Genomic DNA, 144,179 nt, shown 5'->3' on the forward strand with positions numbered 1-144,179 from the left:
TTCCTTGCTTTCATCTTAATTCTGGTGATTATTTTGTACACAGATATAAACTGAAGCTGAAAACCTTACTCCAAATATTTATTCTGAGGGGGTGTGCCTGTTTGCCATCACATCTTCATTTGATATGTAATTGAACCCCTGGTGACTTTTTAAACGTCTGGCAGGGGTGTGGAGGTGTGGAGTGACTGCAAGGAGAGTGAGTTGCCCTCAGAGATGCTTCCTGAGCAGGAAAGGCTTTGGCACCAAAACCTTTCTCTTTTGCCTAATGAATATTCCACCCTGCCTTGGTAACACCCACCGCTAATGGTGCTTAATGGTGCCTGTAATTGGTGTCTCAAGTTATTCAAAAGTAAATTTACTAGAAAATAATTAGCAATTTTATAGTTCACTACTTCTTCATTTTGTTGATTAAAAAAAAGAGAGAGGGGGGAAAAACCAGTTGCTTTTTATCAGATGACACAATAGCATGAGGTTGTGAAATAACTAATCCCAGCTTCCTGAACCAGGAAGTGTGGATGCCAGACAGGAAACCTCCAAACCTATTTCCCTTTGCAGTCATTATGCAGCACAGGGGGAAGAATTAACAGACCTGACTTTACCCACTTTCCTTTTAGCCAGGAAGTCCAGGCAAAGGCAGCACCACAGCTGCATTCAGATGCCCTGAAAAACCCAGCTGTGGAATATCTTGCATGCCGAAACTTCCATCTGCTTCCAAGTGGACAGTTCATGAAGGACCTGCTAAACCACAATTCTGGTGCTCATTGGCAGGTGGAGTCACAAGTCACCATTATGGCTATGGCTCCTCCTCACATGGATTTATGAAGCTGAACAGACAGAGAGCAAAAGCAGCCACCACCATCTACCCATTGCACCCTGGGAAGCTCAGATCATGCAGAACTGTGGTTAGTGCCAATCATGGCCTGGTGTGATGTCAGAGTTGAGCCTCACTGAGATGAGGGGCCCTTTCCTGTGCAGGGCAAGGAGGCAAGCAGCTCCATTGCTTGCATCAGGAACCAAAGTGGCAAGATAAGGCAGCTGAGAGGCTGGGGTGGCTGGGACTGGGCTCTGATCTCCTCTTGGCAATGAAGCTCACAGTGCTCCCCCTTGGTTTCAAGGGAGTCCCAGTCTTTTATTCTTGTTGCCCTGTCTCACAGGGTTAGTGGCAAGAACGAAGAAGGAAACTTTCCTGAGCACTTGTAGAATGTGAAAAGAGCCTGCTAGATCAGGCCAAATGGGCCCATTTAGTCCAGCACTCTGTTCTGACAGTGACCAAATAGATGGCTGAAAGGGAAACACTGTCTCCCCTCCTGTGGTTTCTAGCAACTGGCATTCAAAAGCACTGCAGACTTTGCGAGAAATAAGAGGCTGGAGACGTGAGACATATGTAGGATCAGTGCCATGGTTCCTCCACTGGGAGGAACACAAATTTGACATAAATAGCCCCAGCTAAAATTTAAAAGGGTGTGTGTGTCTGTTGTGCTTTGTACTCTTTCGCTACCTCATATTTAATCCTCCCTTCCTCAGGTAAAACAGAGAGTGGCTTTGTTAGGTTTCCTGCTGGCCAATCAAATCCCACCCCTCCCTGGAAACAACAGTGGCAAATGCAGCAAGCCCGGCCCTCACCCCCCCCCCACCGCCAACCTCATAAAGGGAGCAGAGAAAGGCAACTGCCATGACAAGGTTTTTATTGTTTAGTAGGGTTTGGCTCCAGATTCACGCTTGGTATTTCCATATCTCTCAGGTAGAGGGTGATGACACAGAGGGAGGGGGGAGGCGTGAAGACAGCGGATGGAAGGAAGGGGGAGGCAGCTTAAGCAATTTAGCTCCTGGGCGATGAAAACTCCCATTGTCAATCTCTGAACTCCCCCCTCCCCCAGCTTTCCAGGACAATGACTCATCCAGTCTCTGTGAGTAGAAAATTAAATATAATTTATGCTTTGCTAATTGAAATCAAATACAAAATTCAATCTTCTGTGTGCTGGGAATGCTGACATTTAAAGAGGGGAGGCAAAAGCCCAACTCCAAGGGAGCGCTTTCTGAGCTGGTGGCGGATGAGGAGGTCCTCTTGCGTAGCAATAGCGGATGGGTGGAGCTGAGGACTTTCACCAGTGTGGCTGATGCAGGCCAACTGCCAGGAAGAATAAATCCCCCAGATGCCACCAGCTCTTTGCACTGGGAGCTCACCAGTATGCTCAGACTCCAGGCCAGCAACATCTCCACAGAGGTGGAGGGTGGGTCACATGAATGGTAAAAAAACAACACACACGCACACACATAAATAGCCCCACGTTTTTTTGTGCTTGGGAAGAACACTGGGATGCTAGTCAGATTTCCTGAATCTCTGGGTGGGTGAGACCCAGGCCTTCCCTTCCCTTTGGCCTTGTGGGGCCGCTCCCAAAGTCAGTCTCAGGGGTTCCACCCATATCAAAAATAAACATCTGAATATATGGTGCAGGATGCAGGGTGTGTGTGGAATGGCTCTTGCTCTTCACTCCCATCAACTGGGCATTTCCCCAGCACAGTGGCCACCTCCTGCTGCAAAGGGCACCCTGGACAGGAAGAAGCTCCTAGCATCTCTTGCCAAGGTCTCAGTCACTCTTCCCTTCACTCTGGATGCACAAAGAGGACAGTTGACTCCACCAAGAGTGGCCAAAGAGGGTCTTCCCTCGGCGTGTCCTTTATGCTCAGGATCCTGCTGGTCTGGAAATGTGGGGCGGAAGGAGGCGATTGTCCAAGTGCAAAAGGGATGGTGTTGTCCCCATCTTTGTCCATTGAGCAAATTCCCTTCAATTTTGGTGGCCAGTTCTGGACCCAGATTCTAGGCTAGGCAAGTCCGGCTCTTTCCCCAACTCAGGCAGATTCTGTGTGGAGCAAGGAGGAGAAAGGCAGTAATTAGAGACAGCCAAGACACAAAATCATAGAACTGTAGAATCAGAAGGAATCTCAAGGGTCATCTAGGCTAGCCCCATACAATGCAGCAATCACAGTTAAAGAATCCTTGACAGGTGGCCATCCAAACTCTGTTGAAAAACCTCCAGTGAAGGAGAGCGTCCACCACCTCTTGAAGGAGTCCGTTCTACTGTTGAATAGTCCTTACTGTCAGAAAGTTCTTCCTAATGTCAGAAACTCCTTTTTTGTCATTCAAATCCACTGGTTCAGGCCCTAGCCTCTGGAGGAGCAGAAAACAAGCTTGCTCCATCTTCCATGTGACAGCCTATCAGGTATTTGAAGATGGCTATCATACCATGCCCTCAGTCTTCTCTTAACCAGGCTGAAAATCCCCAACTCCCCCAACCGTTTCTCATAAGGCTTGGTTTCCAGACCCTTTGTAACCTGGGTCACCCTCCTCTGCACACCTTCCAGCTTGTCTATGGCTCCAAAGTCCCACACATGAGGATTTATTGGGCTTTGCAAAGAGCTACGGCTACCTTGCTGTAGCTTGTATGTGTATTGCGTTTGAATAGCTGTGCATGGCAGGCCACTCCACTTTTTAAGTTATTCTCCTATTTGTTTTTCTTAATGGTCCTGATCTTGGCCTCTTGTAACCTGAATGTTCCCCCTCCACCAGCTGATCTCCAATTGCCATTTCTCACCTAGAGGAAGAACCAAAGACAGTTTTGTTCTGGCTGGTGCAATATGACAAAGGAGCAGCAGGTGAGTGAGTGACATTGCTCCAGTTTTACAGCAAAGTCCAACTCCCACTTGACTAGCAAACTGTCTTGGTCCTGAGCAGAGGGGTGGCTACACGACTCCCATTGTATTTGCCCAACATGCTTGATTTTACCATGGGGTCAGGATTGTGGGGGGTGGGGAATCATGCTGAGCTGCATGATGAGGGTGCGGTTGTGCCCAGTGATTTTTCCTCCACTGAATACTGGTTTTCCCCCCAATGAGGGGCATCCCCCAGCTAGTCAATGAAGAGCTCAAACCTGGTAAGAGTTAAAAATGAGTCCTTCACCTGAATCCATTCATCACTGTGAATTAAATTGCACAACAACATGGCTCTCATTTAGCAGAGGAAATGACAGTTTAATAACATGTGAAACAATTTAAAGTCAGCCCTGGTGCAGATTTCCAATTTTCATGCAATAATAATTTGAGTGGGGGGTGGAAATTGTGGGATGGGGTGGGGGGGTGGAGAAGGAAAGAGTGTTTTATGTCAGATGCTGTTTTTACTCCTAATCAGGCTAATATGAACCGACATTTACTTGTGTGGAAACAAATGGTCCCATCCTGGAGCCCAGCCTCCTGCCAAAAGTTGACAAATGAATTTAGCACCTTTTCCCTGATCCCAAGCTCGGGTGCCACTTGACTGGGTAATGAAGCGCATGATGTGCTCTCAGCCCCGGGGTGGCTTTGCCTCGTTACGGAGCCATAGCTGCCTTCCGTGGCATTTCCAGTATTTAGCTTGATCAAGAGGGCGTCTGCATGCCAGAATCAAAGCTGAGCTTTGGCAACAGGCATCATGCATGTGCATCTGTGGCAACGAGGCCAGGCTGACAGATGTGGGGAAAGAAAAACAGCTGCGAAATGGCTCTAACTCTCACAAAAAACAACAACAACCAGAGAGGGACTAAAATGGACTGATGTGGAAATGAACTGCCTCAAAACACACACACACACACACACACACACACACACACACACACACCTAATTCATGTATGGCAGTGAAATGGACTCCCTCGGAAGGTGGTCAACTCTCCTTCATTGGAGGTTTTTATACAGAGGTTGGGTGGCAAGCTGTCATGGATTAATAATAATAATAATAATAATAATAATAATAATAATAATAATAGTGGTACCTCGGTTTAAGTACACAATTGGTTCCGGAAGTCTGTACTTAACCTGAAGCGTACTTAACCTGAAGCGAACTTTCCCATTGAAAGTAATGGAAAGTGGATTAATCCATTCCAGACGGGTCCGCGGAGTACTTAAACTGAAAATACTCAAACCGAAGCGTTCTTAAACCGAGGTATGACTGTAATTTATTTATACACTGCCCATCTGGCTGGGTTTCCCCAGCCAATCTGAGTGGCTCCCAACAGAATATTATTATTGTTATTATTATTGTTGTTGTTGTTGTTGCAATAAAACATCAAACATTAAAAGCTTCCCTAAATAGGGCTGCCTTCAGATGTCTTCTAAAAGTCAGATAGCTGTTTATTTCCTTGACATCTGATGGGAGGGCATTCCACAGGGCGGGCACCACTACTGAGAAGGCCCTTTGCCTGGTTCCCTGTCACCTCTTGGTGCTGGGCCTCAGTGTCCGGGCTGAATGATGGAGGTGGAGACATTCCTTCAGGTATACTAGGCCGAGGCCATTTAGGGCTTTAAAGGTCAGCAACAACAATTTGAATTGAGCTCGGAAACATGCTGGGAGCCAAGGTAGGTCTGTGATTCCTGTATGACAGGGGGTTGGACTAGATGACATTTTGGGTCCCTACAGTTCTATGATTCTAAACTTTCTTCTTTACAAAGCTTTGTTTTCATACCCATTTACTGAGGGGAGACCAGGGAGTTAGCTATGACAGGCAGGAAACTGGGCAGTCTGGCTTGAACTTAGGAAGGCCAGAGGAAGCTGCCTTACACTAAGCCAGACCTCTGGTTCATCAAGCTCAGTGTCGTCCACAATGACTAGCAGCAAAGGCTCTCCAGGGTTTCAGCCCTACCTGGAGATGCCACCAGTGGGGATTGAACCAGGACCTTCTTCATGCCAAGCAGGTGCTCTACCTCTGAGCTATGATGTGCCTTCCCCAGAAGTGGTGCAGTTTCAACTAACCCTAGCAAAAAAAACTTTTGGGGGAGGGCTGTATCCAAGGGAAGGAGAAATTCTCCAACTGTGTCCTGGAGCCCCTCCCTTTTGTTGCAGTCAATGGAAAGAGAGTCACTGATGGAAGCCCTAAGGCAGGGGTAGCCAGCATAGTGACCCCCTTCAGACATTGCTGGACTGGACTCCCAACTCTCATCATCCCCAACCATTGCCCAAGCTGGCCACTGGGGCTGATGAGAACTGGAGTCCAACCACACCCAGAGTCCAACCCCACCTGGTTATCTCCCCCTGCCCTAAGGAGTGCATCTGGAGAAGCCCCAGGCAGAATCTTAGAGATTCTTTTCCAATAGGAAAGCCTTGCAGGAACCCAAAGTCCAGTTTTGCAACCCTATCAGGCCCTACAGAAGAGTTTCATCACATGCACGCACACACACTGCTGATGAAAATTCATTTACCTCTGGATGGGAGACAACTTCTTTCTGCCTGCCACAGCATCACTTATCCCCCTCTTCCTGCTCCCACTGGAAATCCTGGCCCGTCATTTGGTAAAACATGACATTGAAGGGCTTGTAAAATTTTCGGAGCCTCTGGATTACATCCCGATCAATTTTGGGGTGAGTTCGGCCCTTGGACTTGCCGAGGCACCGGGGGGCGCTGCTGTCCTCCGGCTTCTTCAGGCAAGGGAACCCCTTGGTCTTATTGAAATAGAAATATTTCTCCGACACCACCCTCTTGAGGCCCAGGAAGTCCTGCACTTTGGCCATTTCTCCGGCAGGGTCCGTGATGAGCCGTTCCCCGCTGACAAAGTGGATCTGGGAGAGCGGGAAGTACTGGAGCCAGCTCTCCAGGTGCAGGGCATAGATCCCAATGCGGATGGCGCTCCAAGAGGCATCGATCAGCCCGAGAGTCCGGTTCTTGAAAGCCAGCACCTCAAAGGTGGGGATCTCAGGCTTCTTGGAGAGCGTCTGGGTGTAGTCGGAGATGGCCCTGGTGACGGGGTTCCTGACCACCACAATCAGCTTGGTGTCCTTGGCCATGGAGTGGATGCGCTTGGGGGCCTCGTTGGTGACAAAATAGCTGGGTGTCTTCTCCATGGTGAGCTGGCCCTCCAGGGTCTTGGGCATCACATCCCTAGAGGGCAAGAGAATGGAGGAGTTTTGTTGGCCACAGACAAAGGCAGTGCCTGGATGTCCCACCCACCTGCCAAAGGATCAGCCTGAGCACAACATCAGAATTGGAAGAGCTTCAGAAAAGGGCAACTAAAATGATGAGGGGGATAGAATGGCTCCCCTATGAAGAAATCTTGCAGCATTTGGGGCTGTTTAGAGAAAAGGCGAGTAAGCAGCGACATCATAGAGGTTTATACAACTACTAGTGTCATTCAGCCCGTTAAGTAAACGGGCGCTAGAACGTATGTGAGAGGAGCGACGAGGCTGCGGCCTACCTCACCCCCAATGTGTGTGCGCATTGCCGGGCGTCTTCCTGCCGCGGCGGGCCTGCGTCTGGGAGGAGAAGGGGAGGCAGCCTTCTTCCTCCCGAGTAGACCTGCCCGCCCCCCTCCCGGGGGGTCTCCCTTCCGAGGCCTCTCAGGGGCCTAGCTGGGCAAAAGCGCAGGTGGCAGGTGGCGAGGAGATCTTCCCGGCCAGGCCTACCTGAGCGAGCCCGGCCCCCTGAGGGTGAGGAGCTCAGGACGGGCAGAGACTAGGGATGGTGAGGCACGCTCGGGCCGAGCTGCTCCCGCTGCTGCTGTTACCGCCGCTGCTGCCGCCTCCTTCCTTCACCAGAAGGCTGGAGGCTGGTGAGGAAGGTGGCTCCGGGGGCGCACATGGCTGTCGCGGGGCCGAAGCCGGGGCGGCGGCGGCGGGAGGGGATGGGTATCCTCTAGGCAGGCGGGGGCGGCGCTGCTGCTGGAGGCTGCCGCCACATGGACCCATCTTCCACCTTCACCTCAGGACGCCGCTACTGCCCCGGTAGGGAAATGGTAGGCAGAGGGTTTGGGAGGGGGAGAGCGTGTGTGTGCGTCCAGTCTCTGCGTCCAATCCCTGTGTCCGTGGGGCACATGCGCAGTAGCGCAAACCCAGGGACACAGGGACTGGACGCAGAGACACAGGGACTTTATTATATAGGATGCATGGCCTATCTTGTGACACTAGAACTCTTGGACATGCAATGAAGCTGAAGGTTCAGGACAGATAAAAGAAAGACCTTCTTAACACAGCACATAGTTAAATTGTAGAACTCAACCTTCTACAGTTAGCGATGGCCACTAACTACTTGAATGGTTTTAAAAGAGCATTAGAGCAATTCATGGAGGAGAGGGCTATCAATGGCTACTAGCCATGATGGCCATGCTCTGGGTCCACAATCAGAGGCGTTAATGCTTCTGAATCCCAGTTGTTGGAAACCACAGGCGAGGAGAGAGCTCTTGTGCTCAAATTCTGTTCGTGAGTTTCCCATGGAGGTGTCTGGTTGGCCACAGGGAGAACAGAATGCTGGACTAGATGGGCCATTGATTCAACAGGCTCTTCTAATGCTCTCAGCCCTTCTCTGCAACAGAACATAGAGCCTGGCCACCCCTTGCCTTTGAGCTCCAGGGCATGGCAAGTGTTAAGAGCGGCCTCAGGAAGCCATTATACAGTCAATTTGCCATAGGCATATGTAGACAAAAGTTAATTGACAATAAACCTGTCCCATACCTGCCTGAGCAGCAAGCCATCTGCTCAATTAAGCCTATTCACTTCAGAGCCTTGTACCAAAGTGGTACATTTAGGATTACACAAGACCTTTTTGTTATGATGACATGCTTTTAAATGTCTCTGCTAATAAAACTTAATACAGAGGAAGATCCCCTGCCTCTTGTCCCATAATTAAATTTATTTACTATCTTGCGTGCAAAGGAGGAATGACTTTTCTTTTATCTCTAATTCACATGCTCTGTCAATAATTAACTGCTGCTGGGTTTTGAGGTTCCTCTGCAAAGTGTTTTTCATGAGGCAGGAGGAACTTGCTTGCCACTTCACTAGTGGCGGAGCAGCACTGAGCTCCTTGGCAAGGTGGCTGCCTGCGCATGATCATGGCAGCTGCAAAGCAAAGGCTGGCCCAGCCCACCAGGGAAGGGTAGAGCAGAAGGGGGTCGACCAGCATTCCAGATGACCCTCTTGGCCCCAGCCCTGGAGCTCTGGAGGGTGCAACAGACTGGAATGTTTACGACGATGCTCTGCGGATTCCCATTTGGACCTAGCCAGCTGCTCAGACGTAATTTGGCAGCAACCAGAGAAAATGGCTACTGGCATGGCCAGTTTGATGTAGTGCCAGACTAGGACTTAGGAGAGACCAGGGTTTGAATCCCCACTCAGTCATGAAGCTCACTGAGGGCCAGTCACTGCCTTGAAGCCTAACTTTCTTCACAGGATTGTTGTGGGATTAAATGAGGAAGCGGAGAACTCCTTGGAGAAAATGGTGGAATATAAATGGAAATAAATAGATGGACGGATGGACAGATAGACAGACAGATAGACAGATAGACAGATAGACAGATAGACAGATAGACAGATAGACAGACAGACAGACAGACAGACAGACAGACAGACAGACAGACAGTAATCCCCCAGATCCAGCTTTGCTCTGGTAGCTTTTTTGGGGGGTGGAGTGGGGGGTGGGGAGCCTAAGCTGCAGGATAGGAGGACCCTCAGGACTTTCCTGAAAAGTGAGGAGTTATCTGGCTCCAAAATGCCTAGCCTTTTTTCAAGAGGAAGATGGTGTGAAAGGCATTTTGCTACCAGAGGCTGCTTCTGCTGCCAACCATCAAGCTCTAGCACCTACCATAACTGCCTCTTCCATGCTTCCCCCCCCCTGCCTTTTCCTATCACTGCCTCCACCACCTTTTGGTCCACCTAAGTTTGAGGCTCTCAGGGTCCTTCCTCAGAGTGAGGCATTGTTGATCACATGTCTTTGCACATCACCCCTGCCATTTCTGCAGTGGCAAATACTGTTAGAGGTTGAATTAATGGTTTGGTTTTACATTATTTATATACTGCTGGGCATTTCCAAAAGGAAAATCTCTAAGCGGTCTGGAGACATCACAGCCAGACAGCAAAACCCCATAAATTAAAATACCATAAAAATTACAGATAAAAATCAATGCCAGTCAATAAATAGCAGAAATGTTGTTGTTGTTGTTGTTGTTTAGTCGTTTAGTTGTGTCCGACTCTTCGTGACCCCATGGACCATAGCACGCCAGGCACTCCTGTCTTCCACTGCCTCCCGCAGTTTGGTCAAACTCATGTTGGTAGCTTTGAGAACACCATTTAAATCAATGCAATTAGGAACCACAATGAAGTGTGAAACTTTGAACAAGTACTGTCTGTGGCCACCTCGCCTATAATGCCTCTTTCTGGAGAAGAACCCTCAGTGTTAGGAGCACTGCAAGCGTTTTACTGCAGTGGCAAAGTGCTGGCCTGGGGCCTTGGTCCCTGGCTGACTGGGGTGCCAGCAGCAGCAGCAGCCTCTAGCTGGATACAATGGAATAGTGGCAGACAGCAATGGAGACACAGGAAGCAATAGGCCAGAGATAGCAGAGGGAGTCTTCTCTTCTCATGAGGTGGCCAAAGTATTTCATGAGAAGAGAAGACTCCCTGGAAAAGACCCTGATTTTGGGAAAGATGGAGGGCACTAGGAGAAGGGGACGACAGGACGAGATGGCTGGACAGTGTTCTCAAAGCTACCGACATGAGTTTGACCAAACTGCAGGAGGCAGTGGAAGACAGGAGTGCCTGGTGTGCTCTGGTCCATGGGGTCACAAAGAGTCGGACACGACTAAATGACTAAACAACAAGAAGCAGAGGGCACATTTAACAGGTGGTCCTTGAGGAGCCTTGTGAGCTCAGCATTTCCTCCCAGGAAAGCCCCCACTCTTCCTGCTGTCTGTGTTGCAATAAGAGGAAGGAGAGGGGAAGGACCCTCACCAACATCAAGGGATGGTGCTAATGCCAAAGTCAAAATCATTTGAATCAACCACTAAGCAACATTACAGTAGGGAAACACAGGCTGGCTTTACTAGACCCCCGTTCAGGGCAGCAGCCATTTTTCAGTGAAATTAGCCAGGGGGCTTAGTTCCTTTCTGTCACTATTCCTTTTGAATGTTGTGGAGGTCTGGATCCCATATCTGTTTGCAAACAGCAAAGCCACCCAAGCGAGGTCCAGCTTGTTCCCTGCTCCCCTAAATGAAGCCAGCGCTTCAGTGCAAAAGGGAGGGTGCCACCCAGGAGTGCCAGCTTGGCCCCATGACTGTGGGTGCCCAGGGCTGTGGCTGCCATGCAGTGTGCAGGGCCCTGGCACCGAAATTTGTGGGTGCCCAGCCCTTTCATGGGGAATTTTGTGGGTGCTTGGGCACCCAGGGCCCCAGAGAGTTGGCACCTATGCTGCAACCTTTTCCGGAAAGGGAGCAACTGAGCTCAGGCAGGTCATCTTGGCTGTGCATCCTGAGGACTCTGTGTGTGTGTGTGTTCTGGGGAGGGCATTTTGGGGGCCCTTTGCAGTGTCCCAACAAGTCTGGCTCTCCCTCACTCCTGGGGCCACAGAGGCAGAGCTCATGAATAAAAGGGAGAGGCCAGCAGAGCAGGAAAAAAACAACCTCATGCTCTTCCCTCCTCACCGCATGCCTCCTTGTAATTTTCATGAGTTATTGGAGAAGGTCATTGGTTGCAATGGCTGGCCAAATATTTGATTAGCCGGCACTGCAATCCAAATGCAGGAGCTGGTGGGCACTCAAGCCTTCCTCTTGGCAATCAGACCTCCCCACAGCCCTCTAGGTCAGCTGCACCCATTGCCAGGGCCGTCTTAAGCATATCCGGCGCCATGGTGCAAAGCTCCCTCCGGCGCCCCCCCCCCATTTCCCAGAGTTTTTTTTTAGGGAGGACAGTGCTGCCGGCAGGACTGGAATAGGTGGGCAGCAGCTGGAGAGCGGCTCCTCCAGCGGGGAAGAGGCGGAGGCTGAACGTGGAGCCTCCCGGCTTAGCTGGACGCCTCGTGTCACAGTGGCCATGGCCGACGGAGGCTCCGGGCGTGGCGCTGCTTCGGCGTAGCATGGTGGAGGCGGGTGAGGGTGGCGAACTGATGGCAGGAGGCACCGTGTCCAGCCTCCGCCTCTACCCTGGCGCCCTCCAGAACTTGGCGCCCTGGTGCCCTGCACCACTAGTCTCTATGGGTAAGACGCCCCTGTGCATTGCTTTGGGCTCTGGGAAGCCTGATAGCTGCTGCTCCTCTGCAATGAAATGGGGTCCAGAAGTCTCTTGGTATATTGGGGGTATTCCTAGGGTGCTCAGGGGGGCTGATGGTGCTTCCAGCCTCTATATGCAAAGCTCCAATATCCTCCCTGGATTATGACCCTGCCGCAGGCAGGAAAACTTGATGGGATAATTCCTCTCCTGTCGGAACAGCCCACCTCTCTGTTCCATTTAGGGCACCTATTATTTATCGGCAAGCGGGAGGAAATTTGTCTCCCGTCCCTAGTTGCAGCAGTGAAGGCTGGCTCCGAAATGCCTTTGAGGGGGGAAAGAAGGTGGCTGAATAATGGCTCTTAACTGCTGGCTTCAAACAAGCTCTTAATTCTGAAAGGATACATTTTATAAATTTGCGAATTTGCATGTTGCCAACCCACCCCCACCCCTTTGTGACTTATTTAAATCCAGATTATCCTGTTTATTCCTTCAGTCACAGCTGTCATTTATCTCTGCGTAGGCTGCTTGTTCATTACACGGGCGGGGGCTTCCTGCAATCCTGCACGGAAAGACACCTTTTGTTGGCTGTGTTTTGATGCTTTTGCTGCAGAAGTTTAACAGAAACTCCCGTAGATCAGGACCACTGAAGCGAAGGTGTCCAATGGGTGCCTCACCAGGGGTGGCCTCAGAGCAGCAACTGTCTCCTCTGAGCGGCGTGGAGCCAGCTGCTCACCAACATAGCATGGGAGAAACATCTGTTTTCATCTTTAAACAAGAAGCTCGTGGCTTCCTCCTCCTCCTCCTTCCCCATTTGTACATTAACACATCCGGCTGTAATTGCTTGGCCTCTCAACTGTGCCCTGTTAGTATCCCAGTCAGACAAGCTAGGAATTTTCAAGGGGATTGAGCCTGCCTGCCTGCCTGCCATTAAAGGCAGCAATCTGCATGAAAACCAAAGTCTATTTGCTGTAAGCCCCCGAGTCAAATCTCTTGTTGAATTTGCTCAACAAAAAAAAGAAGAAAAAAGAAAGAAAGAAGGGAAAGAGAGGGGGGGAACCCACCCTTGGTTTCTGCTGGAATTTGCATAGAAGTAATGTCTTGTAAATCTCTTTCTGCTCTCTGAATCCATATTCAAGACCAAAAGCATTAACTTTGAAATGTTGTGCTTAATGCTGAAAATAATTTTAATCTCTCCAAAGCCCCATCACCAAAGTGTGCCCTCCAATCCCTTTGAATAAGCAACGCAGACCCCACAGCTGCTACTCCATAATGGGGGCATATTGCTTTAATTCCCTGGGGTTTTTAACAAACCTTAAACACGGCTGGTAAAGAGCTTTACCGAGGAACATCCTGGTTGCCCATATGCTCCTCATGGAACAGGAACTTAGCCCACACCAGGGAAATGTGGAAGCCGTCTTCCGCAGGGTGTTGGTGTGTGCTGAAGGTGCTTGACGGGTTGGGGGGCAGCAGAGGAAGGCCTTCAGATGTGGCAGAATGGAGGGGTATAGTCTGGCCTCCAAGGAACTGCCATATGTGGACAGAAGGTGATCCAGGTTGTATGGAGGTGACCTCAACACTGGAGGGCAGCAGAGGATGCCTTGTGTGAGCCAGACCAATAGGTCAGTATTGGATCTGCACTGACTGGCAGCAGCTCTCTGGGGTTTCAGAGAGGAATCTTCCTTGGAGATGCCATTGGGGATTGAATCTGGGACCTCCTGCACACAAAGAAGAGGCTATTCCTGCTACAGGTTGAGAGCAAGGAACATCCCACCATGGAGAGAGGCCTTTGCAGTTCAATCACCACCCCTTGCAAGAGGTCAGGGGCTGCCCTGTGAGTGAAAAGTCATTTCCCCTCTAGGTCTCTTTTGCTCTGCTTAAGGGAAAAGCATCCCTATGTTGGAAAGAAGTCTGTCCTGCTGCTCAGGAGGTGCTTCCAAGGAAGGTGACACATTTTCCTTTAAAAAAATATAGATCAATGCCTAACATTAAAGTATTTTTAAAATGGCACAATAATAACAAAAACAGCAGTAAGAGCACCGATAAAGACCGAGAAACTAAAATTAACCATCCATGAAAAGCTATGGGCATTATCGTTGTCTTCTTCACTATCCTCCCAAAGGTTGTCCATCACAGGGAACAACACTTCTGAAGTCAGAGGAACTGAAAGCAAGATTCTTGCCACAGACCTTAAAATCTAGGCAGGGTCATACAGGAGTCCCAAACTGCAGAGGGCACTTGTGCTTCCAAAACCCAAAGTAGGTACGGTAGTTCATGTCCCCTGGAACAGAATCAGTGGTGTACCATGCGTTGCCAGTGCCCAGGGCCACTGCCACATTCAACTGCCTAATGGTGTCCGTACCCCCAGAAGATTGCAGTCACAGAGATAAAAAGAGTTGTTCTATTGCCTGAAAAGGTCACTTCCTGGTTCGCATGGAGAAGCTGCTTTCACCAGAGCCCAGTGATGGAAACATTCAGCTGTATTGAGATAGCATTGGGTGTTGAAATTTTGTGCCCCTAACAATTTTGCACCCGGAGCATCTGCACCTGTGCCCCTATACCAGCTATGCCACTGCATAGAATAGAACATGGGTAGGCAAACTAAGGCCTGGATCCGGATCCGGCCCAATTGCCTTCTAAATCCGGCCCACGGACGGTCGGGGAATCAGCGTGTTTTTACATGAGTAGAATGTGTCCTTTTATTTAAAATGCATCTCTGGGTTATTTGTGGGGCATAGGAATTCGTTCATTATTATTTTTTCCCCAAAATATAGTCCAGCCCCACCCAAGGTCTGAGGGACAGTGGACCAGCCTCCTGCTGAAAGTTTGCTGACCTCTGGAATAGAACCTTACAACAAAATCATACATATCTTTACTTAGAAGTGATTCCCTTTCATATTGATGGGACACCCCTCCTAGGAAATCCTGTTTAGGAGTGCAGCCTCCAATCAGCCACCCTTGCTACTGCCATTCAGAACAAGTGCCGACTTATCCTCCTCCCCAAGCTCAGCAGTTGCAGCATAGGTGGGGGAAATAGGGACATTCCGGGATCAAATATGCGGTGGGGGGTTGATTTCTTTGGGAGGGGGAAATAGCCAATTTTTCCAGTTTTGAAAGGTGTCCACAGGCCTCTAAAGGCTCTCTCTCTCTCTCTCTCTCTCTCTCTCTCTCTCTCTCTCTCTCTCTCTCTCTCTCTCTCTCTCACACACACACACACACACACACACACACACAATATCTGGCTGAAGGCAGGAATCTAAGCCTGGAGACCCCGCCCTGAGCAAGGCTTTCTCTTCAAACAGGGCAGCAGGGCAGCTTCTATCTCTGTAACCAGCTGAAACTTGCATTTGGTATCCTTCTGAAAAGTGTGGATGCTTCTTCCGTCCCACCCACCCCCCTACCCCATAATACCATGTCAATGGAATGTGTTTGTGAGTATTACCATAACAACCAAGGTGCCAACATCAGCTACAACCTGATAGGATCAGGAGAAGCAGAGGACGGAAAGAAAGGAGTGAAGTTGCTACAGCAACCACACCGTGGTGGATTTGGAGACTGTGTCAACAGACAAGTTACAGAGGAAATCAAATGAAATCTCCACCCGCCACTATGTGAACAGCAGTGTTGCTGCTCAGGCATTCAAAGAACATGTGCAGAGGGTTAAGAGGGTGCATGCGCTGTGGTACATTTGCGGCACCTCCCCACAACGCCCTGCTCCTGGCCTGCAATGACTTCCCCAAATTGAGCAGGAAAGGCTGAGGGCAGCTCACCCGTGTATCCACCGGAACATGCTTAGAACCCCTGGCAGGGGTGGGGCTCATAATGCAAGGCTCCTGGCTGTGTGCCAGTGTGCATGGGGCATGTGTCTATATATGCATTTGGCTTTCTCCAGACCTGCACTCTTGAATCCATTGATTCCCCTGCCCAAATATTATTCTTCCCCATACAACTTCCTCATCCCTGCCTCAGCTCTGAGCCTTTTTCATACATGGATTTCCCTTAGCAATAAAGGCTGCACCCCGTCCTCCAGGATACCCCTGGAGCATGGGTAGGCAAACTAAGGCCTGGGGGCCAGAGATCCGGCCCAATCGCCTTCTAAATCCAGCCTGCATGTTTTTACATGAGTAGAATGTGTCCTTTTATTTAAAATGCATCTCTGGGTTATTTGTGGGGCATAGGAATTTGTTCATATTCTTTTTCAAAATATAGTCCAGCCCCCCACAAGGTCTGAGGGACAGTGGACCGGCACCCTGCTGAAAAAAGTTTGCTGACCCCTGCCATAGAGTATCCTCAGTGCTGGTGAGTTCCAAACAGGCACTTTCTGCAAGACCAGGATCAGGAATAGGTCCTAAAGTGCTTGAAGGCAGCCTGAACAATGTGCCCAGTCGAGGACATCTAAAGTATCCTCCATCCTATCCCTTTTAATCTGGCTATGTGACAGAGACGGCATCCCCAGTCCAACACCCCTTAGCCTCTCACTAAGCGAGGCAAAGAGGTCATTCCCGACCCCTCCCAATGGATGCCCAGCTTTCCCAATCACTCTGGCTGCGTCTTTCCCTCTCCCTGCCTGCTGCTTCTGCCAGCAAAGCAGGGGGGCGATCTCAGCGCAGCAATTCACCCAGATTGCAAAGAGGCCACTCAGAACTCCCCTGGGGTGGGGAAGGAGTTCATCAGTGGAGAGGAAATAAGGAGAGTGCATGTGTGAGAGAGAGAGACACAGAGATGTGACCAGGCAATATGAAGAAGTGTCAGAGATAACAATCATCAGGGCCACAGCAGACACAGCAGACACAGCAAGGCCCAAAGGCTGCTCTTCACAGAGAGACTTCAAGAGGTCTCTGCTGCATGGCAGGAGGAAATAAAGGAGTGTCTGGGAATCAAAGGAGGGGGTCTGGGTCAAGGAGCTTCCCCCCCCACCTGTCTCCTCCTCCCCTTACTTTGCTCCCAATGATGTGGGTGGCACTTTGGTCTAAACCACTGAGCCTCTAGGGCTTACTGATCAGAAGGTCGGCGCTTCAAATCCCCGTGACGGGGTGAGCTCCCATTGCTCTGTCCCAGCTCCTGCCAACCTAGCAGTATGAAAGCATGCTAGTGCAAGTAGATAAATAGGTACCGCTGCAGTGGGAAGGTAAATGGCGTTTCCATGCGCTCTGGCACTTGTCACGGTCCTCCATGCGCTAGTAGCGGTTTAGTCATGACCTGGAGGACTGTCCTTGGACAAACGTTGGCTCCCTTGGCCTGAAAGTGAGATGAGCGCCGCAACCCCATAGTCGGCTTTGACTGGACTTAACCATCCAGGGGTCCTTCACCTTTACCTTACTTTGCCCCCATCTCCAAGAGGAGAGAGGAGTTAAAGACTGCCCCCCCAGTCAACAAGTTGGGTGAGGGATGGAATCAAATTCTGTGTTTGTGTGTTTGCTAGGGTTGCCATATTTCAAAAAGCGTCGAGCTTTTTTTTTTTTTTTACACTACCAACATGTGCCGCCATATGTCTGGATTTTCCTGGACATTTCAGCAATTACTGACCAGATGCTGCTTCAGAGGGCTGAATACCAGCTGTGCCCAGAAAATTCAAGATGTATGGCAACCCTAGGTATGTTTGCAGGGGGAGGGTGCATTCCCAAGCAAACCCAGAAATCTGCTCCTAGAAATGATGCAGTGGTCATCTGAAAAGCAGCCCCAGTTCTGGGCACCGCCATCCATGTTCAGAGGAAAGTGCATAAATGGCGCAAAAACATTTCGAAGAGCTGCTGACAAATGCCCCCTAAAATAATTTCAAAGTGTTATTTGTGTTTTTTAAAAACAAACCTTCAAGAACTTCCCCATGTGAGGGGAAGTCGAAACAAGTATGCTGAGTGCTACCTGCACCCCTTTTCGGAAGAACGCCACAGTAGATCATCAAGGGGGAGCACCCCAGGTTTAATCCCCATGGGTGTCTTCTCCAGGCTGGCTGGGGAAAGACTCCTAGCTAAGAAACTTGATTGTAGGTAGGACAACCCTAAAGGCTCTCTGTTCAGTCAGCTTTCGACAGTTAGCTCTGTACTCTCTCTCTCATTCTCTCTCTCTCTATTTCTCTCTCTATTTCTCTCTCTATTTCTCTCTCTATTTCTCTCTCTATTTCTCTCTCTATTTCTCTCTCTATTTCTCTCTCTATTTCTCTCTCTCTCTCTCTCTCTCTCTCTCTCTCTCTCTCTCTCTCTCTCTCTCTCTCTCTGTGTGTGTGTGTGTGTCTTGTGCTTGGGTCCTGCTAGCAGGTTTCCCACACCCATCTAGTCAGCCATACTGTAAGAAAAATGGCCTGATCCAGCAGCCATATTCTGTTCTTATATTTTGCTGTGTTTTTCTTTTCCTGCCCCTGTTATACATTTATTTTACATGTCTTGCACTTTACATTATGAATTTATTATTTTTTGGTCCTTAATATTCTGGGTTGAGTATGTTCTATTCTGCCTTGGAAGGGACCCTCTAAACAGTGAGATATAAAGTAAACACATTAAGGGGGGTATTATGCTGAATGTGGTTCACAGAAGACAGTAAGTCCAATAGCCATGAGAGCTAAAAAAGAGAGAAAGATGTCCTGCCATGTACCATTGACATTTCAACCATTACAATTCATTAAAAACATAACAACAGTTTAAACAAGGATGGAGCGATATCCCCAACACCAATAATATCAACATTATACCCACAAGGAGCAATTCATTTAGTGGTTCCTATTAAGAGACTGAACAATCAGATAACTCACCCACGACAAACTACCAGCAAAAGAGACCCTTCTACGGTTCCCAGCAACTGGGATTCAGAAGAATTGCTGCCTCCAGCTATGGAGGCAGAGCATAGCCATCATGGCTAGGAGACATCAGTAGCTCTCTTCCCCTTGAATTTGTCCAGTCCTCTTTTAAAGTCATGTAGAAGTTGGCAGCTATCACTGCCTCCGGTGGGAATGAGTTTCATCATTCAGCTATGCACTGTGTGAAGAAGGATTTCCGTTTCTCTGTCCTGAATCTACCAACCTTCAGCTTCATTGAATCTCCACAAGTTCTAGTCTTTTGCGAGAGGGAGAAAAACTTTTCTTCTATCCACTTTCTCCATGCACTGCGTAATTTTATAAACAGAAGTTTACAGCCTCTCCCCACTAGGAATCCTGGAAAATTCCAAGAGAAATGGAAATGGGAGAAGAAACTGCAGGTGCTCACTTATTTTTTTCCCCATGCCCAGAATGGAAATTGATCCAGTGAGTAAGATCGGGATTTGCTGTTTTTATTGTTTTCATTCTGTAAATCATACGCAATTTATGAAGTTTCCCCTCCCACATTTGCACTGTGTTTCCTTTGTGCCAAAATGGATGGTGTGGAGTGTAACAATAATGTACTGTAATTAGTAACATGAAATTCTACCACAACAGACAGCGAGATGAATAAAGTATGTTTTGTCAGAAGCTGGACTGCAGGGGAAGAGAAACAGTGCTGCTTGCGACGGAGATGGATTTGAATGGAAACTGATGCCTTCTCGCATTTCCGGCCCCAGATTTTTACACCTGAGCAATGCAGGAGCTTCCCATTTCTGCCATCTCAGCCAGGCAGGCCCGCCCTGTGAGGTAGCCAAGAATGGCTCTGGAAAGTAGTACCCGCTGCAAGTGCCTCAAAGGCTTTGGGGGAAGTGAAAGACACTGTGGGGAGGGGAAAAGCAATGTAGCTCAAGGGGTTGGTAACTGCCAATCATTGTAGCTGTTGCAGCATAAGAACGTAAGGCCCCTGCAGTGCGATCAGGACAAAGAGGGACCCCCAGTCTTCTGCTCTCACAGTGGCCAACCAGATGCCCCAAAGGGAAGCCCAAGCAGGATCTGAGAACAGCAACCTTCTTCTACTCTTGTTCTCCAGCATTCCAAAGTAGACTGGCTCTGTCCATGGAGGTTCCATTTAGGAATAATAAGAAACTAAGTAGAGCTCTGCAGCAGCTCAATCAGGCCAAAGGGGGGTACGTCCCATCCAGCTATAGTCTTCTGCTCACAGTGGCCACCCAAAAGCAGCTCACAAACAGGGCCTGAGCACAACAGCAGCAACTCTCCCCTCTTGCAATACCCAGCATCTGGTATTATTCAAAGGCATTCCCCGCTTCCAACAGCGGTGGTAGAGTACAGCCATCTGGCATGCCTCCCCCCCCCCCCGTGAACAGAAAGAGAGGAGTTAGGGGAAGGCGCTCTTGGCCTCAAATAAGCTGTGCGGATCAGCTTGCATTGTGACTAAGGGTGTGTGTGTGGAATGCAGGGAATCCGGGCTAAGAGTTTTTAAAGCCAGTTCTCTCCTTTTGTTAAACCTCTAAGGAGCTTTGAGAAGCCTTCCTGCTATCATTTGCCTGCACCGGTTTTGGATGGGGCTGGGGCTGGGACTGAGCCGTGTGTCTCGAGTGGGGTACTCTCTGCCTTTTAATGCCATCTCTAAAGGGCCTGGAGGAAAATGCCTTGACCGTCTTGATCCCTTTGCTCCCTGGGTGCTCCCTTCTGGGCCCATTTCCCAGCTACACAAGGACTTACGAAGAGCCCTACCAGATCATGTCAAACGAAGCCCATCCTGTACTCACAGAGGCCAGCCAGGTGCCCATTATAGGAAACCCTTAAGCAGGATCTGAGCACCAGAGCCCTATCCCCTCCTGCGGTTTCCAGCAACAGGGATTCAGAAGCATTGCTGTCTTCCACTGTGGAGGCAGAGCATAGCTATCAGGACTAGTAGCCATCACTAGCCCTTCCCTCCATGAATCTGTCTAATCCTCTTTTAAAGCCACCCAAGTGGGTGGCGGCCATCACTGCCACCTGTGGGAGCAAGTTCCATAGATTAACTCTGCACTATGTGAAGAAGGCCTTTTTCATCCCAGATGTTCCCTGCAAGCCCAAGTCCGGTTCTTCCACTAATGGAATGAGGGGCATAGGCGGGTCTCTTTGGAGCTAAGCTGAGGGTTTGTGCTAAAGGAAGAGAGAACTGGGTGGGGGGGCACAGGAGGGGAACCTGGGATTTCAGGGAGCAGAGAGGGAGAAACAAAGATAGAATCCTTTTTTTCTTCCTGGGTAACGGATGCCAGGAATCACAAACCTCCAGGAGAGCTGCCTTCCTCTGTGGATCCTGCAGAAGTGTCGAGGGGTTTGCTAATACCCAATATTAATATTATGGGTTTCAATTGCCGGTGTGAATCTGCAAAGTGAGCCAGCAAAGGGAAACCAGGCAGCTTCAGCCAAACCAGGGGAAATAAAAAAAATTGACTCATCTGTATAATTTAGGGCTATCTCACCCTGTACCCCCCCAAAAAAGAGATCAGTTGGTGTTTCTGAGGAAGAGAGGGAGGCTGTCAAAATGGAAAGTTTAAAATATAATGCAGTAGGTCTCTGTGGCGACGAGTTCGGTTTCATCGTTGGGGGAATTTACTCCCACCCAAAAGAACAGATGAGAAATAATGGCCCTCTAAATGAAACCCCCACCCCCCACTGGATCAGCTTAAAAAGCTTTTAGGAGGAAAAAAGGTAAATAAATTCCACTGCTGAGCTGTGGATATGGATGTTATCCTAACCCAGCACGAATAGCCAGAGCGATAGTAATGGGGGAGTCATCAACAGCTAAGAAGATTGCAACTCTTAAGGGAGAGTGGCAGCTATGATTGAGCTGGAGGAGAGGCGGGGTGGGTGGGTGGACTACATGCACACAAACATCCTGCTCCCCCCCCCCATTGTCTTCCTATTTCAGGAGGAATTTAGGCAGGGGTGCTAAATAGAAATTTTCTTTTTATTGGCAAAGGGGAGGAAGCATCACCCCAGTCCTGGTTTCAAAATCAAATTTGATGGGCCCTGTTCATGCATTATTCATAGGCTGGGCATCATTGTGCAGTCCGTGGAGTGGGTGCTGATGTTGCATGCAGTTGTCTGTATAAGAAAGACCAACCTGGGAGCACCTGGGAGCGTCAATTCGGAGGGGATCCCTGCATCCGGGATGCCCACAGAGCCAGGTGCCACAATGATGTGGGAGTCCCTACTTGGGAGCAGGTGCCTGCGTGTTGTACTTTCTTTTCTGATCATCTGCACACAGCACAAGGTTGTTGAAGGAAGATGTGCTTTGGAGGCTGTGCTTTGGAGGCTATGCCACATGGTTGAGCAGAGTGCGAGTAGGGCTTCTGTGACATCATGACACTGGTGCCAGGATCCCTGACTGGCTGGATCACACAGCCAGCAAGAAGGGCAAAACTCTTAAGAACAGCAGCAGCAGCAGCAAGGTGGGCGTGGTGGTGAAGTTGGGTGAGATGAAAATGGCAATGTTTGGAAAAGTCATCTGGATAATGTTTCGAAGAACCCAGAACTCTCCCTTTAACCACCTACAAGATTCTGCCTGCAAAAATGTAGCTTGGGCCTCCTAGCAGCTAGAGAGAGAGTCACTCACGTGGTGGGTTTTACACCACAAAGCTCAAACAGCAAAATGACAAGGCCCTTATAAAATATGTTAGGCTTGCAGAGAGAAGAAGAGGAAGCATGGTGTGGTCCTCTCCCCTTGGCCTTGAAGGGAATTCCCAGCCATTTCAGCGATTGCAGGTAGGTGGAATATAGAATCACAGAATTCTACAGTTGGCAAGCACCCCAAGGACCATCTAGTCCTGCCCCCTGCAATGAGGGAATCATAGCTAAATCCCATCCAACCTCAGTTTAAAAACCTCCAAGGAAGGAGAGCCCACCACTTTCTAAGTTATCCATTCCACCGTCAAGCAGCTTTTTAACTCTCAGAATGTTCTTCCTAACGTTAAGTCAGAATTTCATTTATTGTCGTTTGAATCCATTGGTTCAGGTCCTGCTCTGGTCTGTTGCCAGCCCACAGACCAGATGCATACCCCTCAACTGTACTGATTACCGGTAAATTGGGAAATCCAATTTTTGGGGGGCCATGCTCTCACACGGATCATGCAAGTCATGCAGGAGCATGGCCCAAAAAAGACGGGTGTCCTGGTTTTCAACTGCAACATGTTGGAAGGTATGCATATGAAGCAGACCAGCCTACCCAGAGCACCCAGGAGGCTTCATGAAGAGAACTGAGAAATGGTCTGGTTCTGCAGTGCTCTTTTCCTGGGAAGTACCTCCTCTTTGGGCACCTGCCCTGAACCAACAAGGCTGCCTGCTCCCTTCACACCAGAAACTGCTCTTGTGGTGGGAAAATGGATCAGCATTGCTCAGCTTGCCAGTGCCTCTTCACCACCACCAATGCCATCTGTGCATACAAAAGATCCCAGCTTCAGCACCCAGGTTAGACCTGGGTAAAATCCCTGCCTGAACCCCTGCAGAGCCATTGCTGCCAGTCAGTGTAGACAACACTGAGCTAGATGGAGCAAGGCAAGTTCCTATGTTCTTTTCTGAAGCTGCTAAGTTTGTGTGGCCTCCCACTCAAACAGTCTGCCCTTTGGCCAAGTCTGCACCTTGTCATGGGCCAAGCAAGATCCGAGCCTGCCCTGAATCTTCCAACATTCAGCTTCATTGAATGTCATGTGGCAGGCAGTAAGATCAGTATCATGAGAGAGAGAGAGTTCTGCTACCAGCACCCTAAAGATGTGCTTTAGAGAACCTTCCTTCTCCTCCCCATTCTGAGTACTAGCTATGAACAAGCAAAGGTTGCCACCCTGAGCCAGGCCACTGGCCCATGTGGCTGACAATAAATCTTAACAACAGCAACCCCTTTGCCCAGCACTGACTGCATTGAGTTACGTCAGCTCTCAAGGGTGGGAAGAACTTGTAAATCCTCCTATCGTCTAAGGTAGTCAGTTGACCCTAAGGACACCACAACTCCCACCCACCTAATATTGAGCCAGAAGGAGGCAGCTGTCACCCAGGCCAGCACCCAAGGACACTCCTGCTGTTTGTGCCTTCCCTGCCTTGCTCGTGCCAGGGCTGAATTTCATTCATTATGCATGCAAATATGGTAATTTCCCCCCTCCCCCTGCATCTGCCTGTGTAACATCCAGCATCCTTATTATTCCAAGCATTTTCCCCTCCCATAATTTACTGGCTGGCTTTATTATGGTCCCTGCACCTTCCCTGTTCTGTAGGGTGCTTAATTGCAACAGAGGTGCAATCAGAGCCAGCCATGTGGCTGGTAATTGACTGAATTCTAATAACCGCCAGCCCAGCAGAGCCACAGTGGCAGGCGGAGCCGGTTGGAGGGGGCAAGGAGAGAGCTGCTTGCCCCCCAGGCCCACGGGCAGTGCCTGGCTGGGAGTGCCAGAAAAACAGGCCCTCTCACGCACTGGCATATCGGGTGACAGTTTGGGCATTAACATAGATAGAGTGCTATTTATATCAGTTTGTACATTTAATCAGATTTTTTGCAGTTTTCAGCAAGATGTGGACTCCATCCCTGTCCAAGGCATTTGGTTCAAATCAGTTGAGACAGAGAATAATCAAGATTTATGATGCTCATTCTGAGTCCGGATCACACAGTCAGTGCAGCTGGAACAGCTCCGGTGCTGCCTCTCCCAGAGCCCGGCCGGCTGGCGGAGGCTTCGCTCTCCCTCGTGCAGGAGATTTAATGTCCATCTTGCAAACTGTCAAAACATGTCAGATGCTGCAGATAAGGGCAAAACAACACACACACACACTGTTTCTGATTGGCACTTTCCCTCTGACTAAGGTGGGCATCTGTGCCCAGGAGCCATTTACCTCCAATGCATCTAACAGAGGCTGAGAGGGCAATAGAGTCTTCCTGGAGGTGGTGCTTTTAAGAAGCAAAGCCAGTGGGAAGGATCCTGCCCACCTCACGTCATCACAGGAATGCTGCTTCACACATCATCAGGGTATCTGTCCATATTGTCTACACAGGCAGGCAGCAAAGCCTATCCAGTGTTTCAGGCAGGGGGACTTCCCCAACCCAACCTGGAAATGCCACTGGGGACTTTCCACATGCAAAGCACTTGCTGTATCATTGAGCCATGCCTCCTTCTATCACAAGTAGCTATGGCGGCCTCTGCTAGTTGTGAGCCAAAACTGTGCAGGCCATCACAGGCTGATAGCAATGGCAGGAGGGGAGGCGCTGCAGGCCTGCACTTCAAGATGCTCATCGCCACCCAGAAAGGCCAGGATTGTCCCGGCAGGGGAGAAAGAAGGGAAGCTCTGTGAAGCCACTTTTCAGACTGGGCCATATAAATGCCATTGAATTTCCTTTTAAAAACTGATGTGGTAGTGGGTTTTATGGTTGTTTTCACCATGAGGTCCCTGGGAAGGATGTAACAATTTTAAAAGACAATATTAAAACAAGGGAATAGGATGGGCCTTTCCATCTCTCTCTCTCTCTCTCTCTCTCTCTCTCTCTCTCTCTCTCTCTCTCTCTCTCTCTCTCTCTCTCTCTCTCTCTCTCTCTCTCTCGTGTCCAAGGCCAGAGGAAAGAGCTGTGTCTTCAGCAAATGACAAAAAATGACACACAGAAAGTGCCCAATATCTCTCTGTGAGGAGGAAATTCCACAGCTCAGGTTCTGACACAGATCATGTCATTTCCTGGGCCACTCCCCAAAAAATGGTGAGGATGCAACTACCACCAACCTCATGAAAACAAACCCCCTAAACAGGGCTGCCTTTAGCATATGCGCCGCCGGGGTGCAAATATCCACCCAGCGCCCCCCAATTTAGTTTAGCCTCCAAATTAACTTTTATTATGCTTATGAACTGTAAGTGATGAAATTAAAATGCGATTTGCAATGTTTCACTCGGGGTCAGTGGCACCTTTGACACGACTGATTTCGCGCTGCCTGCCTGTGCTTCCGCATAGCAGCTCAATACAATACGTAACATAATATTTTGATGTAAGAGTTAATTTTGCGTGCACGGCGCCATTGAGAATGACAAGCGCCGTTGTTGAGTTTGACAAGCGCCACCGTTGTGAATGACAACTGTTGCTGCTGGCACGGCACGGCTTTGGTAAATGAGCACACAAAGTCCAAAGTCCTTTAGTGAAACAGCAGGTACAGTGGTACCTCGCAAGACGAATTTAATTCGTTCCGCGAGTCAATTCATTTTGCGAAAAATTCATCTTGCAAATCGCGGTTTCCCATAGGAATGCATTGAAATTTCTTTTTTTTTGCCCATAGGAACGCATTAATTAAATTTCAATGCATTCCTATGGGAAACCGCAATTCGCAAGACAAATTTTTTGCAAAATGAATTCGTCTTGTGAGTTACCATCAGATTGCAAGACGCATTCGTCTTGCGAAAAAATCGTCTTGCAGGGCATTCGTCTTGTGAGGTACCACTGTATACATTTCGGTAATACCTAGGTATATATGTATTTTGTTTTTCTAGCTTGATCAAAATTATTTATTATTTCATAACAGTTTGCATTTCTAAGCAGTGGACATACAAAGAATCCACAGCCAATCACAATAAAACAATAAGAAATTATCATAAAACTGAATGGAGCACCGCCCCACCAGTCCCAGTGTCTCCTCAGCCAGCCTCTACCTGCCTTCTGACTCCTATCTAAGGGATGGTGGTCCTGGCTGTCAGCTTTCTCCTCCTCAGTCTCAGCAGCGGGGAGGAGGGTGAGGATGCAGACAACATCCACTCATCATTGGTTCTGGTTCCACCTACTACTGTGCCCCCTGCTTCCTGACTTCCTAGTCCCAGTGGGCACCAGCTACCACTGGAGAAATCCATGCAAGAAATCCCTGGGCCCTGCCCTGGGATGGAATTCTAGTTTCACTGGATGGAAAAGGGCTCAGCATCCTTTAGAGAGGCAGAGAGATGGATGGAAAAGGGCTCAGCATCCTTTAAAGAGGCAGAGAGATGGATGCACTACCTGGAAAGTCTTGGACACAGTCATCTTAATTTCCTTAGGAACGTAGAAAGCTGCCTTGTACAGAGTCAGAACCTTGGACCACGTAACTCAATGCTACCTACACAAAGTGGCAGTGGCTGCCCAGGGTTTTAGATGGGGCATCTTTCCCCACCCTGCCTGGAGATGCCATTGAGGATTGAGCCGTAGTGGTTTGAGGGCCTTGGGAGATGGGTTCAAATCCCCACTCAGTCATGAATGAAGCGCACCTTGGGCCAGCCACCACCTCTCAGGCTAACCTACCACACAGGGCTATGGAGATTGATGGAAGAGAGGGAGAACCATGTTCACCACCTTGAGCTCTATGGTTAAAAGGTGGGATATAAATGCAATAAATAAATAAAAAACATGATAAGCAGGTGCTCTACCATAAAGCTATGGACCTTCCCACAAATCCTGCCCATCGTTAATGCTGGTGTGCGAAGCTGATTGGAATGAAAGAGGGTTCAACTCACAGCTTCCTCCCAATGTGTGAAACCCAAGAGCAATTCCCCATCAAGTCAATAAGGTAAACAGAGCCCAATTTGGGTAAACAGAATTAGTGGTGCTGAAGAGCTGTGGGCATTGCTGCACATACTGATTAGCATAAATGCTCAACACAAACCAATTAACACTCTCCAGTCAGCTTATCCCATGTCACTTTGCACAAACACAAAGCCCGACACTAAACACACATTGATTTCTTCCTAAAGCCCAGCCTCACGCAATCCCAAACTCAGCAAAATTGAAGGCAACTACTCCTTCCAAAGCTCACATTTCCTGAACAGAAGCTGATGAAGCTGTGCTGAGTGAGGACCCAACCTGCCCCGAGGGGGTGGGCTGCAGCACATGTCTCCCCTCTCCTCAAAAAGGATGTTCAGAAAAGGGCAGCCCAAATCATCAAAGGGAGGCAGCAACTCCCCTGTGAAGAAAGGTTGCAGTGTGTGGGACATTTTCGTTTAGAGAATGGACAAGTAAGGCAACATGGTAGAAGTTTATAAAATTATGTATGGCATATCTGCATAGAATCTGACACAGCAGACTCTTCTTATGCTCTCTCTTCCTGAGGCTAGTGGTAAATCACCTTCAAAAGCCCAGCCCCAGAAGACACATGTTGCTTTCTGGCCAGGGACCTTGCTAAAGAGCCTGTTGGTATTCCAAACAAGGCAGCACACTGGCTGGGAGCTTTATTGAAAGGGGTTGCTGAAATCATCTCCCCACCCCCCACCCTACGGATGGCTCTCAGCAATGGTTGCATTAAAGTATGTGGGTCCCTCAAATTGACTCATGTTCAGGTGCCCAACAATTTGCAGTCCCTGCTCCCTCTCACTAAATCAAGCAGCTGGGAACAGCTGCAGTGGTTGTTTGTTTAAGGACCCTATGTTCCAAAAGACGATCCTAGGGCATTTTTACACAAACCCTTTAGCACAGAGCCTCCAAGCATCCCTATTTTCCAGGTATAGTCCCAAATTGACAGAAGCCATCCTGGTTCCTGATTTTATCCTGGAATGTCCCACTTTTCCTTAAAGGTAAAGGTAAAGGACCATTAGGTCCAGTTGTGACTGACTCTGGGGTTGCGGTGCTCATCTCACTTTAATGGCTGAGGGAGCCGGCGTACAGCTTCCAGGTCATGTGGCCAGCATTATTAAGCCACTTCTGGCGAACCAGAGCAGCGCACGGAAATGCCGTTTCCCTTCCCACTGGACCAGTACCTATTTATCTACTTGCACTTTGACGTGCTTTCGAACTGCTAGGTTGGCAGGAGCAGGGACCGAGCAACGGGAGCTCACCCCGTTGCGGGGATTCGAACCGCTGACCTTCTGATCGGCAAGCCCTAGGCTCTGTGGTTTAACCCACAGTGCCACCTGCGTCCCTTACTTTTCCTTAGGACGTCCCTATTTTCATTGGAGAGATGATGGAGGGTATGGTAGGACATCAATTATTACCCAATAGCTTGTTAGAGGAAGAGAACTTCCTGAGACCAGAGTATGATACTGAGGATAGCCTGGTGGGGTAAAAGATGATCAGCACCAGTTGTCTCCACAGTTTCTTCCACACATTTAGTCTGGAATAGAAATATGGAACAGATGACCCTTTGGTTCCCTTGCCGCTCTATAGTTCTATGATTCTGTGGGAAAGATGGTGGGGTCTTGCTCATGGAGAAAGGGTACTGCTGGATTTGTAAGAGGAATTTAACACTCCATTAAAGGTAAAGGGACCCCTGACCATTAGGTCCAGTCATGACTGACTCTGGGGTTGCAGCGCTCATCTCGTGTTATTGGCCGAGGGAGCCGGCGTACAGCTTCCAGGTCATGTGGCCAGTATGACAAAGCTGCTGCCTTCTGGTGAACCAGAGGAGCACACGGAAACACCGTTTACCTTCCCGCTGTAGTGGTACCTATTTATCTACTTGCACTTTGATGTGCTTTCGAACTGCTAGGTTGGCAGGAGCAGGGACCGAGCAACGGGAGCTCACCCCGTCGTGGGGATTCGAACCGCCGACCTTCTGATCGGCAAGCCCTAGGCTCTGTGGTTTAACCCACAGTGCCACCCGCGTCCCTCCATTAGGGGCTTTCAAAACTGCTGTTAATTCTGGAAGAGCAACTCTTTTATCAGTGCTAACGTGCCCTCCAACATTTCTCCAATGAAAATAGGGACACCCAGTGTTGTTGGTTTTTTTCAGGAAAAAGAGGTGGCGGAACTCACCATGAACACCTCCCTCATTTTAAGAGTGTGCAATGGCACCCACTTGAGAGGTGCTGGAACGGAGTTCCAGTTGAAAAAAAAGCCCGGAGATGTGGGTCTAACCTGGTGGGGCAGTGCCTGAGCTGCTCCCTTTTCAGAGGAGGAGCAGGACAGCGAGATGCATGAGTGGGAGCCGAGAGAGCCATCTGCTAACATGCCTAATTGCATGAGCTAATTCCACCGCCATCCAGGTGTTGCCGCCATCAACAAGGTTAATAAAAGATGAGGGGGGCACAGCTGGCACTGTGGCTTGCAAGGTGGACAGGCCAGGAAAGCCAGCTTGGAGCAAGGCACAGACAGCTTGGCTCCAGCCCTCAGCAAGCATTGATTAAAAATAAATCTCCTTTTCGTTTTGGAATCTGCCCGTCAGCACCTCCTTGTAGGTGGAATCCATTAAAAAATTATCCTTTGCAAAGGTGCTCGAGTCTTTTTGACGGTTAGCAGCAGCAACAGCCTGCATCAAGGAAGGTGGAGGGAGAGAGTCAGGGGAGCTAATTGGTGCCAACCTGCCTCCATTGTGGGCCAGCATCAATAAGCAAGGCTGTGCCAACAGGCCGCTGACTCAGGCAGAGCCCATTCAAGCTCTCCTGCTGTGGTCGGGAAGGAACGACTTCTACGCTTCATGCTAATGAAAGGTAATTGAAGCTCCAGTCATGACTGCATCTTGCCAAGCAAAGTCTGGCTGCTGCAAACTCAGGGTGGGCCAGTGAGTAACTAGCTAGCAAGGTCTCATTATCTCCGCAGAACCAAGCCATGGAGAGGAGGGGGAGGGGGAGGAGGGGGACGAAGGGAGAGAGAATTCCTCTCCATAAAAATTAACACTTTAGCAGAGAGCCAAATGGTGACAGCTAATGCACTTTTGAGCGAGATCTAAATTTTATTCATAAGCTTCAGTGTCAGGCCTAAAATAACATTTTTACAGACACTCTGAGCATAAACAGCCCCGCTGACTCCAAATCAGGGAAACCGGGCCTCGGAATGAGGCAACTCAGTCATTTGGAACAAGGAGAGGCGCGTTTTGAGCCATTGCTCCCGATAACAAAGGAGGCTGATGTGCTCCTCACACCATCTGCTTGCCTGCAAGGAAGCCCGTCTGCTGGAGGGATGGCAGCCCAGGGCTCCAGAGGAGGAGGAGGCGGTGGTGGTGGTGGCAGCACACTGAGACTTACACAGGGTCCTCAAAGGGAGCTAAGCTCACAGCAGGTCCTGAGACTTTGATGTCCAGAGGGGCACCAGCCAGCAATCCAGCCATGGCATCATCCCCACGGCTCTGGCCAAAGGAGGAAGCCATAGGCAGGAGAGCAGCCACACCGTCCGGAGCTGCCTTCATGCATCAGGAACTCAAAAGCAGCACTGTAAAGCCTTCAGACTACAATTCCCTGCCAGCACAGTCATTGGCCATGCTCACTAGGGCCGATGAGAGCCGGAGTCCAAAATGTGTGCAGGGCACCAAGCTGGGCATGGCTGCTCTCCAGGCTTCCAGGTGAGGGATGCTCAAAGTCCATTCCAGCTGCTCCCCAGCCCTGGTCCATGGCTTAACCAGGAATAGGTCTTGCTTGGAGCCCCTCTGACTTCACCTCTCAGTGTCTTGGCCCCACAGCAGGGCTTTCCTAAGACCATTTGTGGAGACAATACCCTCAGCACACTGGCTTGAGTGAACCAAGAGTGCTCAGGATGGAAGGGAAGCCTTTGGAAAGACTTGGGCCCCGCTCCTTTTAACTCTGGTCCCTGCTTCCACATTCATAGATTTATTTTAAATCTATTTATTTAGAGCAGCTGGCAAATCTCAGTCATAACAGAAGGGTTCAAGGGGCAGGGAGACACCTCTCCTGGGAAACAAGGCACCCCAGGGCTTCTTCGTAAGAAACTTTGAGCCCTCCCATTTGGCAGCTTTTCTGCCACTCAAGCCTGGAATGGATCAAGCTGGGGAGGGGTGCACACATACAAAGAAAACCCAAACAAACAGAGACAGGCAGAAGGGAAGCCCAGCAGCACCCACAGCACCCAATTCTTTCTGCCAGACGAAATCTGTTTCCCAAGGAAACCTGGGTCACCCTACCAAGCTGCCACCTACAGTTGCCATTGGGATGTTTCCCAGAAAGGGCGGTGATGGGTGGGCGGCCACAAGCCTTCAATCAATATTTACTCAACACGTAGGCTACCCTTTGGAGACCCTTAATTGCAAATTAATCATCATTAACTGACAGTAATTGAATTTGCTTAAAGGCAAGTCTCCCGCTTGCTCCCATCAGCAAATGAGGCACTCTTGGGATGCTGCTGCTGCTCTCAAGGGTCTGCAGAGGGACATGGTGCCTTCTGCTGAGTCAGACAATTGGTCCATCCACTTCAGTAATGTCTACACTGACTGGCAGCAATGGCTCTCCTGGGGTTCAAGCAGGGTTCGCTCCCAGCCCCACCTAGATATGCTGCCAGTGACTGAATGGGGGACCTTCTGCATGCAAAGCAGGCGCTCTGACATTGAGCCACAGCCCTTCCCCAAACATGGGGAGTCAGAAGGACCTGGACCAGGCAGACAACCCAGCTGAGCTCAACTTGGACTAAGCTTGAACCCTCGCCTTGTGGCTCCCTCTCTGGCAGCCACCCTGCTCCAAAGCATCCCAGGGAACTCAGAGCACCAAATGAGGAGGAGGAGGAAGGAGGGTGCAATTTTTCCAAAGGGGCTTGTGCTTCAAAAGGCACCTCCACCAAACAAGTCGGGGAACATTTCAAGGGACCACCATGGCAAGGCTGCCTGCAGAAGGAGCAAGATGGGACTCTTGATCTGGAGAGACAGCAGATCAGGGCTCTGTGAGCTGATGACTGAAGCCATGAAGATGCAGAGAGTTCCTGTCTCATGTCAGCACTGCTGGGCAGAGGCACTGAAATGGCACTGTTGCCACCCACCCACCCACACTGATAGGGAACTTGTTTTTCCTGCCATTGCCCAAGAAACAGAACGTCTGTGTTACCAGTCCTCATGGCAGGTTTGGCATATAGAATCACAGAATTGTAGAGTTGGGAGGGACCTCAAGGGCCATATAGTTCAACCCCCTGCAAGGCAGGAACCACAACTATAGAATCCCTGACAGACGACCATTCTGTGGGGAAATCAGCAGTTAAAATGACAATTAGGTTGGCTAAATAAGCATAGAAAGCGGTTAAGACCTGCAGAGTTCCTGTATTCCTGGTGAAAACAGGTCTGTGTGATGTCATATCCCCTACTTCCTGTGGCAAAAAATGGGACAAATGATCTTCATCTTTTCTCGTTCCTCCTTGCCTCACTTCATCTTTTTCTTTCAAGCCAGTAATGTGAGCAGACATCCATGCCTGGGGTTGGCTCAGAGCCCATACTCTATTTTGGAAACTAATTTTGTATTTTGCAAATAAGAGGGATTTTTACCTGTATACTACTTTAATATATATGCTGCCTGCATTGGAATGTAAGTAAACCTTTTTGTTTTTACTAAAATGTGTGGTTCATTCTTAGCAATGGGGACAGAAAGGGGAAAGGTCAGCAGACCACAAATAAATAGGGATAATTCCTAGCTTCCAGTAAGCTGCAAAAGCGCATAAGTGTTTTTACTCTGCTAAAAGGGGTTCAGAGCCTGCTTACTCTTGTATTTCTACCACACATGTGGGACAGGAGGTTTAAATTTTAATTTACAGATTTAATCCTCAATCCATCTCCATCATATCTGACCTCTGTTTAAAAGCCTCCAATGAAGGAGGGTCCACCACCTTCTGAGGGCATCCATTCCACCAGCAAACACCTCTTGCCATCAGAAAGTTCTTCCTAATATTTGATCAGAATCTACTTCCTTGTCATTTGAATCCATTGATTTGGGTCCTACCCTCTGGAGCAGCAGGAAAAAAGCTTGCTCCATCATTGATGGGACAGCCCTTCAGATATTTGAAAGCTGCTGTCATATCACCTCTCTGTCTTCTCATTCCCAGGCTGAGCATCCTCAACTCCCTCAACCATTCCTCATAAGGCTTGGTTTCCAGAAATGAGAGATCTTGTCTCCTCTAAGCTCAATGCAGGGGTACCAGCCAACATCTATCCCTCCAGATGCTGCTATTGGACTCCAATGCCTTTAAGGCCCAGAAGCCAGCATGGGGGTGGGGGGTATCAGACCGGCTACCCCTGATTTGGGACAAATACCTTTGGGGACACCTGGCCTGCAGTGGGAGAAATGATAGAAAGCAGGGAGATGTGAAGTCCCCCATGATATCCTTGTAAGGAAGCTGGTAAAATGTGGGTTGGATGAGGTAACTATTAGGTGGATTTGTACCTGCTTGACTGACTGAACTCAACGAGTACTTATTAATGGTTCCTCATCATCCTGGAAAAAAGTAACAAGTGGGGTGTCGCAGGGTTCCGTCTTGGGCCCATTGCTGTTCAATGTCTTGATAAACAATTGAATCGAGGAATTGAGGGGATGCTCATCAAATTTGCAGGTGACACCAAACTGGGAGGGGTAGCTAATGCCACAGAAGACAGAATTGGGATTCAAAATGACCTTAACAGATTGGAGACCTGGGCCCAAACTAAATGAGATGAGTTGTGATTCCAGCACTACAGGGGGGTTGAACCAGATGAGCTTTAGGGACCAGCCACCAGTGGCTCCAAGTCTTTTAGAAGTGAAGAGCCAGGTGTGGGCAAGATCACCAAAGCACAGGTTGGAGGAGCTTCCAACTCTTCTCTTCTGAGCCAAGGACTGAGAGGCTGAAAAGCCATTTCATCTTGGCCAGCCAACCACTCAGCCATTCTGCTGATGATCTGGATCCCATCCTTGGCTATAGGCAGCATAAAGTCTGCTCTCCCTCCTCTGCCTCCCTGGATGGTACCCTTCCACCTTTGCTTAGGAGCTGATGGGGCAATGAATGATTTACAGCTGAGCTGGGAATGGAGCCTTGGAAGATCTGCATAAATTCTCCCCACCACCCTCACCACTGGAGTGACTGCCATATGTCATCGGGGAGGGTGTCATCTCGGTGTCTTCTCCTTTGTTGAGAGCCACACAGAGCCCCAGCGGTTGTGTGAGGAGGGCAGCCCCTCCTGCGTCTGCCTTTTTCCATGGGGCTTGACAATGTCATTTCAAAGGGAGCAACCACTGTTTAAAGATGAGGCCGCATGTTTTCTCGCCAGCTCTCGCTCTCCCTGGCAAGCTTGTTTTTATTTTTCTGAAGAGAAGTGACGGCTGGGAGATATCAGCATGCAGGCCTCTGCACATGTTGAGGGTGTGTGTGTAGAGGGGCGAAAGGGGAAGCTGGTTTGCATGCAGCAATGGCAGCAGGAGACAGCCGGAAAGCAATCGCCTCCTCTGCCTTTTGTAATGTCAACAAAAGAGCCCAGCTGCAGGGCAGCCCAAGACAAACTGCTGCTCGTGGGAGGCATGGAGCACCCAGCCAGCCCCTGAGCATCCAGCAAGCCAGAGGGACATAGAATAATAGAACTGTAGAGTTGGAAGGGACTCCAAGGATCATCTAGCCCAACCCCTTGCAATGCAGGAATCACAGCTAATCTTACATACACCCGTCTTACGCACAATGAGCCTAGATGATCACTTCTTTCTCCTTAGCTTCAGTGTTGTCATTGGAGACTTCAGAGGAGAGTGGGGAGGAGGACAAAGTCTGAATCCATGTGCTCTGCTTAGAATCTCAGAATTGTCATTGGAAGGGACCTTAAGGGTCATCTAGCCCAACCCCTGCAATGCAGGAATCTCAGCTAAAGCATCCATGACAGTTAGCCATCCAACCTCTGCTTAAAAAGGAGAGTTCACAACCTCCTCGGGGAGTCTGTTTTCAAATATCTAAAGGGCTGTCACGTGCAAGCATATCATATCGCCTCTCAATCTTCTCTCCTCCAAGCTAAACATACCCAACACCATCCTTGTCTAATCTGTGCATTCCAGTTGGGCGGAGAGGGGTTATTGCTCATTAAATTACCAATCTGATGGCCAGGGAATGAGCAGGTGGCAGCCCCATAAGAGTGCTGGGCTCTGCCCACCCCCTCAGCCTGGTGTCTATCCTATATTCCTCCCCCCCCTTTCTTGCTGCCACTGTTAAATTCAGGGGTGATATGATATCTCCAGGTAGAGCTGGCCTGGGAAAAGACTCCCTGCTGAAACTCTGGAGAGCCACTGCTGCCAGTCAGTGTAGACAATACTGAGCAAGATGGATCAATGGACTGACATGGTATAAGACAACTTCCGATGTTCCTATGTGCTTAGCAGGCTGGGTCAGGCTCCCAAACTAGGTACAGTAATTAACCATGGGTAGCTCTGATACAAGGGCAGGGAAACTTTTTTGTCCCAGTTGCTGCATACCTTCCTGGGGAACTTTCCCAGGACCAATCTCTATGCTCCATCCAGGCAGGAAGAGCAGTCTGGATGCCCCCTGAGGATGTGTAGGAGCTCAGAGGGCAACTTCTGAGAATTCCCACATCATGACTGGCTGTTGATACAGAGCTGCCTGGAGCCTCCAGGTGCCTCTGCAGATGGGCAGGTCAAGTGGACCTAGGGAAGCAATAGTCCTACCAAGTATAGGAGTGTAAAAAAAGCAACTTGCCTCCCTGGTCCTGGACAGAGCAACCTTGGGAAAAGCAAAACACTGTTTTTTAGACTCTTATAATCTAGGTGATGGGGGTGGAGAGAAAGCCCAGAGAGCAAAAAGGGCTTCTAGGTACCAAGTGCCTTCTTTAAAGAGATACCCAGATGCCCTCCTGAACCTTTTTCTTGCCCTTCACCTTTGTCTTGGAAAGGCAGCTACAAGAGAGCCAAATCTCCTCAAATCACTGCAGAGATCTCCTTTGCCTACCTGGGCATGGAAGCTGCAGTTTACCTGGGAGCAAGAGCAGGGCGCTGGGGTGAGCCACAGCTCAAGTGCCAATGACAAATTAGACCTTCCCCCCAAGATGAAGCAATCACAGATTTACGGTTTCATCTGCAAGGGCCTCAACACCTCCTTCTGTGCAGTTATGTGGCCATTATGAGGGCGATTTAGCAATAAAATGTGACTGACTTCATTAAGGGCAAAGAAAAAGAGCACGGCGGCTCTTAAATCACAGGCAGGCCACACACAGGCGGAGCGGGACACCCACGCTGGCTTTGCACAAGGACCCTGGTGCTGCAAGGGGGTGGGGTGTGTGTGTGTGTGTGTGTGTGTGTGCGTGTGCGCACACACAGTGATAGTGCTGCATTTCAAAACAAAAAAACAGTTCCTGAATTCTGCTCCCTAGTCCAGACCCCAAAGGAGGAAAAGGTTCTCCTTGGGCAGGGGACTGCCTCAGGCTCTGGTGTGTGCTGTTCTGGATTCGAAATGGCTACCAATGGCTATGTTTTGCTTCCACAGTCAGAGGCACCGATGCTTCTGAATACCAGTTGCTGGAGAGCACAGGAGGAGAGACGTCCCTTGTGCTCGGGTCCTGCTTGTTGGGGCATCTGGTTGGTCACTGTGAGAACAGGACGCTGGACCAGATAGCCCATTGACCTGACCCATCAGGCTCTTCTTATGTTGTTAAGGCTGGGGGCAGGGAGTGGTCACTGTCAGTATCGTGCTAAGGCCACCCCTCCCCACCCCAAGCCCAGAGCAGGAGGAGAGCAAAATCTGAAGGCTTGGCAAATGGGGCAAGGGGAAGGATACACAGAGGCACAAGATCACAGCAGAAGAGGCCACAACAGTGTCCTGCTTGTTTGCTTCTTCCCATTGGGGCATTTGGCTGACCACTGGGAGAACAGGATGCTGGACTGGGTGGGTCCCCTTTGGTCTGATTCAGCAGGGCTCTTGATGCCTGTAGATTCAGTGGTTACCAGATGACCCCTTCATGGAGCAGCTCAGCCACCAGCAGAGAGGGAATCTGCTTTCCATCTCCCAGCTACTGCTGCCTCTTAATTTTGTTGTTGAAGGGTTCACACCAGGGGTTTGGGGGTTAGGCATTTCTTCCCCGGGGGTTGCCCCCACCCTGCCACTGGTGCAGAATTCAAGGCCACCAACAGCCATGGCTGCATCCTGAAGTCATGGCCCACCCCCAACTCAGAAGATAGAACCCCAATGGCAAAACACTGGCTCTGTTTTCCATCCATGCTGACAGTAACAACAAAAGGTTGTGTGAACCAAGGACCTGATGCTCTCTGTGTAGCTGACGCAGCTTTGTAACTGGGACAGAACCAGAAAGGGAGGGGGGTGCAGATGGGGAGACTCAGCAAATGTAGTAGGCAGAGCCCACAGGAGGAGAACAGTTGGGCGAGAGGCTTTCCTGCAGAGATCGCAAGCAGGCAAACCACTGTGCACCCAGCAGTTTCAGCTGAAAAGTGGCTGTTGAGGCTGCCTCCTCTTTGCAATCCCCACTGGCTTCCCTGCTGTGCTTGGAATGTGGGAGTGTCAGGATTCCCAACTGGCATTCTTGGAAGCAGATACCAAATGGGCTGGAGAAGGGATGCCATCTGCCCAGCAGAACCCTTGCCGCCGCCTCCTCCTCATTCAGGGTTCATTAATAATCAGAGCCAAGGAAAGAGGTGGTTGCCAAGTGGCAAGAGGCTCCAGCATATGTAACCCATCAGCTCCCAAAATGACACCCAAGAACCCTTCCCAGGTAGCAAAGACAGGTTGAATCAATATGCATAATAGGCTCTGCCCTGCTCCTTCTGCCCCATCCTTTCCTGCACTGCTAAGGGTCATCTGGACAGAACTGCCACCTTCTCTCTTTGCATTGCAGAGGGTTGGACTGGATGACTTCTTGGGTACCTTCCAACTCTACAATTCAGCTGGGCTCAGTTGCCAGCATCCTGAATTATCTGATTATCTGAAAGGGGGCAGGAAGGGAACTTGAGATGGGGGAGGCAGAAGACATCTGCCAGGCAGAAGATACCTGCCCTTCCCAAATAGCAGATGTACATCTTGAGACAAGGGAAACTCCTCCCTCTTGCTCCCCAGGCAGGGGGAGGGGAGATGTTGCAATGAGCAGCAAACCCCACAAGAGCAGTGGAGTGGAGGACAGTTCCCAAAGGAGCAAGGTGAACTCTCAGGGCAGGATGACACCAAGGAAACGAGAGAGAGAGAGAGAGAGAGAGAGAGAGAGAGAGAGAGAGAGAGAGAGAGAGAGAGAAACCCTCCCTCTGATCAGGAGAGTGTGTGTCTGTGTGGAGGTGGCAAGATGAGTGAGAGCCAACCCTGCCTTTCCAAGGCAGGAGGCAGTGGTGTAGCGTGGGTTGCCAGCACCCAGGGCCTTGCAGAGGGGAGTGTAAAAAGGAAAATGCATGGAGTACACATGCACATTCAACTGCCTAATGGTATCTGCATAACCCAGAAGATTGCAGCCACAGAGATAAGAAAGGAAGAGTCGTTCTGTTGTCTGGAGAGGTCACTTCCTGGTTTGCATGGAGAAGCTGTTTTCAATGGAGCCTGCCCAGGCCGTCTTTTCACACCTGGACGCTTGTGATGGGGATGTTGAAGGAAAAGAGCTACCAGGTACTTGCTTCTTTGTCCCCTCCCTTCCCCTCTGTCTTAAGCCTGGTTTCTTGAAGAAGGGTGGCAGCTCAGTGGCAGAGCATTTGCTCTGCATGCAGGAAGTCCCAGCTCCAACCCCTGACAGCATCTCCAGGTGGGGCGAGGAGAGGAAACCCTGGAGAGCTGCCGCCAGTTCTAAGAACATAAGGCAGGACCTGCTGGATAAAGTCAAAGGGGACCAAGCAGATGCCTCTTCCAGGAAGCCCACAAGCAGAACCTGACTCTCCCCACTTGTGACTCCCAGCAACTGGCATTCAGGGACACCATGCCTCTTACAGCAGAGGGAGGACACGGCCATGGGGGGCTACTCAGCATAGACGATGCAATGAATGTTCCGACTCGGTACAAGGCAGCTTCTCGGCTGCTGCTCTGTTCAGTGCCCATCTGTGCCGAGAGCACAACCAGGCACACTGAAGCAAGCAGCCCCCAGCCTCTTCCCCGCCTCTCCTCCGCATTAAGAGCTGTGAAATCCTAAATGTGCTTGTTAAATGGAGAGCCTTCTCTGCACACGGGCAGCTCCGCTGTTATCTCAGATAAGTCAGAGCCAAAATCAATTTTGCTTGACAGGTGATGCACTTCAAGTAAACCTGCTCTACAGGCCTCGGGGCGCTGCTGACTAGCTGAAGCATCTTGGCTTCTGTGAAGAGAATATAGAGTGGGATGGGCTGCTGCGGGCACGGAGGCAGGGAACAGGGTTGGAGGGGGCAAAAGGGGCCTTGAGCGAGCAGCAGAACACCCAGAACCAGCCAACACTCTGCAAAAAAAGAGGAGGGGCGCTGTGGACTGGGCCCTGCTCTCCCAGCCCAGGAGCCTGACCTGGCCCTTCTGCTGCAGAGAGAGATGTTAAATCCAATCTGCAGGCAAAAGGCAGGGCTGGTGCAACAGGAATGCAGCTGGCTTGCGCAGTCACATAGGGTGTGTGTATGCATGAATAAGGTAGGGGGAACTTGTCCTTTCAGATTATGGGGGGAGGAGAATGCACCAGAGGGTAGAGGGGGTCCCCAGAGAACACCCCACTTGAATTCTGCCTTGGGCCCCCTTTACAGCTGCTTGCAAGCTACTGGTTTTTCATCAGGGTTAAATAACAGTGGCAAGGAGAGGAGAGGCTGGAACTGAGTCCCGGGCCCTGAGCCCAGCAAAAGGGTCTGTGTCATTTTCCTGCCCTTAGAATCCGCTTGCACATTGCTGCCTGGAGATCAGGGGATGTTACTGGACGGCTCCGTTTTTCCTACATTTTTCAAATCAATAGTGCCTCTGTTCCTGCAGTGAGGCTACTACAAAACCAGGAGTCTGCAATTGCATGTTCCCCAGCAAGTCTTCTGCTGCCCTTGGTGAGCATTAGGAGGCCTCAGCCCTCGACAGTGCAAGGCAGAAATGGCAAACTTTGCTGGCGATGTGCAGGGGAAGTGCTCTCTTTGGAGCTGCACTTCCAAGGCACTCCATGGAGCAGGGGTGGGGGTCCCCTCCATCACTGTGCTGTGCTCCAGAAGGGCTCCATGCTAGAAGCAAAGGAGGGGAGTTGGCAACGCTCACTGCTCCCCTTGCACTCCCCTCTTGAGGCACAGAGCAAAGTGAGTGAGATGTCTTGGTAACACAAAATGTTGTTCGGCTACCAAGGCTCCTGCACAACACCTTTGCATGACATGGGCCTGATTCAGCTCTTACCTAGGGAAGGATCCTGGCCACTCAGAGCCTCTTGCAAAGCAGCAGGTGCAGGGACAGTGCTATGGAAGGAGCAACAGTCACCAACTATCAGGTTTCCCTGTTGGATGCCCTGGATCTCCACTAAGGGATGGGCAGCAGAGCCGGCTCTGCCATTAGGCAGACTGAGGTGGCTGCCTCAGGTGGCAGAAGCCTGCAACGCATTAGCTCTGCAGGACCCCCACCTGCTCTGCCACTGGTGCAGAAGCAGCACCCGTATCGGCTGAAATTGCAGTGCTCAGAGATCTCATGCAATTTAGGTGAGATCTCACCAAAATAGGTGGGATCTCACCCCAAATTGGTGCCAATGGAGGCATCACTTCTCCACCAGCAGCTGCAACCAGATCAGCCCCACCACGAGGCAGGGAGAGTCTGGGGTGTGATTGAAAAGCAGCAAGTGGTTATTTATATCTTACTGTTAATTGTTTAGACTTACTAGATTTCTTGGTCATCTACTGCAAACAAGTCCTCAGGTGACTTGCAGAAAAGGCAAAGCATACAAAAGAGAAGAAATATGTAAAAGGAAATAATATTCTCAACACAGAATCCTAAAAAATGACAACATCTTATAATGTGGCAAAGACAAGTGTAGTTAACAGATACGAAACACAGCTTGATATCCATCACTCAGATACCATCAGATACCGCCAAATGCCTTCAATGCCTGGGAGCAGAGAAAAGTCTTATCCTGGTGCTACAAAGACGATTGGCACCAGGCAGACCTCTCACTGGGAAGGACATTCCACCAATGTGGTTCAGAGAAATCTGAAAAGGCCCTTGAATTTTTACTGCCAGGAAGGGGAGAGGTGCATGCAGGATTTTCTGCCTCGGGGCCAAAAGAACTTGGCTGGCCACTTTGGGTACTAACATGCACCTTGATCAGGGGGCTGGGGATCATTTGCAGCTCTGCTTCAGGCAGCAGAATGTCTTGGGTTGGCCCTGACACTGCCCCTTTGACACATGAAGCTCTCTCCTCCCTGGTTCTTGCTCTGATTAGCCTAGCTTAGCCAAATGCTGGATGCTCTGCTCTCCAGACAGCAGCTGGGTGACTTTGCCATGGGGCAACCCAATCCCTTTTCAGGTGATCATTCTATATAAAAATGGTAGGCACCCACTGGGGGTGGACATTGCTTGGAATCAAATGTGCTTCTCTGAACACCTAAAAGGAACAGAATGATAGCAGCTTCTCTTAGGGCTACCTTGCAGCAAATGCTCTACAGTAGCCGAATGGCTCTCTCTCTCTCTCTCTCTCTCTCTCTCTCTCTCTCTCTCTCTCTCTCTCTCTCTCTCTCTCTCTGTGTGTGTGTGTGTGTGTGTGTGTGTGTGTGTGTGTGTGTGTGATATACTATCCTGGCACCAATTTGCATCAGTGAGAGCAACCATTTGAATCAGGGCATGCAGGTTTTTATCAGCAGTTATTGAGAGGTGGGCAATGATGGGTCCAAAGAGGCAGAAGCCCCTGCAGTGGTAGAGAGAGGTTTAATGGATCCCTCTAGAGCACCAGAAGGCTCCCACCTCAGTGGAAGGAAGTGCTGTCACATGGAAGATGGAACAAGCTTGTTTTCTGCTGCTACAGAGGGGAGTACCCAAACCAATGGATTCAAATTGCAAGAAAAGAGATTCCAACTCAACATTAGAAAGAATATTCTGACAAGGAGAGCTGTTCAACAAGGGAATGGGCTCCCTTTGAAGGTGGTAGACTCTTCTTTCACTGGATATTTTAAAGCAAATGATGGGTGGCCATCTGCCAGGGATTCTTTAGCTGTGATGCCTGCCTTGCACGGGGTTGGACTAGATGACTCTTGGGGATCCCTCCCAACCCTGCAACTCTATTGTTCTACGTGACAAAAGGGTTTGGCAAAGGCAGCTGTGGCTTATGAGGGGTCTGTGGCAGCAGCAGCAGCAGCAGCAGCAGCAGCAGCAGCAAAGCCCCCCACCCCACCAGAGCCCTCTGAGGAAGAAACCCTTCTTCAGATCAAGGGCAAAAGGAGCCCCAAACCTTTACAAGCCAATTTGCCAATGACACCTTTGCCTTCCGCAGCCATAAATCCTACCGGCACTGCGGGGTAACAGCTGGCTTTGCCAGTCAGATTTGTAAGTCACTTTTATAGTAGCCACAACTCTGATATATCTGTTTTACTGCGGCTCCATTTCCACCCCCTTAAGGCAGGCCTGACTCAGCACTTCCCACCTGGAACGTTGCTTCTTCTGCTGCTGCTGCTAGGACTTTATGGCTCAGGAATTAACCCTGGCAGCAAAGATGGGGGTGGGGAGGTGGTGGGGAGAAGGAAGGAAGGAGGAGGAAGAAGCCTAGATCCCATCCCTATCCCCCATAACAGCCCACTGTGGCTCACACAAACTGCCACTCATTGCACCCCACCCCACAGAGGCCACTCCAGCAGCAGGAGAGCAAGGCAGGAGTGGGAGGCTCTTTCTTCACTGCCCCCATCTGCTCATTCACCCTGTCGGAGTCCAGGCACAGTTGCCCCCATCCCAGCTTTGGGCTGCTGCCTCTGTTTCTCTCGACCTTTCTTCCTGGAGTCCACCCCTAGGCAGATACTGTCATTATGCAGTTTACTCTCTAGGTGGCACTAGGCTAAGTTGCTCCTGAGTTGGGGTGTTTTGTTGAAGGTGGAGGTGTTGCTGTTCTCTCTCTCTTTGGAACCTTTATTTTCTATCTTCTTGTGATTTATGTTGAAATTCATAGAATCATAGAACTGGAGAGTTGGAAGGGATTCCAGGAGTCATCTAGTCCAACCCCCTGCAATGTAGGAGTCTCAACCAGGTCATATATGACAGGTGGTCATCCAACCTCTGCTTAAAAACCTCCAAGGAAGGAGAGTCCACAACCTCCCGAGGGAGACCGTTCCACTGTCAAACAGCTCTTGGTGTCAGAAAGTTTTTCCTGATGTTTAATCAGAATCTCATTTCTTGCAAATTGAATCCATTGGTTTGGGTCCTGGCCTCCGGGGCAGGAGGAAACAAACTTGCTTCATCTTCCATGTGACAGCCCTTAAGATATTTGAAGATGGCTATCATGTCTCCTCTCAGTCTCCTCTTTTCCAGGCTAAACATATCCAACTCCTTCAACCTTATAAGGTTTGGGTTCCAGATCATTGATCACCTTGGCTGCCCTCCTCTGCACACATTCCAGCTTGTTCAGTTTGGTGTGGTTTTCAATGTCTTATTTATTGTTTATGACTACTAGATCCGTGTGTTTTTTCATGTTGTGACCCACCTTGAGTATGTGGAAAGGCGCCATACAAATAAAATTATGTGTATGTTATGACCCCCGGGGTAGTCATGCCGAGCGAGCCCTGGCCTTTACGCCAGGGTCCATGACTGCCCCCATAAGCAACTCTTGTACGCCTGGCTCTGGTTGTTGGACTTTGGGGTTGTAGCAAGAAACAAAGTAGATCCTGCAAGGCTAGAGCCTCCCTACTACTGGCTTAGAAGGCAGCCCAGTCAGGAGGCTGGTTAAGGACACCATACCCAACAAGTGTCCCATTTTAAGTGGGACACTCTGGATCATTCCAGCTTGTTTGGATCCTGAAATGTCCCATTTTTTGGTCCGGCACTCTGGCGTGAATCCTCGTGCGAGAAGACTGGACCAAAAAACGTTCGCTCTGGCATGAGTCAGCAGGGTCACTCCAGCTCTGACTTGCCCCAGAGCTCTGGACCAGAAGGTGCTCTGGTGTGAACATGCTGAGGAGCACCAGAGCTCCTTCTGCTCTGGCACTCTGGCGCAAGTCAGCAGGGTTGCACCAAGGAGCCTTCATTCCAGCTCCCTGAGATGACGCTGCAGACAATTGGCAGAGCACCGGACTGAAAGGCGCGCACCCCCCCCCCCCGACAGTCTGATTTGGAGAATGAAAATGTTCAGAGGTATGTCACTTTATTGTCTCTTCTTAAAGGAGAACAGAACAGACCGGCGACCCTCTGCATCCATTGCAGATACACTGTAAAATGAGCTACACTGGATTTCTTTTTAGGAAGCTGCCTTCTATTGAGTGAGGCCATTGCTCCATCCAGCTCACTACTGCCTACATTGGATGACAGTGGCTCTGCAGGGCTCCAGGCAGGGGACACTCTTAGCCCTGCCCAGAGGCTGAACCTAGGATCTTCCGCATGCGGTGTGTGTTCTCTGCCTGTGAGAACACAGCCCTTCTGTAGGCTGATGGAGGGTGTGTGCCTGCCCCACCTGGCCCCCCTCTAGCTGACAGGGCAGCTCTCCAGGCTGGAGCTGGACTGTGGGTGGGGGGTGGGGCAAGAAAGGCCCCATTTTAGCCAAGTGTAAGCCTCCTCCTTAATGTGCTTCCTGGAGGGCAGGTGTTTGGCAAGAGCCCATTAAAGAAATCAATGGCCTTCGACTTTCCTTCCTGTGGCCCACCCTCCAGGGGGATTTGACAATGATGGAAAACAGATTTGTGTTAAATACTGCCAATAGGGCTTCATTGTTCAAGGTTACACAGCACCAGCGGCTTCTAATCCACTGTATGCACCGGGAAAGGCTGCTTTGCACCATCAATTACAGGGGCGGGGCGGTGGGGAGTGGGGACTCAGAAGCTGAAAAAAAGACAAGATGGATATCTGTAGAGTCCAGCTCTCGCTACATGCAGAAGGCTGAGGGTGTTGAGGGTGGGGTGGTCTGCAGCACCTCACTGGGCTCCAGTCCACCTGGGGAGGCACAAGACCTATGTAGTGTGCTCTTGGATGACACCAAAGCTCATCCTTCTGCAGCACATCCTCAAGATCTGCATATTTCAGATCAGAATTTATCACCACCTGTTCCAGGGAAGCTGATCGGTGTCAGGCCATTTCTCTCTCTCTGTTCAGTGAAGTCCAAATTGCAGGGTTTGGATTGACAAATTTAGCATGCATTTTCAATAGTCTCCACCTCCAAATTTCTCAGTTTGCTAAATGCCAGCTCTGGTCTCGGATAAAAAAAACCAAAACACCTCGATCCTGCTTTGAAAAACAAAGCTAAAATGAGAGGGAGTGGTTTTGGCCTTCCTATATGCAAATAGGAAGGACCCAGGTGGCGCTGTGGGTTAAACCACAGAGCCTAGAGCTTGCCGATCAGAAGGTTTTCAAACAATTATTAATGTTGCATTTTAAATTGCTGTGACCAGCCCTGGGACCTAAGGGTGAAGGGCAGGTAATAAACTAAATTATCAATATCATTAATATTAATAATAGCAATACATTCATTTTATTTTACTTATTATTTATACGGTATATAAGCTTTTAATGTTTGATGGATTTCTGTATTTTAGAATTTCTGTTTTTTTTTGGAAGCCGCCCAGAGTGGCTGGGGGAACCCGGCCAGATGGGCGGGGTATAAATAATAAATTATTATTATTATTATTATTATATGTTTAGGGGCCCAGGTGGTGCTGTGGGTTAAACCACAGAGTCTAGGGCTTGCTGATCACAGAGCCTAGAGCTTGCCGATCAGAAGGTAGGCGGTTCGAATCCCTGCAACGGGGTGAGCTCCCGTTGCTCAGTCCCAACTCCTGCCAACCTAGCAGTTCGAAAGCACATCAAAGTGCAAGTAGATAAATAGGGACTGCTCCGGCGGGAAGGTAAATGGCGTTTCCGTGTGCTGCTCTGGTTCACCAGAAGCAGCTTTGTCATGCTGGCCACATGACCCGGAAGCTGTCTGCGGACAAACGCCGGCTCCCTCGGCCTATAGAGCGAGATGAGTGCCACAACCCCAGAGTTGGACACGACTGGACCTGATGGTCAGGGGCCCCTTTACTTTTTACTGTATATGTTTAGATGGGCCTTCAGCCAAAGTTTCTCAATGTGGGATACCAGGAATACAAAAAAAAGAACAAAGAAAAAGAAAAGACAACATACCAAGAATGCAAGTTATCAAGGCGGGATAGATACAAAGAATACAATAAAAGACAACTAAAATCAACAATACAAACCCTGCAGAGAAGGCTCCCTTGTTCACATCACAGGAGATGTCTCCTCTCTGGCCAATGGCATCATTGCCCACCCACATGAGTCTCCCCAATTTGGCCTTACAGAAACTGGCTGCTGGTGCCCTTTCAGGCTCAGTTCTCAAGTTCAAATAGAGAAAGTTACACGGAAAGCCGTTTTATGGGACAAAGAAAGTCAGACTGTGGATCCTTCTAGTTCAGTATTTAGGAACAGAGGAAGCTTGGTCCATCTGGCTCAGTGTTGTCAACACTGACTGACAGTGGCTCTCCAGGGGTTCAGACAAGAGAAACTGCAACTTTCCCTAGAGATTCTGGGGATTGAACCTGGGACATCCAAGGCAGGTGCTCTCCTTCCCTTTAGGAACATAGAAATCTGCCCTATATACCAACCATTGTCCCATCTAGCTCAGTATGGTCTACACTTGCCTGGCAGCATCTCTCCAGGGTTTCAGGCCCTTGTATCCCTGTGGATTTAGTCTGGCACCTTCTGCATGCAGAGCAGGTGTTCTCTCGCTGAACTCCAATGTCTCTTCCAAAACCCTTTGTCCTCTGAACAATTACAAAAAGCCTTGTCCTCATCCAAGCCACTGCGTCTGCTTTGCCAGGGCCTTTGTGTCGGAGCTCATGAACGCACTGGCTGCAGCAGCCCAGCACCAAAGCCTCATTAGCCCATGGATGGAAAATGGGAGCCGATGGCAAAAGGATGTGGAGCCAGATAAGAGCAAGCGGTGGCAGCCAAGACCAGCAGGAAGCCTCACACCCCCAGTCTCACTGCAAGCTACCAATGAGGGAGAGATCAGAGTTATAGTAACAGGTCCAGAGAGTGGGGTTTGGTGGGGGGTGGGAGATGCTCTTGCCCACCACCCAAGGAAACCTCTTAGGGCATAGCTTCTTAATCCCCCTCTGTGCTGCCAGATCCATTATTTATTTGCTCTGTTCCCATGAATAATGCAGGCATCTCTATAACAAGCAGCAGCTGCTCAGAATAAGGAAACAGAACAAGGAGGATTCAGAGCAAACGTAGGTAACAGATCCCTTTGAGCTTAGCTTCAGCTCTCGTGTGTGTGTGTGTGTGTGTGTGTGTGTGTGTGTGTGTGTGTGTGTGCGTGCGCATTCCTGCACTCACATGGGAATCTAACTGAAGAGAAATCCCCTTTTGACAGAGACACCTGCCCACGCACGAGATTACCCATGGCTACTATCATCCTGGTGGCCAAATTACTACCTAATGAATGTAAGAAGAGCCTGCTGGATCGGGCCAAAGGGGGCCATCAAGTACTACATCCTGTTCTCACAGTGGCCAACCAGATGCTGCTTTCTTAAACACCAGAAGCAGGACTTGACCACAGCAGCAGCACTTTCTCCACACTCAAAAACTTGGATTCAGAAGCATCCTGCCTCTCACTTTGGAGTAACCCTTGATAGCCTCCTCCTCTTCTAAGGATTTTGTGGGATATTTAAAATGCAGTCAAAACCAATAGGAGTTGAAACTCACAGAGTTTTCTTGTAAGCTTGCTAGAGAAAACTCTGTGAGAGAAACTCCCACTGTGACCTGACAGTTGGAGGGCATAGCTATATATCAGGGGTCAGCAAACTTTTTCAGCAGGGGGCCGCTCGACTGTCCCTCAGACCTTGTGGGGAGCTGGACTGTATTTTGAGAAAAAATATGAACGAATTCCTATGCCCCACAAATAACCCAGAGATGCATTTTAAATAAAAGGACACATTCTACTCATGTAAAAACATGCTGATTCCCGGACCATCCGCGGGCCGGATTTAGAAGGCGATTGGGCCGCATTTGGCCCCCAGGCCTTAGTTTGGGGACCCCTGCTATATATTGTCCTACCTTTCTTGGACACACCCTCTTACTCTTTCCATCTTTTTCCGCTCTGCCACCAATGGAAGAACACCAAGCTTAGTCCACTATTTTAACCTAGACTTAAGTATGTCTTTATAACTGAATTACCATTTTACGCTTGCCTGAACAAAGCTGTTGTATCTACTTCTTTTCAAGTATTCCGAGTGAGTAAATGTTATTTTTACCTTTTACAAGACTGTTTGTGTGATTATTGTTTCAAGGGGGAAATAGCAGAAGAATCCAGTCTGCCTTAAAACATTCTGGATTACTAAAACTAGCCTAAATTTCCTTTTAAGCTGAAAAGGAACGGCACTCTGCTGAACTCACAAATGTGAGGCAGGAAGGATATTTATATCAAATAAATATATCCACTCCTAACATCTATTCTATTCACATCCCAACAGATTTGTCTAATCCTCTATTAAAGCCATCCCAGTTGGGGGGCAAAACTGACAAGCTTCCCTTTGCTCTCTTGTTCTTGATCTGTGGGGCCTGGGCTGTGGGGGCTGATTGGGGAAAGGATCAGCCTTTGGATGGTCCTGCCTGCCAGCAGGGATACAGAAATACAGCATGGTGTGTGCTATAGAACTGTAGCACTGGAAGGGACCCCAAATGCCATCTTGTACAACCCTCTGCAATGCAGACTAAAGAATCCCAGACAGGTGGCTATCCAACCTCTGCTTAAAAACCTCCAAGGAAGGAGAGCCCATGACTTTCCAAGGGAGTCCATTCCACCGTCAAACAACTCTTAGCATCAGAAAATTATTCCCAATGTTCAGCTGGAATCTCCTTCCTTGCCACTGAAACCATTGGTTCAGGTCCTGCCCTCTGGAGCTGCAGAAAACAAGCTTGCTCCAAGCTTGCCCTTCATCACCTCTCAGTCTCCCCAATTCCCAGCTAAACATTCCCAAATTCCTCGTATTTTGGGAAATAGAAACGACAAAGGTAGCAGCAGCCCCCTTTCTGTATCTGACCTGCCTGCTGCACCTCCAAGCCTTCAGCTCAGAATATGTTTAGTATTTTAAGAGTCAGGAATGTGTAGCAGGCAGCTCAGTGGAAGTTCAGGGGCCAGGATGTCTTTCCAGGAGTTTTGGGGAACCTCCAGAGAGGGAATGAAACCTTCCCCATTCTGCGCCCTCACCCCTTGACCATCTCTAGCCTTTTTAGCTTGCTAGCAAGTCACAGACATGGCTAAGAGGCAGGCAGACAACATATAACAGTTAAGAACAAACTGGGGGTGCTGGAAGGAGTTGTTCTATGAAGGGGGGGCACAGATAAATGGGGAAGCCTTTCCTGAGTGCTGGGGTGGAGGTTGTCTCCTTTGCAGCTTAGAATCCACAGGGTGATATTAATTAGGATCAGATGAAGCATTTCCACAGCCACTCCAATCCCGAAGGATGGTTTGCACTGGGAAGCTGGCAGAAGCCATTAATAAGGGGTAGAGAATTCTGCCCCACAGGGTGAGCCAGTGACTTTGCCCCCCCCCTCACTCCCATGGATTCTGTGCTGGATGCAGATGGAGTGGTCTTTCTTTCTCTCTGCCCAGCCCCGGAGCTGAGAGAGCTGCCAGGAGATGCTCAGGATGATCTACGAGCACCATTGCAACCACCTGGGGGAACAGAGCGGCCTGTAAGCGCAAGGACGGCTCTGCCACTTAGCTTATCACGTTCAGAGCCCAGTGGGAGAATTCAGGCAGTGGAATCCAATACTTTGCAGCCCCGTTAACTTCAGCTGGCTTCCGTTACTCTTAGGAAAACCTCGCAGACTTGGAACTTGAAGTTCCTTGGCTTGAGGGGAGGGCGGCAGTGAGAGAGAGGGAGGGGGAGATTATTGGGGTTTCTCGTGCTTTTCAAAATTCTGCATCTTTATATATTTGTTCTTCTTAGAGTCTTGTCTCTGAGGAACATTTCTTTGTTGATTGCATCTATAGCCAATCTTCTTCCTCCAAGGAATTCAAGGTGCCATACATGGTTCTCTCCTTCCTCACAATCTCCACAACAACCCTGCAAGCAAGGTTAGGCTGACAGTGACTTGCCCAAGGTCACTCAGTGAGCTTCATGGCCAAGTGAGGAGTCGAACCCTGTTCTCCCAGGTCCTAGTCTGACACTTTAATCACCAGGGGTGCCAACTTGAATAAAATATTGTGGGGGCCCAGGTAAGCCCCGCCCCACATAATCACATGATGCAGCGCACAAACATCATTTGAATGGGAATGCCCATCAACTTTGTGGTGGCCCAACCCTCTCAAATGTTTTATTGTGGGGGCCGAAGCCCCCAGAGCCCCTAGGAGTTGGCTCCTATGTTAACCACTATGTCGTACTGGTGCTTAAGAGAGATGTGAGTTGGTCAGACGGACAGAAGGCATTTTGCTGCTGGATGCAAAGGACAAGAGAGGCCCCCCCTTCCATCACCCCAAAGGCAACTTGGCTGACACTTGAATCTTTATTCAAGGGAGGGGTGGTTTTTGTTGTTGTTGTTGTTGACAGAATAGCACCCGTCCCCTCCCCAGGGGGGTAAGAGTGTGAAACTCATGGCCAGTCCCTCCCCACCACTTTCTGCCACCTGAGAAGAGCTGGCCCAATACATTTTGGTACATTTTGAGGTGACTCACAAAGTGGCACCCCCTCTCCCACCAGGGAAGAAGCAGTGAGTGAAGGTCAACATCACCAACACAGGCAGGGAATCAGATCAACTTTGCCTGGTGGTTGAACTGGGAATCAAAGGCCATCAGAGGGGAGGAAGTGGCCTGCTCTGAATCACACCAGGTGAGGGCCATAGACTAGGAGACCCAAGAAGGCAGCCCCCCCCCCATTCCTCCCTAGAGATGGGAGGCAACCTGCAGTGCCTCCTATTCACGGAGAGGCCACTGTAGAGGTGGCATGGGGGGGGCAGGGACTGCCAAGGAAGAGGCAAATCTGGCCTCCACGGGGTGTGCCACAGCAGCAGCAGCAGGCAAAACATTCCTTGGAGGCTTGATCTGCTGCCCCTGTGCCCGAGGCATTTGCTTCACTTTGCCTCATGGGTGGGCCAGCCCTGAGTCAGCTGCCTGACTTTGCCTGATGTATTTGAGTTTAAAAAATTCTGCAGAAAAGTTCCCTTTTTGTGGAGAAGCAGAGCAATTCCTGGCAACACATCTGCACTTGCTCCTAGCCACCAAGACCCTCATTTCTGCTATCACAGAAGTCTTAATGGGCCACATGTGAGGAAGAGGACACCAGGGCCAAACCAGAACTGCCCTCCCTCTACCCTTCCCTGCACTTATGGTAGCCTAAGGTGCATATTGATGAGCCTGATCCCTCCCCCTCCCCCTCAAAAGGTGCTGCATGGGGGGGGGGGAGAATGATTCGCACAGAAGCAGCACAATGCAAATGAAGAAGAGGCAAAGGAGGGGGGGTGAAGCTGTGCTCGGAGGAGAGAAATGGTGGCACCTTAGAAGATGCCCAAGATGTTTCCAACATGACATCCCTCAGGGGCGAGAGAAACTCTCTCTCTCTCTCTCTCTCTCTCTCTCTCTCTCTCTCTCTCTCTCTCTCTCTCTCTCTCTCTTGTTCTAATAGTGACAGCTCAAAGAGTTCACTTGCAGAACTCTCTCCCTGCGAAAGCGAGATTGAAATGCACCCGGGATATGTGGCAATTCTGTTTCCATTCCTAGGCCTGGGTTGGGGCTTTGCCTCTCTATTAGCCCCAAACAAAATGGACCCCCGGAAGCCCTTGGAGGCCTCACCCCATCTCCAAGGCTCCTTCTCTGCCAAACCTTCTTTGCAAAATGGAATAGAGGAGGGCAGGAGCAGCTCTGAGGAAGGGCAGCAAAGTGCACAAGCTCTGCAAAGACCCAGTGTGGTTGGCACTGGCCGCATTGCAAGCTGGCACTGGCCCCGGCGTTTCAGCCGCGCAAAGCCTCAGAGTCACTTTGGGGTGCTCGGCTCAGCTCCAGGCTGCAATGTTCAGCAGCGTATTAAGGGCCCATTAGCATTAAGCCAACTGATGAGAATCAGCTCAGAGGCTGCTCCTGCCTTTATCTCCTGCAGGCTGGATTACCCTAAGACTTTGCAGCTTGCCAGGAGGACCAGCACCTCCAGCTTTGCCTTTATTAAAAACTGAAAGGGGGAAGTGCATATTGATTGTACTCTGCAGCAGGGGCAGAGACCCACTGGCCCATAGGCCAGCTCTGACCCACCACACATTTTCTGATAGCCCCCCAGTGCTCTACCCAGCTTTCTGGGGGCAGCATTGGCAGCAGCTGCCATTGTATCAGCAGGGGTGGGGGAATCTGCTGTGGCATCAAAGGAAAGAAGCAGCCATCAGATGCCTCCCCCAGTGCCATGACCCAATGTATCACTAGCAGAGCTGTGTAGAGTCCAATGGCCATGGCCAACCCTCAGGAAATATTGCAGCGGATCAGCAGTTGGAAGCTTGGTGTCTGATCAAATGGTTCAGTTTGGGGACCAGATCCAAAGTCTGGGACCCCAAATATTCTCAGCAACTACTTGAAACAGGTGGGGCATAATCCATCACACACTTGGTATTTTTGGCAGCCATTCTGAGCTCAAGAGCATCTTCAGTGTTTCGTAAGGACATAAGAACAGCTTGCTGGATCAGGCCAATGGCCCATCTAGTTCAGCATCCTGTTCTGACCAAGGCCAACCCTGTGGGAAACCAGCGAGCAGAACTTGCACACAAGAGTCACATCTCCACTAGGCTCAGAATTGGAGGTTAAACACCTTAACCCTCCACTTGAGAGTAAATTGAACTTGCTGGGAACTTCAAGCAACCTGGAGCATGAGAGGGGCCTTGTACCAGCAAGAGGACTATGCCTACTGAACTCACTGCACTGTGGGGCTTCCACCGAGGGGAAAAAGAATGCTGGCTCTCCTTCCAAAGTGTCTGGAAGAATATGATGGACAGGAAGCACTTAGTGCTGCATAAATTCTGAGCATTGTTGTTCTTGGGGCCCAGGACTCACCCAGCAGGTTACATCTGCTCAGAAACCATTTTTGGGTTCATTCAGCGGGAGCTGGCAAACCAGCATGTGAATGACAGAACTGAGATGAGTTGAAAAGGAACGGAGGAGATTTAATAAAGGAACATTTTCAAATGCATAATTTACACACACAGAAGATGTATCGTGATGAGGCCAACTATCTCATGTCAAGCAAATCACTTGGCAGCGTCAGCCGTCATGCCTTCAAAACGGAAGATGGCAGGAGTGATACCCAGAACAGGGAGAAGATGAGGAGAAGGGCTGTCAGGGAGCGTGTTCACATTTCAAGGGCTGGCCTGAGCTGCTGGAAAGGGGAGGACAGGCTCCCTACATAGACACACACAAAAAGAGAACTTCTGAGATTTGACCCTTCCTGAAGCTCTCTTTGTCCACGAGAGAGATTTAGCCAAAGTCCCTGCCATGTGCAACTCGACTGATTTGCTCAAATCTTTTGGAGCGATTGTTTGCATTACAGGGGAGGTTTTCAGGTAGGGTGGAAGCTTGCTACTTGGATGAGGGGGCCTCCAACCATAGTGGCAGAGCTTAACCATCATGGCTAGTAGCCATCAATAACCATCTCTTCCACCCACAAATCCGTCTATTCCTCTTTTAGAGCCATCCAAGTTGGTGACCATTCCTGCCTCCTTTGAGAGCGAGTTCCATAGTTTAATTATGTGCTGCATGAACCAATGGATTCGAATGACAGTAAAGGAGATTCCAACTAAATATTAGGAAGAACTTTCTGACAGTAAGGGTTGTTCGACAATGGAACAGACTCCCTCGGGAGGTTGTGGACTCTCCTTCAGTGGTGCTTTGTAAGCACAGGGGGTTGGACTAGATGACCCTTCTGGCCCCTTCCGGCCCTTTCCAACTCTACAATTCTATGATTCCATTATTATCTCTCAGACCTGTGCTTGACTTCCTGCTGTCTTTGCAACAAATCCAGCTTTTTGCTTTCCAGATCTCTCCTTCCCCAGTCACCACTCTAATAAATTTCTAGCTTGTTTCTACAATCATTAGAATTGTTAGTGCCAAGTGCTCTAAAGGGATGGTAAATTGAGCTAACAAGTCAGTTCCAAGGAGACAAAACAGCCAAGATAATGGTGGCCAATCCTGAGTTGTGTTGTGAGTAAATTGAGGCCGATTTGAGAAGGACCCTGGAGAGGGACCTGCCTGGTTATGAGAAGGGCTCACTGTTTCCAGGAGATCTTCAGGAGGAAATCAAAGGAATCAGTCAAAATCCAGGGTGCCCTCCAAGTTGAGAGACAGCCAGGCAGACACTGCACTGGAGCCCTGTGGTGGGGAGGGAGCCTGAATGCCCAAAGCCTGGGTAGGCATGGGCATAGCCAGGATTTTTGTTAGGGGGGGGACAGGACTTTGTTGGGGGGCAGGATTTTTGTTAGGAGGTGCAGAACCGATGTGATTTGTCAGTTAGTTAAGTATTTTTTATTGTTTTACTTGATGGGGGGGGGGAGAAGCTGCCCCCTTGCCCCCTTGGCTATGAACCATAAGAAAGGGTGCCTTCAGTGCTTGAGTTTTCCATGAAGGATATTGGGTTTACCCTCACACCATCCGTATGGTGCTACAGAGGGCCTTCTCGGTAGTGGCACCCGCCCTGTGGAACGCCCTCCCACCACATGTCAAAGAGAAAAGCAACTACCAGACTTTTAGAGGACATCTGAAGGCAGCCCTGTTTAGGGAAGCTTTTAATGTTTAACAAATTATTGTATTTTAATACTTCTGTTGGAAGCCGCCCAGAGTGGCTGGGAAAACCCAGCCAGATGGGTGGGGTATAAATAATAAATTATTATTATTATTATTATTATTATTATTATTATTATTATTATTATGCCCCACCACCAATCTAAATTACCACCAGGCACATGTACACACAGTAACAGGAGGAGGAGAATTCTGTCATTTTGCACAAGGAATCATAGAATTGTAGAGTTGGAAGGGACCTGAAAGTTTCATCTAGTCCAATCCTCTGCAATGCAGGAATCTCAGCTGAAGCATCCATGGCAGATGGCCATCCAAGCTCTGCTTAAAAACCTCCAATGAAGGAGAGTCCACCACCTCCTGAGGGGGTCCATATTGAACAGCTCTGTCTCATCTCTGTGTGCAGTCAATGCAAAGACAGATTTCTGTCACATGAGAGCTGCTGTAGAGTAGAGCTGCATCATCTGTGAACAGGTGTGTGAATCTGAACTTATTTCTATGGTTTATCTCTGTAGATCATAGCATAAGTGAAAAGATTGACATAACTTAAATATGACACGAGATTCTCCATTGTGAACCACACTTGACCCTGTTACCAGCTTCATCTCAAAATGGGTCCTGAAGGCATTCAGGGAGATATTCTGAGTTCCTCACACCTTATAAAGGTCAACATGCAAATTTAGTTGCCAAATACAGTCTATTCAAACTTCTAAATGGGGGCCCTCAAGGTAATGGTCAGGCAGACATCAGACAAAGAGATGACCAGTTTCAGTCAATAGCTTACTAAGGTCACAGTCTTTCACCCTTTTATTAAGCAAAACACCGGAGTGGGAAGCAATCAGGGTGTCCAGTTTTAGTCATTTTCTCACTAGGAAATTTAAGAGTTCTTCCAAACTCTTAATTTGCAAGATGGGCAGGGTTAGGAATGGGCAGGAATTGCTTATTTCAGAGCCCCTTCCTTCCCCACTAAGATGAAAAATATATATTAGAAAAACCCCTGATTTTCACTAGCTATCAGGCTGTCAGTAGCTATCCTAGCTCCAATGAGGAACTGTCTCTTTCTCAGCCCTCTCAACACACACACACACACACACACACACACACACACACACACACACACACACACACTGCTTTAAGGACAGGTATATTCTTCCCTTTCTGGCAAAATGGTCCCTGTAGGCTTATTAAAACAGGGAATCTTTCACTCTACAAATCAAGGTGTGTGTGCATTGTAGGAGTACAACCTGCTTAAATTGTGATTTCGCTATCTGAAGCAGCATTTCTATATTCTGTCACCTCTATTTCATATAATAAAATCAAGATTTCTTTAGTGTGATAAATTCTTGTGGGAATAAGGTTAAGGGTTAACATGTATTCATAACAAGCGCATGTCATAACTGGATGAAAAGATCCCCAACCTCTTGTTGGTGTGTGCGCAACCCTGCTCCCAGAGCAACGGAACCCACAGACTGAGAAACACATTTCATTGTTGTAGACGCATTTCACAGAGTGGCACTGAAATGACAGATGATGGTGGCAGCCCCTTATTCTCCGATGCCACAGCCAAGTCAGGTGGAGTTGAGGGTTTAAGCTTTGGGACATCTGGGAGGACAAAGCTGCCCATTTCAGGCTCCAGGATAAAGCTTTCCTGATATATAAAGCTTCTCCTTGTTGCTTATTTTTTAAAAAAAACACTTTGTGGGTTGTTGTTTGTTCATTCCAGAACTTGGCATGGAACCAGCAAGGCTTGGGGAGATTTTATGCAGGGCAAATGTTAAGATTAACCATTAGGCAGACAGAAGTTTCTAAGTCCAGGGTGGGAGGCTTACCCTCTCCAACTGGCATGCCGGCAGCAGTTTGGGAGGGGGGGGGCTGTCAGGTGCAATATACACTCACGGAAACGGAAACGAAACAATAGCCGGGGAAGGAAGGAACCTTTCCAGAGTCCACAGTGGCAAACCGTTTCAATCAACGTCCTTCAACGTGTGAAAAGAATTGAAAATGGGCTGTGTAATTATTAATTAGAAGGATGGGAGGCCGAAGGGGAGTGGGGAACCTGCTACTAGTTTGCACAAAAGCAACACTGGAAAGAAGGCACCATCAAAGGCGTGGAGAACAAAGGGCTCCACTTGATTGCTCAGCGCTGGAGGAGGCAGGACGAGGCGGAGGAGCCAGGGTGTTTAATGAACAAGTGAGGGATGGCTTAAAAGCATGCAAGAGAGCAATTAAGTGGATCCATGTCCACATTAACAAGCTATCAGTTAAAAGGGGGCTGGCGAACACAGGTCCAATTCAGTCAGCTTTCCAAAGCTGAATTCCAGGGAAAGTTGCTCAAATAAGGAAGAGGTTGTGGTGGACTCCGCCTTTTATCAGGATGGATGAAAGAAAGTCCTTCACTCAGAGCATCATTAAACTATGGAACTCTGCGTTTGAAAAAGGATCGGGAAAATGCATGGAGGTGAGGGCTATTGATGCGATGGCTCTGCTCTGCCCCTGTAGTTGGAGGCAGCAATCCCAGTTGCTGGAAACCACAGGAGGGAGAGTGCTCTCATGCTCAAATCCTGCTTGCTGGTTTCCCATAATAGGCATCTATTTGGTCAAACTAGATGGGCTCCCTTTGGCCTGATGCAGCAGATGCTGGTTTAGATTACTGCAATGTGTTGTTTGTGGGGCTGCCTTTAAAGATGGTCCAGAATTTCTGCTCTCAACCTTCCCCTCAGGTGGGTGGGGTTTGCGACATTGCACAAGGCTTACCTGGGACGAGTGTTTCCCACCTGCTCAGATGGGCCTATGACCCGCCACCTGACCAGGTAGGACAAAGGACGCCTGGCCAGGGGGAGGTGGAGTTAGGCCAAAGAAAGTAGGCTGAGCCTTGTGGTCAAGCCTCTTTGTTCTTTTTCCCTGCTGCAAGGGTCCCGGGGTGATGATCAGATGACCAAGGACTTGATCCCCTTCACTGGCTTCCAGTCAGTTTCCAAGACCAGTTCAAAGTGCTGGTTTTGACTCTAAAAGCCATTCTGGCTTGCATGACAGTTTGGCAGGGAGGGGAGAGTTGGTCATTACATGCAGACACTTTTTTTGTACATGAGTTTATGAGTGGCCACGATGAGACATGGTGGACGCCCTGCCACACGCTAGTTCTGTCCACATGCCTTCAGCAGTTTTTGAGCCCTGTTTCCCAGAACTATGCCTCTCCTTAAGCCTATCTCCAGGGCAAACAAAGAATCAGAGAGAGGATCTGTAAAGACATGAAGGGTTCAGTGCACAGTTGCTGTTCTCCGGATCCCACCAAGCAGCATGGCCAATGAAAATAGCGACATACATATACCACTATTTAAATTGGCCATGCTGCCTTGTGGGATTATAATTATAATTATTAATTGAATTTATATACCACCCTATACTCAAGGTCTCAGGATGGTCCACAGAACAAAATCAAAATATAAAACCACAAAATATACAATCAAAATAAAAACAACAACCTAATAACTCCCCCCAAACCCCACATTTTAAAGGGGCATGGCCTTCAAAATTTCTCTGCTGAAAAGAGTCCACAGCATTTCTCTGATGAAAATAAGAGACATCCTAAGGAAAAGCAGGATATTCTGGGATCAAATCAGAAACGGGAACAACTTCTGTAAATCTGGGACTATCCCTGGAAAATAGGGACACTTGGAGGGTCTGCATCCTGCTGGATGAGGCCAATGGCCCATCTAGTCCAGTATCCTGTTGTCATAGTGGATAACCAGATGCATGTGGGAGACCAGCAGGCAGGATCTGAGAATGAGAGCGATTCACCCCTCCTGTGGTTTCCAGCAACTGGTATCCAGAAGCATTTCTGACTCTGACCATGGAGACAGATCATAGCCCTAGTGGCTTGTTGTTGTTTAGTCGTGTCTGACTCTTTGTGACCTCATGGCCCTAGTGGCTAGTAGCCATCAAAAGCCTTCCCCTCCATGAATTTGCCCAATCCTCTTTTGAAGCCATCTAAGTTGATGGTCATCACTGCCTCCTGTTAACTATGCACTGTGTGAAGAGGCACATTCTTCCCCAGAGAAGTTATTTCACACACAAAATACTTGTGTATGAAGCTCAAACCTTGGGAAGTTTGAGAACACCAGATGCCAGGCAGAGAAATCACCGTAGCTTCTCTGGCCTCAACTACTCCCACCCTGACATTGCTTTGCTTCATCCTCTAAAGGAAAAAAACTCACATTTTACTACAAAACAGCCACAACACCCCCGTGAAGCAGTCTATTCCTGCAAACAGGGTTGGCAGCAGCTTGGCTCACTGCAACCAGCCTTAAGGGGAGATTGGTGCTGGATCAGAGGCAGGAACAAATATTTAACAGGGGGCGGGGAAGGAGGACCAGCTCTAAGAACTCAGCCTCAGCATTTTCCTGCTTTGGAATCCATAATCCATCACAGTCATATCAATTCCATCAATACATTGGATCTTTTGAAAAATGGCTGCAGCAGGATGTGCATAACTTTCAGCAAAAACAGCACCTGAAAGACTAACACATTTATTTTGAAGCAAGCTTTAGCAGACTCCTGATGAAGTGGACTGTAGTACATGAATGTTTGTGCTGTAATGAATTTGCTAATGTTTAAGTGGGGGCCAGGGCTCTTTGCTGCCTTTGCAGCTAGTGGTTAACAGTCATTGACACCTCTCTGAAAAGGACGACTTTAAGACAATTGTCACTGCTAGCATTATAATATCACACAGCACAGATGCAAATTCTGTTTGGGCTGCAACATAAATTTTATATTTTGTAAACCTGCCATTGTATATGTATAATGATATTGTGCTCTGCTTGTGGATTGAAGCAAATACGTAAATAATTTTTTAGCCATCAAAAGAAAAGGAAGGAAACCAGTCAAGTCAAGAGGGGCAGAATGTGGAGAAAGAGGCAGTCATGGAAAGCCACCGACCCAAGAAGAGAATTTGAAGCCTGGGGGAAACGCAGTGCAAGGCTTGCTGTACCACTGCAGAAGGAAGGTGAGGAGCCAGGGGGAGAAGAAGCAGAGGCCCCCAAGCCAGCAGCCTGGAGAGAAACAAGGGCAAAACTGCTGCCTGAAGCCCCTGTGGGTCAGATCTTCCCACTCAACCCCAGTGCCTAAGAAACCCTGGGCCAAACAAAGAAGCAGGGTTTCAGCACCCACCTGGCATGATGCAACCTCTGGGTGCCCCATGATGAGGGAGGAGGCAGGCCCTGACAACCCTGCCCCCAAAGAGGAAACGCAAGAGGGGGCACATATTTGCATATATGGCTTACATGTCTCTCATTTATATGTACAGATGCACAAGTAGAACTAAAGACTAGGATTGAAGCAGAGATGATAGCGAGACAGAGACACAACACAGCGGTAGCATAATGTTTGCTCGCTTTGCTTTCCCTGGGGATGGGCAACTCCCAAGCAGCCCTCCTACTTTCCCTTCTGATGGCTCTTAAACCAAAGGACTGTCCTCTGCAAAGTAGGGCACATGGCTGCCTTTGCCCATGGCTCAGTCCTGGTCTAGATTAGTTAACAGCTCTATGGATGCCTTGGAGGCGCTGAGAGTGATGTGGGGGATCTCCAGCAGCAGAGTTGGTCCCCAACCACTGCAACCCCATATTCCAGCATCACATTATCTTTTCTGCCATCCTTCTGGAACCTCCTCCTCCTTTGGGGTTCCCATCACTCAACCCTGTACTTGGACTTCTGGGAAAGGCAGGCAGGCAGGCGTGTGTGTGTATATGTGTGGGTGTGTGGGTATGGGTGTAAGGAAGGACCAAGGCTGTGCAAAATTACTGTGCCTTTATGCGCCTGCAGGAAAGCAGTAGGTGCTTCTAATACAGTCTCCCCTCCTCACAGCCCTCCCCCCCCCTGTTCCAAACTCCTCTCCCCCCCCCCACCTCTCCTTCCTCCTTCTGCTCTGTGTCAGGTGGGCGGTTTGCCTTTGACTATTTTCTCCACAAGCACCTGCAGGCTTTCCCAATTAGGCATTTGTTCCGTGCCTGGTTCCCCCCCCCAGGCTACTCCCCTTCTCCTTTTTCACACACTAAAAAAAGCTCAGGGTGAAGAACATACCCTACAACATACTGTATCTCTGATGAAAATAGGGACATCCTATTCCTCCTCCTCCTCCCCCCTCAGGGCTTAGGGAGCTGGGCATGTTTAGCCTGGGGAAGAGAAGGTTAAGGGGTGATATGATAGCCATGTTCAAATACATTAAAGGGTGCCATATAGAGGAGGAGAAAGGTTGTTTTCTGCTGCTCCAGAGAAGTGGACATGGAGCAATGGATTCAAACTACAAGAAAGAAGATTCCACTTAAACATTAGGAAGAACTTCCTGACAGAGCTGTTCGGCAATGGAATTTGCTGCCAAGGAGTGTGGTGGAGTCTCCTTCTTTGGAGGTCTTTAAGCAGAGGCTTGACAGCCATCTGTCAGGAATACTTTGATGGTGTTTCCTGCTTGGCAGGGGGTTGGACTGGATGGCCCTTGTGGTCTCTTCCAACTTACCACATGCCACTGCTTGAAACCATCATCTTCCTTCTCGGGTCCCCAGAGGTGAACAAACCTGTCCATTGGGTTTTCCTTCCCTGGACTGCAACTCTCTCATGCCCCCTCTGGGGGTGAGGTGGGAAAGAGAGTCTGTCCCGTGCCAGGCCCCTCCTTCTCCAGCCAGCTTCCACACCTCCAATATAGGGAACTCCCTTGGCACTGAGAAATTAAGTAGGGCCCCAGCAGTCCTGCATTTGTAAACAGGTCGCATTTCCCAGCCTGCCAATTCTTCCCTACAACTGGATCTATTCGGTAATGTTATTATAGATTGCAAACTCCCTTTAAAGGTCAGATAACACAATACAATTGAATCATATTAGGGGGCAAAGCGTATCTCCACTTGGTATTTTACTGCAAAACCCTATAAAGCAGGCGAGTGGCTGCGGCGAAACATACATCGTATAATAAAGTTGGCGTAATTGTCTCAAGAAACAAACAATCAGTTTATGAGAAAAGCTGGCTGTAATTGCAAGCTCCCCCCCCCCCCCGCCACCTGCCCAGCTGCTTTGGGCACCAGGGGGCCGGGAGGGAGAATATCGAACGCAGGAGGTGATATTCCACAGCACGCATCCTGCAGAATTTAGGTACAGTGCCGAAACGCCTAGCAGAAGGACTAGCCAGGAAATAAACAACTTCCAAGAGCATTGTTGTGAGACAAATATTCAATATGCAGTTTAATGTATGGATTGCTGTTAGCGGTTAATTTAAGACAATAGGGACAAGGGGCTCCTTCTCTTTCCACGCAGGCAGCTATTAAGGAAATGCAGAATTGATTGCAGGAATGATTGAAGATTTCGGAGGAGGGCAATTCCCAAGCCAGCCATGCCCTGCGTGGCACTCCTGAAAATTTGTATGTAATCTGCTCTAGCAAATCCTTTTTATCACGTTTATTTCCTTCCTGCGTTCCCATCACTTTGATTAATTGCTTAACTTGGACGTCTTTCTCATCCCATTCTACAGTCTAATTTTTCACCTAGCTGTTAAATGGTTTCCCATCCTAAATGGACATCATTTCTTTGTGGGCTTTGTCACTCCGTTAGATTATTAACAGGAGCTTCCAATCAGCTAAAACCTAGTACTAAAGATAGTACTGTATGTATGGTATCTGGGGGAGCCTGCAGGAGGCCAACCTAATTTGTCACTGCAATGTCTGTTACAGGAGGGCTTGCACTCCTTCTCCATATGCGGTCGGGCTCTTCCTAGATCCAGGGGATCACAGACTCCAAAGCACAGCCAAGCAAGGGTTCCACTCTGGAAATTCTCAAGCCAGGCCACAAGAGAGGAACAAAGAACACATGTCTACACCATGATTATTGGCCTGATCCTGCACAATCGCTCAGTCGGTAAGGAGGGAGACTCTTAATCTCAGGGTTGTGAGTTCGAGCCCCAGGTTGGATAAAAGATTCCTGCGTTGCACCGGGTTGGACTAGATAATCCTTGTGGTCTCTTCCAACTCTCCAATTCTATGATCCTGCAATTAAAGGCATAGCTCATATTCACACACTGCTCACCTTGGCAGACACGGGTGTACATACAAGGCCAACAGCCCTGCACAGAAGGCCCCAGGTTCAATTCCCAACAGCATCTCCAGGAAGGGTTGGAAAAGATTCCTAGATTTTAATTGCATCTCCAGGAAGGGTTGGAAAAGATTCCTAGATTTTAATTGGATATGCAGTAATAAAAAGATACAGTATAGAATAAGTAGCCGCAGAAAGGAGGGGAGGGAAGTTGAAGGGAAAGCAAACTGGATTCGTAAAGTTTTTGTTTAAAATATTTGTAAAATGTGAAAATGAAAAAATAAATTATAAAAAAGGAAAAGTATTTGTATCTGAAACCCTGGAGAGCTGTTGCTGCTGACAGGCAGTGTAGACAATACTGAGCTAGATGGACTAATGGTCTGATTTCCTATACTCCTGGCACAGTCAAACCATTTCACACAGGGAAATGTGGCTAGCCTAAAGTAAACCAAAGCATTCTGCATGCATTCACTTAGTGATGTCCACAGCAACCTTCTAAGAAGTGTTATCAAATTGCAGACAAGGACTCGGGCGGAGACTGTGGCTGGTCAAGGCTCCGCTTCGTACATGTCTCCCCTCTATCCAGGACACTGTTCTGCCAGGTGAGCCACCTCAACATCTGTAAATGGCACTCCTAGGGCGGCCCCTTCGCCGCCACACCTTCCCATGCACAATTTTGAAGGTTCACCCAATAACCTCCATGGTGTGCTAGCAGAACAATGCAATGTGAAACTGTTTTCCTATCTAGATGTGAAAAATACAGGATTCAGCCTACATCTTATCCTTTGCTATGAAGCATCAGGTGCTTGTGGACCTGAAGCTTTTCCCTGACAGGTTCAGTTGCAGCTTTGGGGCAGGAGATTCCCCTTGGGCAAACAATGCAGGTGTGAGGGGGAAGGCTTTAAATTAAATAAATAGATGAGCCCACTATCAGTTTTGACCAAGGGCTCATTCACTCCTCCATTTGCCCCACCGCTTCCCCCACCAAACTTGAGGTTTATTGTTGAATTGGACCAATCAGCAATTGGATTTCCAGCGATATTTTCCAGCTGCAAAATGGCTTGGATCCATGCTTTCTAGGTACAAGACAAGTGGAAGTGTGGATGAGCCCCAAACTCCTTTTTTTAAAAAAAATTAAAGTAGCCTTCACAAACATGATTCCCTCCAGATGTTTTGGACTACAACTCCCATGAGCCCCCCTCCCCCAGCGTGGTCATTTTGGACTACAACTCCCATCAGTTCCAATCAGCACAATTGTTTAGCACAGCGTGAAACAGGAATTATTTATGGGTTGCCTAAAGCTGTTCAGGGGATGCGGGTGGTGCTGGGATGTAGGTGGTGCTGTGGGTGAAACCATTGAGCCTAGGGCTTGCCGATCAGAAGGTTGGCCGTTCGAATCCCCGCGATGGGGTGAGCTCCCGTTGCTCGGTCCCAGCTCCTGCCAACCTAGCAGTTCAAAAGCACATCAAAGTGCAAGTAGATAAATAGGTACCGCTACAGCGGGAAGGTAAACGACGTTTCCGTGCGCTGCTCTGGTTTGCCAGAAGCGGCTTTGTCATGCTGGCCACATGACCTGGAAGCTGTACGCCGGCTCCCTCGGCCAATAATAATAATAATAATAATAATAATAATAATAATAATAATAATAATAATTTATTATTTATACCCCGCCCATCTGGCCGGGTTCCCCCAGCCACTCTGGGCGGCTTCCAAAAAAACAGAAATTCTAAAATACAGAAATCCATCAAACATTAAAAGCTTCCCTAAACAGGGCTGCCTTGAGATGCCTTCTAAAGGTCTGGTAATTGTTCTCTTTGACCTCTAGTGGGAGGGCATTCCACAGGGTGGGTGCCACTACCAAGAAGGCTCTCTGCCTGGTTCCCTGTAACTTGGCTTCTCGTAATGAGGGAACCGCCAGAAGGCCCTCGGAGCTGGACCTCAGTGTCCGGGCAGAACGATGGGGGTGGAGACGCTCCTTCAGGTATACCGGACCGAGGCCGTTTAGGGCTTTAAAGGTCAACACCAACACTTTGAATTGTGCTCGGAAACGTACTGGGAGCCAATGTAGGTCTTTTAGGACCGGTGTTATGTGATCTCGGCGGCCGCTCCCAGTCACCAGTCTAGCTGCCGCATTCTGGATTAGTTGTAGTTTCCGGGTCACCTTCAAAGGTAGCCCCACGTAGAGCGCATTGCAGTAGTCCAAGCGAGAGATAACTAGAGCATGCACCACTCTGGAGAGACAGTCACTGGGCAGGTAGGGACTCAGCCTGCGTACCAGATGGAGCTGATAAACAGCTGCCCTGGACACGGAGTTGACCTGTGCCTCCATGGACAGCTGTGAGTCTAAAATGACTCCCAGGCTGCGCACCTGGTCTTTCAGGGGCACAGTTACCCCATTCAGGACCAGGGAGTCCTCCACACCCGCCCGCCTCCTGTCCCCCACAAACAGTACTTCTGTCTTGTCAGGATTCAATCTCAATCTGTTAGCCGCCATCCATCCTCCAACCGCCTCCAAGCACTCACACAGGACCTTCACCGCCTTCAATGGTTCTGATTTAAAAGAGAGGTAGAGCTGGGTATCATCAGCATACTGATGGACACCCAGCCCAAACCCCCTGATGATCTCTCCCAGCGGCTGCATATAGATGTTAAAAAGCATGGGGGAGAGGACAGAGCCCTGAGGCACCCCAAAAGTGAGCGCCCAGGGGTCTGAACACTCATCCCCCACCACCACTTTCTGAACACGGCCCAGGAGGAAGGAGCGGAACCACTGCATGACAGTGCCCCCAGCTCCCAAGCCCTCTAGACGGTCCAGAAGGATGTTATGGTCGATGGTGTCAAAAGCCGCTGAGAGATCCAGCAGAACAAGGAAACAGCTCTTACCTTTGTCCCTAGCCCGCCGGAGATCATCGACCAGTGCGACCAAGGCAGTTTCAGTCCCATGATGAGGCCTGAATCCTGACTGGAAGGGATCCAAATGGTCCGCTTCTTCCAGGCGTGCCTGGAGTTGTTCCGCAACCACTCGCTCAATCACCTTGCCCAAGAATGGAAGATTTGAGACTGGGCGATAGTTGGCCATATTGGCCGGATCTAAAGATGGTTTTTTAAGAAGCGGTTTAATAACCGCCTCTTTCAGCGGGTCTGGGAAGGCTCCCTCATGGAGAGAAGCATTTACCAACCCGCGAAGCCCATCGCCCAGCCCTTCCTGGCTAGCTTTTATAAGCCAGGATGGGCAAGGATCAATAACGCGAGATGAGCGGCGCAACCCCAGAGTCAGTCATGACTGGTCCTAATGGTCAGAGGTCCCTTTACCTTTACCTTTAAAGCTGTTTGGTGCCCGCCGATGCCACAGATCTCCTAAAATGGTAAGTGGAAAAGGAAAGGCTGTTAGTAGCTGGCGGGAAAAGACCTTTCATTGGCCTTGCAATGCCATTAAACCCAAGGAGGAGGTGAGGAGGGGGAATGGGCATTATTCCCTAGCCTGGATGGAAGTCATGTGGCCCTTTGTGAAATCACATTGCAAACCCTGCTGGAGACATATGACGAAAGCTAGTGGCGCCAAAGAGATGTTTGCATTAAATGACACCTCCTCCCCTCCCTTTCTGATGCAATACCAAATGCAGAGGGTAACAACTCAAGGTTGCCTTTCCTGAGACCTTCCACATTACAAACCAACACTTTGCTTTCTAATGTTCATGATGAATTAAAATAAATTTCATTGTAGTGTAGATCGAAGGAATTCATAAATAGAACACCTCCTGTCCACACACACCTTAATTTGCTGACACCCCTTTGGATTCTTTTTAATTCCCATAATAAACTAAAATAAATTAAACTTAATTAATTCATTATTACTACACGCACACATACACAACCCAACATTGATTGGCTTCCTAAAGATCACACGCATGAATTAGGCTAATTTGCATTATTACAACACAGCACCCCGACCGTGATTAGTTTCGTAAAGATCACGAACACATAAATGAAGCTAATTTGCGATTTTCCAGTTCAGAATTATCCGATAAAAACCCATATAAACGGCAGCTTCTGAGATGGCCCCTCCAGGAAGGGCCACATCAGCTACATCCGCCTCCTAATACAAACGTGTCTGCGTGGTCCAGAACAGCAACATGGCAGATACTACAGAATGCCACCAAGAGGTCATAGAATCATAGAACTGTAGAGTTGGAAAGTACACCGAGGGTCATCAGACCCCCTGCAATGTAGGAACCACAGCTAAAGAATCCTTGACAGTTGGCCATCCAATCACTGCTCAAAAAGCTCCAATGAAGGAGAGCCTTCCGCCTTACGAGCAGGGGCGGAGCAAGCGGGGGGCGGTCCGCCCCGGGTACCGCCCTGGAGGGGGTGTCACTTGGGGCTGCGCCCCCGCCCCTCGCCTCTGCAAGGCAGCCTCGGGGGGGGGGGGGAGCTGCAGGCGCACCGGCCAAGCAATTGGGAGCTGCACGGGTGCCTGCTGGAGGGTGAGTGGCACTCAGGGCTGCGCCCCCACCCCGCGATTGGCGCCTGAGTCTGGACGCTCTGTTTAGGCTCTGTTTAGAAGTCACGGGGGGGTGCGATCCCCCTCTATGTAGCACACATGTGCAGTGGGATGCTGCGCATGCATACAATGTAGAGGGGATCGCGCCCCCCACGACTTCTAAACGGAGCCTAAATGGAGCGCCCAGGCTCCAGGCAGATAGCTCACTGGTGTGGCGGGCGCGCTGCACCAGTGGGCTATCTACCTGGAGCCTGGACTCTCCGTTTAGGCTCCGTTTTGAATTCGTGGGGGGGTTGCGATCCCCCTCTACATAGCGACGCCGCGCCCCCCGGGGGCATGGCAATTTGCTGCCCCGGGTGTCGCGGCACCTCGCTACGCCCCTGCTTACAAGGGAGGCTGCTTCACTGTCAAACAGCTCTTACTGTCAAGAAGTTCTTCCTAAAGCTTAGTCAGAATCTCCTTTCTTATAATGTGAATCCATTGGTTTGGGCCATACCCTCTGGACCAGCAGAAAATGAGCTTGCTCCTTCTACCATGTGACAGGTCCAAGGGAACCATCAGGGCAGCATCCATTGTACAGCATAAGCCTACAGCCCAGGTGACCAAGGCAGTTTCCCATCCGTAACTAGACCTGGATTGAAATGTACCCAAACGTTCCGAATCCAGTTCTTAGCCGCTTCAGACAATACTTTTTGATCAAGCTAAATATGAAAACAACAGAACAAAGCCCCAAGAGATACACTACCGGGGGGCTACCTCACAGAAGAGAGTCCCTAGGGCCCTGGAGAGTCAAAGGCTGGAGCTGTTTTTTTCTGGAGGTTTCGCAAGACATTCACTTCCAATAGCCAAGATAAATAACTCTCCCTCACCCCACTGTAGTTGCTTAAAAAATAATTGGCTGAAGTTGAGTTGTAGGCTCAGATCAGTTCCCTGCTCTGAGCGCTCAAAGAGCACTTGCAGTCTCAGGGGAAAACGCCTACATGCAAATCCACAGCAGTCTCTGGAGAAAGACATTTAGAACAGAGAAGGTGCCCTTTTCCTGCCAGCAATCGTGCACACACTGCAATGACTTCTTGCCATCGGTCTTCAATTTGCCTGGGGAAGTTTTGTTGTGCCTTGCAGGGTGGAGCCCTTCAGCGGCATGAAGAAAAGGGCGCTGCAACCTCATGCATAAGGCTGCTTGCACACCATACATTTAAAGTGCTCCCCCCAAGACTCCTGGGAATCATAGTTTGTTAGAAGTACGAGGAGCGTATTTTAAAATGCAGCCAAAATCAAGGATTCATGCTAGATAGGCACATGATAGGAGCTGAAACTCCCAGAGGTTTCCTGTGCCCTGACAGTGGGATAGTGTAGCTATATATATCCCCATACCTTCCTGGGCAAACACTCCCTTTCTTCTCTTCCTCTTCAACTCATCACCAAGCCAGAAATGTGTGGAACATCTGCTGTGTCTCAGCTCCGATGCTCAGACACCATTTTAAACGAGACTAAAGGATGTCTTTGGAACTGAATTGCCATGTTAAGCCTGCCTAAACAAAGCTGCTGTATCTGCTACTCTTCAACAAATATTCTGAGTGAGCAAATGTTATTTTTACCTCTTATACGACTGTTTGTGTGATTATTGTTTAAAGGGGAAGAAAAGGGGGGAAATATTGGGAGAAACCAGTCTCCCTTAAAGCACCCTTGATTACTTAAACTAAAAGGCTAAAACTAGCCTATCTAAGCTTCCCTTTCAAGCTGCAATGTGATGGCACTCTGCTGAACTCACAAATGTGAGCAAGGAAGGATAATATCTGATAAATATGTCCTCTCCTAGCATCTATCCATATCCCTACGAACTGTAGCTCTCTGAGGAGTAAGCTACAGTTCCCAGGATTCATTTTTGGGGAGTGTGTGTGTGTTCTTTCAATATAAGGAGTGTACACAGCCTAAATTTCTAAAACTGAAAATAGGCTAGTTAGAAAAATAATGTTCATGTTTATTTTAGGGCACCCTCCACAGCTGTGCTGAGCTGGACTCTTCTTTGGGGATGGGGGAGCAGCCTCCAGGGCCTACACACTGGAGTATTGTTTGCTTAGAGCAGGAGTGGGCCCCCCACTGTAGCTCTTCAGGGGGTCTTGAATTAAAACTCCCATCAGCCCCCAAAGTCAACAGAGCCAGTGGGCAGGGCTGACTGGTGCAACAGTCTGGCACCACCTGGAGGGACACAACTGCACCGCCACATTACCACATACAGTACACTACCACCACATGCTCAAAGCTGCTTACTAAGATCTGGAGTAAGACAGTCCCCGTCTTCAGGCTTGGAGTCTAAAAGGCATGACACACAAGAATAATGGGATCTGGAGGGTGGAGGGGGAAAGTGAGCTCAGGCTCTGGTTCTTAAAACCGCAGCTCTTGACTGGCTGGGGTGGAAACAGTTCAGGTTATTTTATATACCCATTAGCATTTATAGCCTTACTCATGCCAAAGTTTTGTGTCCTGTAACAGCAAAGCAAAAACAGGCACACAAATCCTGGTGGATACTAAAATCCCTGTCCTCCCATGGCTTGCACTAGCCCAAATGGAAAGGTCTTGCAAGACTCCCAGAAAGCATGGAGGCTTAGGCTTAGGTGAGCTTTGAAGCAGGAAGGTTCGGGGGGGCGCCCTCAAGCTACCCACCCCTGCACACACTGGCTGCTATCTCCCCCTTGGGCAAAGATGGCACTACCCAGAGGGCACACCTGTTCAATCCCTCTTGAAGAGTTGGTTCTCTGGAGCCAAGAACCTTCTCAGCAGTAAGAGCTGATCAGTAGTGGACTGGACCCCTTGGGAGGTTGTGGACTCTCCTTCTTGGAGGTTTTCAAGCAGAGGTTATATGGCCATCTGTCATGGCTGCTTTAGTTGTAATTTGTAAAGTTGTAATTCCTGCATTGCAGGGGGTTGGACTACATGACCCTCCAACTCGACAATTCCATGATGCCTATTCCTCTCATTTGCTTTACCTAAAAACAATTTTGAGAAAATATCTTTAAATAGAAGCCTGTGGTTGGCTGACTTTGTGCTAGTTCAAGATCTGTCTCACCAATGTGCCTTCACTGGCTTGGGTCCAAGCAACAGGTTTGGAAGGAGAGAACAGGTATAGCAAGATTGCATTTGGCTGTCAATGCCCAGTGGGCTTGTGGAGCATTCCTGACCTGCTCTCAGAAAGTCTAATAGCTTTGGCTTCAAAGTCTGTGGGAGATCCAGGAGAGGATAGTAATGATATTTATTTAAGTATTCTTATAGCGCCCTTCATAACCTTTCTGTTTAATTAGAAAATAATATTTTTTTTGTTGATTTATGGCATGGATCGGAGCAGAGAGTACTTCTTTGTCCAAGACCCTCCTCCCGTATTTAACTCTCATGCTACACACCTTTATTGGCACTCCCTCCTTCTCCTATTAAGCACTTGGTGGAGAAGCCTGCAAGCTGCCTCCACCTCAGGGCCTCCTTTCCCCACTTTTAAAAAAGTGTAACGTGGAGCCAAATGAAATAATGAGAGAAGCTCATTTTAATGCCACAGAGGGAATTGTTTTATTACTAAAGCAGCAAATAGAACTAATTGAATCCGCAGTTTAAGAAGAGGAAGAAGAAGAAGAGAGAAGAGGGGGGTGGGGGAGAGGAATGAGGATGGCACATATATGGAGGGGGCAGCAGTGCCGGGGGACTGGGGGGGGGCAAAGTGGGTCCTGAATATTCATCGTCCAAGAAGCTGCAAATCTCGGGATGCAAAACATCTTCATAAATGGGAATGTTGCCAGAGGCGAACTATGCCGAATCTGCAGAGGAAGCAAGTCTGTCACAACTAAGGCACAGTTAAGAGGAATGTGCAATGGCGGGGGGAGCCCTTTCCCACTGGCACAGCAATGCCAAGCTGCAGGGAGTTCATGCCCTTGACTAGGAGATGTGGAATGGCCATAGATCAGTGGTAGAACATCAGTGTTGCACACAGAAGGCCTCAAATTCAATCCCAGATGGCATCTCCAGTTCGGGCTGAAAGACACTTCTGCCTGAGACTCTAGCTCAGTATCGTCTACACTGACTGGTAGCAATGGCACTCAAGGGTTCCAGACACTGGGATCTCTCCCAGTCCTGCCTGGAGGTGCCGTTGGGGTTTGAACCCCAATGCATGTGAAGTGGATGCTGTACCCACTGAGCTATGGTGGCCCTCCTTGTGCCCACAGAATGCCTAGGTCTTAGGATCTCCTTGGAAGGTGAGGTGAGCAGCAACAGGTGAGAGACCTGCACAGCTGGGCTGGCACAAGGCATTTTGGCACCTGAGGCAAACCACAAAATGGTGCCCACTCACCGTCAGGGAAGAAAAAAATATATCTACTTCAGGATCTGCTGTCCCAGTGAATCCTGCTGCCTGAGGCAGTCACTTCACCCTGCCTCATGGGTGGGCCAGCACTGCTGCACAGGGGGCGACAGCATGAGGCCATGATTCACCCACTCAAATGGGACAATTTGGAAGTGCCACAAGGGAGCCGCAAGAACGTGGATCCCAAGAGCAGAGCCACACTGCCCAACTTCCTTTGGCCGAGCCAACACAACTCACCATGGAGAAGAGGAAGAAAGAATCAGGACTTCCCACGACATGCCACAGATTTTGCCACAAAATGTTTTATCCATCCACAAGAGCTTGGGCATTTTGTGGCAGTCTGATAGAAAAGAAGAGCTGCCTCTGAAACCCAGAAGCTGTGCTCAAATGAAGGGGAAAGGCCACCTACACTGTGCCTTCCCTGTGTATTTTCAGAGGTGCCTGACTGGCTACTCTTGGAAACAGAACCTGGTACAGTACCTATTTATCTACTTGCACTTTGATGTGCTTTCGAACTGCTAGGTTGGCAGGAGCAGGGACCAAGCAATGGGAGCTCATCCTGTTGCGGGGATTCAAACCGCCGACCTTCTGATCAGCAAGCCCTAGGCCAGGCATCCCCAAACTGCGGCCCTCCAGATGTTTTGGCCTACAACTCCCATGATCCCTAGCTAACAGGACCAGTGGTCGGGGTAGATGGGAATTGTAGTCCAAAACATCTGGAGGGCCGAGGTTTGGGGATGCCTGCCCTAGGCTCTGTGGTTTAGACCACAGCGCCACCCGTGTTGGAAATGTAGAATATGGCAAATTTCATTAAGAATAGCTCTAAAACTCTACCCACTTTTTTATATGACACTGCCCACCACTGGAATGTGGCCCTTGGAAGCTTGCCCAGAAGGAAATGTGGCCCTGGGGTTGGAAAAGTTTTTCCCCAGAGGGAGCAGTGAGCCTTTGCTTTTGGCCTTTTGTGACCAAACTCCCCTCTTCATTTGCTGGTAGGCAGGAAAATAAAAAGGGGCCTGTCCCTAGGTGCTCTAGGACTTCACACCTGGGGTTTGGAGACCACCAAGAATTTAGTAACCTGCAAAATTACTTCCTGCCACCTCCACCTGAGGCTGACCTGGTGGGTGGAGGAATCCAGCCGACCCCATCATTCTGCAGCTGAGCGTTTAATGGCTCCATCCTTTCAGCGCTGCACGCAATTCAATTAAACTTGCCCCGGCTCTTCCCTGACTCACCACCATTTCCAATGGCAACACAAATATTAATTACAACACAAAAACCTGCATTAATGTAACACCGAGGTTATTCATTAAACGCTGAAGAGTCAAGCAATAAACACGCACGGGGGCTCACACACGTTAACAAAGAGGAATTGGTGCTCCAGGAGGTTGGAGTGGCAGAAGAGCGTTGCCTGCATTGAGGAATCTTTGAATGCACAGAGGGATCAGGAGCCTTGCAGGAACAGGGTGAGTACCTAGGAGTGTGAGGGGCAGCCAGGCCAGCACAGCCATTAGGGCACACCAAGGGAGCAGTGGCATTCAGTCCAGCCCCCCCCCCTCACTTCTTTGCCTTCCAGCACCCAGGCAAAAGGCTTCCTGATAGTACACCATGACTGAGCTCACACAAGCATTTCACAGAATCATAGAACTAAGAGGCTGCAGGAACCCAAGGGATCATCTAGGCCAGGGGTAGGCAACCTAAGGCCCGTGGGCTGGATGCGGCCCAATCACCTTCTAAATCCAGCCCTTGGACGGTCCGGGAATCAGCGTGTTTTTACATGAGAAGAATGTGTCCTTTTATTTAAAATGCATCTCTGGGTTATTTGTGGGGCATAGGAATTCATTCATTGTTTCCCCCCCCCCAAAAAAATATAGTCCAGCCCACGACATGATCTGAGGGACAGTGGACTGGCCCACGGCTGAAAAAGGTGGCTGACCCCTGATCTAGGCCAACCCTCTGCAGCACAGGTATTTCACATCCCACCTATCAAACCCTCCACATGTTTTAGCCAAGGAGAACCAAACCAGCGCAGGAAAGAACAGATTCTCTCCCTCCTCCCTTTAAAAAGTATTGTGTCACGCTTCTGAACTTGCCCATGCTGTGTTTGCTAGTGCATCTTGGGAGATCGCTGATAACCAATGCTACACACCCACCCCGGGGTCTTCACAGAGCCTGCCTTCAGAGGCTCGTATTACTGTATTCTATTTTACTGATTGGAAAGCATCTCTTTCCCACTGTTCCATGCTGGGACATGAGAAAACAAAACAAAACAGCAACTTATCGCCAACATAGCAATATAAATAAATACAGATCAGAAAATATATGAAGCAGAACAGCAGGTGGTAATGAACAAATGCCAGGGTAAAAAAAATATGTTTTTACATTGGCAGTGGAACGTAAGATGGTAAGACAAGCCTCCTGGATCAGGCCAATGGCCCATCTAGTCCAACACCCTGTTCGCACAGTGGACAAACAGACGCCCCAATGGGAAACCTGCAAGCAGGATTTAAGCACCAGATTCCTCTCCCCTCCTGTGATTTCCAGCAACTAGTATTCAGAAGCAATGCTGCCTCCAACTGTGGAGGCAAAGCATAACCACCAGGGCTAATAGCTCACCAGGGCTGGAGCTGACAAGATGCCATGCTATAACTGGGGTGCCTGGGCAGTGATGGGAGATGTGAAGCCCCTGGGTCTGTCTCACCATTAAGAAAAAGAGGTCAGAATAGGCCAATATATATGTGGACTGTCCCTGTATGAAGTGACTTTTCTTCTTTCAGTTCTCAAAGTTCATAAACTAGCTCAAATATGTCATTTGAATTAGCCAGATGTTTAACTGATAATCAATCACCCTCAGTCCATCATCTGAGAAACAAGAATTTAGAGCCGTCTTGCCCCAAAATGACAACTAGACATTCCGTTTTGGCGACTGTAGCCTTGGTTTATGGAGCCATTTGGTGCCCAGCTTATATCTCTGAGTTTCTAACACTGCCTGGGGGCCAGATAGGAAGGCTTAGAGGGCCAAGGTGGGCACCCAGGCCCAGGGCTCCCCACTCCTCATCCAGACATTATATCACTGTTTTTTTAAAGTGATGCCTCAGCTCTGGAATTGCTGCTGAGACCCCAGGGACAGTTCAGCTCACGTCAGCGCGCACCCAGCAATGATGTGAGACCTACTTCTGTGTGGACCAAAAAGAGTGCAAGGCAGCCCTCGGTATGAAACTTTAACAAACCTTAATGGAGAGCCTAACAACATTTGCTCTAACATCATCTGTACAATTTAGGAGCAATAAAGCATCAGGCCCAAGTCTGCACAAATAAGCTTTCAGCTCAGGTTGCAAAGTTCAGCCCATTAAACAAGGCCAGCCATCACCTCCCTGCAATGAGTAATGATGCCGAATAGCATTTAGAGAGATAAAAACCCTTTTTGCATAGGAATGAGCTGCTTGACTCGCTGGATCTTCCAGCTCTGTGGCCGGAGGTGCTGCTTTGCCTACGAAGTCGTGGCTCCAGGCACTCCTCCCCGGTGCTTTGATTTGTTCACACTTCCAGAGGATTTTGAGCTGAGTAAGGAACCTTGGCTCCTCTTCATCTAGGTGCGCGCAGAGGGTGCCCATAGCATCAGACATGCCCCTTTTCATCCGCAAAGGGGCTGGCTGATGAAGTTCAGGCACTGCACAGCTCCACAGACCCCCCCGCCCTCCCCGCTTCCATCCAAAGGCAACTGCTGGGAATTATCATGACTGTGTGTTCATGCATGCACACACAAACCAGCATACATTTTCCCACTGTACATCTGACAAAGAAAGAGAAGACCGTTACAAAAGCTTTCTTTGACAACCAAGCAAACCGACACTGTGACAAGTTTTCAGAAATGCCAAATTTTCAGAGCAAGGCAGCAATGCATTAGTAATGGCACTGGACTGAAATTGCTGAGAATGTTCTCAAAATACAGTCATGTAAACAGAAATAATAACAGTCCTCCTCTTCCAGCCATTTACCTGCATTGGCAGTGAGAACGCCTGCCTCTTCACTTATGCTCCTCTCTCAGTGAAGTCATAATGTAGCATAAAGTTGATTGGCTACATACCCTCATGACATCGGCCCTTTCATGGTGTGATCCCCAATTGGCTGGGATCAGCCAAGTGACTATTCCTGGGAACATGAAAGCAACACCAGCAGCAAATAGCATCAGTGAAGGTTTGATTATCTGGATTTAAGGCCTTTTCAGGAAAACTTCTTCCCCCTACCCTGCACTATTTCCAGTCAAACACAAGAGAATATTTGGTGCAGTCCTAGTAATTAACACATCAGTCTCCAAGATAATAGTGACAAGACAAATTGGCTCCTGTGATCTTATGCAAATAGGAAAACAAATCGTTAACCACTTTAGGACAGAGTGCTCTGGGCCCTTTGTTTGTTTGCTTGATCTTATTGTTTTAAAAGTTGTATTAGGTCATCCTTCCTCAGCCTAGTGCCTTCCAGATATTTTGGACTACAACTCCCATAAGTCCCAGCTAGCCTGGCCATAAAATGGTCTGGTGTTTGGGAACACACCCATGGTGGCTGGGGGCTGATGGGAGTTGTAGTTCAAAACATATGGAGGACAGCAGGTTGGAGAAGGCTGTACTAGGCAAAGACAAAGCTTTGGAGATGGAACCCAATGCAGAAGGTACCATAGACACTAGACTTCAACCTTGGACCTGCCCCCCAGACCTGCCCCATGGTTTCTTGACTCCACTTCCAAACTGCTCCAGCAAAGTGGATTTCACAAGTTGACAACCCTTTTTCTTCTGGAAGGGGCACTTCTTGTGTGACATCATCATACCTATGCCGGGAGCAGCAGGACAGACAGAGAGCCTCAATTCTAACAAAAGCCAATTTCATTTTACTTTTTAAAAATGGCGAGGGTGCATGACTCTCTAATAGCACAGACATAAGAGGAGGAAGTGGTGGCAACTCCATCGCTACCTTCCTCTAGTCTTCTCACATACCCAGAAACGGACCAGCAGCCAGCAAGGACAGGAGCATTCAAGGCAGTTGATGATATCATCAAAAACACCTACATATCCAGTCGCTCTTAAGTATGAGAGAGAGCCAGTGTGGTGCTCACTGGGGTATCATGGGCCAGTCACAGTCTCTCAACCTAACCTACTTCACAGGGTTGTTGCGAGGATAAAATAGAGGGGAGATAAGTATGTGTGCCACTTTGTTGGAGGAATGGTGGGATGTAAATGTAGTAGTAGTAATAGTAATTCTAGAAGAACCAGGTGGTTCCTGGATGACCAAGCAGGAATCTGTTCAATTCAATGGGATTGGATTGAGTGCAGTGGGATTTTCCTCACCAACTCTGCATGGGAAAGACACCCTCTTGAAATAGCAAGCATCAAATCAGAGGGAGGCTCCATAAGAAAGGAATAGGAAGGAGAAAGTGTTGGAAAACACACCAAGACATCCAACAGAGTAGCAGAGGCTTCCCTAGACTAAGGATGGATAGGGAAAGAGATTTCCTTGTAGCATTTCTGACTCACTCACCTAAAACTATTGAGCCTGAAAGCAGGGTGCAATTCAGGCAGGGCTCTTCCCTTGTGGGTGGCAGCAAGGATCTGCACAGCAGTTACGGCAACTGTTCTCTGGGTTGGTGCCGGAATGGGGCTTCCCTGGGATTGTGAGAGGAAGACACTCTCAGCCCAAGTGAGCCTCCCACATCCACACTGTGGGCTGAAGCTTTTACCCTGATATTGATCCTTTCTCAAAACGGACTGGGAAGCCATGGCCTTGTTTGGTGACCCAGTCCTATACCTTGCCTCCTCCTTCCCCAGCCTGGGTCCTTTCCTGCAGGCCTCTTCAGCCAACAGCACACCCCAAGGCACCCGGTAAAACACCTAATGAAAATAAGTGGCTGAGGCGTGTTAAACGTACGTGCTGAGAGGTCCTGAATGAGGCTGGGATTCATTTAGTTCAAATAAATAGTTAGGAAATTAGCCAAAAGGGGAGAGAGCTGACTTTGCATGCAAAACAGGGCAGGATCGATGCCTGGCTGTATCCTCTGAGGGAACAGCCCATCGTCAATCAGAGACCTCCTCCAGGAGAGCCAGAGAACCATCTGGAAACTTCCTGCCCTTACACAGCTTAAATGGAGCTGGAGGGACACACCAAACTCTTCCATGGAAGGACTGGTGGACTCCCCAGGGAAGAGGTTGCACCAGACAGACAGGTGGAACCGGGGGGCCTCTTTAGGAAGCTGGGATTGAGGCAGGGACTATTTTATTCCTGGAAGGAGCCTCCCTGATCTTGGCAGGCAGGTCTCTCTCCTCTGTTCTATGATTTTGCATGCTGGGGGCATGATGAGGGGTCAACACTGTGCCTAGGTGCTGGAGACCACCAGCCCTAACCCATTAGCGGATGCACTGCTTACTTAAATGGACCAGCTGTTAGCTCTTCCATCCTCATCACATCCCTGCACACCACTTCCATATGACCACACACCCTTCAGTCACCCCTTCCCCCGAAGAACGCACACAAAAGCACAAGTGAGCCCCCACTTTTTGTTGGCGGTGGAAGTAGAACTCCAGACATGGAAGAGGGTAATATATTACCCAAGTATGTAGACTTTATGCTATCTTACTCAATTGAGTATCTTGACCAAGAAAGAAGATGATGCCATTTTTATCCATTTCTGCACAAGGCACCCTCCAGATATTTAGAACTGCAACTCCCATCAGACCCAGCCAGCATAGCCTAGTTGGGAAAGGATGGTCAGGTGCAGAGGTAAGGAGCCTCAGGCCTGAGGGCCAAATTTTGGCCTCTATCTTGTCCTTGGGACTCTGCCAAGACCACACACCCTCTCCTAGCCACCTCCTCTTTTGCCAGGCCACACCCCTCAATGTCCCTGCTTCACATCCCCCTTGAGTGTTTTGCCAGGCTGAAATGTGCCAAATTAGACTCTGACCTTGCATCTTGCTTGCTCGTATGAAGGACAGAGAGGGTATGTGTGAAGAAACTAGCCTCTTGTACAAAGGTAAAATTTATATCTGTTGCTTCTCCCACTTCTGCCTTGCCCCCCCCCAATCACTGGCATGTTGCCCTCAGAATGTTACTCAGAAGAGAATGTGGCCCTTGGGCTGAAAAGGGTTCCCCACCCCTTATCTAGTGGGATCCCAACTCTCTTTGTCTGGCTTGACTTTGTGGGTGCCTTTGCTGCTCACCTCTCAGCCCCCTCCCGACCCACCCTCAAAACTGCACATGCACCACAGGCTTGAAGGCACACATGGCTTTAACGCCTGCAATGAATTTTAGGTACACTCTTCTCCTGTTTATATAGCAAAATAAATTCTTCAGAGAAGCTGGCACACTTCATGGGAGAGCTTGTGGAGGTAAATACCTTCATTTGCATAAAATGTGCCTGGCGATTGTAATGCTGAAGTCATAAAGAGCTGAGGGGTTTATGATCCATACTTTGATGCTTGCAGGATGTAAAATGTGACATGACGGAGGGAGGAGAGAGACAACATTTACCAAACTGGTTCTAAGGAAAGGGGGAAATGGAAGATTTACAGAAATAGCCAATTCTTTTTATATAACTACAAATTCTGTCTCCATCTTTCAAAAGAGTTTTCCTTTTTTTAAAAAAGGGGTTCTTTCTACCACTTTTGAGATAAATTACATTGAAAGGAAACAGCAGCATTAAGCATGGAATAGGATTGGAATGAAGAGTTCCCAGGATGAAGACTGTGGGAAGAAGGGCCTGCAATGAGCAGGTTTGCCCCCAGGAGCTTAGATTCCTCTGAAGGTGCAGAAGGTTTTGCAAAGCCTGCTGCAGCATGACAGCCTTCTGGTGCCTGACAGAAGCCAAGAGGAAAGGTGTGCAGGGGGATCCCAGCAATATCATAGAATCATAGAACTGTATGATTCTATGGAAGAGTTGGGAGAGACCCCAGGAGTCATCTTGTTCGATCCCCGGCAATGCAGGAATCACAGCTAAACTATATCTGACTGATGGCCATCCAACCTTCCAAGGCTAAACATTCCCAACTCCTTCAGCTGTTCCTCATATGTCCAGGATGGCTCACTTAGATGAAGGAAAGTTGCTTCCAGTAGGGTGACCAGAAGTGGCTAAGGGGGCAGAACCTTCTCTCCACTGATTTCCTCATTCCACAGCAGTGGTTTTAGACCTGCATGGCAAATATGCAAAATCATGCATAGCTCTAATTTTTTCCCCATTTTTCAGATGAGGAACAGAGGCTGGGAGAATGATAGATAGACTGATCTACCCAGGGGCAATGGCCAAGAATGGGTAGAGGGGTTCTAGTCTCCCAAATCAAAGCCTACCTTTGCATCCACCAGACCTCAGTAGCTCTCATGGGGTGTGGAGAGGGGTGGAAGCAGGAATCTCAAGCATTTATGTGGAAAGGGCTGCAGGCACCCACAATGCTAAAGATTTCCAGCAGGCAAAAGGGCCAACCTGTCTCCTGCATGGCTGGAATGAAGCAGAGGCAATGGACTATGGGACCCATCAGTAGGGGAGGTCCCCAGGTGGCAGCATTCTCAGGCACCTCCTTTCAGTGGGTTGGGAAATCTCTTTCAACCTGAGGGCCAAATTTCCTCATGGGCAGCCATCCAGGGGCCACATGTCAGTGTTGGCAGGGTAACAGGTGTGACTATACAGTAGCTGCAGTTCATCCATGCAGGGCACAGAGCTCTCTTAAGTGTACATCTCTCTACCCAGGCAAGCACAATTGTGACAATCCAAGGACACATTCCAGACAGGCAGGGACACTGGAGGAGCATGTGAAGCAGGACCAGGGATTGGACATGGCCTGGGAAAAGTCCCCAGGGCTATAGAGAGGGCCTGGAAGGCTGAACTAAGGCCACTTTGCCCACCCTTGAAGATCTAAGGCAAGAGGCAAGTTCCCAGCTCCTTACAGCCTAATCTTTACAGCAGCAGGAAGAAAGGGCTTGGATAACAGGATGAAGGTTAAAACTTTGGATAGCGGAAATAAATTGCCAATGAAACTTTGGGGGTCATTGGGGACTCCATGCAATACATTACAAAGAGGATAGAAAAGCAGATTTCAAAGAAGATTTTAAATTATGGTGGCCCGCTGCCTATTTATGTAGTGCCAGCAAAATTATAATATCCACAGTGAATGCTCGAGGAAGTTTGATGGTGTGTGTCCCTCCGCTGGATTCGGTGCTAAAAGCTTAGCCGTTCATTCATACTCATACCCTTCTCAATTCATTGAAACCACTTCAAGCAAAAATCATTTGAAAGAAATTACCACTGCACCATGAGCAGTGAAAAATGTCCCACATGAGCCCCACCAGCCCCAAAAGCAATAAAATTTCTGCTGAAGTGCACAGTATAATAACTCAGGGAAAAAAGGGGTAAGGTCCCCATGACAACAAGAGGAAGGAAGAAAGCCACAGAGCAACACAGGAGATTCAGTCCTCCCTCAATACAAGGTGTCACCAATTTGTGTTGCCGTGTGCCGCCGCCACAGCTCTCACTTGGAGCATTCAAGGCCTTCGCCTCCAGTTCTCCTAGGAGGCAAGTCATTTGGCTGTTCCCAGGGTGCAGTGAATGCTGCTCTTTCTGCAGCAGGCAGGGGGCGTGGGAGGGGCCCTGCTTTTTGCATATCTATAGACCAGTTAATTCACCTAACTGCACCCACTACTGACTTTCCCCATTGCCTAAACCAGAGAATAGTCTTTTTATTTAGTGCATGGCTATTTCGCCCTTCCTCCCGCGGGAGCCTATGGATGATGGAGTAGGGGGTGCAAGGGGCGTAAAAATGGGTGCCTGCTTCACACTCAATGTGCCTCTCACATTTACACAAAAAGGGGGGGGGGAGCAGGAAAGCCAAATTGGACATGCAGCTCAGCCCACATGTGAAACTTCAGATTTCCCATTGAGTGGAGCTCCTTTTGGCCAGTTAGGAGCTCATTGAGCTACCGGTATCTCTACTGCAGTCCCAAGACCTTGGCCACTGCCCATAAGTGCCTTTGGCATGAGATATGCCATATTGCAGGGGTAGACAACCTAAGGCCCGTGGGCCAGATGCGGCCCAATCGCCTTCACCTTTTAAACTGCGTATGGGGGGGCGGGTATTGTTTTTGTTTGCAATCCTGTATTTTTTGTCTTTTTATATTGCAAACTATCTTGTGGTCTTCAGATGAAAGGTGGTAGAGAAACTTTAATCATCATCATCTGTTGGCATTGTGTCTGTGTTGGTTGCCCATTCATAAGCAAGGCACAAGGGGAGCGGCCTTCCCCTGCAGATGGTGTTCTTCATAGCATGGGCCCTGGCAAGGTCATGGCCAATAGGTTGGAAGTTTTGTTTGTTTGTTTGTTTGTTTTTCCTTTGCCACACCTCGTATATCGGCTTTCTGAAAATATGGGTTAAAAACCCTCTATGCACTTTAGCCTTTCCCAACCATAAACAGGAGTGCCATCCGAATACATTATTGGCAAGGTCATGGCCAATAGGTTGGAAGTTTGGTTGCAACTCAGCTTGCAGAAGAGGGCATGGCATGGGGTTAAGACAGATAAACCTCCACTTTCACAGAATATCCTGGTACCTTTAACCTGTCACCTGTCTCTACAGACTTGCTGTTTAGACACAGTATATCTTAAATTACATCATGCTTACAACCTCCTCCTCCTCCTGCTTCTCTCTTGGACCCAAAGATGGCTTGGTTCTTAGATGAGGAGACCTCACTGAAAGGAGCCCCACCCTAGCACCACCTTGAAGAAAAAAGGTGGGATCAAAAGGTAATAAGTAGCAGCAGGGGTGCACATGTGTTCCCATGGATCTTTGGGGCTGTTTGTTTTCCTCCACAGCCCAAGACATCCTCAGTGCAACGGATCCATGATGCACCTGAAAGCCCTCCTCTCTCGGCGATACAGAACAGCGCTCAGCAGGAGCCAAGAAAATCAATAGCCCTTCCCAAAGATATAAGAAGCGAGCGGATATAGAACACACCTTCCCCCTCCAGACACTCAAGAAGCATCCGCCAAAATGCAGGAACTGCCAAGGGGTTGGAATGGTTTATATCACCAGGCAGGAAGAAAAACACACTGCCCCAGTCCAGATGCTTTCAAAATCTCTCCAATGTTAACAGGAAGGAGCAGGCGTTGCGGATGCCAGCTCTCCTGGCTGCTGAGAGCCCAAAGGCTTCCAAGTCTGTCCTGTAGCCGAACCCATCAAAGGGGGCCTGCAGAAAATGGACTCCATTTCGCAACCGCACCCATTGCATTTCTATGTTTATGACTATATTCAAAGTAAATTATCCGGTCAATGAATGAGAGAGTCATTCAGTAAGCCAAGCGCACAGAGTCCGCGAAGCAGCATTTCAGGCACTAAGCACTGGTTGAAGGAAGCTTTCAGATCACACAGGGTTATTCTTTAAGACTGAAGGCTTGGAGGAAAGAGATGTCCTTGTGCCAGGCTGGGGTGGCACTTGCCCAGTTATGTACGATGAACTTCTGTAGTTGTTGCTGATATAGCAAACAGAAAGGATAAAAGGGTTTTTTTTTAAGCAAAAAAAAGCCAGTTTACATTAACAGGAAGAACTTCCCATCTGTTCTAATTTAAACAAATAGATTAATATAAGAAGTCCATCTGTCCAAATAGGCATCTCAATGAGAGTGATGATTATAAGCTGTAGAAGGGGCAGTGAGATTTTCTGATCCCTGAGTAGGAAATGATGAAGAGTGTGTCTTTCTGGCCTCACAGCAGAAGTATATTGGTCACCATAAAGGCAAGCAAAATCTATTTTTATTTTTGTTGTCCTCATACCACAAAGATGTAATCTAAGTGCAGACGAACACCCCCAAATTCTAGGGATTTCTGCAAAACAAATCATTATTTTCTGACCAGAAAGAAGAAGATGCCACAGGACATGCCCACATCGGAGAGCATTATGTCACCAGTGTCTATCAGAAGTAGCCAATTCCTTCCTGTAGAGACAGTGTGGAGCCCAACATACCCAAAGTATCAGGATGGACTCTGCTGCTATGTGTGCAGAGTTTTCAATCACTAGATGGAGGCAACTCTCCTTTGGTGATCACTATTCTGTGGTCTTTCAGAAAGAGAATCTACTCTGCTCTACTGGGTGGTGTCAACTGCGAGGCAAAAGGAACCATCACACAGCACAACCTTCTCCTGTGCAGATAGCTCAGGACTGTCAACAGTCAGCAAGCACTTGGGCCTCCAAAACAGAGAGTTGTGTAGGCAGCTGAACTGATTGTCTTTTATTCTGCTCTTGAGTCATCCCCCCTCTGCCTATTGCCATCTTCCTTTGCTAATTCACGTTCTCCAACTGGAAGCAACCTCAAGTGACTCCTACCATGCACACTTTCCCCTCGTCACCAAAATCTGAGCTGTGGGAAAAATAAATGCATGAAAACAGGCCACTGGAACAGACACCAAAACTGAATGTCACAGCCAACCTCATTATTTTTGGGGTGCTCAATATGCAAGCTGGTAGCACACAAACACCTTGAGATGATTTTGAGTAACAAAACACTCTAGAGTCTAGACAGAAAGCATTGCAGCCAACTAGGGACCCCTGACCATTAGGTCCAGTCGTGGACGACTCTGGAGTTGCGGCGCTCATCACACTTTACTGGCCGAGGGAGCCAGCGTACAGCTTCCAGGTCATGTGGTCAACATGACTAAGCCGCTTCTGGCAAACCAGAGCAGCACACAGAAACGCCGTTTACCTTCCCGCTGGAGCAGTACCTATTTATCTACTTGCACTTTGACGTGCTTTTGAACTGCTAGGTTGGCAGGAGCAGGGACCAAGCAATGGGAGCTCACCCCGTTGCGGGGATTCAAACCACCAACCTTCTGATCAGCAAGCCCTAGGCTCAGTGGTTTAACCCACAGCGCCACCCACGTCCCTTCTACTCAGAGTAGACCCATTGAAATGTGTCTGTCTCAGCTTAGCTGTGAGTACGGTAATTGGTGTAGCCCACCCACCTGCATGTAAGGTTGATCCATTGCTCACATGTCCTTAGATAGACATAACCTGACAGGTAACTTTAGGATTAGTAATTAAAAAAAACTGAAAAAGCAGCAGCTTGAAAGGAATCTGTTGCAACTTTGCATCAAAAGAACAGGCCTTACACATTTAACTAGCCTTGAATTAAAAGGTTGTGCACCTTGAAAAGCTGTCTTGTGATATTATAGGCTGTGCAAATGTGGAAGAAAGAGCTAACCAGGTAAATGTATCTGTGCCAGCATTTGGATGCTGTCTGGCAGTGTGTGCCTTTGCCTGTCCTTTAATTGGGGTGAAATGGGGTGGGGCCCTGTGAAATCTAGCATGGGGCAGCACTTTCTTGCAACAACCTTACTCAGTGTAACAACCTTCTAAGCAGGTTGTTTGGTGACAAGGAGGGTGGAGAGGAGAGAGCTATTGGAGGGTACAGCCAGTTCTGCTTTATCACATACACTACAGTAAGAAGCAGCCTGTTAATATGCATGGGTGGCACCCCAGCTTAAATCCCTGGCCCAGGCATGACACTTTGGCACAGCAAGCCCAAGGCTCCCACAACCCTTGGAAAAGAAAGGGCCTGTCGAGAAAGGGACTCCATTGATTTCTCTGCAACGTGCACGGGAAGCCATACAGACACAATCAGATATCTTAGACTCGGAGACACACAATTATAATTGGCTCTGAACTGAACCGGATTAGCCACACACAGAGCAAATGACAGAGAATGTGGGATCAACAGCCTGGAGGAAGCATCGGTGTTCGCGTTGCCCAGGCGGGGATGGGGGGGGGGAGGAGGAGGAGGAGGGGCCGGCTGCAGAGCCGATCATCAGGCAGCTTGTGGCTCCTCCATCCACTCCGTTGCGCAAGGAGAGCAAAGGGTTCTTCTGTGCAGCAGAACTGTGGAACTGTCCTCTGGAAGGGGTCTGGGGGCCGGATTTGTAAACTACCATTCCAAAGAGATTCGTGCACGCCAGACAGAACGACACGAGCCTCTCCTTTACATCTAAGGCGATGTGCCGGGAGAAAACCCCCTCCTGGAAACACCAACGGGAGCGTCGTGTCACTGTAAGGTTTCTTCCGGGGCATCCACCAATTGCTCCTGTTCTCGGATGCCCCAGAGGAAGACTTCAAGTTGCCCAAGAGAAGCGGGAGCTAAGGCACAGCTGCACCCGCGGTGGGTCTGGATGCCCTGGATCCCTTTAGGGCATTCCCACGCACGCACCCCCAGCTGCTATTGCTGCTGCTGTTCTGGCACCATAATCGGTCTAAAACCTATTTCTTCAGGAGAAGGAGGCTATCGCCGAGCGAGCCCCCCAGGCGTCCCCCATTTCTGGCACTCGCAAAGCAGGAAGGCCCCAGAGCAAAGCCGCCTCTGTGGCCCCCGCCCGCAACAAACTGGTTGCCTCGCACTGGCCCTTCCGGTCCACCTATTTATTATATTTCTTAATGAACTGCATGCACTTGGCGTAAGTTTTATAGTGCATTTTTATTGAAGCTTTCAAATATGTTGCAAATCACATGGAGACCTTTGTGCGTAACAAGAGACTAACGAACTAAAGACAATAATAATAATTTACACCTCAGCAAAAACACATGAGGGGCGCCCTCAATAAAATGAAGACATGGCTATTTGAGGACGCCCCATCCGAGAGGGCCCCATCCTTCCTCCTGCCCGCTCCTCTCACCTTTACAGCGCAGGCAAGTGGCTGCGGGCATCTTCCTTTCCCCCCAGCAGCAACCCGGTCCTCCTCGGACTCCTTGGCACCTGAACAAGGAGAGGCTTAGCGCTCAGACACAGAAACCTGAGAAGCGGCTGAAGCCTTCAAATCTCCCTCAGAAAACTTGCCTAGAGGCAAGTAGAGTCCCCGCTCGACAGGGCGACACCTCGCACGGAGCTCATAACTCAGCCTGCCTTGAGGAATTTCTGCTTTCTGCCCCAGGAAGGGATTCAGAAGAGCCCATTTTGGAGACCGCAACTTGGACAGCATTTTACTGCAAAACCGGGTGGTGGTGGTGGTAATACTCCGAGCGTTTCAACAGAAAGTTCTTATCCCAGGGGATCAGGATTGAGTTTCAGGGGTTCCCATCAATTGCACAGGGGCACGGGGGCGCTTTCCAACCCCAAATTCGACCAGGTCTAAGACTTTGCTGCTCTTGGAACAGGGGTGAGTGGGAGGGTGGAACGCAGCATGACTTTCTCTGGGGACATCTCCAAAATATTGTGATCAGCTTTGAATAGCTGGACAATCTTCTTAAAATGAAAGGGACACGCGCACGCGGCTCTCATGAGGAGAGCTGAGCTGAGCGCCCCTGTGGCACTACAAGGACTCCTGACTCCCTAACTGCGTTTTGACAAGCAAGGAGCCACCTGCGGCTCATGGGCAGGGAGAGTCGCTCCGGTCTTTTGGTCCGTCGCAAGCTTTGCTGGTCCCTTCTCCAAAACAGGGCGGCTTTCAGGACCATGGACAGCGCTGCGCAAACAAGCTCCATGCCTCGCTTGCTTTGACACTCTTCCGCGGCGGGAGCAGCTCTCAGACCACACTACCTAGCCTCTTAGGGAGGTGATCTTTTCCCAACCTAGGTTCCTGGCTTGCAGGATGACACGTCTAAGCAAGTGGGGGCGAGAGGCTGCTCTAAAGCGCCCGGAGAGAACGAACTTTCTCCCTTGGAATTCCCAAGCCAAGGGTGTAGGGCAACACGTGGCGGCAAAAGCCCCGCCACACGCGAAGAAGCGTGGCACCCGCCACTAGCGAAGGTGAACTGCCCCAAGGAGAAATCGAACCCTCGGAGGGGACATTCCTGTCCGGGAGGGACGGAGCCCGCCACCCACCCAGGCCAAGCTTGGTTCCGGAGGGGGCAAGCTCCAGTCGCCCTGGCCCAGGGGCCTTTCGGCGACATGGGCAGCCCTGCTTTCTGGCCACCACCAGGAGGCTCAAGGCCGGCCGCCGGAAAGTCCTAGCCATTACTCCGAGCCAGAGCAGAAAGGCCCCGTTTCAAACCGCGGCAGCATCTCCGGGTCAGGCTGCAAAAAGGACCCTGTCTGGATCACCGGAGAGCCGCCGCCAGCCCGTGTGGACAATACTGAGTGAGGTGGACCCCCATGCTCGCTCTTCCTCGGTGTCAGCGCAACCTCTGGGCGCCTTTACCCGGCGAGTGCCCCCTTCCCGCGCCCCCGCGCTGCTCACCTGTACCAGTCGAGGCCCTTATCGTAGTTGCGGTCGAAGAAGTGGGGTTCGGTGCCCACGGCGCGGACGTCGGGGTGCGCTCGGAGCGCCTCCAGGAGGGCGCGGGTGCCCCCCTTCTTCACGCCGATAATGAGCGCCTGCGGCAGCCGCTTCTCCCCGTAGTCCGGCGTGGCGGTGGCGGCGGAGGCGGAGGCGGCAGCTTCGTAGCCCGCGGCGGCAGCGACGCTGGCGCTGTTACTGCTGCTGGCGCTGCCAACACCGAGGTCCCGGTCCGGGGCGCTGCTGGGGCTGCTGGCTGAGGGTGGGTCTGTCTCGGTCCAGGCGCGGGTGGGCTCGGTGGCCTCGGAGACAGAGGGCGGCGAAGGGGTACGTAGCCACGCGGGGCTCCCGTTGTGCGGCGGAGGGGTGTCGGCGGCAGAGGGGCTGAGCGGGGAGCCCTGAGGGGCGAGCGGGGACGAGGGGAGGGCGCCGGGGCCGCCCATGAGGCTGTAGCAGGCGTAGGTGAGGCAGAGCGAGAGGCTGCACATGCAGAGCAGCTTGCGGGCGGGGGGGCCCTTAGGCGGGGGGGCCATGCCGCCTGCCCGTGCCCAGCCACGGCCGCATCCTGTCAGCCGCCCGCCGGCCGCCGCCCCCCCGGCCGCACGGCCCGCCGCCGCCGCTGCTCCTGCTGCTGCTCCTGCCGGCCCCCGGCCCCCCAGCCGCCGCCTCTGCTCGGGGGGAGCCCCGCATGGCACAGCCGCCCGGGCGGGCCACGTCTCTGCCCAGCCGAGGCTGCTGCTCCTGCTGCTGCTCCCGCTCCTGCTGCTGCTGCTGCTTCCGAGCGAGGGAGTCCCCGGCGAAAGTTTGTGCTGGGTGCTGAGCAGGAGGCGGGGCGGCGGCGGGGCGGGGCGGGACGAAGGAGGGAGGGAGGGAGGGATGGACGGAGGATGGACGCGGCGAGGGCTGTCTGCTGGGGCGGGGACGAAGCAGCGGGCCCGGCAGCTACTACCGGTAGCTCCGGCAGCCCACCCAGAGAGCCCCTGCCCTGCTAGGAAGGGTCCACCGGAGCTTTCTCGGCCAGCCCGGTCCCAAGAGGTGCCTAAGGAGATGGAGGCTCAAGGACAGCCAGCCGCCTCCGCCTCCGAAGCCGGACGCAGTGAAGGGGTTCAGAGCCGTTTGCCTCTAGAATGGGGTACACCCGTCCCAAAGCGCCCAGCTTCTGCCTTTCGATTCGCTGGTTGGCTCGGGACACGTGGCTTCCTCTCTGCCCCAGTTTCCCCCTTGGGAACAACAGTGGCCTACCTGGCCTGGGTGCTCTGTGTGTGTTTGTGTGACGGAATTAACGATGTCACCTCCGTGTGATGCGCCTATCTGATCCTTTGTCCGGACTTTCCGTGAGCAATGCTCTGGCCATGCTGCGTCGGAAGTGGCATTTGGACATGCCCCTCTGCTCAGCGCTCCCGCTCTTGACCACTACTCTCCTCCGGCCGAGGCAGATTGCACAGCCCGTAAGTTGAGAAGGGAAGCCAGAGACCCGAGTTCACGCTTCACTTGGGAAGGGGCTCCTTGCACGGAGGAGGCTTTCCTTCGGAGGGGCTTGTTAGGTCCTGCTCGCCTAGCCAGGCGACGGCGACGGCACTCGCGGGCTGACTCTGAGCATCTGACAGGCGCGTTGTTTGGAGACGGGAATGGTGGCGCGTCCTGATTCGAGGCGTCCATAAACCCTTCCCAGGATTCCTGTCCGGCCTGGCTGCCCAAGAGCGGCAGCAGCGAGATTTCAGCTCGCTGCTGCTCTCCGCTGGACAAGCGGCTCTGCTCGCAGCTCCAGTCCAGATAAAGATTATTCCTTTCTAATATATTTTTATGGTCCACATGAGACTGCTGAAATGGAGAGCCTGGGCGTTCCTGTAAATCATTTTCTGTAACTGGTGGGTTCCCCCCTCGGCTCCCTTACGGGAGTCAGGAAAACACAAGACTGGGACTGACAGGTCGAGCCAGGAGGCTCTGCTCGGGCTTTGACAAGTCCTGGATGGAGCAAAGCAAGCCTGGCTCAACCTGGTGTTTTTGCAGAGATTATTCCTGGGAAGTGCGGTGTGTGCGCGGAGTGCGTGCTTGCGTTTGTGTCTTTCTCTTGCCCCTCTTTCTCTCTGCAGGGCTGCCTTGCAAGGGGACAGCACTGCTCCAGCTCCCTTAGCACAGATTAATTACTCCCTTGGTGCCCCTTTTCTGTTCTATTGTGCCAGCCTGCTCATTACAGGCCAAATGCTCATTTAGCCCAGCATCCTCTTTTCACTGTAGCCAGCCAAGTGCCACCGTCCACTGGGAAGTCCCCAAGCAGGATTTGAGTGCAACAACAGCAGCAGGAGGAGGACCCTCCCCACTTAGGATTCCCAGCAACTGGTATCACTCAGAGGCATATTGCCTCTGATAGGGGAAAGAGTCATTGTGGCTTGGAGCCATCAATAGCCTTCTCCTCCAGGAATTATTCTCATCCTCTTTTGAAGTCATCCAAGTTGGTGGCCATCACTGCCTCCTGGGAAAGTGGTTTCCATAGTTTAACAACACGTTGCATGAACAAGGACTTTATTTTATCTTTCCTGAATCTCCCAACATTCAGCTGCATTGGATGCCCATGAGGTCTGGTGTCTGAGAGAAGGAGAATAGCTTTTTACTATACATTTTTACCACACCATGGAAGCCTGCAGAGTTGTTGGCATAAGTCACAAGAGACAGTGGTGTGTGCCTCCAGGTGTGAAGTCAAACAACTGTGTTAGCAACACCGGAGTGACCTTTCTGGGGCATATGCCCGGGCAATGTGTATGGGGGGTCCTAGGCTACCCAGATGACACAACTCCCCACTCAGTCTTACTGATGTGGTCCAAAAGAAAGCAGAGCAATATGTTTGGCACCAGCTTGGCTGCAGGAGCAGCTGGAAGAAGGCATACAAGGTGCCATCCAACTGTCTTGAGGAATCCACTCTGGATTTGTGTAGGATTTACTCCTTAGCCCTTTCTTCTCCCAAAGATATCCCACAAGACAGCAGGACTTTAGGATAAGATTTGTCCTTCTTCTAGATGGGCTACCTTTCCAGGTTGATGAGCCCCATCTGCCCCTCACCTCCCTCTACAGCATGTGCAGAAACTGCCTTCTTGACCATTGGACCCACTATTGGTTTTGTCTGCTCAACCCACCGGAGCCTATCTTTGCATGCAAGTCCCTAACTCACCAACGGTTTGAGACCCTTGGCTACCCTCACCTGGTTTCAGTCAAAGCCATTCCTAGCATGTGGCCACTGTCACATGCTGACAGCTTCTAGGAGCCACAGGTAGAATCATAGAATCATAGAGTTGGAAGAGACCACAAGGGCCATCCAGTCCAACCCCCTGCCAAGCAGGAAACACCATCAAAGCATTCCTGACAGATGGCTGTCAAGCCTCCGCTTAAAGACCTCCAAAGAAGGAGACTCCGCCACACTCCTTGGTAGCAAATTCCACTGCCGAACAGCTCTTACTGTCAGGAAGTTCTTCCTAATGTTTAGGTGGAATCTTCTTTCTTGTAGTTTGAATCCATTGCTCCGTGTCTGCTTCTCTGGAGCAGCAGAAAACAACCTTTCTCCCTCCTCTATATGGCACCCTTTAATATATTTGAACATGGCTATCATATCACCCCTTAACCTTCTCTTCTCCAGGCTAAACATGCCCAGCTAAGCCGTTCCTCATAAGGCATCGTTTCCAGGCCTTTGACCATTTTGGTTGCCCTCTTCTGGACACATTCCAGCTTGTCAGTATCCTTCTTGAACTGTGGTGCCCAGAACTGGACACAGTACTCCAGGTGAGGTCTGACCAGAGCAGAATACAGTGGTACTATTACTTCCCTTGATCTAGATGCTATACTCCTATTGATGCAGCCCAGAATTGCATTGGCTTTTTTAGCTGCTGCATCACACTGTTGACTCATGTCAAGTTTGTGGTCTACTAAGACTCCTAGATCCTTTTCACATGTACTGCTCTCAAGCCAGGTGTCTCCCATCCTGTATTTGTGCCTTTCATATATATTTTTTGCCCAAGTGTAGTACTTTACATTTCTCCTTGTTAAAATTAATCTTGTTTGCTTTGGTCCAGTTGTCTAATTGTTAAGGTCATTTTGAAGTGTGATCCTGTCCTCTGGGGTATTAGCCACCCCTCCCAATTTGGTGTCATCTGCAAACTTGCTCAGGATGCCCTCAAGCCCATCATCCAAGTCATTGATAGAGATGTTGAATAAGACTGGGCCCAAGACAGAACCCTGTGGTACCCCACTAGTCAATACCCTCCAGGATGAGGTGAGAGCCATGGGCATGGCCAGGATATGTTGTTGGGGGAGCAGGACTTTGTTAGAGGGGCAGAACTGATGTGAATTGTCAGCTAGTTATTTCTATTGTTTTAATTGACCCGGGGGCAGCTGCCCCCTGCCTCCCCAGCTATGCCCATAGTGAGACCTGTATGCAGGGAGGGGACCAAACATGGACAAACTACACCAGATGGAGCACAATGTGCCCCCCACGAGAGGTACTACCCCTCTGCTGCAGGACAGTCTCATTATTGTTAGGTTGCTGCACAGTTGGTGAGTGGGGCATCAGTGGCAGTGCACCCATCAGTGATTCACACACTGCTGGCACTAAGGAAGGGGGAACATTCCTGTGTGAACCAAACTCTGGGGGTGCCTTTTGTTTGTCTGCAAAGAATAAGCCCTCCTAGAAATGTTAGGTGTTCCCCACAGAGGGTGTAGCTCATTCGTCAACCAGTTTTCCGGGCCTGAACAACAAGAATGGCCTTGGGAATACAAAGATTGCTGAAGCCTATTTGGGATTCAAGAGCTGCCAGAGCCCCAGCCTTGCTCAGATCCTCCACAGCTGGCAATGCTGTCAGATGGGATGGAGGGGTATGGTTCCCAGTCCAGAAGAAAGGCAATGGGGTCAAGCCATGGGCAAGGTGTGGTGAGAAACTATGGTTTGGAGGAGCCATAGCAAAGCTCTGCCAGCAGTGGCTGTCTCCCCCACCCCTTCTCATGGCCGTTCACAGTTTCACATGCAAATGGGCAAAATATCTTCCATTTCCATGCCTCAAGACTGCCATTTCCCAGCTCCCTTTCATGGTGAAATGATGAGAGTGTCCCTGCTTGGCATTTCCTCCTCCATGATACGTTGAGCGACAGATCGTAAACCTGAAAGAACATCACTATTAGTGAAGAAAGCGAGAAGCACCCGCCACCTGGAAATTAAGAGGGATCAGGCTAGGCTTGGTGCCTGGTTTGTGATTCCCAGATCCATCACACAGGGAGCTGGAAGCCAAGACTCTTCCTAATGAGCTCAACTAGGCCCATTCTGGTTCAATCCAGGCCCTCCTCACTTGGAAAGGTAGAAAAGAGACCGCTAGCAGAGAGAGAAAGAGAGAGAGAGGGAAGGCGGGCTGTGATGGAGAGCCCCTGCCTGGCATAATACGATGGAAATAGATAGTGTAAGTTATTCCATCTCCTGCCTCAGAGATATCAGGGCGAGAAGAGGCAGGTCATTTGCAGAGAGGGCTTGGCTCCCAGGCCTCCTTCAGCTAAGTGGATTTTGAAAGTTTAAATGCAGCATAAATCAGGAAAATAGGAAGATCTTCACACTCCAATAAGAAGCTATTACTCACCAGCCCAACGCATCGCAGCTCCTGGCTTGAACTTGCCAGCGCGTGGCAGCTGTCCGGGGTCAGGGAGGGCCGAGAGGCAGGCAGGAGCTGAGTGGAGAATTGCTGTCTGGGGGGGGCACAGGGCAGCTCCCACAGGCTGATGTTTTGCTCTGTCCCCCCCAAAAAATTATCCCATGGTCCTTCCCGAAAAGAAAAGACCTCCCTTGAAACGTCACACAGCAAAGCAAAATGTGAGATGTACAGAACAGGAAGAAAACATGGCAACTGCAAAAACTAAAGACTACTGTTGCACACCACCCCAATTTCTGGTGGTAAGAGATTCGAGGGGGTCCAGGTTCAGTTTCCTTTGAATGAAGGTCAGCAGAGACTGTGGTGTCTTCAGGATATGTGGATTTGTTTACATATATATATATAATACCCAAGCACAGGACAGAGGGGCTCACAGCATTAACTCCCCAACAGATTCACCACTTCTTTCTCCCTCCCATCTCCTCGATTGTTTCCCTGCAACCTCACAAAGCTCATGACAACAGTGTCTCACACCGAATGTAACTGACCTGTAGAAAGGATTGTATGAATTGAAAACAGAGGTGTTGTGTATACCTTTGTTAACCAAGAAAATATTTCAATGAAATGTAGGGCTTGCCGATCAGAAGGTCGGCGGTTCGAATCCCCGCGACGGAGTGAGCTCCTGTTGTTCGGTCCCTGCTCCTGCCCACCTAGCAATTTAAAAGCACGTCAAAGTGCAAGTAGATAAATAGGTACTGCTCTGGCGGGAAGGTAAACGGCGTTTCCGTGCACCGCTCTGGTTCACCAGAAGCGGCTTAGTCATGCTGGCCACATGACCCGGAAGCTGTCTGCGGACAAACACTGGCTCCCTCAGTCTGTAGAGCGAGATGAGCGTGCAACCCCAGAGTCGTCAGGGGTACCTTTACCTTTATTTGTTGCCTGCATTGAAATGTAAGTAAACATCTTTGTTTTTACTAAAACATGTGGTTCATTCTTAGCAATGGGGAGGGACAGAGAGGGGAAAGGCCATCAGGCCACAAAAAATGGGGATAGGAGATGTAATTGCCTAATTCCTAGTTTACAGTAAAAACTTATGCAAAAGTACATAAGTGTTTTTATTCTACTAAAATGGTCTTCACAGCCTGCTTACCCTCATATTTCTCCCACACACACAGGACAGGAGGTTTAAATTTTAATTTACAGTTTTAATCCTCAATCCATCTCCTTCTCACGGTAAACTCACAATCAGGACCTGCATGGAGGAGCCTTCCTGTGGTTTCCAGTAACTGGTATTCTGAAGTATTGCCACATCCAACTGTGGAGGCAGAGCATAGCCATCTGCCCAGACACTGAGGTCTAGCACCAAGGGCCTTCTGGCAGTTCCCTCACTGTGAGAAGTGAGGTTACAGGGAACCAGGCAGAGGGTCTAATAGCTATCAATAGCCCTCTTCTCCATGAATTTGTCCAACCCTCTTTTACAGCCATCTAGGTTGGTAGCCAACAGTTTAAGTGCCAAATTGAATAATATATGGGGGGGGCAAGGAAAACCCATACCGTATAATTGATCACATGACATGGTGAATGCACACCACTTGAATGGCAATGCCAATCAACTGGGGGTGTGGCGGCAAAATATTTTATTGGGGGAGGGCAAAGACTCCTCAGCCCCTAGGAATTGGCTCCTATGGACTGTGTGAAGAAGGACTTTTCTTTTGTCTTCCCTGAATCTTCCGACATTCAGTTTCGTTGGATGTCCACAAGTTCTAATGTTAAGGCACTTGACACACACACACTGGAGACATGAAGTATGGCTGTAAATTTTTCTTGATTTTATCATTTTCTCTTTTCGTAAACTGGTCTGAGGGCTTTTCTTAAAATCAAGCGGTGTATAAATTTCATGAAACAGACAGACAAATGAGGAGGAGGCAATAGAGTGGGAGATGAGCATGCCATGGCCCTGCCTCCAGGAGGGGAGGCATCCTTGGGCGGCAGGCATGCAAAGAGTTGTGATCTGATTAATTTTTCCTTAATGCAGCGATGGCTGGCTGCTCTTTTCGCCATCCCGATAAATATACAGAAGCCTTTCCCAGCTCCAGCAACGGGAGGGAGCCTCACTAAGTCTTGTTTCTGCCTTTGATTTATGACACGGCTGGTAATTTAAACATCTCTGGAGGTCTCTGCCTTTCCTGAGTGATGCTGGAGTTACTGCCTTGATGTGAAAGGAGAGGGAACCACTTTGCCTCGCACAGAAAACAAGGCAGCAATCCGGAATGTGGGGGGGGGAGGCTGGGCGGGGGGCTGTGAGCTGGCAGAAGCAGCCAACACATGACGTTAATCACATTTCAAAATGGGGAGGGGTGTGTGATCATGCTCAGCACTACCAGTTTTGATTTGAAGGGAAAGCAGCAATAAAGGACCCTATCCAAGTCTGGAGTGCAGGGCCAGATTTTGCTTTCCCTACAAAGTAAAAAATTAAGCATGCTTAAAAAAAATAAAACAAAAACCAGTATTAACAATGCATGTTGTGTTGGGGCTACAGAGGAAAACAAGATGCTAGTCCAGCATCTTGTTTTCACAGTGGCCAACCAGACGCCTATGGGGAACTAGCAAGCAAGATTTGAGCACTAGAGCACTCTCCCCTCCTGCAGTTTCTGTGGGAATGTTCAGGGAGGCAGGAGAGGATATATTGTTTATTAATTTTCTTCCTAACCAGCAAATTCTATAACTTAGCAGAGTTTTAACATTCCCCTTTAAACGCACAGCGGGTAGCTGCAAGCTTGTTTAAGCTTCTCAATATAGATTCCTGGTAAGATCCCCAATTTCCCTCTTAAAAGAATAAACACGCCACAATCTTATTTAAGATATATAAAAGTAGTTTACTCACAGCGTCATCAGTTCACAGATGGATCGCTGAAGGCAGACTTAGTTACAGATATATATGCATGTGAGTCTATCCCATATGGAGATATTTTCTTTGTCCTCTGTCGGCTGAAAGCTGAAAGCCAACAGAGCATCTCTGGCTAAAAAGCTGCTCCAATGAAGAGAGGAAGTCAAAAAGAGAGAAAGATGGCTACGTGCCTTGTGCTTTTGTTACCTGCACAGGTAAGAAGGTCACCCCCACCTCTAGTCACATGCAAGAGGAAGGATGCTCCAGGCCAGGAGGAAACAGGAAGCTTTCGACTGGCTGGAACAAACATCCCCTTTTCATGGCCACTCTAGGAAAACAAGGAATGTTGTACTTGACTGCTACTTATGTATCACATCCCACAGTTTCCCGCAGCTGGTCGAATCCTAATAGCTACTGATAACCTTACCTGCCATGAATTTGTCTAATCCTCATTGAAAGCCATCTGGGTTGGTTGACATCATTGCCATCAGTGGGAGTGAGTTCCATAGTTCCATTGCATGACAAGCTGGCTATTCCTTTCTGCGCAGTCATCCTGCATACTGGCAATCTGGGTAGAGTCCCTCCCCCAGTTGTGTGTTAGTTAACAAAAGACAATAGCAGGGTTGGGAGGGGTTACAGGGGGCATGAAGCCACCAGAGGGAAAAAATGGCCTTTTATGTGAGGCACCGGTTGCAATTTTAGCAAGGGTTTTTGGAAGAAGAAGGACAGGGCAATAGGCCATGCAGGCTGAGGGTTGGACACACTGTGTGGAGGAGACCCAGAGATGGCATTTTGGCTGCTTTTGAATCCAATGCTATGGAGAGCATGACCCTCTTGAGATGTGATGCTTAGAACCTTCTCTCCATCCAGACTCAGGGGTAAATAAGTGTAAATAAACCATATTTCATAAAGACACTACAGTCTCCGCTGTGCCTCATTTTCCCCAAAGCAAACACAAACCCTGGTTGACTGCCAAGACCCCTGGAATCTCACGCTGCTCAGCAGAGATTGGGGTGGCTCGTTAACAATATGTTTTCAATACCCCCTGAATAATACCAGCACCACAGAGACACAATGTTATTTCTGTTCTAGCTTTGAGATGCGGGTGTGACCTTCATTATGATGATTTTTTGCCAGTCACTTCAAGAGCCTCTCAGGACAATAGAGCTGGATACAGGCATTCTGAATGAACGAATGAATGAATGATGGATGAATGAATGAATGAATGATCCTAGAAGGATGTGACTGTGAAGTTTCACCAAGACGGAGGATTTACTTTTAAAAGTGCCCTATATTGAACAAATGTTTACTGAACATATTATGATTCACATGATAGACACCCACAATTATAGAGAACAATGTTTAAAGCTCAGTAAAAAAGGCAGCTCTAGAATGAGGAGCAGTTCCCAGAACTTGGGAAGCATCAGAATAGATCAGGCATGCCCAAAGTCCATTTCGGGAGTGTAATGTGGCCCGCCGGTCAATTAAATCCAGCCCCTGTGGCAGTATATGTCCTGGGGTAAAATCTTTTAAAAAAGCTCAACAACTTTGGAGTAAAATCCTTTAAAAAAAGCTCATGCATGTTCACTTCATCAAATCTGGTCCTCTTTAAAAAAAGTTTGGGCACCCCTGGAATAGATGAAGAGCCTGTTGGATCAGGCCAGTGACCTATCTAGTCCAGCATCCTGTTCTCACAGTGGCTGGCCCAGGTCAGGCCAAAATATTTTTGTGCCCGAAGTGAACTATAATATGATTTGTTCCTCTCCACCAACGAAGAAGGGGTAAGTGAAGATCTACATGAGTAACAAGAGGGGAATAAAGATCTCCATTGGGACCTGCTGCCCCCATGGATCCTGTTGCCTGAGGTGGTCGTCTCACCTTGCCTCATGAGTGGGCCAGCCCTGAGACAATCAGACGCCTGTGGGAATCTGACAAGCAGGACCCAAACAGAAGAGCACTCTCCCCTTTGGCCGTTTCCAAGAACTGGTATTCAGAAGCATTGCTGCCTTCAACTGTGGAGGCAGAGCATAGCCATCGTGGTTAAAAACCTTCAATGCTCCACCCCCTTCATGAATGTGTCCAATCCTGTTCTAAAGCCATCTAAGTGGGCGGCCATCACTGCCTCCTGTGGGAGTGAGCTCCATAGTTTAGCTACGCTCTGCAAAGTGTCCCAACTGGGAAAATTTGTTTCAGGGTGAATTAATGAGAGATAGAAAAGAAATGGTTGCACTACTAACAGGGTTTATTCTTGGCTAATTGGGAGGGAAACATGAGAGATCTCATAAATGAATCACAGATCTGGACTCTGAGGAACCCCAGAAGGAGGGAGGGCAGGGAGGTTCTTTGGCAGATGATTATAGTACAGCATCAGATTCTGCTCCCTCTTCTCTTTTCCAAAGAAAAGAAATCTAGCAAAGGCTATTTCTCCAACAGAGACCAGAAACAACATCAGAAGAGCAAGAGATGTAAGAAAAGGGCTTTGATTTACAACTTTTCTGACATTTTCTTTTGGCCAAGCAGCCCTAGGAAGCCTTGAGCAGTCCTAGACCAAGGCACGATCAGTTACCATATTTATTTTAAATTTAGGACTGAGAAAATAATTCACAGACTCTGTGAATGAGCTGCACGCCTGCAGCTACTCCTAAATGCAGGAGTCTCTAGAGCTGTTCCTCCAGGACTTGTGGGTGGATGCATGAAAGACCCTTTCTGAAGGATGTAGATGAAGCTAAAAGGTATTAGAGAAGATTTGCAGTCAACCTATTTCTTCAATTTTAAGGGTGTTTTTAGTGTTGTGTAACAATGTGTTACACAACATGGGTGGCGCTGTGGGTTAAACCACTGAGCCTAGGGCTTGCTGATCAGAAGGTCGGCGGTTCGAATCCCTGTGACGGGGTGAGCTCCCGTTGCTCAGTCCCAGCAGTTTGAAAGCATGTCAAAGTGCAAGTAGATAAATACCGTAGGTACCGCTACAGCGGGAAAGTAAACGACGTTTCCATGTGCTGCTCTGGTTCGTCAGAAGCGGCTTTGTCATGCTGGCCACATGATCAGGAAGCTGTACGCCAGCTCCCTTGGCCAATAACGCAAGATGAGCGTCCACGACTGGACCTAATGGTCAGGGGTCCCTTTACCTTTACCTTTTTAGCAATGTGTTTTTATTGTTGTAAGTTGCCCTGGGACCTCAGGGTGATGGGTGAGTAATAAATTGTAATTATAATCAAAGACAGCTCTAGGGGAGCTTGATAGGTTTGGGCATGGAGCTTCTGGGGCACCGCAGCAGGCACCACAACTAAGAAGTCAGATTGCTCAGTTGGGTAGAGCATGGGGCCAAGGACACCAAGGTCGTAGGTTCGGTCCCTGTATGGGACAGCTGCATATTCCTGCATTTCAGGGTGTTACGATCCTCAGGGTCCCTTCCAATGCTACAGTTCTATAATTCTATTATTGTAACGGAAGGTGAGGGGGGGGTTGCCAGATTTTGGTGCCACACAGGGCATCACTTCAATTTGAGACACCAAGGTCTGCCTCTTGTAATAGTAGTACAGTAGTAGTAATAATAATCATAATAATCTGGAAGATAGCTGTACTTGAAGATCCACAGCAAAGAAAGATGGTTTTCTTCTTAATACTAACTTCCACAGTCCACATTTTTACATACTTCCAAAGATTTGCAGGGGGCCTCCCTTCCTCATTGAGGCTAACATGATCTGGGTGTAACTCTGTTTTGGACCCATTGTTAAAATATGCTGGAATCTCTTTAAGGCTCTTTGTTCTCTAGTTGCTGTTGCTTCTATAAAACAAAGAAGGCCCATGACATTGGCTCAAGTGACATCTCAGTAACGTTTGATATGGTGCCACATGGCAATACATCAGCCTTCCCCAATGTGAACTGTTGGCAAGGATGGGAAAAGTGTTAAAGCCTAGAGAGAATGATCAGATATCAGCTACTCCTCCTGGCAGGCAAGGAATGCATTGAACAACAAAAGTTTTTCCCCCTCCCTCTTAGGACCAATTATTTTTAGCTAGTGCTGTGCCAAAAATTTCTCCTGTTTTTTAATTCATTTTGGCCATTCTCTATCAATTTATGAGAAAAGAAATTACACTTGGAAATTATGAAAGGAGAGAGGGTTTTCTTTGTGTGTGAAATAGTCATGGATTGGGGTGTAGCGTTTTTGTTGTGCTTGCCATACTTTCAAGGTGGCTGTTTTGTGAGGTTCCTCTCCTTCATCCTGCAGAGCATCTCTCCAGTGGGCTGTCCTCTGCAGCCTTCCTGGCTGTGGCCATTTCCTGAAAAAACTCATGACCTCCTCAGTTGGGCTTTTCTGTTGGGATGGGAAGGTGGGGAGGCTGCCCACTAGTAGCCTTGATGGCTATGCTCTGCCTCCACTGTTGGGGGTAGTAGAGCTTCTGAATAATGCCGGTTGCTGGAAACTGCAGAGGGGAGAGGGCACCTGTACTTAGTCCTCCTTGCTTCTCTCCAACTTTCCATTTTGTACAAGAAGAGAGCAGGAAGCCAATTAGCCTGAGCACATCAGAGGAGCAGCATCCCCTGGGCTCGCCACAAGCACACTCCAAACCTCAAAGCCAAATTAAAGAATGGTTTTTATTAAAATCCATGAACCAAGAAGGGAAAAGTCCCCCTGAACGTTAAGAAAATAAGCATTAAAGAACTAGCAAACCTCTGGAACATCTGGGGGAGATGGCAGTGCTGTACCAAAATCTGACCTTCAGCATCTCAGATGTTTTCTTCTCCTGCAAAAGAGGCTCCAATATTTCTGCTTCATTCTTAGGGCACTTTAGGATTTTATTGCGTGTCGGGGTCTTTCAGCTCACCTTGCCATTGTGTGGTGGCTGAGGGCGGAGGAATGCTTTTAATTTCCACTTATCAGATTTCCCTGCCCTCTTGCAGCCTGCCTGGGCTCCCTGCACTTCCTGATCTGATTGAAAAGCCTCCCTGTGGGAGGAGTTGGCTTACCATGTCTGGTTGCCTCACCTCGAGAAAGATATTGAAGAGTTGGAAAAGGTTCAGAAGAAAAGAGCAACCAGAATGATTAAGGGCATGGAGTGACCCTCCTAAGAGGAAAGGTCTGGGGCCTTTAATTCAGAGAAAAGGCGAGGAAGATGTGACATGATAAAATCATGCATGACATCAGTGCCGGATTTATGTATAGGTCAAGTAGGCTAAAGCCTAGGGCCTCTAAATCTAGGGGGCCTCGCCAGCCCGCCCGCTCCCCGGGAGACAGTCTCCCCTCTCCCAAAATTGCAAAAGACTTCATGCAAGGGCAGGGCAACTCAGGCCCAGCAACTATGAGACTCAGGGCTAGCAGTGGGGCACAACTTGAACCCCCCCCCAAAAAATCCACAGCCCAAGTCTGAAAAATCTTATAGATATAAATAAAATCCTAAGGGGGCCCCCGTAGGAGCAGCATGCAGGGCCCAATTTGGCCAATATGCTCCAATTGCCTTAAGGTCAGCCCTGATGGGACTGTGCAGGGGTTGGACTGACAAGCCCTGCACTTTCAAGGTCCCTGGTGTCACCATTCAGAGTACAGACTCAAGGACTTGTTATGGAAATAAAGGGGGAGCACTTATTGGAAATCAGTTTTGTCACCTCTTCCCAACCCTGAGACAATGAGCCCAGCCACCTTTTATTCACAGTCGCATAAGCACTACACTACAACATGGCCACAAACCTGTACGTTCAACCGCTGAAACATATACCCAATATGTAGCAATGGAGATTTATGTTACTGCTTTATGAATGAAAACTGTGTTTTATGAATGAACTCTGTGTTTTGTGAATTACCAAAGAGCCACCAATAGGAGCTCTAGAATCTGACAGCTAACCAATTGGGCACTACCAAACAGCGACCCCTATTGCTGAAAGCAGGTAACCGGCAGGGAATGCTTCAGCTCAGCCTTTGCACTGTTGACTGAACACCCCCTGCTGTGCAGATAATGGAGAAAGCTTGTAAATTGTATCCCTTCTGGCATCCTGGCCAACTTTATTACGCTAGTGTAAACCCTGGTGCACCAGAAGCCCAGAATAGAAGCAAAAAAAAAATCTGCTCATACGTCAGCAACTGATAAGAGTTGTCAACCAGTTCTTCCAAAGTCTTCCTAAATTATAAAGCTCCAAAATAAAGGCCAAAAGAGAGCAGGTCTGGGAAGAGCAAGGCATACAATGGGCACCACCAGCAAAAAGGCCCTGCTCTGTGTAGCTCCTGCCCTGTCATTTGATAGGGTGCCCACTTGCTCTCCTTTTTGACATGGAATCTTCTCTATTGGCGTCTCCAGGTCCAGTACAAAGACCATAAGAAGGAATAGCAGGGACCTTGAAATTCCCAATAGCTGTTAATCAAGCAAGCAAGCAAGCACACAGTCACAGTCAGGACGCCTATGTCCTGGCCAGGCCTGCACCCAATCTTGTTTTTGTACAATCTTGTTTGTCCTCAGTAACCAAAATTATATTATCATCATATAGAAGCAGAAAAGTTGTTTTTCTTCATTTGCAAGGAATCGTACAAAACAAAGTAGCACTAATAAAGAAAAGTTCCAGGGTGGCAACAGAAAGCAAACTAAAAATGCTTTTGCAGTTCATCAGAACTATCCAGCACTATCAAGTTATAGGAAAACTGGTGCAATTAACAGTAACCCTTCTTGTTGGTCAATTGGTTTGGCAACTTCCATGCACATGAAGTGTGATGCTAATTATTTCTCCCAATAGTTAAATGATTACTAATCAGAGGCAGCTACAGTTGCAAATGGCAACAAAATATCTGTGAAAGGAAGAGGGGCAGGTTTGCTCAAGTGTGTTGCAGGTAGAAATAATGTTTGTAATGAAGTGAGAGCAGTAGTTTACTTGCTCGAATTAACAAATAAGAAAGTTTTGAGAATTTAAATTCTAGATTAAAAGTGATTACTTAATTGAGAAAAGGGATTATAAAAACACTGGGGCCTAATTTGAATAGGAGAGTGCCTGGTATCTGGTGGGCAGACCAAAGTACTCGTCAGGAGAACTATGAGATTCAGGTGAGGGTCAGATGCCTTGTCAATCCCAGCAGGTATATAACAGATCCAGCCTGCCCAGGTCTGCGACCTGCCCAGGCCACAAAAGGTTGACAAAGTTCAGTTATTGCAAAAGTTTTTCAGTGTTGATTTTATGCATTTTTGAAAATCACCATGGTATTTAACAATAATATATTATGTCCTTTAGAGGAGAAATTGTTAATTGTAGAATTTTAAATACCCGTCATCATCCTTGGCTTCACTCAATTTTGTTTATAACACTCTTCCATTTCCTTCTAGTTGTGAGGGTGGGGGATGGGGAGAGGCCTCGCAAGTGGAGTAGCCAGGCCCTAGGGCCTCTCTTCCTCTAAATCCGGGCCTGCATGGCCTGGAGCAAATGGCTATGGAAACATTTTCCTCCATCTCTCCTAACGCTAGAACTCATGGGCATCCAGTGAAGCTGAATGTTGGAAGATTTAGGACAGATAAAAGAAAGCACCTATTTATGCAGCACAGGGTTAAACCATGAAAGTTGGTGGCCATGACAGGAAGCAGTCAGGGCCACCAACTTGGATGACTCTAAAACAGGACCAGACAAATTCATGGAGCAGAGGACTATCAAAGGCTACTAGCCATGATGGTTGCACTTTGGCTACATAGTTGGAGGCAGTAATGCTTCCGGATACCAGTGAAAGGAGCTGACGGCCAGCAAGGTGAGCTATATCAGGGCAGGCTGGCCTCACACGGTGGTGGCCTCAGTTGTAGTATTGCTGGTCTTCTGCAGAAGGAAGTTTATATTATTACAGCAGCTCCATCATGTGACAGCTACATGGAAGTCAATTGAGCCTTTCAAATTAGGCAACAGGAATACATACACACACACACACACACACACACATTCTTATTATTTAAAAAATGTGAACAATGTGATACTCTGGAATACTAACGAAGCCAGCTTGAGAAAAGCCCCTGCCACTGGCAAAGGCCCCATTCCATATGGTCTGACATAAAAATTATGCAAATCCATGCAAATGCAACTTGGCACCAAGAGGATACGATAGAACCAGTGGCACCGTATGGCAGTCATTTCAAAACGTTGTTTTGCCTTTGCTCATTAAATTACTCCTTAAAAGGCTGCTCAGATCCATCCGCTCAAGGACTTTCCTTTCCCTCCAAACAGACTTTGCTGCCCGCTTGGGGCTGGCGGGGTGGGGCTACAGCCTGCTGGGGAGGTGTGTGTTTGTTTTGGGTGGGGAGATGCCAAACTGAATGCATAAAAGGGTTGCCTGCCGGTCCTTCTTGCTTTCCTTCCATTTCTACTCTTTCTTTCCACTCTCAACCACACAAGGCTAGACCCAATGAAGCTGAACACTTGAAGATTCGAAATAGACAGAAGAAAGTCCTTCTTAATGCAGTGCACAGTTGTACTATGGAACTCACTCCCACAGGAGGCAGGGTTGGGCATCCACTTGGATGACTTTAAAGGAGGACTCTCCTTCCTTTGACATTTTAAAGCAGAGGTTGGGTGGCCATCTGCCATGGATGGTTTAGCTGAGATTCCTGCATTGCAGGGGGTTGGACTAGATGTCCCTTGGGATCCCATCCAACTCTACAATTCTATGATTCTATGAGAGGGCTATTGGTAGGCATCTTTAGTCCGTCAGTCAGGGCCCCACTCTCCTCAGCCAGGGAGAAAAAAGCTGGAAAGGCAGAGAGCAGGTCTTGAAGGATGCACAGCCAAGATGGCCCTTCAAGATAGTCTCTATTGCATATAGAAACCTGGAAGGGGAGCATGGATCAGTGAAAGGATTTGTGTGCATGAGATGTGCATAAGCCAGTTGTTTGTGTACGTTCAAGGGTATAACACTTTGTGAATCTCAGATTCTTAGTTGTGGGGAATCTCCATATGGAGCCCTGTATTGTGCCTTAACTACTGAACCTACCCCATGGCATGAGAGCATAGCTGCCAAGTTTTCCCTTTTCTCTGAGGAAGACTATTCAGCATAAGGGAATTTCCCTTAAAAAAGGGAGAACTTGACAGCTATGCATGAGAGACAGGTAGACTCACACTTCTTCCTCACCTGTGTTTGCCCCCTTCCCCATAACTGGGAAATGACTAAAGCTTTGAGCACATGCTTTGAGGGCAGAAGGCCCCAGGTTCAATCCCCAATAGCATCTCCAAGTAGGGCTGGGAGAGACTACCTGCCTGAAACTCTGGAGGGCCATTGCTGCCAGTTTATGTAGACAACCCTGAGCTAGATGGAGCAATGGGTCTGGCTCAGCATAAAACACTTTCCTATTTTCCTAAGTAGCAGTGGGGTGTGACTCACAGGAATAAAAACCAGGTCCAGCCCAAGACATTTTGCCACCTGAGGCAAACCACACAATGGCACCCCTGCTGGTGAAGAAGGGATGATTGAAGTTCTTCATTAGGAACAAGGGTGGAAGAAGGATTTGCAGCCCCTGTGGGGTACTCCCTCCTGAGGCAGTTTCCCCACCACACCTCATGTGTGAACTGGCCCTTATAAAAACCCACTAAGCAGTGGGCTCTGGGTTTCTCCTTCTTCCTTGGTTTCCCTCCCGTCTTCATCTCCAGCACCTGAACCTGCTCCCCAGCTGCATTTCTATCTGCTCTAGATTGGATGTGGGTTTTAAGGGCTCCCCCAGGCATCCTTTTTACTTCACGTTCATGAGGAGTTGTGCTCATGATGCTTTTGAGGCGGCCGCATGCAATCCCACTTTCAATTCACTTTGCATTTGCAAATGTTTTGGAGCAATCACACCGCTTCACCTCCAATCAGGGTATATACCATAACTTCCTGCTGAAATCCTGTAACTGTCCATACCATTATTATTATTATTATTATTATTATTATTATTATTATTATTATATTATTATTATTATTATTGGAGAGTATTGTTCCACTTCTGTAGCACTACTGCCCCTCTGCACAGCAATCACATTTCGGCATAGTCTGGTAAGCATCACAGAAGCAACTAAAGCAAAATAAATCCACCACCAATACACTATTACTGTGTCAAGAACTTGTTGTGGGATTCACCCTCAATAAGAGCCCTAGCATCCTTCTTGGCTGTTGCTGGGGACAGGGGACAGGGGGCATGGTGTTACGGTGCCCCATTGAGTCTAACTATCCAACTTTTAATACAGTGATATTGGAGCAGTTGACTCTTGGGGTCTCTTCCAACTCTAAAATTCCATGATTCTATTCTTCTTCTCCTCAGAGGTCCCCTCATTCCCTGCTGCTTTGAAAGTCTCATTATCCTCCCGAAAATGTGTGGTGTTTTCATTGAACCCAGAGTGCAGGCTCATCTCATCTCAGAGGCACTTCGTGTATTTTTTTTATGCTAGTACAATTCTGATTCTGTATTCTCTCCTTGACATTTCCTCTAAAAAACTAGTTCACACCGAAACATCTAATCTAATCCAGGAGTTCCGCCTTGATCAAATATGCATGTACTACACTGGGCTCACAGGGGCTGACAGGCTGATCCAGCCGTCCTGCTCCACTTGCTTAGTGCCTGCTTACACCAGCACAATATTGTTACAAATCCTTTGCACTTCCAGCAGCAAAAGGGAATAGCGAAAAATAAACCCACAGCAGATAATGTAACAAGACCAGCAGGCCTCAAAAAGTATATTGTAGAGTTGGAATATCTTCCGAAAAGGGCCACCGAAATGATCAAGGGGACAGAGAGATTCCCCTATGAAGAAAAGCTGCAGCGTTTGGGACTTTTTAGTTTAGAGAACAGGCGAGTAAGAAGTAACACGATATGAGTTTGTAAAATTACACATGGCATGGAGAAAGGGGATTGATAAAGACTTTTCTTTCCCTTTCATAACACTAGAACTCGTGGACATTCAATGAATCTGAATTTTGGAAGATTTAGGACGGATAAAAGAAAAGACAGTATTTCACATAGTGCAAAGTTAATCTATGGAACTCACTTCCCCAGGAGGCAGAGATGGACACCAATTTGAATGGCAATAAAAAATAATTAGAAAAATTCATGGAGGTAAGGGCTATTAATTAAAGTCTACTTGCCATGATGGCTATGCTCTGCCTCCACAGTTGGAGGCAGCAATGCTTCTAAATATCACATGCCCTCCAACATTTATCCGATGAAAACAAGGACCTCCTAAGGAAAAGTGGGACATTGTGGTATAAAATCAGAAGCCAGGATGGCTTCTGTAAATCTAGGACTGTCCCTGAAAAATATGGACACTTGGAGAGTTTGACTCCTATACCTTTGCTTTTGGATTTGGGTTTTGTTGTCATGAGTTTCAACCCAGCTTCCCGTTCTTTCAAGGGCATTTTGCATTTCACTCCTTACTTATTCAGTCTTAACTGTCCATCCCAGTCTTTTTCTTCCTGTAAATCTGTTAAGGCTTCTCTTCACCCCTTCATTTAAATCATTGATAAAAATGTTGATGAGTACCAGGCCCAATACCCAGCCCTGGGGACCACACTCAAAAGCTGCTTCTAGTGTGATGATTCAACAGAGCATCTTTGAGCATTTTTGGAACAGAGGAATATAGACCACTAGACCATCCAGCTTTGTGTTGTCTGTACTGGCCTAACAGATCACTGCAATTTCCCTGCGCAAGAACAAGCTGTAGAAAATATCTGAAGAGGAAGCAGTGCCCAGAGAGCTTGGTCTGCTCTCCTTCTTACACTTTTCAGTTTTCTTTCAACAGGTTGTTTATTGGTTGGGTTGTTTGACTTTTAAGGCGCCCCCAAGGTACATAAAGCATTTAACTGCTGAGAGTTTGGACCCATTTACTTTGATCCCCGTGGAAATTATACTGCTCTCCTAGCCCTCCTCTGTTTAGCTTTTCTCCATTTCCTTGATGTTGACAGAGGGACTGGGTTGTTTAGACATGGGGTAGGCTGGCCATGGGGTGGGAGGAGCAGGGGAAGGAAGCTGTCCTCCTTGATGTGGCATGGATCAATTTCAGGAGTCAATACAAAAAGCCTGTCAGCCAACAAAAGAGAAGAGATGGATTGTAGACAATGAACATAACATGAACAGCACAATTCTGGGTATCCCAGGTGGAGGACAATTCCTACAGAGTAGCAGGAAGTGATGTCATAATGATGCTTGGAGGCTAGGATGATGGCATGTTATTGCACACTCTGCACCCTAAGAGCCCAGGGAAGGTTGCAAGGTTTAAAAATACAAGTGTAAAGTGATTTCAGTCACAAGAATTGGATAGGTCCTACATGGGTACACCCATGTATATATATATACATGGGCGTACCCAGCGAGGGGCAGGGGGGCAGCTCCCCCCCAAAGCAAAAAAATACCATATTTTTACGGACCATAACCCACACTTTTTCCCTCCGAAAACTGAAGGGGAAAAGTCGCTGCGGGTTATGGAAATGGGGCTGTTTCCGCCCCCTCCATGGCTGCAGCCAGCGACAGGAACGTGGGAGGGGGGGAGGAGCAGCCTGAGCTGGGGGGGGGGGCAGACGGGAGCTCCATCCTTCCTTCCATCCTTCCTTCCCCCCTCTTTCTTTCTTCCTTTTTCTCTCCCTCTCTCCCTTCCTCCTCTCTCTCACCCCTTCCTTCCTTCCTTCCTTCCTTCCTTCCTTCCCCCTCTCTCTCCCACCCACCCCTCCCTCCCTCCCTCCCTTCCTCCCTTCCTTCTCTCTCTTCCCTCCCTCCCTCCTTCCTTCCCTCTCTCTTCCCCTCTCTTACCCCCCCTAGTTTTGATCCTGGGTACGCCCCTGTATATATATCTCAGGTGTGGAAGGCCAGGGTAAAGAGATGCATCTTCAGTTCAACATGAAAGCTGAATGCTGGAAGTGCCAGATGCATCTCTGTGGTGAGGGAATCCCACAACGTTGAAGCTGCCACAGAGAAGCCCCTCTCCCGCAAAGTTCTGAGGGTGGCAGAGCTATTAAGAGGGCCCCCCTCTGCTCATCTCAACACTCTAAGAGCATGGGTAGGCAAACTAAGGCCCAGGAGCTGGATCCAGCCCAATCGCCTTCTAAATTCAGCCCCCCGATGGTCCGTGAATCAGCGTGTTTTTACATGAGTATAATGTGTGCTTTTATTTAAAATGCATCTCTGGGTTATTTGTGGGGCATAGGAATTCGTTCTTTTCCCCCCTTCAAAATATAGTCCGGCCCCCCACAAGGTCTGAGGGACAGTGGACCGGACTCCTTCTGAAAAAGTTTGCTGACCCCTGCCCAAGAGAGTCCGTAGGGAAGGAGACAGCTTCTCAGATATTTGGGGCCTAGGTCATTTAGGGCTTTAGATATCAAGTTGAATACCTTGAATTAGGCCCCAAAATGACATGACAACCATGGCAGCTGTTGGGGAAAAAAAGATGTGATATGAATGTAATCCTAGCCATTATTCTGGTTAATGCGTTTTGGACTTCCGAGTCATCTTCAAGGGCCGCCCCACATAGAACGCATTGCAAATAACCCAGTAGAAAGTGAGCAAGCTCCAGCAAATGTCAAGATAACATGACCTTCCTTTTCCCAGTCTTTGGAAGCATACCGGGCTGCTGGCAGCTTTGCACTAGTCTGGGAATGCTCTCCGCTAGTTAGATGTGTGATAATGTATTGGAGGCAACTACGGAGCATGAATCCAACAATCCTCAGATTGACTGATGTATGTCAGCTCGGATCATAACAAAGGGAAAACACTTCTCAGTACAACAAAGCTGAGCATGTCTTGGAAGAGCAGTTAATTAAAGACAGCACCTCTCAACACCTTTCCTCTTAGCCAGTTTTGGTACAAGAATTGAATCATTATTATTTTCATTATGCTCAGTCTGCATCAGCACCAAAGGCACACAGGAAAGTACTTTGGGGCAGACAGGCCAGGTGATGGAGAACGCAAAGCCAGTTGATTAAAAAGTATCCAAATAGGAAACCCTCAAGTAGGATCCAAGCACAAGAACACTCTCCTCTGCTACTGCTTCCAGCAACTGGTATTCAGAAGCATTACTGCCTCCAACTACGATGGCAGAGAATAGCCATCATGCTTAGCAGCCATCATTAGCTCTCTCTCCTCCACGAATTTGTCCAATTGTCTTTTAAAGCCATCCAAATAGGTAGCCACCCCTGCCTCCTGAGGGAGCATGTTTCAGCTATGCACTACCTGAAAAAAGCCCTGTCTTTTGTCTGTCCTGAATCACCCCCAAATTTAGCTTTGTCAGATGTCTGCAAGTTCTAGTCTTATGAGGGCCCTAACTTTATAACAGTGGTGTGTGTGTGTGTGTGTGTGTGTGTGTGTGTGTGTGTGTGTGTGTGTTAGACTCTGAGTTACAGAAAGGGGTTTGTATCTCTCTCTTGGAAATGACTCATGAAGCCTAATCCTCTGTATATTTTAATATATGTATGTATTGTAAAAAGTTGCTGAGCTGCTCTTTAACATAAGCCCCCCAGAGGACCAGCATCTAGTTACAACAGCCTCTCACAATCAGCTCCCCCGAAGATCTTTTCAACTCCACATCCCCAGAATCCCATTGGCAGTGCTGGCTGGCTGGGGCTGATGGTGGAAGTTGTGGTCTGAAATACCCAGTAGAATTCAAGCAGTCACTTTTTATATTGTATGCCTCTCAGGGTGGGGATGTTGTACTATGCTTTTTACCATAAGTAACAGCCTGCCCTCAGGTATGCTGGGCAACACTATTCCACTGCCCGTCCTGAAAGTGCCATCTTAGCCCCAAGCAGCAAAATGTATTGTGCCAACGCCAGCCCATCGAACGAGCATGCTTTACAAGGGAGTAAATGCCTTAGACTGCAGACCATTTTCTATTCTGGCAGCACCAGACCCATCTGGGGCAGCTTAATTTGTAAGAATTCACCGTAAGGAGGGGAGGATACAGCAGCAGGATCTCTTTATCACTCACTGTAGGCATGAAATACTTCCCTGCCTCTGAATTCTGCTATAGGAAAAGCAATTTATCACTCTACGTGCCCCCTCCCCTGACTAGTTCTGCTGCTGAGGCACTAAATAGCCAGCTGCCAGGGCCCCCCCCGTTGCTGTCTGGCCGAAGGTAATATGATAGATACCAGGGTAATAATCAATCGATACTTTTGCTTAGGCCCTTGTCTATCAGTCTGGCATTGTGTGGACTAATTAGATGATAAAATGTGATGAATGTGTATTAAAGTCAACTTCTCCCTGTTAGCACTCCAGGGACCCTTTCCATTTTCTCGCTGACCTTTTAGATCTCAGCTTCATTGTACGTGAATGCAATTAAATCCATTTGTCAGATATTTGCATTGCTCTGGCTTGTTCAGAATTCAATTAGTCAGTGTCACTTCCCCGTCCTTGTGAGCCTCTGGAACAACAGAAACAGCAGCTACTTAGTCTTTTATATATCTAAAGAGCCGTTTTAAAATTGCAAGCCCCACTTATTGTTGACTAGCCTTCTCCCCCCCTCCCTGTAGCTCACTTGCCCCCCCCCCCCATTAAACCCAATGCTTTCTCCAATCCAGTTGTCTCCTTCCTCTCCGGCTGCTGGAACCAGATAATGCTGCTCAAAGGAGCAGAATACATTTGTTGGGGTCATTTTTTTGCATTTGCAAGAGGGGGAACTCCTTTGCATGCAGAAGCTTCCAGGCTCACTCCCCATTAGAAGCCCCTCCAGGTAGGACTGGGAATGTCTCTCACCTGAACCCCTGGAGAGCCATTGCTGCCAGTCAGTGGAGGAGTCCTTTTTGACTTCAAAGTGACAACATCTGTCAGCGCAAAAGAGGCCAGATGTTAATCGTGTTAAGCAGCCCGCCTTGCCTTGTGACTCCAGTGACATTGCTGCTGGGACGGCTTCTGGGCTGTTCTGAGCATGTGGCTGGCAGCTAACTCAGCCAGATTGCAGAGCAGGGGGGGGGGGGAGCTCAGAGACAGAGCACCTGCTCAGCATGCAGAAGGCCCCAATTCTAGTCTCAGAAAGATACCCTCCCTGGATGAGATCCTAGAATGCTGCTGCCAGTCAGTGAAAGCAAAAGTGGGCAGGGTAGACCAATGGTCTCTGGCTTGGTGTAAGGCACCTTCTGATATCCCTGCATAAGGAAAACTGGGGTTGGGGACATGCACTAGAAATTTATGGATGTACAGAGAAAAATCAAAATGCAGTCAACCTGTTAAATTGACAATGTGGCACAATTGGTTAGAGTGTTGGACTATGACCTGGGAGGCCAGGGTTCGAATCCCCACTCAGCCATGAAGTTCACTGGTTGACCTTTGGCCAGTCATTGCCTCTCACAGCCTAACCTACCTCACAGGGTTGTTGTGAGGATGAAATGTGGAGATTTGGGAGAACCATGTGCACAACCTTGAGCTCCTTGGAAGAAAAGATGGTATACAAATGTAGTAAATAGATAAATCAGAAATTAGAAAGTGCTTCAGTAGGCAATGGCTTCACTGAGATGTTGTGCCAAACTATGGTTATGCTATGTCTGAACCTCTGTCAACTCAGGGTTTATGAGGACTTCCAAGCCAGGATATCAAGCAACAGGTCAAAGCTGCCTTTGCAGACCACAATTCTCACTAACTGTGGTTTGTGGCTACCTCTGAATTAAGAGACTTCCTTTGTTGCCATTGCTTCACCTCAGGAGTCTTTTAAGCTACAGTGAAGGCAAGCACAAGCAGGCCATAGGGGTTTGCAGCCAAAATAGCAATGCATTCTTGATGTTTAGTAACTCTAGGGACTAAGAACCAGAGAGCTAAAAATTTCTAGGTAAACAGCTTGCAAAGAAAAACAATGTAATTGGCAGAGACAGAGCTCTGTGTGATGTGAGTTCTTTGGCGGGAAAAAGACAAAAAGGTTTTAATCTTTTCTACTCCCTCCTGCCTCAGAGCTCATTTTCTCTTTTTCACTATGCTTCTGAGGCAGACGGATGTCTGGCCTCCGCTCCAGCAAACACTCCATTTTGAACTTTATTTTGCAATCTAGAAGTAGAATTTGCCTGCCTTGTTTTTGTTACTGTTACTGGGAGAAATCAAGTGCAAGACTTTATGTAAGTAAACACTATTTTTATGCTTACTTTACAGTCCGTTGCATAAGAGGGGGAAACGGGAAAATCCAGGTCTGCTACCTTAGCCTGGATAAATACAAGAAGGCTGTACAGCCTAGTCTCAAAGTTTCCACTTTAATGCTGCAAGGGATGGTGTTTTAAACTCTGCTAACTAAGCATATTAAGTCTAAACACTAAACTGATTAAGCATTCTGCTCACACATGTAATGGGGAGGATAAACGGTAAAATAATATATTCTGTCCTACCTACAAAATCCACCCAACACAAACTTCTAGAGCTGAGTGCTGAATGGATAGAAACTGGGAGCAGACAGACCACTGGAAACCTTGCCTTCCCTACAGGACATTTGCAAGCTCAGACCATGGGGTGGTTTCTTAGCTGTGGCTGGCGCAAACAATGTTTTCATGTGTCGACCCTTTGGAGTTAATGGGCCTGTTAGTTATGTGCATGAGGGGTGTGAGCTCTAATCATTTTCTTTTTAAAAAAAATAGGGAGAGAGAGCCTATATCAGGCATCCCCAAACTGCGGCCCTCCAGATGTTTTGGCCTACAACTCCCATAATCCCTAGCTAACAGGACCAGTGGTTGGGGAAGATGGGAATTGTAGTCCAAAACATCCGGAGGGCCGAAGTTTGGGGATGCCTGGCCTATATGGTCAAAGAGCATCTATTAGTTCTCGGTGTAGTTTACCAGGGGCAGCCTCTGGCCTCCTTTCAAAAGCCCTCTGGGAGCAATCAGTTCAGATCCATAGCAAGAGCCACCTGCACCACTCTAGCACAGTGTTTCTCAACCAGTGTGCCTCCAGATGTTTTGGGACTACAACTCCCATCATCCCTAGCTAGCAAGACCAGTGGTCAGGAATGATGGGAGTTGTAGTCCCAAAACATCTGGAGGCACACTGGTTGAGAAACACTGCTCTAGCAAGCTGTTGGGGGCAGAGAAGGGGGGAAAGTGGGTGACTTATAAGGATGCAGCCCTTGACAGATTAATCCCAAAAGTAAGTAATCCTTGAAGAAATATGACTGCCTTTCCTCCAGACCTAGACTCAAACAACACAGATAAAATACAAAAGGCTAAAAATATATAAAAGACAGTTGTTGCAAAATAATTCAGCTGTAATAGAATTAAAACAATGCAAAAACAAATGTATAAAAATACGGATGGTAAAAACAGCACAGCACTACTAAAATCCATTTTCTTAAACACGCACGCACGCGCATACACAGTTTCCAAAAAGCCTGTCATCATTTGCGAGTGGAAGGACAGCAAGGAGAGAGGCTTCTCTGGGAAGGGAGTTCCAAAGCCTGGGAGCAGCCACTGAAAAGGCCCTCTCCTGCTTCCCCACCACGTGCACTTGTGATGGTGGCAGGACCAAGAGAAGGGCCTCCCCCCAAGATCTGTGCCTAGGAAGGTTCATAAGGGAGAATACAGTCTTTCAGATAGCCTGGTCCTAAGCCATATAGGGCTTTATAGTTCATAACCAGCACTTGGCATTGTGCCAGGAAACAGACAGGTACGGTAGCTAGTAGACTTGCTGTAGGAAGGGGCGAGAAGAGGAAGCTGTCCTTTGCCTCCAGCCTCCCTCTGGATTTGTCCACACTTCTCTTCACTGTGCACTCACTGCATTTCCAGTCCTGGGCTTTTAATCCACGTTGACAGGATGCTATCCGAAATGCAGGCATATCCTGTACTTTGTTATAAGATGCTCCTCTTTGATGCCTTGTTTCTCAAACCGACTGGAGTCTTTAAGCTATTCCTGATCTATTTCCATGCAAGTTGGGAGCACCTTTGCAGAGGGCAAAGGCACCCCTGCTCATCAATGCCGTGAACAGAAATGAATCTGACACTAATTAAGCCCTGCTGATGTGAACAGCAGGGAGAGAGCTAGGAAACCCACCAACAAAAACAACAACTACACTGTGCTTTAAGGTGATAAGGTGAACACACACACACTATCTTAGCCCAAATAGGAACACTTCCCCATGGCAGTCATGGTTGCAAAGCCCCCCCCCCTTTTAAAAAAGGGGAATCCAGAGTGTTCATTATCTCATTGGTTTCTTTGGGGAGTGGAATTGTGTGCTGCCCCCTCCCCAGCTTCTTGCTGCCGATGGAGAAAAACTCATCCAGCCCAGCTGTTCTCCCAGGGGAGAGAGAGAGAGAGAGAGACACGCCTCCTTACTTACATGGAACTGAGACAGCATTTGGAGCCTTGCAATTATTTTCCTTCCTGCTGCTATAAAGTGATGGTGCTTTTATCCATATTTTATCACACAGGGAGAAACTCAAACAATCTGGATCCAATTGCTTGATTTGCAGGTGGCAAAATAGTAAAATTGGCACTTGCTTGTTCTTGAAGCAATGGGGAGAGGCCAAAGGGGCCTCTTCCAATGTTGCATTGCCTCTGGGTGCCTAAGCTCAGCTCACCCTCTCCAGGGGCTGGCCTTGGACTGTAGCCTCTGTCCCAGCAGAGAAATCGGAAAGGGAGGGAGGGAGGGAGGGAGGGAGTAAAGGCTCCTTGCTATTGACTTTGCCCAGTAAACCAGTGCCTGACTGCCTTGCTGCCACCCCTGAAGGCATCACCAGGAAGACTGGGAATGCCTCCTGCCTCCAATCCTGGGGGGGGGGGCATTGTTGCCAGACAGTACACGTTCAATGGTCTAATTCAGGAAAAGGCAGCTTCAGGTGTCGCTACTGCTGGGCTTGTCAGTGGCCTTTGATGCAGGTGATTCTCAAGTGCAGAGTGAATCCAGATGAGCAATTCCGCGCGCAAGTTGTGTTGTGAGCTACCCATGGGATCTGCAAATGAAGGGCATTGCTAAATACATAAATAAATGTGAGGAAGTTTATCTGCTTTGCAAATGTGTGTAGCCGTACAGGCGGCAAGTGGCTGGCTCTGCCTAATTATGGGATGGCTGCCACTCCACCCTTAGTTACTGATTTGCTCTGTTGCTATGGAGGGAAGGCTTCTCTGCCCCTCCATTTATCCCTTCCAGATTCCTTGTTTAGGGAAGAAGATACTTTCATGTGTTCCTGAAGGCTACTTCCAGGCGAGGTCTGTTTGCTCTGCAAGAACTCTGCTCCCTGTTTACTCACTCTGGAGGGGGGCAGCCAGACCTCAACAAACCATCACCCTCTGCTCTCTCAGTGCTGGTGCTGGGTCCAGCCCACCCATAAGGTAAGGTGAGGCAACTGCCTGGGTGGCAGGATCCATAGAAGCAGCAGATCTGGCCTCCAATGATTGCATTGCCCACTGTCACACACTTGGATCTGCCACCTCCTCAGCAGATGCCCTTTGCACCTTGCCAATTCCACCTCTAGAGCAGCCTCTTGGTGAATAGGAGGTGCTGCTGGTCTCCTCCCACCTTTGTTCCTAATGTAGATATTTATTTCCTCCATAGTACTTGTTATAGGTAGGTAGCCATGTTGGTCAGACGTAGTCGAAACAAACAAACAAAAAATCCTTCCAGTAGCACCTTAGAGACCAACTAAGTTTGTCATAGGTATGAGCTTTCATGTGCATGCACACTTCTTCAGATACACTGAAACAGAAGTCAGCAGACCCTCATTACCAAGCTTAAAACCATGGAGAGACCTGGTCTGAATAAGGACATTGGATTCTTATCTCATTATACATGATAAAGCTTTCTTTAGCCATCTCATCCCTTGCTTTTTCCTGCAAGACCAATTGCAGTCGTTAACAGATTTACCACTCCTATCAGCCAATCACACATTCCCACCACCCTTCTGAGTAATACCTCTCCCCACCCTCTGACTATATAAGGGTCTGGTGACTTCTGTTTCAGTGTATCTGAAGAAGTGTGCATGCACACGAAAGCTCATACCTATGACAAACTTAGTTGGTCTCTAAGGTGTTACTGGAAGGAATTGTTTTATTTTTTTGTTTCGACTATTTCCTCCATGTACCTGGTGTAGATCTTCACTCACCCCTCCATCCCTGCTGGAATGGGGAGCACCATATTGTTGTTTACCTCAGGCGCCATAATGTCTTGGGGTGCCCCTTGTTGTTTCCATTTAAAAAACAAACAAACCTCCGGCACTTTGGTAAGAAACTGGACAGTTGTAGTGCAGATGTTCTCTAGCCCACCTATAGAGTGAGTATAGAATGTAAGACTTATGGACATCCAATGAAGCTGAATGTTGGAAGACAGGCAGACTTCTGGAGGAGGAGCATGGGGGACTGAACGTCTTTTGTCAGCAGGCTGCCAGTAGAGATAATTATGTGGTGATTGATGGTAGCCAGACATAAATATTGGCTATCAAATTCACTTTGGGGAGGAAAAAGTGAACAGGGGATTAACCCCTGATGCTCTGAAAAAGCTATTTTCTGTGTCAAGAGGCTGAGAATCTGTCACCTCCTCAGAACCCTGGCAAGGTTAAATGACTTACAGGCCCGTCCTAGCCATAGAGGCTAGTGGTGTGGAGAACCACGGCGCTGGGTGCTGGAGGATGCTGGAAGGGCGCCAAGTGAGTGCAGGGTTCCAGCGATCTGGCCAGGACTGCGCTCCTTCTCCGAGGACTCCACGCTGTGCCTCCTTCTCGTTTCCCCAGCGCTGGGTTCTGCTCAGTCGAGCTTCGCCACCAGCGCGCACACAGCGCCCAAGCAGCTCTTGCTGGTCCCGCGGTGCACGCGCTGGTGGCAAAGCTTGACTGAGCGGAACCCAGTGCTGGGGAAACGAGAAGGAGGCACAGCGCGGAGTCCTCGGAGGTGGCCTCCCGCTGCTGCCACGGTCCGCTTGGCACTCCCGGGCCCTTGGAGAGGCTCTGGAGGGGGGCGCTGGAGGGACCTAGTGCCAGGGCGCTGGATGGGATGTGTGAGCTGTTTTCTGGCTTCAAGAAGAACGGAAGTTGATCGTTTAAGGGCTGAAGGCAAAGCAAAAAGCCTGATTTAATTGTTTGAGTCAAGAAAGTTTTAAAGAACAAGGGAGTTCTCTGTGCTAAGAATTCCTCTCCTCTCCTCTCCTCTCCTCTCCTCTCCTCTCCTCTCCTCTCCTCTCCTCTCCTCTCCTCTCCTCTCCTCTCCTCTCCTCTCCTCTCCTCTCCTCTCCATTTTTTCCAGGAAAGTATTGCCTAGAAATTGAAAATAATTCTGTCACTTGATACTTCCTACCTCGGGAAAGGAATGTGTTTACTCTAATAAGAGATAGTGCTGTGAAGATTTTAAGGTGGAGACAGGAGATGTAATGAGACTGAATTGTTAATATGATAAAAAAAAACATTCAGTATGGCAAGTATATCTTTGGACATTCCACTAACTGTTGGCATCCTTTGGCAAATGTTTGATGAGCAAATAAAATTGATTAGATCAAAGTTTGATCTAATGGAGAATGAAGGTAAACCAGAGACGAGTGAAATGAAAAGCGGAATCAAAGGTGACATGGAACTCCAGAGCAGAATATCGATAAAAGATTGGAGGAACAGGAGGGTGAAATGGGAAAGTCCTTCACACAGGTATTTGGAGGAATGAAACAGCCAAATGGTGGTGTTGTGGTGCTGGAGGAGTGGAAGGAAGCCATGTATGGAGAGACATCTTGATCTGGCATTGCTAGAACTCAGAGAGAAAGGGCACTGTGTACAACTTGGAGTGAACTCAGAGGGGAAATATTTCAAATCTCTGGTGCTTTTCTTGGAAAAAGAATGGAAGATGCATAAATGGAAGAGACCATTACAGTGGAACCTCGGTTTATGCACACCTCGGTTTACGAATTTTCGGTTTACGAACGCCACGGACCTATCTGGAACGGATTAATTCACTTTCCATTACTTTCAATGGGAAAGTTCGCTTCAGTTTATGAACGCTTCAGTTTATGAACAGACTTCCGGAACCAATTACACCCATGCTTCGGGTTAAGTATGCTTCAGGTTGAGTCCCCCGCGGACCCGTCTGGAACGGATTAATCCACTTTCCATTACTTTCAATGGGAAAGTTCGCTTCAGTTTATGAACGCTTCAGTTTATGAACAGACTTCCGGAACCAATTGTGTTCATAAACCGAGGTACCACTGTATATATATATGGACAATGGCAAAGGAAATATGTCCCAGCTTCCTCTTCCCACAGTTCCAATCAGCCCTTAATTGGGTACCATGAAGAAAACAGATGGTGAAACTGGGGAAATCTTCCATACCTCTAGAGACTATCATACAGGCACTCTGGGTGGGGGTGTAGGGTGGGGGTGCATTCTCTTCTTCCCTCTCCATTATCCAGCATCTGTTTGAAGAAACCCAGAGAAAAAGACTGAAAAGTCAGGCAATCCCAAGAAGTCAGTGTGGTATAGTGGTTAGTGTTTCAAGCCAGGACCTAGGAAGAGTCCAGGGTTCAAATCCCCACTCAGACATGAAGCTCACAGGGTATGGCCTGAAGCCAGTCACTGCCTCTCGAGCTAACCAACCTCACAAGGTTGTTTTGAGGATAAAACAAGGAGTCATGGAGGCCACCTTGGTTCCTTGGAGGAAAGCTGGAATATAAACATAATAAATAAATAAATAAGTCAGGGAGAAGATCCGCACCAGTGCTCCCCCCTCACCCACCCCCCTCAGCCCACCCATCCCCATATCCAGGTGTAATTATCCTAGAGTCACAGAATTGTAGAGTTGGAAGGGACAGCAAGGCTCAACTAGTCCAACCCCCAGCAATGCAGGAATTGACAAACTTGGCTATAAGGTGTTGCCAACTTTTTCTTAAATTAAAAAAAAATAAATAAGAAATCCCGAGCTTGCTGTTTCCTGGAACAAGAGTAAAGTTTAAAATATGGCAGGTGAATAGATGAGCCAGGAATGGCCCAAGTAAACAACTGCAGAGAGCATTTGGGCAGTGAGGATGCTTGAAGTGTTGAATTCAAGACTGCCTCTGCCTTTCCCAGTGGCTTTGGGGGCAGAAGCCATAGATCAAGGGGAAAGCTGCTTAGTGGTTGGACTAGCCACTTGTGTCTTTTGCTCTGGAGCAGGTCTGAAATGTTTAATTCCTAGCCCCAGCTTTCCATTTTGGCGCTCGCCATGGTGCTACAGGCCTTGCTTGGAAACAAACAAACAAACAAGTCAATGATGCAGCCACATCACTGTCACCCTAGAGCAGTGTTTCCCAACCTTGTGCCTCCAGCTGTTTTCGGACTACAATTCCCATCATTCCTGACCACTGGTCTTGCTAGCTAGGGATGATGGGAGTTGTAGTCCCAAAACATCTGGAGGCACAAGGTTGGGAAACACTGCCCTAGAGGGCACTGAACTTGTCTTGTAGAAACCAGCAGCCGGGGGCCATTGGTGGAAGGCAGCATAGCATCAGGAAGCGTAATTAGATGGAGAGGCAGAGGCCCATGCAAGTGTGTGTGTGTGTGTGTGTGTGTGTGTGTGTGTGTGTGTGTAACCCACGAGAAGCCACGAGGGTCCTGCTCCCATTAGCAATAATTGGCCTCTGGGCTAGAATTTGTGCATCTAATGGTGGCAAGGAGATCCTAATTTAAACCCCAGCTGGGGGAATGCAGCCTTGTTTGCACTGCAATGCCTTGCCTGCGTTCTTTTTCTCTCCATTCCCAAGGATCCCCTTTCCAGCCTCATTATACAGCAGCAAGTGGTGCTCTGCTGCCCTGGACATACGGTGGGGACCAAGCCTCACTGCAGAAGGGATGGGAAATGATTAAGGGAAGAGGAAATCCTCGCCCTGCCGGCTCTTCCAGCAAAGGGAATGTGTTTGCACAAAAGAGGCAATAGGACGGGCTCCCTTGTCCCTTTAGGCAACGCTGCGGCTTATTGGATCCTGCTGGAGGGATGCAGAGATCGGAGAAAAACACTCATTCAGAAAAAAGTTGACTGCATTTAAGCCCCGGCCCTTGAAATCCAGGTTACATATTATGGTAGAATAATGTTACAGAGTAGCTACATTGGGGGGAGTGTGAAGAGATGGAATGATACTGTGTCACACTACCCCAATCTCCAAGTGGTTCCAGTGCTTACTCAGTGTTCTGTTTCCTTGGAATGAAGGTCAGCAGAGGCTGTGGTATCTTTAGGATATATGGTCTTATTTACATGTATATATAACCTGAGCGGGTGGCGCTGTGGGTTAAACCACTGAGCCTAGGGCTTGCCGATCAGAAGGTTGGCGGTTCAAATCCCCGCGGCGGGGTGAGCTTGGTCCCAGCTCCTGCCAACCTAGCAGTTCAAAAGCACGTCAAAGTGCATAGCTAAATAGGTATTGCTACAGTGGGAAGGTAAACGGCGTTTCTGTCTGCTGCTCTGGTTCGCCAGAAGTGGCTTTGCCATGCTGGCCACATGACCTGGAAGCTGTACGCCGGCTCCCTCGGCCAATAACGCGAGATGAGTGCCACAACCCCAGAGTTGGTCACGACTGGACTTAATGGTCAGGGGTCCCATTACCTTATAACATGAGTGTAAGGTGGAGGGGCCTACAGCATTAACACCCCAAAAGTTCTTGCTTCCTCATTAGATGCAGCTTTGGATCCAGCACAGAACAAGCATGTTTCTGTGACTCCAGCTTCCAGCCTGGTTTCTTGCTCAGCTCACAAAAGTATCTCTCTCTCTCTCTCTCTCTCTCTCTCTCTCTCTCTCTCTCTCTCTCTCTCTCTCTCTCTCTCGTGTTCTTCTTCCTAGCAGCAAGAGGGAAGGGGAGGCCTGCCCTTTAGCCTGGAGGGCACCATCATTTTGTTGTAGCTCCTGCAACCTTGCTCATCATGAAGGTCATTGTCTTACAAAGAAACTTATTAAAATTTATATACCGCTTGCTTATAAAAACAACCTCAAAGCAGTTTACAAAAAGTGCCAAATATCTGTCCTGGTTTGCAAAAGTGTCATAAGAACATCAGAAGAGCAAGGCTGCTGGATCAGGCCAAAGGGGGCCATCTGGTCCAGCATCCTGTTCTCACCATGCCCAACCAGATGCCCATTATAGGAAGTCTGGAAGCTGGACATGAACCCCAGAGAACCCTCCCCTTCTGGTGTCCAGAAGCATCACCCCCTCTTACCTTGGAGGCAGAGTATAGCCATTGTGGCTAGTAGCCATCAATAACCCTTTCCTCCATGAAGGACGGCTGTGCATGGATGCCTGGCCTATAGTGCTGTGCCTCCCCCCTTGGCTGTACAGCATCACTGCTCCTGCTCTCTGTGCTTCCTCTGTGCTACAGCAGCAACATGTCTATCCCCGGACATCTCCCCAATGTGGACAAGGCTCTCCTCATCCCTTCCCACCCAACAGACTTTTTTTGTCCTGGGGGAGCATTTATGAGCAGGCAGGGACAGATACAGTAGGTTTTGCCTGCCTCTTCATCTCAGTGGGCCAGTTTAATCAAAGCACAGGCTGGAAGCTGGCTACAACCCCAGCTTTCTGAAGGGGAGATGAATGTTCTCTTGATTCCTGGGGTTAATGTGCAGTGGGGCTGGGGAGTCATTGGGCTATGCCTGTACATTAGGAGAAGCACATGTGAGCAGGCACCCGATTGGCTGTGTGCTGGCAGCCCTGAAGCAATGAGGCACTGGAGCTCTATGCTGGCCACAGCCTGCCAGCACACGGGCCAGGCAGGCATCTGATTAATAGCCCCCAATACCCAGAATGAAATACAAAGTACAGCTGGTGTTTCAGGCAACTCCAGCAAGAGCGGTCCAGAGCCTCAGGTCGCTCCATCATCAGACATGAATAATAGGATCATAGAACTATAGAATTGGAAGGGACCCCAAGGGGCATCTAGTTCTGCTTCCTGAAATGCAGGAATCAAAGCTCAAGAACACCTGACAGGTGGCCACCCAACCTCTGCTTAAAAGCCTCCAATGAAGGAGAGTCCAGTGCCTTCTGAGGGACTCTGTTCCACTGTCAAACGGGTCTTACAATCAAAAGTTCCTTCTAATGTTTTGAAGGAATCTCCTTTCCAGTAATTTGAATCCCTTGAGTCCCCAGCTCAGGAGCAGCAGAAAACAAGGTTGCTTTATCTTCCATGTGGCAGCCCTTCAGATATCTGAAGGTGGCTACCACATCACCTCTTTCTCAAACTAAACACCCCTAACTCCCACAACCATTCCTCATAAGGCTTGGTTTCCAGATCCTTCATCATCTTGGTCACCCTCCTCTGCACACCTTTCAGCTTGTCAATATCCTTTTCAAACTGGGGTGCCCAGAACCGGACACCAGGCATGAAGCCTCTTGACTGTGCGTTCTCCTGTCACTCTGTCATCACCCCAGTTATAGCAGAAGTGGCAGTTAGATGGAAACACAGCTTTGAGATGCCTGGGTGTGTCTAGATCAAAAGATTCTATACTATGCATGTTAATGCAGGCAACCCAGTCCTGTGTGGTGCAGGAGAGAAGGCCTGATGTGGCCCTTCCAGTCTCCTTGCAACCTGCCACCCCCAATAAAATGTGGGCAATGGAGACTCCAACCCAGGAGAGATATGGTCACCTCAGTGCACTGTGAGCTGGTTGGCAGCTGCTGTGGCATGTAGCTCAGTTGGTAGAGCATGAGACTCTCAGGGTCATTGGTTTGAGCCCCACACTGGGCAAAAGATCCCTGCATTGCAGGGGGTTGGACTAGATGTCCCTTGGGTTCCCTTCCAGTTCTACAATTTTAATTCTATGATGCCCCTGCATGCAAAGCAAAGGTCTTTGTGTGGGGTGGTTCTCCCCTTTCTTTGGCACCCAATTTCTAGTTCATGCAGGACCTCTCCATCAAGGAGCCTGATACCCCAAGAGTCACTCTTGCTGCTTATTTATTTTGCTTTTATTTGTTGCATTTATAGCTCACCTTTTTTTCCTCCTCATTTCATTCTCCACAACAGCTCTGTGAGGTTAGTTAGGCTGAGAGATAGGACCTGACCCAACATCATCCAGTGAGCTTCAGGGCCAAGTGGGGGTTTGAACCCTGGTCTCCTGGGTCCTAGTACAACACTCTAACCACATTGACACTTAGACATAACTGGCAGCCAGAGCATTTCACTGGCAGTTGCAGGAAGGAAAGGTGATCCCCAGCAGCTTTTGCCCAATGCACTGCAAGCGGTCATGAAGATTTTGCCTGAGTTCCACTGGTCAGGTGGCAGGAACAACCTTCCAGAAGGCAGCCCTTTCCTGCCAGGGCAGAAGCAAAATCTCCCAAGAAACTCTGTAAGGAGGGAGGCACTCCAAGACTGCCTTCCCTTCTCCTCTTGGCAGTTGATTGGGCCACATCCAGCTCCTTGGGATGTGCTGAGACTGCAGCAACAGCAGAAGTCCTGAAGGATGAGCCCCAGGAGAGGCAAGAGGTGACGGGCTCAGAGCAGCAGAGAGGGGGTGCTCTCTCTTTTCTGTTGTTTTTCATTGAGATTGTTGGGTGGGGTTTGAGGGTAGGATAGGGTATTATTTATTATTTATCCTTCCTCTTACTCACTTGTGTGAGTTTAACGTGTAGTACAGGCATGTCCGAAGTCCATTTCAGGGGCTTAATGTGGCCCACCAGTCAATTTAATCTGGCCCCCTTGGAAGAAGAAGAAGAAGAAGAAGAAGAAGAAGAAGAAGAAGAAGAAGAAGAAGAAGAAGAAGAAGAAGAAGAAGAAGAAGAAGAAGAAGAAGAATTTGGATTTGATATCCCGCTTTATACCCTAAGGAGTCTCAAAGCGGCTAACATTCTCCTTTTCCTTCCTCCCCCACAACAAACACTCTGTGAGGTGAGTGGGGCTGAGAGACTCCAGAGAAGTGTGACTAGCCCAAGCAGCTGCATGTGGAGGAGCGGAGACATGAACCCAGTTCCCCAGATTACGAGTCTACCGCTCTTAACCACTATACCACACTGGCTCCTTGGTTAAAATCCTTAAAAAAGCTCAACAACTTTGGTCAGCCCTCATGTTTGTTCACTTCATCAAATCTGGCCCTCTTTGAAAAAAGTTTGGGCACCCCTGGTCTAGTTGAACTAGTTAAATTTACCATCCCTTTGTTGCATAAAATGTGGAAGCTTCTAAGACAAAGATTCCTTAATCTTATTAGTAATTATCCAGGATGCTTTAGCAGACTGGATCTTCCCCATTTTATCCATTTAAACTGAATGACAACACAGAAGCTTGAAATGTAAGAATAAAAATATTGTTTACTTCCATAAAGCTTCAACCTCGATTCCAGCAGAAAGTAGCAATGAAAAGCAAGACAGGCATAATATACTTACATGTTACAAAATACATGGTTAAGATCATTTTGAGTAGCACCCTCTCTCTTTAGTTACATGGTGAAGAGAATAAAAAAGTATGAGCTCTGAGCAGGAAAGAAGTAGTAAGGATTATTCTCTTTTTGTTACTTTTTCCTGCCAAGACAAGCAGGGGATATAACCTCAGAAAGTCCCTTCTCTATGAATTTGTAGAGAAGCTCCATGTGTCTTAACCCTTTGCTTGTCTAGGATGACATGAAATGTTATTTTTGACTGCATCAGTATTTTAGATCTTGCCGAGATGGTAGCAAGCCTTTTTCAGAGGCCCAGAAGAAAGAATGTCTTCTCTATTTTGTCCAGCTTTGCAGGAAAGCAAAGGTTCCCCCTCTGATTTCAGTTCAGACCTTCCAGTAATTGCCCTGCTACATCATGGGAATGTGTGCAAATGCTAGTCATTCTTATCACAACCACTAGCAGGAGCAAGCTTTTGAAGCATTTGGAGAAGGGGCCAAGCTCAGTCATACAGAACACCTGCCTGGCATGCAGAAGGTCCTAAGTTCAAACCCCACTAAAGGCAGCATCTCCAGGTAGAACTGGGAATGTGCCCTCGTCTTAAATCTTGGAGAGCTGTTGCCAGTCAGTGCAGCCAATACCGAGCTGGATAGATCCCAAAGGTCTGACTCAGTTTCAAGCATCCTAGATTCCTAGCCATCTTTTATTGGGAATGTTGGGGTGCAACTCAGCTTGTGCTGGAAGCTGATGTGCCTGAATGGGGGAAAGTAGATGGTGAGAGAAGAACCTTAAATTTTCCAAGGCCATGCCTTCTTACCGCAGCTATGCTGACCTTCTCACAAATGCTAGACTCTTGGGGTTGCCAACCTCTTCATCCCCACCTTGGGAGAGGAGACATCCATTTTGATCTCCCTCCAGGCATGGCAGAAAGGGCTCCCTTTTTAGTTACCACTAGAATATTGCCTCTCAAGCAAGTATCGCCTGCAATAAATGTGGCTTTCTTAACTTTCTAAACACAGAGTCTCCATGCAACTATATCCAACAGTGACTTAGTGTTCAGTTCCACTCCTGCTGATAAGAACATAAGAGCATAAGAAGACGCCTGTGGATCAGGTCAATGGCCCATCTTAGCGCAGCTTCCACTTTTCACAGTGCCTGAACTGTGGGAAACCAGCAAGCCAAATTCAAGCACCAGAGCCCTCTCCCCTCCTGCAGTTTCCAGCAACTGGTATTCAGAAGCCTCTAGATGTGGAATCAGGGCATAGCCACCCTAGCTAGTAGCCATCAATAGCCATCTTTCTCTAATCTTCTTTTAAAGCCATCCAGGTAGGTGGTCATCGCTGCCTCCTATGGGAGTGACTTAGTAGGACTTCCGTTTATCTGTCCTGAATCTCCCAACGTCCAGCTTCATTGGATGTCTGTGAGTTAGTGTTATGACTTATCTACCCACTTTCTCTATGCCGTACATAATTTTATAAACAGCGATCATGTTGCCTCTTACTTGCCTTTCCTCTCTAAACCAAGAAGTTCCAAATGTTGCAATCTCTCTTCCTAGGGAAGTTCCTCCATACCTTTGATCATTTTGGTTGCTCTTTTCTTCTGAACATTTTACAACTCTACAATATCTGTTTTTGAGGTGAGGCAACCAGAAACTTAGTGATGTATGGAAGTGAGGGAAGTGAGAGCTGGACCATAAAGAAGGCTGATCGCCGAAGAACTGATGCTTTTGAATTATGGTGCTGGAGGAGACTCTTGAGAGTCCCATGGACTGCAAGAAGATCAAACCTATCCATTCTTAAGGAAATCAGCCCTGAGTGCTCACTGGAAGGACAGATCATGAAGCTGAGGCTCCAATACTTTGGCCACCTCATGAGAAGAGAAGAATCCTTGGAAAAGACCTTGATGTTGGGAAAGATGGAGGGCACTAGGAAAAGGGGACGACAGAGGACGAGATGGTTGGACAGTGTTCTCGAAGCTACGAACATGAGTTTGACCAAACTGCGGGAGGCAGTGGAAGACAGGAGTGCCTGGTGTGCTCTGGTCCATGGGGTCACGAAGAGTCGGACACGACTAAACGACTAAACAACAACAACCAGAAACTGCAGGTGCCATCCCAGTGCAGCATCTCCTGAGTAGGATAAGGGGCAGTGGGGCTCATCGGGACATCCTCCACCCTGGCTTGTGGGCCACAGAAGCTCCCTGGCTACCTGGCCCTCCTGCTTGCCTGTGTCCTCTGCAGCATGATGGTGATGATAGCAGCAGAGTGACTCCAAGCCATCGCTCTTCCTTGGAAGTGACCCAGCACGCCAGGCAGCACGCCTCCTGAGGTCCTTGTGGGATTGTGTAAATGGCTCTGCGCAATTTCTCAGAGCCTTTTCCAAGGAGCATCTTCTGCCCAGCCCAGCGAAGGCACTTCATATTCCAAGAGATAAGCAAATGTTTTCTCAAGGTCGGGCCTTCACCTCCCTTTGCACAGATCCATCACACCACAGCTGCTTATCCCTCTCTGCTGCTACCTCTCTCAAACATGTAACAGATTGGGGGAAGAATTACGGTTCTGCACCAGGAAGGCAGGCAACACACACACACACACACACACAAACACACACACACACACACACACAGAGAGAGAGAGAGAGAGAGAGAGAGAGAGAGAGAGAGAGAGAGATGTTCAATCTGGCAGGATTACTACTGCCATTACACAGTGGCCTTAACTGCTTATCTGCTGAAAAGGTGGAAGAAGGGATGGTCTAACACTAGAATCTGGGGTCATCCAATGAAGCTGAATTTTCAGGAGAGATAAAGGAAAGTCCTTTTTCATGCAGCGTGTAGTTAAACTGCTGAATAGAACTCCCTGCCACAGGAAGCAGTGGTGGTCACCATCTTGAATGGCTTCAAAAGAGGTTGGACAAATTCATGGAGGAGGAGAGGGCTATTGATGGCTACTAGCTAGGATGGCTATACTCTGCCTCCATTTATGCCTCCAGCAGCAGAGCAGAGCTATCGTGGCTAGTAGCCATTGATAGCCCTCTCCTATCCTATCCTATTTGTCCTATTTGTCTACTCCTCTTTTAAAGCCATCTAGGTTAGTGGCCATGGCAGGGAGTTCCATAGTTTAACTACACACCGCATGAAGGACATTCTTCCATCTGTCCCGAATCTTCCACCATTCAGCTTCCTTGGATGTCCTAGTGCGGAGGAAGACCTCTCTATCCACGGAGAAGCCCCTGTGATTCAGCGTCATCAGGGAGCAGTTGCTCAATAATGACTATACTGGCCGGCAGCAGGTCCCCAGGGCATCTGGCAGGGAGTGTTTCCCTAGCCCTCCTAGGAGAGATGCTGTCCCCTTGTGGTTGAACCTGGGACCTTGTTCATGCAACCCTCACTTGTCTCCATATTGTGATGAGGGATCTCCCTGCCTTCACCCCACCCACAGGGGCTGGCCAACAGGGTCTTGGTGATCTTGACTTGTTCTGCTTACTCAATGCAACCCCCTCCCCCCATTCCAGACTGTTTGGTAGGGGAGCCCCTCCTTCTTCCTGGCTGGAACACCTGCACCAGGAGAGCCTGTACAGCGCAGAGGCATCGCGGGTGAATCATGGGCAGCCTGCGGCCGAATAAACATCCCCCTTCTGTATAATCCTGTGCACCCCCGCCTTCCAAGCCAGTCAATAAGAATCAATCAATGTTTCCACCCCTTCGATAGCTCTATTAAATCCTCAAGGATGGCGGCTCAAAGCAGGCCCAGAGCAGATGTCTTTGCTGTCAAAAGAGAAGGTGCAGCAGAGATTGCAAAGCCGGCAACATTAATATTGTCTCTGACAAAAGAAGTGTGTGTGTGTTTGTGTGCCTTGTTGATTGGCGGCCTTCAGCATGCGCTTTGTAAACAGAAGGCCACTCTCTCTCTGCGCAACAAAGCAGAGTGAGCAGGAACATCTCTTTGAACCAGCAGAGGCCAAAGTCCAAACCCATCTGATGCTCACTTGACCCATCAGTTGATACCAGCCTGGCAGTGGTGTTGCATTATTTGCCAGTGCCCGGGACATGTGTGAGCATGTGTGCCTGTCTGGGGCAGGGCACAGAGGGTGAACAGAACCAATTGCGCCAGTTCCCACGACTGGAGCCAAGAGGGGCCGTGCTGCGGTATCCGCCTACACAGTGAGGAGACTGACCGCCCAACACTGGCCAGGTAGCCATTCAGCAATGGAACTGGGGATGCAGTGGTGTGGCCAGGGTTGGGCTCCAGGGTCCAGAGACCCCCTGGGGCAGGGCAGGGATCCCTGCATGGGGGTGCCTGGTTTGTGCCCCCTAAAAATTGTGCGCCTGGCGCTATGGCCCCCTGCTCCCCCCTACAGCCTGACCATCCTTCTGGGTCAAAGCAAATGTTGAGCAGCATAAGAGCTACATGAGAATCCGTGTGGCATAGTGGTTAGAGTGCTGGACTAAGACCAAGGAGACCAGGGTCCTAGACCCCACACAGCTAGGCTGTTCACTGAGTAACCTCAGGGGGCAGTCACTGCCTCTTAGCCTAACCTACCTCACAGGGTTGTTGCAAGAATAAAATAAGGAGGTGCAGAACAGCTCAGAACCTCAATACCTCAAGGACTACCTGTCCCCATATAAACTAACCTGGACTCTGTGTACATCATCTGGGGCGCTTCTTCATGTGCCTCCTCCATGCGGCCAGTGGCGGAGCTTCATACTCCGGCACCGGGGGCAGAGAGCAGGCGGGGGCGGGGCTGGCGCGTGTTCTGGGGGCGGGGCGCCCAGCGTGGGTGGGTGGGGCAGCCACGATGGCGCCCTCGGGATCGCGCTGCCTGGGGCAGAGCGCCCCCATCGTCCCTCCCTTCCTACGCCCCTGCATGTGGCTCCCCATTTGTGGAATGCTTTCCCCAGGGAGGTCCCTCTGGCACCTTCACTACATATTATTAGGTCCCAAGCAAAAACGTTCCTCTTCAACATGGCCTAGGGTCGATTAATATTCCAGCCCAGAACCATTTTAATGTGTTTGTGGGACGGGGGTTATTGTCTTGTTTTTTCTGTTTTAACTATTTATTTGTGATTTTATCTTGTATTTTTATCTCGTGAACTGCCCTGAGATCTTCTGATGAAGGGTGGCATATAAATCTTAATAATTACTATACAACTTTTAGAAGACATCTGAAGGCTCCTGTGGTTTCCAGCAACTGGTATTCAGGAGCATTGCTGCCTCCATCTGTGGAGACAGAGCATAGCCATCCTGGCTAGTAGCCATCAAAAGCCCACTCCTCATCCATGAATTTGTCCCACTCCACTGTGGCTACAGATAAGGACTTGGGCATCGGCTGCTAAAGCAGTGTTTCCCAACCTTGGGTCTCCTGCTGTTTTTGCACTACAACTCCCATCATCCTTAGCTAGCAAGACCAGTGGTCAGGAAAGATGGAAACTGTAGTCCAAAAGCAGCTGGAGACCCAAGGTTGGGAAACACTGTGCTAAAGGATCTGCCTCACAGCAGGAAGCTGGGTGCATCATCTGACAGCTAAACCTTTGCAGAGAACCGGCCCCGTGCCTTAAACTTCACTGGGGGGGACCACGTCAGCCACAGCAGTCTTTGCCTGGAGCAAATTCCTATTACTCATGCCCCTGAGAAGGAGGTGAGATTTTGCATGGACAGATTTTGCATGGACGGAAACAGTGGAAGTCTTGCAGAAGTTCAACAAGCAGAACTTCAACAAGCTTCCAAGCAGGTGAAGCAGGTTCTCTATTCATTGGCTGGAAAACACCCATTGCTGCTTGCCATAGGCTCCACTCAGGCTGTGTGCCAGGGGGGCAAGCAGGGGCATGAGCTTCCCATACAATAAATAAATAAATAAACCTGCTTCTCTGATCCATTTTTCATTACTTCCAGTGCCGAGGAGGGAAACTGGGCTGGTATTGTAAATTAAAATGGGTTGCAGCTCAATACCGAAATGCTTCATTTGCAGCCGAGTTAAATAAGAGAATCAACATCAATATAATACAATTACATTCCTGGTTCTTTCAGGATTCCGCTATGAGGGAGACGACTATCTCCCCAAACGCATTATCTCCAAGTCGTCCCTTTTCATTCCGAGGCTGAACTCTAGTGAGTTGCGTCAGCGGAACAGAAATGTTTAATTAAGAATCTCATTTTTAGAAGTCAATTCTCTAAGAGTCAGGGTGATCAAAAAAAGCATCTTTAATTTGCAAAGATAAATGGGGCTTCCTCTGTTTCCTCTTTACCGCCTCTAGAAGACCATTGTGTTGAGAAGCATGCTGGGTGGGGGTGGGGAATGAGGAGGGGGCCCTGGACTAAAATGCTTGGGGGGGCACGTGGGAGGGGGCTGTGTGTTTGCTGTGCGTGGTGGAACTGTTCTGCTTCCTTCACTCACTTTGAGCTCCTCCAGACTGCCAGTGTTTTGCAGGAGAGATTCCATACATTTTGATTTGCACAGCAGATTAAAGAACTTTGTCACCCTAAGCACAACAAACCCACTTCTTTTTATAAAGAAAAAGAAAAAAAGTGAGACTTTTTGTGGTATCAAAAGTGACCTGGAAATGTACTGAAAAGTGTGAGTTGGTTAAATAATGGATTGGAAAATACGTAAACCCCCACAAGCCAATCAGGAGGAACACAGGGCAGATTCTCATGGTCCTATATCTTCACCATAAACAAATCAGAATGAATGATTGAACATTCATTCTGATTTGATTGTAGAATGCTTACGAGGATGCTAGACTATGTCTGAGCTTTATTGAGCATTCCAGTCCATTTCCACCACTTACCTAACAGCAGAAAGTCAGTTCATGTTTTAAAAAGTGGGTGGATCCACTTTAAATGCACAAACCTAAAGTTCCAGGATGTTTAGTCCCTCCCCCAAAATACTGATGACCTGCAGATACCCATCTTACTTACTTATTTTATATATCACCTTTTCCTTCAAGGTCCTAATCCGACACTCTAACACAGGGGTTGGCAACCTAAGGCCCATGGGCCAGAAGCGGCCCACGGAGGCCCTTTAACCGGCCCATGAGCCACCCTTGAACCAAGCCGCCTGCTCGGTGAGTCCCCACGTGCTGCACTAAACCGGTGCAGTGCGGCGCGGGGACTCTCTTCTGCAGCTCCGGAAAATGTTTCTGCGCATATCCTGACGCCGCAAATCACATCTGTGCATGACAATGGCACTGGAAATCGCACCTGCGCATGCACGATTTTCAGCATCTGGGCATCATAGCTGTCAAGTTTTCCCGTTTCTCGCGAGGAAGCCTATTCAGCATAAGGGAATTTCCCTTTTAAAAAGGGAGAACTTGACAGCTATGCTGGTCATGCGCAGAAGCGATTTCTGGCATCGCAGACATGCACAGACACGATTTCTGGTGTCGCGCTGCACCAGTCCAGCCCACAGAGGATCTCTGCGGAAGTGATCTGGCCCATGCCTGGTAAGTCTTGCTGCCCCCTGCTCTAACACCACACTGGCTTTCTCACAGAATTGGCCTCGGCCTTGCATACCCCTTATGTGTCCCGATTTAATTGGGACATCCCAAATTGACGCAGGTGGCACTGTGGGTTAAACCACAGAGCCTAGGGCTTGCCAATCAGAAGGTTGGCGGTTCAAATCCCCACGACGGGGTGAGCTCCCGTTGCTTGGTCCCAGCTCCTGCCAACCTAGCAGTTCGAAAGCATGTCAAAGTGCAAGTAGATAAATACGTACCGCTCCAAGCAGGAAGGTAAACAGTGTTTCTTTGTGCTGCTCTGGTTCGCCAGAAGCAGCTTTGTCATGCTGGCCACATGACCTGGAAGCTGTACGCTGACTCCCTCGGCCAATAACGCGAGATGAGCGGCGCAACCCCAGAGTCAGTCACAACTATGGGAATGTTAGGGATGTGGATTAGGATATATTATTAGATAGATCCTATCCAAGCTTGTGTTAGCAAGCTTCCAATATCAGCAGAGTGACATTCCCCTTTTGTGCGCAGCAAAGCATGTGCGTTAGATTCGCTAGAATCTCTATAACAATATTACACTTTATAGTTCAATATTACACTTCCTGGCAAAGGTCCCCTTTGTCCCTCTTAAAAGAAATACACAACACAGTGTTTATAAAATAAGATAGAGTTTACTTACAGTTTCATCCTGAGTTACAGCATAATCTCAGAAAGGCAGGCTTGCTTAGAAAAGTTACAAGCATATATATATCTAGAGACTACTTAGTAAAGTAAGACTCCATTTGGTCTCACTCTTGGCTGCAGGCCTAGAGTGAGAACCATGCTAACTAGAGATTCTCTGGAGATGTGTCCTCATCGAAGGAGGAAGTAGCTAAGAGAGCGAGTGATTGCAGGCTAGGGTTTTTGTCCCACCTAATCTCTTCAGCATATCTGGAGGAACAGGAACTGACCTGTAGTCAGGTGTCCCTCCAGGTGAGTTCCTGTTAGTGGACACTCTAGGAACTGTTGTGACTTGTCTGCCCCAGTGTTCCATCCCACAACAACTGGACCTAATGGTCAGGGGTCCCTTTACCTTTACCTTTAAATTGACAGAAGCCCTGGCCTCTGATCCCAATCAGGGATGCCCCCAATTTTCCAGATGCAGGCCAGGCTGCATCTTCCCAGAATCCGCTCTAGGCCATGCTGTGACTGGAGATGCAGCGTCCCATGAGCAGGAGGCCAAAGACAGCAAAGGTGAGAGAGGGGAGGGAAGGAGGGGGCGAAGGAGTGGGTTGCAGCAGTGAGTGGGTGGGTGAGGAAGGGGTCAGTGGCAGGCAGGTGGCGAGTGATGGAGATGGGGTGGGGTGGGGTGGGTACCCTGAATTTTTAACACAAAATGTTGGATGGGTATGGTCTTAGATGAAACAAGTTTGTTTCCACTTCTTTAGAATAAGAGAAACAGCAGCAGCAATTTCCCTCCCTGTAGGAATTCTTTAGTTGTGATTCCTGCATTACAGGGGGCTGGGCTAGGTGACTCTTGGGATCCCTTCCAATTCTGCAATATTCTATGATTCTCCCGTTGTCATTCTTTTTGCCAGCCATTTGAGGAGCTCCTGTGTTCTTGGCCCCTGGAGAATCCAGACTGACCTCCTCCCCTGCTCCCCACCTCAGCAGGAATGTGCCTGGTGCCCGGGTGGGCTGCCCTCTCCGCCTCGCCTTCCCTGCCCCCACCCGCCTGCCTTGGCAATTAATTCTGAAGTGTTTGCCTGCCTCTCTTGCCTCGGAAGTCCCAGCTGCCTCCTCGGGAGTCTCTCATTAGCAAGCAAACCCTAATCAGAACAAAAACTAATTGCAGATTTGTAAGGAGAAAGCGGGGCTTGATGAAGCAAATGTCTAAAGGGACGGTTCCATTTATGTTCCTCTGTGTTTTGCTTTGATGTGGGGTGCCAGGAGATTCTGGGGGGCGGGGCAGACGGGGAGATGCGGAGGCGAAAACAAAGGGAGACAAGGGAAGAGAATAGAAAAAGCTCCCTTCTCTGCCTCCCACACTTCCTGGAAAACATACTAGCAACAACCGTTGGGGTGAATCAAGGCCTCCTCCCACATGAAAGGCTGCTGCAGGCAGGCAGTGATCAGGACCTTTCCTAGCTAGGGCTGGGCTCAGGTGATCTTGAACCCTGTGAGATCTGTGGCCATCATGCCTGCCTCTGGGCAGATGAATCATAGAAGGTGGTGGTGGGCTCTTCTTCATTAGAGATCTCGAGTAGAGTCTGAATGGCCCACCTGACACTATAAGAGGAGTGGACTGGATGTCCTTTGCTTAGGTGCCAAGTTCCGGATACAAAAATCCGGGATCAGTAGCGCCGCGGCACCAGAAGTCGCTTCTACGCACTTCCGGACATGCGTAGAAGCGACTTCCGATGCTGCTCTGCCCATTTTCAAAATGTCCGCAGCACCAGAAGTCGCCTCTACACATGTCCGGAAGTGTGTAGAAGCAACTTCTGGCGCTGCGGACATTTTGGAAATGGGCACAGCGGCATCGGAAGTCGCTTCTACACATGTCCGGAAGTGCGTAGAAGCGACTTCTTTTTTTTTTTTAAAGAGATTTTTATTAATTTTTCAAACAAGAAATACACAAACAAGACATATAATATAACACTGTCCCTTCATTTTCCCTCCACCCACCGGTCCACTTCTGCCACCAGTAGGGCCCGTGTGCTTTAGGAAACAAAGGGGTCCAATTGTGAGTTGAGTTCTGCTTCCCCCCTCCCTCCTCCCTCCATATCCCCCCCCTGCCACTGAGAGAACAGGGAGGAAGGAGTTATGGGGATCTGCATCCCCCAACTCTTTCATAATCATATTAATAAACCTAGAAAAAAAAGAGAAAGAAAGAAAGGAAAGAAGGAAAGAAAAAAAAAAAGAAAATTGGGAAGAGTTCAAACTTCCCAGTTCTTATTATTTTGACATCTTAATTGCGACTCCCTCGGTTGTCTTCCTCATGGTTTTCCTTACAAATTCTGATTACTTGTGGCGAATTTTCCAACTCAGCTTCAAATCTTAATCTTATAATATTAACTCAATCCTCCTCCTTTTTCATGAAGAAGCAACTTCTGGCACTGCGGACATTTTGGAAATGGGCACAGCGGCATCGGAAGTCGCTTCTACACATGTCCGGAAGTGCGTAGAAGCGACTTCCTGTGCTGGCGCGGCACCAGATGAACATGGCCGCTGGCAGGAGCTCCGTAATCCAGGGGAATACGGGATATTTTGCCATTCGGGACACCTGCAGGAAACGGTAAGAAAATACGGGGTTTCCCGGGGGAAACGGGGTACTTGGCAGCTATGGTCCTTTGAGAACCCTAACCCTCTACAAGCCTATGTTGTGTGGGAAGCTCAATTTGTTTAAACTTGATATAAGGGTTTCCCAAACTTGGGTCTCCAGCTGTTTTTGGACTACAGTTCCCATCATCCCTGAACACTGGTTCTGCTAGCTATGGACTATAGGAGTTGTAGTCTAAAAACAGCCAAAAACTCAAGTTTGGGGTACACACACACACACACACACTGCTTCTGCTGCCCACCAGGGGTAGTAGGTGTCCTGTGCTCAGCAGTGGCACCCCCCACCTGTCTGGTAGTGGGGGCAGCATGTTCTGTTTTGCCCAAACTGCCTAAACATCCTGCACCAACCCTGGCCCCCACCAATTTCCAACACCTCATTTTTAAATATTATAATAAATCCAGAAGCTGTTGAGAACTATGTACCCTGAGGTGAGACTGGCTTGGCTTGGTCCACCTACCTGGGTGGTCATCTGGAACTGTGCCAAGCCCAGCCAAGTCAGAGTGCTTATCCACCAAGCGTAGATGGCCATGAGAAGTCCTCTTCCATTCCTGAGACTGGAATTAACTTCAATGCTCCACCAGACCATGATGATGGTGAAGGTGCCTGGAACTGCCCTCACAGCCTTGTGCCACAGACCTGGCCTGACTGCAACGCCTCTGCTTGGAGAAACAGGAGCTGGTCCTGGATCAACCCTCCTGGTACATTGTGTGCATGGATGAGGAGTAACTGCACCACTCTCTCCTGTGCAAGAAAAAGTGCCATTCATAGCTGCTTCCTGGTGGCCCCATTAATGGTTGGATAGCACTGTGACTAGATCACAAGGGATGGGCCAACCCACATGGTGACTCCAAAGGCCAGGGTCTGCAGCTCTTGTTTAACCCTTATAAACCCTCTAAAATATCCTAAGTGCTCTTCAGATAGTAATCGATCAAAAAGTCCCTACCCACACCATTTTATATATATGTGATTTTTATACATCACCCCAATCTCCAAGTGGGAAAAGATTCCAGGAGTTTCTGGCACTTATTCAGGGTTCTGTTTCCTTGGAATGAAGGTCAGTGGAGACTGTGGTGCCCTTAGGATATATGTGGGTTGTTGTTTTTTTTACACATATATACAACCTGAACATAGGATGGAAGGGCCCACAGCATTAGGGCTTCCAGAAGATCTTACCTCTCCATTTGTTGCAGCTTTGAACCCAACACAGAGCAAGTAGGTCTCTGTATCTCCAGCTTCCAGCTCAGCTCTCACCTACACTATTCTAGCTCCTATATAGCCGCTAGTTGTGGAGTGGGGGCAGGGGAGGTCCACCCATTAGCAGGAGGGCACCATCATTTATATGTAGCTCCTGCAACTTAGCTCATTCTTTGGGGATGCCTGTGAGGACACTTAAATGGCCAGCTCAGGTCGTTGTCTTACAAAGAAACTTGTCTGACTAATTCAACAATTACCATTGTATCCAAACCCTCACTGGGTACCAGACTCCAAGAATTGGAAGAGACCAAGGGCATCATCCATACTGACCCCCAAACTCACATCAATGCAAAAGGAAATAGGGATAAGAAGGAAAAGAAGGAAGAGAAGAGCCAAGACTCTATCAGTTGCTCCCTCTGTGGTTGATGGAGAAGGCAGGTCTGGTCCCTCTCTTGCTGTGATGCTCTTCCTGGGAGGTGGGGGTGGTGCTGGCCAATGCCAGAGGGAGAGGCTGGCATGCACTTCCCTCCAGCTCTGCAACTCCAGGGCAGCTCTCATTCCTCTGTTCTCATAAATTGAGCTTGCAAAAGGGGGGAAAGGCCATTGGAAATTGATTTACATACATTCTTTGCATCTCCCGAGACCAGCCTGGATTTGCTCCCAAGGGCAGAAAGTGCCTGCTCTACGCTGTTATAATTCCACTTAGTTCCTGCTGCTTCAGAGATGTGCTGCTGTTTGTAAATGCATGCAATGAAGGATTTTATGGCAAAGTCAAACAGCACTTGCTGCTGAATCACCAAGCCCCCTGCTTCTAGGTAAGGCATGAATCTCTGGCTACAATCGAATGACCGTGTACACGACTGGCTTTATCTGGCAAGATGTAGCTGAGAGTTATTAATGGAGAATAAAGAACAGCATCAATCCAGGACTTTCTTAACCTGTCCAAAGCCCATTTTTAACAGCAATCAAACCAGGGATTCACGGACCAGGATCTGCCCCTCTGGGTCACTGGCCAAAAGAGGGATCTGCAGCCCATCTAAGAACCTGGGCACTCATCTTCCTCACCTGGACTCTCAGGCCAACATTGCTTTTCTCTTTCTTCTGGTATAGGTAACCACTGGCACTTTGACCCTCCTATTTTGCCTCATTCTCCTGCCTCCCTGTCCTTTCTACCCCTTTCATGGCCCAAACCTGCATCAGTTTGAGTTTCCCTGTTGCGCTTAGGCCTGCGGGGTCTTTAACACCCTTCCCCTCTCCTTATACCACAACAGTAACATCCCCCACCTTTCTCTCTTCAATAAGCAAGTTTGAGCTGCTAGTCCACAAGATATTTGCATTTATATTATGCACCTATGAACCACAAGGTTCCATATGACCCTTTCTCCACTTGGGCAATAAATGCAACCTCTGCTTTTGCCCATGGCATGCAAGATATTGTCTTCATGTCCAAGACCTTGAGAATCAAACCTCTGCTGGCAACACATGCATTGATATACATAGCTCAGTTGGTAGAGCATAAGACTCTTAATCTCAGTGTCATGGGTTCAAAATATTTCTGCATTGCAGGGGGTTGGTCTGGATGATCCCTTCCAACTCAATGCTTCTATGAGCACGTACAGTTGCTGTCAGGGACTGGCTGGATGAGGAAGAGTGGTGGGAGCCGCCTACCCAAGAGCCCCCCAGGGAGGGCACAGAAGAAGAAGACTAAGATCCTGGATCCTAGTTGTGGGACACTGAAGAGCAGTCTGCAGAAAGTCCGAGCGAGGAGGTGCTAGAAGCAGGGGGTTTGAGCAATCACAGGAGAAGGAGGGCCTTCTAGGACAGGGTTAGAGGCTCAGAGTCACAGTGTGAGCGCAGACTCAGAGAGGAGTCAGAAGTTGGCCCTGCTACACAGCAGCAGGACAGTCCCGGTCCTGTTGGTTCACCTGCCCCTCTGATACCTCACTCAAGAAGAGTCCTGCAAGTTGCAGAGCAATGGGTCAGACAGGCCCAGAGGAGGAGCTCGCCCCCCCCCTTGCAGCCTTCATCTGCTTGGGAGGGATCCAGAGTGAGAGGCTAGAGGGGGAAGGGCGGAGCTAGTGGTCAGTTTCAGCATCATCTCAGCTGGATTAAGGTGAACCAGAGCACTCTGCTGTGTTGTTATTGTCTGTTAATAAAGAGCTAATTGCATTCCATGCCTTCCGTGTGTGTCCTGGTATTGATGTTAAGCTGACTGGTCAGTAGTTACCTGGATCTTCTCCCCCCACACCTTTTGGAAGATGGGGACAACTTTTGCCTACCTTCTTTTTTTTCTTTTTTTCTTTTTGAGTTTATAGGCACAGTTTTATTTTCAGCTCAGAACAAAACTTACCTTTCTTTTTTTTTGGCCATATATTTTATTAATTTTTAACAATACAGTAGTCATATTCATCTCCTTAATTTCCATATTTTGTCCATTCTGCTGGGCCCTCACTTGCTCCAAGAATTCTCAAAGGTTATAGATGCAGGCTGTGAGAAACACTGAAAACTTCATTTCAACCAGCTTTTAATATGTCGTTTTCTGCATATTGCTGTTTAAAAGTGGATTTTATGTTGTTTGCTTGAATAGATTGTGCTGCATTTCATTTGCTTCATTTTACTATGGATGTTTCCATAATTATCATATTGTGTTTCTATGGCTAAGTGCTGCATGAGCAAACGAGACAGATATATATGTACGAAGTACATGAAGAGTAAATCCTGCTTCTCTTTCTCACGGTCTGCTCACCCCCTCAGAGAGCCCCAGAATCCAGCAGTTACCAGCAGAGTTAGGACCTGCGATTCCAAAGGAGAAGAAGAAAATGGGCAAAACCAGGGAGAGGAACCCCCAATCCCACACCAGGGTGCAAATGGATCCAACTGCCCAACTTGAGACAGGATGTAGAAGCCCATCATGAAGCAGACAGCCAATTTAGTCAGATTTGTTGGCAAGAAGGTTCTCTGACCATGAGCATCTATCCCGGTTGGCTTTGGGGTGTGTGTGTTTATATATTGACCATTATTCATTCATTCCACACTTTTCGGTGCATTTTCCCATCACTTATCTAACCATGGAAAGTCCATTTCTTTTTTAAAAGTGGGTTTGTTGCACCATGCCAACAAAGCACTCTAATCCACCTGCATTTAACCTAATTTTCCCATGATGTGCCACTTGCATCCCTCCTGCAAAATAGTGACAGCTTGGAGGTGCCCAGGAAGTGAGGGACTCCCCCACCCAACCCCTTGGCCTAGTAGCACATTCAGCTTGGAAAGAAGTTTCTGGCTGGCTGTTCTCCTCCCTCAACCACTGCAATGTGTGTGGGATGTGAAACACATAGCTGTCAAGTACAACGTTCCTAGAATGGACATGCTGGGGAATGCTTTGTACCACTCAGGAGGTAGGTAGCCGTGTTGGTCTGGATCGAAGTAAAATAAAAAAATTCCTTCAGTAGCACCTTAAAGACCAACTAAGTTTTTATTTTGGTATGAGCTTTCGTGTGCATACAGTGAAACTTCCATTTCACTGTATCTGAAGAAGTGTGCATGCACACGAAAGCTCATACCAAAATAAAAACTTAGTTGGTCTTTAAGGTGCTACTGAAGGAATTTTTTTATTTTACCACTCAGGAGAAAACTTCCTGTTTCCTCCTGAGCTGGGACAAACTTCCTCTGCATGTGACTGAAGGTGGGTGTGGCCTAACCTGGGGAGGGGAGCACACCTCCTTCCATAGCTGTCAAGTTTTCCCTTTTCTCGCGAGGAAGCCTATTCAGCATAAGGGAAAATCCCTTTAAAAAGGGGATAACTTGGCAGCTATGCCTCCTTCTTCTGCTCTCTCCTCCATTCTTGTCTTCTTTTCCACATGTGAGCAGAAGCGACTGTCTTTTTGCAGTCACTTGGGACTAACTCCCTTATGGGATAGTTGCACATGTATATATACTTTTGTAACCTAAGCCTGCCTTCAGGGATCCAACTGTGAACTGAATTATTGTGAGTAAACTACTTTTATATTGACTTTAATGAGATTGTCATGTTTATTCTTTTTAAGAGGGACAAGAAGGGATCTTACCAGGAATCTTATACAGAGGCTCAGATGAGCCTGCAACAAGCAAAGCACTATGCATTTAAAGGGGGAATGTTTAAACCAGGGGAATGTTTATACCTTGTCTGGGTCGGTTCCCGCAGAGATCGCTCCGTGGGCTGGATCGTTTCTGCGCAGACATGATTTCCAGCGCTGTGGAAGCAAGTCCCTGCGCTGCACTGTGCTGGTTTAGCGCAGCGCGCGGGGACTCGCCAAGCAAGTGGCTCAGTTCAGGGGCAGCTCGTGGCCCTTTTAAACGACCCCCGTGGGCCACTTGTGACCCATGGGTCCCAGGTTGCCAACCCCTGGTATAAACTCTGCTAAGATATAAAACTTGCTAACTCAAGTTAGGAAGGATGTCATTAAACAATACATCCTCTCCTGTCTCCTTGAACATTCCCACAACATGTCCTGTGAAAGCCCTTCTCCAAGTCCTTGCACCGAGCAGGTCTCACAAAGCCAGCAGAGCCTTCAAGCAATGGATGCAGGGAATGATCTCAGCATCTTCTGCCAAAGGAAGCAGCACCTGCTGCTGCCATAGCCCACTTCCCTCCTCAACACACCTTCTCCTCCACCCCCACCCCACCTGCTTTGCTCCAAAGCCCCCAGTCATCTTTAAAATAAATTGCCTCACAATTGACAAATAACATGGAAATTAGTAACCCTAACTGGAAATAATGAAGGGAATCATTCATTTGCTCAGCTATCCAGCGGTGGGGGCCTTCAGCCATATGCATCAGTGGTGGTTGAAGGAGGGCTGCTCATCTCGTTTCCACAGCAGAGGATCAAAGAACATGGGGTGTGTGTTGTTTCTTTTGCTGCCCTCTGCACAGGCTGGCTTTCAGTTGGGCAGGTTATCTTGACACCTGCAGATCAATGTTAAATTGCCTCTTTAAATTGCTGCCTTTTAACAGAATGGGAAGAGTGTTCTCCCAGGCAGGGGGGTGGATAATTGCAAGGCCTCAAAGCTTCCATCACCTGGCACTGCTGCTACCACCACCACCATGTGCCACTTGGGGGCAGGAACCAGCAGGGAAATCCCATGAGAACAGACCAAGGAACCAGGTCTGTTGGACCCAGAGAGAAGAACATTGAAATGAGATCTCATAACACTAGAATGTGTGGACATCCAATGAAGCTGAATGTTAGAAGATTAAATGGTAAATGGACCCCTGGCCATTAGGTCCAGTCGTAACCGACTTTGGGGTTTCGGCGCTCATCTCACGTTATTGGCCGAGGGAGCCGGTGTACAGCTTCCAGGTTATGTGGCCAGCATGACAAAGCCGTTTCTGGTGAACCAGAGCAGCACACAGAAACGCCGTTTACCTTCTCGCCGGAGCGATACCTATTTATCTACACTTTGACATGCTTTCGAACTGCTAGGTTGGCACGAGCTGGGACCGAGCAACGGGGGCTCACCCTGTCACAGGGATTCAAACCGCTGACCTTCTGATCGGCAAGCCCTAGGCTCTGTGGTTTAACCCACAGTGCCACCTGCATCCCATTAGAAGATTGAGGACACATAAAAGGAAGTACTTCTTCACGCAGAGCATAGTTACTGTGGAACATCCTCCCACAGGAGGCAGTGAGGGCCACCAACCTAGATGACTTTAAAAGATTAGACAGATTCATGGAGGAAAAGGCTACTGATGGCTATTAGCCAGGATGGCTCTGCTCTGCCTCCATAGCTGGAGACAGCAATGCTTCTGAAAACCAGTTGCTGGAAACCACAGGAGGGGAAAGGGCTCTTGTAATCAAATCCTTATTGGGGGTCTCCCACTGGCATCCTGTTGTCCACTATGAGAACAGGATGCTGGTCTAGTTGGGCCACTGGCCTGATCCAACAGGGCACTTCTTATATTCAGGGCACTTCTTAAAATGATCTCATAAAGCAGAAGGGGCACAAGTGTTTGTTCTCTCCAACTGGATTCGGAGAAGGAATTCCTGCATTAACTGAGGACCAATAAAGCCTTGGCTGAAGGATCTAGCCCGGTGTGTGTATGTGTTGCCCTCCCTTGCCATTTTCAGAAGTAAAAGCAGTTCATAAACCTCACTCAGCTGAAGCTCATTCATAAAA

General features: G+C 48.8%; 1 protein-coding gene across 1 annotated transcript; it reads right to left on the reverse strand.

The window, feature by feature from the left end:
* Positions 1-1,669: 1,669 nt before the first annotated feature.
* Positions 1,670-89,055, reverse strand: LOC118092996 (heparan sulfate glucosamine 3-O-sulfotransferase 4-like). Its single transcript, XM_035131701.3, has 3 exons — positions 88,365-89,055; positions 6,227-6,902; positions 1,670-2,861 (listed from the first exon to the last, which is right to left on the reverse strand). Exons 1-2 carry the CDS (start codon positions 88,934-88,936, stop codon positions 6,266-6,268), a joined length of 1,209 nt encoding a protein of 402 aa, XP_034987592.3. The 5' UTR covers positions 88,937-89,055; the 3' UTR covers positions 1,670-2,861; positions 6,227-6,265.
* Between the last annotated feature and the right edge of the window lie 55,124 nt (positions 89,056-144,179).

The sequence above is a fragment of the Zootoca vivipara genome, chromosome 13 (genome assembly GCF_965207765.1).
Source record: "Zootoca vivipara chromosome 13, rZooViv2.hap1.1, whole genome shotgun sequence".
Classification (NCBI taxonomy): Eukaryota; Metazoa; Chordata; class Lepidosauria; order Squamata; family Lacertidae; genus Zootoca; species Zootoca vivipara.

Coding starts and splice junctions, on each gene's coding strand:
- LOC118092996 (XM_035131701.3), bottom strand. CDS start 88,936: ATGGCCCCCCCGCCTAAGGGCCCCCCCGCCCGCAAGCTGCTCTGCATG. Junction 6,903..88,364: donor AAGGGCCTCGACTGGTACAG/GTGAGCAGCGCG, acceptor CTTGCCCTCTAG/GGATGTGATGCCCAAGACCC.